At 41.2% G+C, this 144,179-nt stretch overlaps 4 protein-coding genes across 6 annotated transcripts; 2 read left to right on the forward strand and 2 right to left on the reverse strand.

Annotated features, from left to right (window-relative positions):
* Positions 1-3,256: 3,256 nt before the first annotated feature.
* Positions 3,257-13,998, reverse strand: RAD51AP1 (RAD51 associated protein 1). 3 transcript variants are annotated; one of them, XM_075210208.1, is made up of 9 exons: positions 13,956-13,998; positions 11,776-11,825; positions 9,252-9,384; positions 8,099-8,208; positions 7,609-7,701; positions 6,870-7,022; positions 6,180-6,329; positions 5,705-5,848; positions 3,257-4,667 (listed from the first exon to the last, which is right to left on the reverse strand). In XM_075210208.1, the coding sequence occupies exons 1-9, from the start codon at positions 13,961-13,963 to the stop codon at positions 4,546-4,548; spliced, it is 963 nt and encodes a 320-aa protein (XP_075066309.1). In that variant the 5' UTR covers positions 13,964-13,998; the 3' UTR covers positions 3,257-4,545. The 3 variants fall into 3 exon arrangements, with proteins under 3 accessions (XP_075066309.1, XP_075066310.1, XP_075066307.1); XM_075210209.1 differs by lacking the exon at positions 13,956-13,998 and adding an exon at positions 13,664-13,765 and having other exon boundaries at positions 7,609-7,689; XM_075210206.1 differs by lacking the exon at positions 13,956-13,998 and adding an exon at positions 13,664-13,765.
* Positions 13,999-15,643: 1,645 nt separating this feature from the next.
* RMND1 (required for meiotic nuclear division 1 homolog) lies at positions 15,644-29,804 on the reverse strand. Its single transcript, XM_075210210.1, has 12 exons — positions 29,485-29,804; positions 28,412-28,830; positions 27,143-27,251; positions 26,053-26,128; positions 24,252-24,291; positions 23,369-23,469; positions 22,482-22,588; positions 21,620-21,684; positions 20,037-20,113; positions 19,346-19,466; positions 17,273-17,389; positions 15,644-16,267 (listed from the first exon to the last, which is right to left on the reverse strand). The coding sequence occupies exons 2-12, from the start codon at positions 28,814-28,816 to the stop codon at positions 16,235-16,237; spliced, it is 1,251 nt and encodes a 416-aa protein (XP_075066311.1). The 5' UTR covers positions 28,817-28,830; positions 29,485-29,804; the 3' UTR covers positions 15,644-16,234.
* Positions 29,805-30,933: 1,129 nt separating this feature from the next.
* On the forward strand, positions 30,934-42,139 carry DCPH1 (damage control phosphatase 1). The gene is made up of 6 exons (XM_075210211.1): positions 30,934-31,028; positions 32,418-32,488; positions 33,032-33,137; positions 34,043-34,284; positions 36,110-36,275; positions 36,396-42,139. Exons 2-6 carry the CDS (start codon positions 32,451-32,453, stop codon positions 37,164-37,166), a joined length of 1,323 nt encoding a protein of 440 aa, XP_075066312.1. The 5' UTR covers positions 30,934-31,028; positions 32,418-32,450; the 3' UTR covers positions 37,167-42,139.
* A 2,123-nt stretch (positions 42,140-44,262) lies between these two features.
* On the forward strand, positions 44,263-59,954 carry NDUFA9 (NADH:ubiquinone oxidoreductase subunit A9). Its single transcript, XM_075210212.1, has 11 exons — positions 44,263-44,370; positions 46,383-46,553; positions 47,795-47,892; positions 48,005-48,096; positions 49,349-49,490; positions 50,351-50,453; positions 54,952-55,019; positions 55,285-55,361; positions 57,189-57,284; positions 58,600-58,666; positions 59,694-59,954. The coding sequence occupies exons 1-11, from the start codon at positions 44,322-44,324 to the stop codon at positions 59,862-59,864; spliced, it is 1,134 nt and encodes a 377-aa protein (XP_075066313.1). The 5' UTR covers positions 44,263-44,321; the 3' UTR covers positions 59,865-59,954.
* Positions 59,955-144,179: the final 84,225 nt, after the last annotated feature.

The raw sequence follows: 144,179 nt of genomic DNA on the forward strand, positions 1-144,179 counted from the left end.
TATAATTGATTGCATACTTTTCCAAAATATTGAAATAATTTCCAAGGTCACTTGGCTGCTGAGCTGGTGTATCTAAACCAGTGATGGGCAAACTGATACACTTTAGGGGGCACATGGGCAGACCTCTAACCATCAAAAGGGCCGCAAATCTCACAATAAAGCAGGAAAGAGCTGGTGGCTGCAGGTGAAAGCTCAGAGGGCCACATTAGGTTCTAGGGCCACCTCTTACCCATCACTGATGTAAACTGCATTTTCTGTACTGTTTCGGCAGACCTATATACACTACAATCCCCAACATAAAATGCTCACAAGTTGGCTATCATGTGATTTCTGTACATTTTAAAGGTCTATCTCCAATATATATTAATGTATAGAGTCAAGAGTATATGAGAAGAGAAAGCATTATATATGCATAATAGGAGTTGCATGGGCTGTTAGTCAGGAGCAAACCTTTCAAATCAGGAACCGTCCTGGGAAATTAGGGGCAGTTGGCAACTCTGTCATTGGTTAATAAAACATTTAATATCAATTATTTAATTCAGCTCAGGTATTACTGACAGAAAATAATTGAGAAAACCATAAGAACTGTGAACCTCAGTGTGACATGATGTGGGATTAATATGCTTTACACAATGCCTCATTATTTAACATTTATTAATATAGCGCCAGCATACTTTGCAGCGCTGTACAGTTGTGAACAAGACTGGGTATTAACAAATAGACAAAGGGGTAAGATGGTCCTGCTCGCAAGTTGTAATATATAAGAAAATATAGATTTAATGCCGCATATTGCATATTGGTCCAGCCAGATTGTAATGGCAAAAATGTTTATTGAAGCTATATCATACTTACCAACTTTCTGAAGTTGGCTTCCGGGAGCCTACTGGGGGAGGTGGGCGTGAGGAGGGTGGGGCTCCAAAATTTGCGTCATTTTGGACCTGCCCCCGTGACGTAAAGACACAAACGCGTCATTTTACAGCAGGGGACGGAGCCAAACGCCGCGATTCCCGGTGAATCGCGGTGTTTTGGACCTAATTCTGCCCACTTCACTAGGAAGTGGGCAGATGCGGGAGATTGCCACACTCTACCGGGAGACTCTTGCGAAATGCGACATTCCGGGAGAGTTGGCAAGTATGAGCTATATGATCCACTTACAATGCAATATTGGTTTGGGTGTGAGTAAATGGTCTGAGTATAGGAAGGGAATAAGTGTAAGTTCTGCATGAACTGTGTTGGGGGATGGTAATAGGGCAGAATAGCCAGGGGGGGGGGGGGGGCGGCACTTGGGGGTTTGTTAACTATAGGAAAGTCTTGTTGTACAAGGAAGGGAATTCCACAGAGTGGGTGCAGCCTGAAGAAGTCTTATAGCCAGTAATGAGTGTGAATAAGAGGTGCAGATATTGGGCATAGTGGAGGGGTCAAGTTATTTTGAGACAAGAAAAGACACGTATGTTGCGGCAGTTTAATTTATGGTACAGGAAACCAATATAGGGACTGGCAAGGCAGCATTAGAAGAAAGTTTTGTAAGGAAATTAATTGCTGTATTCAAAGTAGATTGTAGGAATGAAAGTCTGGTTATAGGAAGACCAGTAAGAGTAGCTGTACACGTTTATCAAGGACAGTTGTTAGGGTGTTAGTAAGATGTGGGACTGCCAGATTAGGTAAAGAGAATGTACAAAACAGGGAAATTGTTGCAGGGAGGTGGAGAGTATTTGAAAATGAATAGGACCGAGATTTATGTGGATAGGAGGTTTGTTTGATGGAGTGCAAAGAAGTTTAATTGAGGAAGGAGAGACTGGAGGTGTGATTAGGTTATGATCTGAGAAAGGAGCATAAAATCAAGGCAGTGGTTATCACTATGAGTAGAAGAGTCAGTTCACTGGGAGAGGCCAAGAGATTAGAGAAAGTAGTTTTGTTGCAGGAGAATCTGAATAATCATTTGGGACGTTGAAATCACTCAAGATGATGGTGGGGATGAGGCTACCAGCCAGAGACACATTCAATTGTTGTTGGTGTGATGATATATTACAGCGATATGCAGATAGAAAGGGTTGAAGAACCACATCGTATTGGAACGTTAGTGATGGAAGAGGTCGAAGAGCTCTTAATGTATTGCATGGGGAAAGGGAGAGTCCAATCATATCGCCTTGGTTGCTTCCAGACCTGGAGGGGGGGTGAAGCGGAGACCACTGTGTGAGAGGTCTGTAGGAGAGGCAGTCTCCCAGTGGTTTTCATTTTGGATGCTCTGGTTTTATCCCACAGAACAAAAATACACTAGTAGGTTAATTGGCTCCTGTGAAAATGCCAGAAACAGGGACAAAGCCTATCTGATCTGAATGAACCAGGGAAGGCAGGACCATACCCAACCTGTTCACTAGGATCTATTCATGGGTGTGTAATTCCCTGCCTCCGCCAGGTCACAATCAGGCTTTGGTATAACCACTATCCTTGCTCCAGTGGTGACCCTGTCAGATTTGCCCCATTCTAACATTGAATTAAAAAGTCCTATAAGCACGGGTGTCAGTGGGCCTCCCCCTCTGGTAACCACATCTCACTCCTGTATCCAAGATTTCTCCCGTGCTGCCCCCCCACCCCACGACTAGAACAATCTCCTTTGTTCTATCAGATTATCCCCTAGCCTTTATAGATTCAAACAGTCATTGAAAACCCACCTGTTATTAAAAGCCTACCAGTCCTCCACTAACCATGTCACCATGTAGTATACCTCACCCTCTCTCATCCTCCATCTCTACCACTCTTCTTGCCCTCAGATCCCCATACATTGGCTCACCCCCATCTGTCAACCGCTTGTCTGTCCCTTTCCCGTTAGATTGTAAGCTCTAGTGCCCAGGGCCCTCTCCCCTCCTGTTCTCATTACCTATAACATTTGCTCACCAGCTACACCGCGCACCACCTCCTTGGGCTCTCTGCCCACTGACTCCACTCCTCCATTGTCTTCACTCCTCTTTCAGTGGCTCTAAACCTGTTAGTTGCGCCCGCACTAATGGTCACAGGTTTGAGCCTGCGCTGAATATACCCCTTGTACACCAGAGCTGTGTGTTTACTGTATTGTACTGTTACACCATGTACTGTCTTCTTGTTTGTTCTCTGTACTGCGCTGCGGACCTCATGTGGGCCCTATAAATATTAAGTGAAAACAGAAACATAAAACGTGCTATAACTATTTGAGTTGGGTTTTCTCAGATACCGCTGTCATTGCCCAGTATACCAGCACATATGACTGAGTGGCAAACGGTCAGAAAAATAACAAATTATTCAAATTTATTCTTATACGATAGACTATACATTTTTACAAGAGTTTTGATTCTTTCCATTTACAGTACATAAAACAGACTTATCGCAGAAAGATGTATAAAGTAGCTGGTCGCTCACAATTAAAATACAACCCTAAATGCTAATTAGGTTTTTTTGACACAAGTAGCATGAAAGATAATAGTATAGCTGGTAGAGGTGAAAAACATTGATAAAGATTTAAAACATCACAGTAGTAGGAACATGCAACCAATATATACGGCTCTCCATAAAATTTTAAAAATAAGTCAATGCAAAGTTAAATATAAATACAATCACCCTAACAGCAGCTGCACGTTTATCCAACTGTGACCACACACACACACATTTCATATACATTTATCCTACATACAGTAAAACCATAACAATATCCGCAAGTGTCGCCTATCCATTCATTAGGAACAAAGCGTCTCGATGATGTCACCAGTGTCCAGGGATGCGATAGGCTACCGTCTAACAACATGGCTGCTTCTTTGTCAATGTAACAATTTCCTATTTATCGGCTGCGAATGTGATCTGAAAACATTGTGATGTGATTGCAGTGTGTTCTCTGAAGAGACGGATTAGACAAGAAACACCAGTGAGAACATGAAATGATTGCCCACCGGCTCCAGTCACGGTGCAAGTAAACGTAAGTCAATATCAGATTATTCTGAGAACTTGAAATAAAAATATTTAAAAGGTGATTACGGTGATTTAATATTGTTATGTTTCAGTAATCCCCACGCAGATTATTATTATCTCCTGGCAGAAACCTGAATAGGTTTAACATTAACAAAGAATAATTCATCCATTTGTCCATATGTGAAGAGATTGAAGGTGGAAAATGTCCAAATGCTCCTTATTAGTGTCGGTCTCTATGATCATGAAGATATTATGGGTTTGTCCACACAGAGATTGTAAAACATATCTGGTCTATATCCACATGAGCCATTAAAAATAACAAACAAAAATAAGTTTACATCTGTATGGATGGACCGTTCAAATAACCAGGAATCCACTGCAAATAAAATCCTGTATAACTGAGATATAGTCCTTATACAAAGGCTGGTAAGGGTGTCCATCGCTGAAGGGTTTGATCTGCAGTCTTCACATCCATATTTATAAATATATGTTGTACAGCTCTCCCTAAGTCCGGCTCTGTAAGATTTAGTGATGGAAGTCGGGGGAGTTTAGTAACCAGTGCAGTTTCTTTGGACATCAGATACTTTAGTTTATCAGCAGAGTACGGATTCAATGTATGACGGCTTCTGGGTGTAGAGGCTTCACCCTGGCTAATCTTGACAGTCCGAGACGTAGACCTTGAGTAGGAGACCTCACCACTCCTCCTGGATTACTCGCTGCTCCTGAGGAAGCTGCAGATTGAGACATAAAATGAGAGTAATTCTCAGAACACGAGCAGTAAAATGATGGCACCTTACAGCTGATAACAGCAAGTTGGTGCGGAGGACCTAGAATCCCACCAGAAATTAGTGACAACACGGAGGAAGGAGGCACCTCACGCCTCTGTGACATCATTAGCTCCTACTGAATTGACAGACTGTGTTGATGAATACGGGGGCAGCCCAGAGAACGGCTGCCTCTGGTGTGCATAGGTTATGGGTAACAGATAATGAAACGTCCAATCTATGTAGCAGAGAAACTTTTCTTCAACATTAGAGACAATAGAAAACTCAACAGGGTGACGAGTTTATTTCTAGCAGAAACAAAACTGAGCCTGCTCAAATTAATTATAGAACAGAACCAATTAACTCAAACATTTGTTAATTACAATTGAGACCAGCTGTGTAATAAGAAGGAAAAGTGCACAAACTACTCACCAACTATTTTGGTGGAGGTCACTTCCTTGAGACCACCTTTCTCTACTTTGCGGGGACCCTGAATAAAATGACGTCTATAAAGGGGAACCCAACCTACTATGAAGGTTGTAGCATAGTTGTATATCTTGACCTGCTGTCATTACATCACTTCTGCTTGTTAACGTTATGTCATGTGACCCCTCCCCCCATGGAACAGAAATGGTACAACATGGAGGTGTGGACGTAACGCAGATAGGCTGCACCTTCCTTTGTAGAAATCCGCATTCATCAGAAGTCCCCACGGCACAGAGAAAGGAGGCCCCCACAGCGCAGAGGTAGGAGATCCTAGGGACCAAACTGGAGGCAAGTCCTTTATGTTGGTAAACTGACAAAACCAGAATTATCCTTTAAGGTGTGCAAAAATGTAAACATGAATATGTTTATTGTAAACATACTGATTATAAACGTGGGCAGATTAAATGATGACATGTCACTGTTTATTAGCTAGCTGGGCTACTCTAAGAGTACATCACCATTGTAATTTCTTATGTACTGGTTAAGTTTGGTTGCACACACACAACACTTGTTCTTACCTGGAGGAGTCCACGCTGGTCTCTTCATCCCTCCAGGGGCGCTATGTTGTGCTGAATGTTTCGGAGGAGCAGGTGAAACATCTGATGCCTTCTTTGCTTGTATTGGTTTTAATTTAATGGACCCAGGTGTAGAGGTTGAAGTTGCTGCATTGATAAAATAATATAAGTATAATAGCAAAAGTGAAAAGTTACTACCATCCGTGTCCAGTGCACTTAACAGTGATCTACTTATAAATCATATTTTAACTCCTCCTCACAAGACTCTCTATTCAGGTAACAGAGCTTGGAAATGGGGAGTGTGTGGGGGTGTGGAGGGACTATACAAAAGCGGACGCCTTTAACACACATAATACAGAGGATGCAACACACATGATCCACATATAAGTTACACGGAGCTGTGACACATCACAACCGCACTGACATTCAGTGATAGCTGCGTTTATAGAAGACAATGGAGGATGAGCGATCATCTTACCAGCCGTCTTGGGCTTTGGGATATTTTTCTCCTTTATTACACCTTTGCTATTCTGCTTAGTAACTTTCTTTGTTGATGATTTCTTAACGTCAAATTCTTCACATTCTTCCTCCTCACCAGTGAAGCTGGAGTCGCTCTCTGAGTCCACATCTGAAGTGAAAGGGTTATTGGATTAGCATTACACATGCCAGCTCTTACACAGGTAAGTAATCTTATGGGACCAGGCTTAACTGTGTTTGGGTGGAATTATCCTTTAACAAAGCAGCAGCAGCGATGGCCATAGTAACTACTAAAATAATCCACGTCAAGCTTCCCGATTGGTACAACAGCATCGTTATTTCCTGCGTCCTCTAATATAGCCGCCAAAGATGGCGTCGTCTTGTTCATAATGCCTGGTGGTAACACCACATATCACCCTAAAATGTGTTTTAACCCATAATTTAAAAGAATATATCTGTCAGGAACGAAAACGGATTTACAAGGTGGACGGTAAAAGCAAACCTCTTACTTACTAAAAAGATTTAAATTAAAAAACAAAACACCAGTATATTTCTTTAAACCTACACTACCACCTAGAAGATTAGTAGGATATTTACCAAGTTAGTGGTGCAGCTTTAAGGTAAGGATCATGTAAAACTGTACAGTATATATGACCAGTTTCTGCTGCCGGCACTAATGACTAATACATACAAACTGCGGCCTGTGGCTTATAGTCATCCGTCTCCTCTTCATCTCCGCTGTCATCTGTCAGGAGTTTCCGCTGCTCAGTGACGGCTTTACATGCAGCTTGTCTGCGGCTTCTGCTAATAACCTCTTCATTACTATCGGTGATCTCATCCAGGCCTGCGGGGTATAGTACAGGGTTATTTACGTATAGAAACAGAGTAACGCGCACTTTATCTTTAGATGTGCAGCACGGTGGCTCAGTGGTTAGCACTTCTGCCTCACAGCACTGGGGTCATGAGTTTAATTCCCGACCGTGGCCTTATCTGTGAGGAGTTTGTATTTTCTCCCCGTGTTTGCGTGGGTTTCCTCCGGGTGCTCAGGTTTCCTCCCACACTCCAAAAACATACTGGTAGGTTAATTGGCTGCTAACAAATTGACCCTAGTCTTTCTGTGTGTGTATATTAGGGATTTTAGACTGTAAGCCTCAATGGGACAGGATCTGATGTGAGTGAGTTCTCTGTACAGCGCTGCGGAATTAGTGGCGCTATATAAATAAATGGTGATGATGATGGTACTCAGAGAAACAATAATGCTGGTTAGGCTTACTGTATATATGATATATAAATGCACCTCTTACTGTAAACTATAAGGATATTAGGAAGGCTGCAGGTTATACAGGGCACAGGACTTCTGTTATACACATATGTATTATACATAGCTCCTACTCAACAATGACAAACACGATAAAGCAGAACTGCGTTACCTAGTACACTGCTGTCCACACTGCAATTTGAGAAAGACACTTCCGGATCTGTATTATTTTCAACAATGTATTCTGCAGCTTCTGTAACACAAACTAGCACCGTAAGGCAATAATAGAATATGCGAATGGACAAATAAAATCAGTTCAGATGAATACCAGAATCTGTCTCTAGACACATAATACAAATGCTCAGCAGGAACATACTGCTGAAAACAATGTGCAAGCATGATGCAAAATGACCAGAGGGGGCGCTATTCCCATATTATATATAAATCTAGAAGTGGCGGTATGGAAGTTTTAAGTGAATGGAACGCAGAAGGCAGTAGAAGTGGCAGCATGGCATACTATCATATATACAACCCCTAAATCAACAACTGTGTGTGTACATAGTAATAGAAAAAAGTAGTCAATTTTTCTGTAAAAAACATTTACTAGCATTTGACAGTGCAGATATTATTAGTATCTATGACTGCTGAGGACAAACTAATACCGTTTCTGGGAGCATGTTCATTGATTTCCACAACAGCCGATGTTTTCTGCACTGAAAGTGCCAAAGCAAATTCTAAATCTCTCTGGTAAAGTTTGTCGTCCAAAGGCACCCTAACAACAAGAGAAAAAATCTTTAATTCCATTTTTTTTTTTACTGCTGTAAAAAAAAAAAACTGCTGTAAAAATTATGGTAACTTTTACATCCAAGGAGAAGCTTGCTATCTACAGCAACAATAGCTCCGGTTTTGTAAATATGTTTTATTCTAATAATCACAATTTTAGCCGTGTTAGGAACACTACACTACCATGGTGCAGAAAGTGAGTATTACTGTTCATCTGACAGTATATGAGACGCTGTCTCCCTCCCACTGTACAAATATGATGCCTGGAGAATAGACTTTATGTTATATGTAACCACAAGGTTCTCTCACATTGGTCACCAGATTCAGCAGAGTTGCTGACAGTTCCACCCCGCACTGCTGTGCACTCTAACTACTAATAAGGTCACTCATATCTCATGGGCTGGCAAGCGGTTAGAGTAATGAGGATAGAAAGGAAACATTACAGGTAGATTGGTGCATTCAAAGTATAACTTCAACTTTTATCTCACTGAGCTCCACCCAATAATTTTTTTAAAATTTTAGTTGTAGGTGAAGTTTCCTTTAAAGTTCATTTTTATTACCAACGTAATCACTACACTGAAACCACAATAAAATAAATGTATGGCAGATAACCTAGCCACTGCTACATATGTTCTACATCTATACAATATGTTTAGGAAAGTGTACACAAAGTAATTGTATTCCATGCAAACCAATGCAAGCCCAGGAAGATACCAACTAGATAAGCATCATCATAATCATTTATTTATATAGCGCTACTAATTCCGCAGCGCTGTACAGAGAACTCACTCACATCAGTCCCTGCCCCATTGGGGCTTACAGTCTAAATTCCCTAACATACACACACAGACAGAGACAGACACAGAGAGACTAGGGTCAATTTTTGATAGCAGCCAATTAACCTACTAGTATGTTTTTGGAGTAAGGGGAAAAGGAGACTAACTGGCATTATAGAGTGGAGTCTAACACACAGAGCGGAGAGATTTCTCTGCCTATTTTTAATGTATTTACGTATTGAAAAAGAAAAGTCACCTCTTCCCCTGTGAATTCTTTGGTGATGTAGTTTCCGGTTTGTGAGTTTTCTTGGTGGGTTTTTCTTTTTTCTCTTTTTTTGTCTCTACTCGAGCTTTTTTACTTACGGGCGCGGAAGAAGCAAAATCTTCGTCTGTAAAAAAATATTCAGGAAAAATAAACTATTGCTGATTCTTTACGTGCCCCTATCACCATGGAATAACCTGGCCATTATCATGCTTGTGACCTGTAATACCAATCTCTACTTGTGTAGTAACTCTCTTATTTACCTACCATCTCTTCTCTTTCCTACATCTTCTGTCTACTGCCAGTGACTCCAGTATGTAAATGAACAGGAGGCAGCAAAAACCACAAGAGCAAATAACTTGATATAATATCAGTTCTACAATCTCAAAACTTTTGCGGACTTGGGCCAACCATGATGATCTCTCTGACAGCTGATGTATTTATTAAAGGACCATAAAACCTAAAATACAACTTATCTTATATATAAGAGATGCCAATAAGAATCACAAGTGTATATGGAGAACTAGAGATGGTTATTATCACAGGATCCAGACACGAGGATGAGGGCTCGTCACGTAATTCTCTCACTTATTTCCAAAGGGTGGGCAATGAGAGGAAATCACCAGGACAGGCCACATATCTATTGATCTCCATGCTGTGCCATCTGAGCAATCACATATGTGGTAGGGAGAACACAATAAATTGACGCAGTCAATGAGCTCACTCAGCGAAATCTAACAGTCTGACTACAGAGTAGTAAGAAGTTGTGTATAGAAAAAAAATCTCCCTTCACAATTTCATATGTCCGGTTCTAATTATCTGCTTTAAATGTTACTGACAGATGTGTAAATGTTCCTAGTAGCACTTATCAAGTCAATTTATATTGGAGAGTTATATGTAAACAGGTAAATGAGGTCAAATAAAAAATACATTGCTGATAACAGGGCAGTGTATTTACTGTCAGAACAGTGTTGGCTAACCTGTGACACTCCAGGTGTTGTAAAACTACAAGTCCCAGCATGCTTTGCCAATATGTAGCAGCTTATTGCTGGAAGGGTATGCTGGGACTTGTAGTTTCACAACACCTGGAGTGTCACAGGTTAGCCAACACTGACTTAGAATGTTGGATTGTTTATATAGTGACATGCAGTAAGAAGATTCTAAATTATTACAGAGCTGATCTGACATTCAAGAAAACGGTAACAGTACAATTCCCTGTCCACTACAAGACCATACTTGCCTACTTTCGGCAAGTTCTGTCCGGGAGATGGGCGTGACTGGAGGGCGGTGGAGCACGGCCAAACGCGTCATTTTGGCCCCGCGACGGGGATGCCGTTTTGTCGCAGGGTCGGGGCCAAAATGACACGATTCACCATGAATTGCGGCATTTTGGAAGGCAATTGCGGGATGCGGGAGAATTGTCTGCTCTCCCGGGAGTCCGTGAGACCAACCCGAATTTTACATTCCGGGAGAGTTGGCAAGTATGTACAAGACGTCAAAATATTTGGGGGGGTTGATTCAATTTCCAGCGATGTTGCACGAGAACATCGCGCCATGCACATTGCCGGCAATTACAAACCTCTGCTCATTTTCCTTTGCTAGTCTGTTAAATCTCTACAGCGAGGTGTCTCCCGAACGTCCGTGAGACACTTTGCAGCTAACTGAATTCCCCCCATAATGTTTAGCTGCACTTTAAGAAAATAATATTTGCTCTCAGCTTCTCTGGCTGTAGCATATATTTATTTGTTAACCACTATTTATATTTCTTATTACGTAGTACTTTACAGAGAATATTTAAATTCACATCAGTCGCTGCCCTAGTTGAGCTTACAATCTATATTTCCTATTACAAGAACAAACACACACTAGGATTAATTTTATTTGAGGCCAATTTACCTACCAGTAATTTTAGGACTGTGGGAGGAAACTGGAGTGCCTGGATGAAACCCACACAAACATAGCGAGAAGATCCACACAGGTAGCGAGCGCCCTCTTCAAAATCAAACCTAGAGTCCCAGTGCTGTGAGGCAGCAATACTGACCACTGTGCTGCCCACAAATATTGAGATAATGAATTTAAACCTACATTTTGAAGTCACCGCAGAGAGTGACGATTCTTTAATTATTCAAATAAGGTGGTTGCTAGCTAAAGGGACCCCAACATCTACGGGGGGGAATACAATTCCCCCCAGAGTAAAGCCATGCTAAACTTATTACCGTTAATATAGTAATTTTAACCCTGCTTTCTGTTCGCGGCTCAGGGAGCAGGAAGCAAAAAGCCGACGTTGAAATTACTGTATTAACGGTGATTACGCGCACTATCACCATAATATTGGTAATAGTGCGCAGGTCGCGGTACTTTCGGCAGGCCAATTGAATTCACCCCATTATGTTTATACTTTTTACTTAAAAAATAAAATAAAAAAAAAATTGGCGTAGTTTTCTTTCACCACACAATCGCAGGACCAAAACAAAAAGTTGAGCAACGTAGATTAATGATCTATGGAAAATTAACTTACCATCATTATTCAGGTCTAAAAACTGGGAATAATCAACTGCTTTTTTATTCCTGAAAGAGAAAAATTAGACAAAATATTACATGGTGTAATACAGCAAGCAGAGACAATAGGTATGTTTGTCCTATAGCTAAATGTAACAGCCTTCTTAGCCGATTACAGTGCATCACACATGTGCCTAAAGAGGCATCTCTTAAATTCAATGGAGCCCTATTCAGTGTATGATACACAGGTGAAAACCACAATTAAGGCTCCAAATGCCCCTTTGATGCGTTAAGCAGGAATCCATTCATTGAATTCTACTCAACAAATAAAAAACATATGGTAATTGTGCGTGTTAATAATAATAAATAAAATCGGGATACAAGAGATGCTGGACACCTAAGTGTAAAACGCAAAAAATAAACAAGACATTGCTTTCAGCATCTGTTCATTTAATAGATTTCCCTAAAATATTCCTGATGTGCATTGTATTTAACCATAGGATCACTTATTTTAGTCAGCTAATGTCAGCACCAGGCAGACATATGTGTCATTATGATGAAGAGTGAGGGTGCAGATCATGTTGACCATCTAGTTTATTATCTTAAAAACATCATCATCATTCTATTTAACACCAAATATAACCATGTTCCTGCTCTGGAAATCCCAACAAGACCCTTATTTGGATACTATTACTATAAAAAATGTAATAAGGCCTTATAAAAGCTCAAAAAGACCTGTTGATTACTAGTGGATCAATAAGAAACAAATTCAGAACCGACTGGTGTGTTGTACTTTGCGCTGCTTAAGAGAGCTCCCTATTCATTATGTGAGTAGGCTACTATCAACATTTGCAACAGTGATATATCTGTCTCATTGTAGCCCCCAGTACTGTCATCCAGCTCATAGTACCACCTAGTATTGGTGCTGGGTAAGGATACTCTGGAACTGGTGCCAGTCTCATCTTAGCATTTTCCAATTGTCGCTGCCTAGTGCACAGCCCCCAGTACTCCTGCGCAGCTCAGCGTATTAGCGTTGCTGCCCTACTACCTGTAGTCCCTATTAATGACGGCTCCGTGTATATCAGTATTGCTGTATAACTCAGAGTATTTATTGATAGATGCCAGCTGTGCAGAATTTACAGGTAATGTCCATGGTCTTATTATTATTTGGTATATGGAACTGTCCCTGTTTTTCCAAACAATTGATTTTACTTTGCATGTAAAGCTGGGTACACACTACACGGTTTTCATCCAATAATCGGCTCAATCAGCCGACATACGACCGCTCGTTCAAAAGTCGGGTCAGTGTGTGCAGTGACACGATGGTCGAAAGTCTGCCCAAATGGACGATTGTCGCCTCATTTGGTTGGTCGTACTGTTTAATATTTTCGTTCCAATCTCATTTCCGCTGTGTAGTGTGTATAAACTTCCGACCGATCCACAACAGGGAGTACAAAATTACAGTCATTGCTCACGACAACATGGCTGTAAAAAGTCGCTAAAGGGACGTCCGCTCTTCCCTTTATCGTCCTAAACAAGGCTAGTGTGTATGCAGTCCATGGACCGAGCGATCGGACCATCGATCACATGTAAAATCGATCGACATAAAAAGTTGGTGGAGAATTCTGTAGTGTGTACCCAGCTTAAGGGCACAGATGTCATTATATTCCTGGCATTTAGATATTAATTAATGATTGGCACCTCAACCCCCGACATGTACATGACCCCTGTGTACAGATAACATGCTATGATAAGAGTTGTACATATAACATGCTATGATAAGAGTTGTACATATAACAGGCTATGATGATACTTGTAGTGCCAGGTCCATGTAGCCTGGGTGCTGGGTGACATTACATGTATGTGCCAGGGATCATGTGTTATTACGTGTCAGTCAGATCACCCACCTCATAGGTCTGTCCATGGTGCGGGGCCCCTGCCTGATGTTACCCTCTCATACCACTCATCACCCTCCAGCACTGGTCACCGATCACCCTCTAACTGTGTTGAAAACACCCGCGCAATAGCCCGTCCCTGAACATTCACATCAGCACATTCGCCCAAAAAAATAAATACACCATACTAGGGAAAATCACCTCTATTCCCTGCTCATTGAAAATAAACTCTAAAACAGCTTTGAATTAACTTTTTAGTTTCCATACACAGTCTGGTCATTCAGTTATATGTCCATCTACTGACCTCGCCATGGAAGGGAAAATCGCGAATCTGCTGCGCGGAAAGATCCGTTCGCTCTGCTGTGTGCTCACCCCTGTCACGTGACGGCTGCCAGCCTGATGCATCCTGGGTAATATTGTGTTGTCTTCCAGCTGTAGGGAAGCGGCATGCTGGTACTTGTAGTTCCACTTTAGATGTGGTTTCACAGGTCCTCTATATGGGGATTGGGCTGTACAACTTCATAATAAACTCGCAGCCACTTGCTCATTAAATAAGATGTGAAGGCAGCATGGAAGGGTCAGTTAATTATTACTGATTGATAGGACTAATGAGCTGGTTCCACCTTCATTAATATTAATAAAAAATATAAGATGTAAGAATAAAAATATATCTATTTTTTGTGAATGTAACATTTGAAAAAATAATTATTAAATAAAGCATATTTCCAGCGATCGCCTCCTGTTATCTCTACTCTAAGACCACAATTATACAAGAAGGAAGCTTTCACCAGAAAAAGAGCCAGCGATAGTGAAGGCGGCGAGTTGCAGTTCTGTTGTACTTTATGAGAGGAGTATTGGAGATGATCCACTATGCAAATTAAAGACCAAACTTTTATCATTTTAAACCTGTGTTGTCGTAGTATTGTGCTACTTATTGCTGGAGATGATCAGGACCTGGGGTGTTATCCTGCTTCCTACTGCAGGAAACATTTTGGTCAAGATTTTAAGTGTCTCATTATTGGACTTAAAGATACACACTTTTTCACCCTTGATCAGAACAAGAAAGGTATTTGTCCTCATTGAAACCCACTGCTGTGTTTGCCAAGCCATCCCTCCTGACAATGTCCAGTCATAATGAAATGAGTCGGGAGTGTGTTTTATGTGGTGCTTGAATCCTGCTCCTTGGAAATTTCTAAGTCTTATCAAATCAGTGCAACAGGCAGACTGTGGTAGATCTTATGCAGATATAACTACTGCTTTTAGTTTTCTGGAATGTGTTAATTTTTTCTGTGTATATGCGGGGAAAAATAAATAAAATAAATAAATAAATAAAAGAAAAACCACCCTTATAGACAAAGCAGACTGCTGCCAAGGAGCTCTTGTCACCAGAGTTAATGTCCAGTAAATTGCTCATTTAATAGACAGGCAGCCAATCAGGAGTGGTTTCCCATGGATGCTCGTTCACTTATTATTATTTACGAAGTTTTGAAAAACTGGTGTAACTAAAAGTATGCTAATTTATGCTTCATATGTGACATTCTCTCTTCAATTGCCGCCACCCTCATCTGGTTTTAGAATAGGTGAAATGTTTCAGCATATTGAGCAAGTTTTCACTTTCAGAGATGGTAATGTCATCACATGATGAGGGGGGAGGGGGGCAGTGTACAGAAATTAGGGCCATAAAAGGTAGGCAAAATGAATGCAGACATGAAAACTAAAGGTGGAAGTATTTATCTATGTAGGGGATGCACTCACATTTTGTTATCAATTGCCACTAGGGATAGAAGAGTGGAGGTTTTTCCCATAGCAACCAATCAGATTCTAGCTATCGCTTATGTAGTACAGTCTAGAAGATGATACCCAGAATCTGATTGGTTGCTATGGGCAACATCCCCACTTTTCCTTCTTAGAAGGTTTCATAAATCTACCTCTAGTGGTCTCCTATTTAAAATCCTGTGGGATTTCATCCTTGCCAAAAAAATGACTTGTGTATTGTAAACAGATTGGTCTTTATTCCAGAGCACAGAATTAGACAACTACCAGTCCATTGTATATTGTCAGAAAATGGGACTGATGATCTATTTTTGGTACAGTTTGCAAAGAAAAACTGCCACAAACAGTCCATTTTATCCTAATAAATTAAAATTAAAGGCATACTTTTCATTCTTTTTTTCACAAAACAAACATATAAGTATTGCACAATACTTTGTCTTCAATATAAAAACATTCATATAAAAAACCCCAAACAAACTGTTTTGGCTCCTTAATGTCAAATATTTCTGCGTTTAAAATGTACAGTTAACCAACACACAGTGGAAGTAACTATTTCGTGGGCTGAATTAATATTCATGAGAAGGAAACCTATCAGTTTCCTAGGACCCGTACCTCATGAATATAAGTCATGCCTCATGAATATTGGTCAGGCAGCATCTCGCCGACGTCACTGGTTCCTAGTAAATGGACTGAGGCTGGTTCCACCCACAAAACGGATGCCTCCACTATGCGTAGATGACGTCTCAGCTACATGTCAGTAGTCAGATCTTCAGGCCTGTGAAAGTGCTTTGTAGGGGGTTCTTCCACAAATCAAAAGATAACTCTCCCGAGCTCAAACATGACCTGTTAGATAAGAAAAAGTTTACAAAGTTAAAAACGTCCATATACTGTTCTATTTTAAACATATAGATTTTTCAAAATCCATAAATTCACAGCACATCCTGGCCATTCTCATGAAACCCGGTGCAACATTTTTTATGTTTATTTTTAGAGACCAAAGCTCCAATTATTATATGTACTTCATGAGCTGCAGAAAAGGAGCTACTTACCAATTATTAAAATCATGCTACATTCAGCTAGAAAATAATGACTGCTACATGTTGGATGCATGTACTTTGTTTCGTACACAGGTGTGTTTTCTTTCTGCATCAATATCATACTTGCCAACATTGACAAGATGTTTCCTGGGAAGTCCGGGGTGCAGGTGGGCGTGCGGGGGCGGGGCTCGAAGAATCGCATCATAAGCCCTGCCTCCAAAGCGGACATCACTACTATGGACCAATCAAAACGGGCGGGCCACGATGATGCGTCCATGAGGTCACTAAGCCCCTCCCCCTCCGTTTAGTTTACCTAGCCGGCCAGGATCAGGGAGAATTGCCTCCTTTCCCAGGAGGACTCCCAGAAATTCGGGAGTCTCCCGGATATTCCGAGAGAGTAGGCAACTATGATCAATATAAAAGGAGGCATGCACATGTGTAATTTTTAATACAAAGACGATTCTGTGACAGTCATCACTCACTCGGCATTTACACCTGCCCTGTAGCTGGTGCTAGTGACACACGCACTCAATGTACATTGTCTACATTCGTCCACCCCTGTTCCGCCCCTCAAGTCGTGGGCAGTAGTAAGCGTCATTTGTGCTCGGACATGAATTGCATGCATTTGATTTCTGTAATGTCCATTTCTGAGCAAGAACAGAGCTGTTTCACGCAAGATACGGCACGCAAAGGCACTTCCGTCAGGCCCACTGTGTGGTCGGCAGTGACTGTACTATATCCCAGAATTCAGTGCGGCAGGGTGTTGCTCAGCCCTATAAATACGCCCCACAGTCAGCTTCTGGCAGCGTACCTCGATTGTAATTAGTATAACAATCATCCATTCCAGCCGCAGGGCATGTTTCTCGTTCAAATGATTACGCATTAAATCGGTCAATTCTGTACAGTGTTGCAGTTTTTCATTAATCACCTAAATGTAAAAAAAAAGAAATAATAAAAATAAAATAAAAATGTATATTTAGGGTTAGAACTTTTTTACATTTTCCTTTGCTCTCATTGGTTCCCTCCTTGTTGGCTCAAGTCACATGACCAATCATTGTTTGATCATGTGATCAACCGCTCACACACACTGGGTGGCCTCTAGTGTCTGTTTTGGAGCCTATGACTAAATTCTTGGTTCGATAATTATTTTTTCGGGTGTCTGAAAGATACAAGTCATTTAATAGAACTTGTGAAAAAAGTTTATCTGTCCAAAATATATTTTATTTGTTCTTTTCAAATTAAATATTTCCCAGTTATGGAAAAGGAGAGGCCATGGGTTCCCCGATAGCACCATCTGTTGTAAATTTCTATGTAGGATGTTTTGAGAAAAAGTAAATATATATGTATATGAGCACAGGGTGGAACGGTGAGTGAAGAGGTCTAAAATAGGTCAAGTTCAGTAAGGGGCGTTCAAGCAAATACAGCGGAGACAGACCAGTACGGAGTCGCACATCCGCTTGTCAGGAGCCAAAACTGAAATCTAATTAATTGTATTTTAGTACAATTGTGTCATGTGCGCCTAAACTGCACTTAGCTAGAAAAGGCTCGGTCCACCGCTCTACTTCTCTTGGCTTGTGCCGACATCTGTGCCTTGGTAAAAACCAATACCTTTGCCCACAAACTGATTCGCTCCCTTTTTAAACCAGGCACATTAGTGCAAACCTAAGCCCGTTACATCACAAAATGAAATTTGGGCTTCGCTTCTACACTTTTTCATGTGGTAAATTACTTTACCTGTTTGCCGTTCACTGGAAAAAAAAACCCTGAACAAATAAAAACAAAAAAACACCCTGGCTCTCTATGCTTTAGCGGTCTGTGCTAGTGGCTGGACATTAACACATGGAAAGAGAAGGAGATGTAATAAAGACAGAAAGACACCTTTGTAAATACTCTTATTCTATTTTAATAAACTGCCAGTTGCCCTTGTTCATTTTGAATTAAGTGAGCCTCTAATCTGCAATGATGGCAAATGTTTTTTTGTCTGAGTTAGGATCCATTCATCAGTAACAAGCCATGACTGGACATTACTATCATTACTATACATCAAAGACTGTGTATTATCATCTCATCATTTATTTATATAGTGCCACTAATTCCGCAGCGCTGTACAGAGAACTCACTCACATCAGTCCCTGCCCCATTGGGGCTTACAGTCTAAATTACCAAACACACACACACACACACACACACACACACACACACACAGAGACTAGGGTCAATTTGATAGCAGGCAATTACCCTACCAGTATGTTTTTGGAGTGTGGAAGGAAACCGGAGCACCCAGAGGAAACCCACGCAAACACTGGGAGAACATATAAAGTCCTCACTAATAAGGCCATGGTCGGGAATTGAACTCATGAGCCCAGTGCTGTGAGGCAGAAGTGCTAACCACTGAGCCACCGTGCTGCACCGTGTATTATGGAACTAAATCGTGTATATGAAATAATGGAAAAAATTATACTTAACCAAGTCTGCCTAGTACCGTACGCTATATGTTTCACCCCTTCGCTGAAATGTACCATCTTTAAAGACCTGCTTATGAGAGTGGAGCTTCTCTGACTAACATCAGTCTGGGCTGATACAAAAGTCACAGTAACAGGCTTGCAGTCACATAGGTATAACAATGCTCTGGCAAACTTACATATATATTGACATACTTTGCAGTTTGTGATGACTGGAGGGAATACTCCATTACATGTTACATTTAACAACATTTCATAGCAAAGTAAAGATAGGATAGAAAATACATTTTACCTTCATGCTTCATAGGTGAAATTTAAAACTTTTGGGATTCAGTTTCATAATTAAAATTCTATATCAGTTCACCACTACTAAATACAACATTTTGTTGAAATATTCCGCAAAGGATGAACTAAATTCGCACCTTGACCCTGCGGTTTATGCTGAGGAACTGGCAGGTTTTATCATAGAGGTGTTCTAAATTTTCTCTGTCCCAGTAGAAGTCAGGAGTGAGGAGAAGATCTGAGCTTAAGTTGATACGATGTCTAAAAGAAAGCAAACAATGTAGTATTAATAGGAAATACACTGCTTGCGTAGTATTTCAATTTATTAATGTAAATAAATCCATTTAATACAGAGAAAACAATTGATCTGAATGCTATTTCATGCTATACTCCAGTGTCTCCACATCCTGATAATACAAGGGGGGCAAAACCTCTGTAAAAAGCTCTATGAATATATTAAAGTGTACAAAATGGCTGCCTTGACTGTATGTACAAAATGGCTACCTTCATGGTATTCAGTGGACAAGTGCACTTTAAAAGGGCCACTGAGCCTAACACAAAAATTGCCTTACAACTATTAATAACGCTCACAGATATAAGTAAAAGTTTCCATACCTTGACAGTACTTGGAATGTGTGAAATTATATTAACATTTGCCATGTAGCAGAGTGTAATCTATGGTTCTACATTATCAGCCAGGCTAGGGCGAGGCTGGCTGCAGTGTCCTTCATTGGAACCAGACAGGAAGTCTGCGGTGTTTATGAAAAGGTCTCCCTCCACGTTGTGCAAGGTGGAATAAACTGGGTAGTTCCAAGCATTAAATATTTCTACCTTAGAGCAAACAGCTCTCCGATTTTCTGCATAACGTCATCGTGAGAGAGTTTCAGTTTTCTTCTGGTTTTCAGCATCTTAAAAACAAATCAAGGCGTTAGAGGCTGGGATTAAATGGAGAAAATGACCTTCATTATATTCAAACAAATTCTACCACAAACAAATGTATTTTCTATTTTATGATTTCAAACACAATTTTCTATAACTGATGTTAAAAATCTATATTTCAAAAAAATAATAAATCTCTCTTCATAAGTCCTGCAGAACAGGCACGGTGACATCTCTTGCTCAGTTCACTCAAATGGTCTGATAATTAGTCTTTGAGCTATGGATTACTGGTGATAGTGTCTCTACGACTACACAGCAATAGAATGACAACCACCAATTAAAACAGAGAAAGGCTACAGAGATAACTACTGCAGCTGTACTTTGTAATCCTGGACACACATCTGATTGGATAGGAGTTTTGCAGTTCGATTAATCTTGTGAGCTATTAGATCACATACATGGAGAGCCATATTGGGCATATATGATCAGATGAATCAATATGACTGTTATTCAACAGATATTGGCCGTACAAATGACCCTATAATTTAAAGCTGACAAATTCCCACACATGCCGATGGGAGTCATCAGACAACCTACTGGATCAAATCCAATCTAATAAAATCATCATCATTTATTTATATAGCGCCAGCAGATTCCATAGCGCTTTACAATTGGGGACAAACATTAACAATGCTGGGTAATACATACAGACAGAGAGGTAAGAGAACCCTGCTCGCAAGCTTACAATCTATGGGACAATGGGAGTTTGAAACACAAGGGCATGTGCTACATCATATTGCACAATGGACCAGCTAGAATGTAAAGGTAAAAGTACTGAGTGGGCTGTGTGTGTGTACCAATGTTGGTCAGAGGGTTGTTGTCTAGTGTTAGCTGTGTAGAGGGTGGTAATAGGGGAGATTAAGATGCTGGTTGAGGAATATTATAAGCTTGTCTGAAGAGGTGGGTTTTCAGAGAATGCTTGAAGGTTTGAAGACTAGAGGAAAGTCTTACTGTGCGAGGGAGGGAATTCCACAAAATAGGTGCAGCCCGAAAAAAGTCCTGTAACCGGGAATGGGAGGATGTGATGAGACTAGAAGAGAGACGCAGATCTTGTGCAGAACGGAGGTGTCAAGTAGGGAGATATTTTGAGACAAGTGAGGAAATGTATTCGGTGCAATTTTGTTGACGGTCTTATATGTTAGTAGAAGAATTTTATATTGGATTGTGTAATAAAATGTAATCCTATCAGATTTGAAATTGTCTGGGATGAGGCCACATGATGAATAATGGTTGGATTAACCACAATGATGAAATACAACTTTACTGTGTCTCAGAGCAGTGGGACCATTGTGCTACTACTGGAGGCTCCATGATCGGTACATCACAGGTAAGAGACAGGATTTAATGTTAACGTGGAGAACTCCATCCAATGCCAGATCTTACCAGGTGATTGGTGCCTGGCTAAGTCACATGCTTATAAATAGAACCTAACAATTCTAAAACAAGTTCACTCTGTGGGTGGTTGAATGACTTACCTCTGGAATTGATTGGATGGACTCAACAAAGGTGTCGAGAGTGGACTCCCACATTGCCAGCTTAACTGCAATTAAACCCAACAAAATAAAATGCACATATTACTTTTTTTTTGTATACAGACTTTTTAATTTTATAAGAACATGTACAAAGCCTGAATGTCTGAATATACACGTATATAAACATGTCTAAATATAAACCAGATCGAGTTACTATGTCTGTGTTCAGACAACTTTGATTGGTTAATACAGGTCATCCTTACTGAATATATTGTTTTGTCTTCCTTGCTTCTTACTGTGCTTTCACTGCAATCTCCATATCAAGCTGGCAGAGTATTTTTTTTATATTGGTTGCCTTTGGATACAACACAGAACTGTATCCAAAGTACAGAGCAGAGTTGTTATGTGTCACATGCAATGTGTGATAAGTGTAAGTCTATAACACCATACTGCTGATTAGGAGATGATGTACGTACATCTAGATGCCATCAACATAAATAGGTTAGTAAAAATTTTTGAAAGGCTCAGCTAGATGGAGACACGTTTTACCATTCATAATAATATTATATTCCCATATAAATTAGCAGAACAGGGAAAAATTATAGGAAGGCTCTGAAATGTAAAGATAAGAACCTAAATGTGAATAAGGTTGGTGATTACTGGGTGCCCATAATATATATCCACAATTGCAGCAGACGTAGGTGGCTCTCCAGTTGTTGTGGAACTAAAAGTCATCTGACAACCACAAGAAGTCTACCTACAGATGGCTGTAGCCCCACCCCCTTTCTGTCAGTGCATGATGGGACTTGTAGTTCTGGAGGAGCTGGCTTGCCACTGATCTAATATATAATAAAATAAGACTCACCAGAGAGGCAAAGTGCGTTGGAAAAGGCAAACTTCTCTAAAATGTGTTCATCTGCTTCCAGCTGCGAATTCAGCACAATTTCACCTTTCATAAGCCGGGAATGTCCGCTGCCGAAACACACACAGCTCACTTACATATTATTACATTTCTCTATGAAAAAAAACAAACTATTGGAACTATTGAGATCTACAACACTAACAATAAAAAAATTCTAAATATCAACATGCAAATGTTTATTATATGCAAAAAAAATCCAATGCTACTGTCATCATTGTAGCTAAGAACGTTTGAATAAGAACTTTTATTACGGGTAAAATTTGATTTTTAAGATTAGTACTATTGCTGCATTTGACCATTTCAATTTAGCTGGATATTTCCACATGCCTGGTCATCTCGGCACTCAGCCTGTCAATAGGGGTGTCCTGTGAGGTACCAAGTCAGTCTATACACAAAGTTTAAACTAAATGGATCAGCATGGACATCCATATTGGTGCAGAGGGAATCGAGAATGTTATCAGTTATACCCCTGTTGAGAATGTGGGAGAATCTACAGATGTTGCTTATAGCAACCAATCAGATTCTAGCTGTCATTTTGTAGAATGTACTAAATAAAGGACAGCTAGAATCTGATTGGTTGCTATAGGCAACAGCTTTAGAGATCAGGATACAGGCTGAAGCAGAGATTGATACAATGTATACCACTGCGGCAATTTGACTCTTGTATGTTTTGCAAAAATCGCTTACAGATCCTTTCAGTGATCGCGCTGAAGATTGCGAGAGGTGAGCAGCGAGTTTTATGTTAGCCCCCTCTCGTCTTGCAAGAAACAGTAAACATATGATTGCAACAATTTCAGGACAATTCTTACGAGAATAAAAGACCAGCTTACTCTCTGAAGCTATAGTTAATCTCCTCGTTCTCCCAGTGAACGAGCGCCACCTCGTACGGCTGGATTTCGTGACTCTCCAAAATCCGCATAACGTGTTTCATCTGAAATACAGGAATACCCAAATTAGCACTAGAGTAATAATTATTTTGTTATCTCACAGTTTAGAAATTAAACATGTGTAGTGATCTGCCCTCAATGATGTTTGTATGGTTGCACCAAAGTAAATGGAGCTGGTGAGTACCAGGTGAGAAGGTTGTATGAACCCTTCAAATGATCTGTCCTAATTTTACTATTAAGCTCTCCCTATTTATGAAACTAATTCCAAATAATAAGAACCTACATTATGTATATTATTTACAATTTTGTGAAGTTACTAAACAGTCAGGGTCGATAAACCACTTAGCCACCAGCTGGGTGGCTCAGTGGTTAGCACTTCTGCCTTACAGCGCTGGGGTCATGAGTTTGATTCCTGACTATGGTCTTATCTGTGTGGAGTTTGTATGTTCTCCCCGTGTTTGCGTGGGTTTCCTCTGGGTGCTCCGCTTTCCTCCCACACTCCAAATACATACAGGTAGGTTAATTGGCTGCTCACAAATTAACCCTAGTGTGTGTGTTAGGGAATTTAGACTTTAAACTCCAATGGGCCAGGGACTGATGTGAGTGAGTTCTCTGTACAGCGCTGCAAAATTAGTGGCGCTATATAAATAAATGGTGAAGATGATAATATAAAATAGAACTTGGTATATTTAAAAATGCTCCTAATAACATTCACAAATGTATAAGTTTCAGGACCACATCAGAACTAAATATATGTTAGATAAAGTGGTATTTTAGGTTTATGACCTTTTAAATAATAAAGAAAAAAAAGTGTGTGTGTGCTTACAGTTTTTTCTTCTATGTTCCAAAACACAACGGCACCTTCCCTGAAACAAAGACAGGTATACAGGTAATACTATACATGTGTTCAGATCACTGTATTGTTTTCAAAATTCAGAAGTTGTACGTGTGTGTGTGAGAGGACACAAAAGTTCGTGAGGAAAGATGATGTCTAAATGGGACCTCCCAGGTATGTAATTTTTCCTCTCATTAGCCTATTCATACCCCATCCCTGGAATGTGTACCGGTAGGGATTCTCTCCTACGCACAGTGAAGGCAGCCATTTTGTGGACTGAACCAATATTCTAAAACATCCTATTTCATTTGTAAACTGTGACATCACTGAGGATCAAGGTACTTCAGTGATGCGATTGGTTACTAGTGAATTAATAGACTGCATTGTTATAAAAGGACAACAAAAATCCCCTGGCGATAAGCGGATTAAATGACACCCTGTGGAACCTCCAAATGCAGATGTGTGTGTGAAAGATCCAATCGGGTCTAGGAATCTGCCTTATTGAAGGGAAGCAATGTAAAGAGAACTATTGAGGCTTTGAGAAAATCCACAAAAGGGTGGACGGAACGTGTCACCTATACATTTTTATAAAAATCTGATCTGCAATATTTACTATCCAACATTCTAAGTCCGCCTACCAGCATTCTGAGCTCAAACTAATGGACAACAGTAGCTGCACTAGATGGAATGTTCCCTGTGAATGAAAATTGTTGTCCGGACCACGAATTTGGTGGGTACCTGTCCCTTCACATCGGAGGTACCTACCACTAGGAGACAGCTGGGACGGAGGGGTTCAGTCGAAATAGGATTAAACACCGACCGGTGGTCTGGAGACTGAGTGAAAGACTTTTTGCTGAACTCCTGTCAGTCACCCCCCCCCCAGTGTATTATCTCTGTGACGGTATACTAATATCGGGGTGCAATTTGCTCGAAATGTGGATCTAATGGGCCGCTAAAACGGTAATTACCGTGGAGGTTATGGCGGACTCATAAAACGCTTATATTTGAGTATTTAAATAGTTATTGAAATAGCAGTATCGGTCAGATATTTTCTCTGCATATTAGGTTGGATATAACTTTTCAATATCATATGTATATGTATTTTGTGGATTATTCATATTCCTTTTAATATGTTTATCTCATTTTTAAGTATTTATGGGATTTAATAAATTGTTATATGTGCAATTGTCTTGGATGCATTCTCTTTATATTAACTGAATAACATTTAATGTGTGCACCTTCCCCTCTTTGTGCTCTTATATAAATTTTACATTGTTATAAAAACTGATTCAGTCCAAAGGACTGTTTTTGGGTTTCTCTGTTGCAAGAATAGCAATTTCCACTTGCAGGTGAACATGTTTAAACATGGAAAGAGAAGATGTCATCTTATGTCTCCCATTTTTGGAGGACAAAAATGGTTTTTACTACTGGCAATTTTCTGTTATTTGGAAGCAGTCTGAAAACTGAGAGACACGTAAAAACAAAATAAACACACCATTAGGAGACCAAGTGGGACAGATTATATATAGTCATAAACTTTTTGCATATAACTCAAGTTACTCTGACAGAGATCAGACCTTTAAGACTTGAATTTACTTAGTTTCCCCTGCCAGAAATAAGGAGACTGAAAAAACACGACATTAGTTACCTACTGTCAGTAATTTAACTAACTAATATTCCTCAATTAGTAAGAAAAAAATAAAATATTAGAGGTCAGTAAAACCTGACAACCTCAGGAAAAGTTGGCAACTGTGGTAACTTTTATCATGGAGACACGTATTCATGTCATTACCTGAAGAAAAATATCGCTCCAGAATCGCTGTCTTTAGCAACGTTTTCCACTAACACCAGCAATACATTGGACGCATCTGTAAGAAGTAAACAATAATTAATAAAAACCTTCTTTGAAAAGCGTGTTTTTCAATAATAAGTCTCTTTATATTTCAAATAATTAACATTTTTTCCAATTACAAAATTTGTAAGTGTTTTTATTGATATAATATATAAAATAATTTACAGTTTGATTTAGTGTCCGAGTTCCTTCATGGAGTACGCATGCGTTCAATGTCAGCAAAAAGGAAGAGACAAAAGGAAACTTATGTGTTGAAACATATTTTCAGACAAGATCTCCCAGCTTTTGGATTAATTCCTTTGTGAAGGATATGTCTGTCTATGTGGACATTTTATTAATATTTAGCTCAATATAGTTATTTGCACTTTACAACTGAAACTAAACTGATCATAGGCTGATGACAAGGCAAAGACGTTAATAGGACATTTTCACAGTGCAGGTGCATGTTAGATACTCTCTCTAGTAGAGTGTATCTAGCCAGTATTTATTTATTTTTTTGAATGCCCGGGATCGTGCCCTCTGTCACCACAGTGTTCTAAAGTTAAAACACAAAAAGTGCACTGGAGTGCGGCAAATTCCAGCCCTCCTCAAAAGTCAAAGATACTCTCTATCCCTGACCCCGGGAACCATATGGTCTTCAGATCTCCCTTCACCGCAAGGCTAGGTGAGGTCTCTTTTGCCCTAGGTTCAGGCCAAGTTTTTCCCCAGGGCACCAAAATCTTCTGCCCCCATCATTGAGGGGATATCAGGAGGTTCAGAGGGGTGAGAATGGCCATAGGACAAGGTTACAGCCCATCGCCTACAGGGGGCGCCTTTAAGCCCCACTGCGTACATGGGCATCTATCCTTATCTTAGCCAATAGGCCTATAAGTGATATAGTTTTGTGAAAACTCACCCTATGGGCTTTTTTAAAGAAATGTGTGTCTAATACGGTGGACACATCATTTAATATAAGAGGTGCGGACGTAAATCTTTACTGTAGCTTTACTAACAGTTAAGAACATGACACATAACTAGTCCAATAACCTACCTCGAGGTAAACTCTGTGATTCACAATACCCATGCGATGCCAGATCATGGCACAGAGTGCCCAGGTGAAATTCGTCCGCTGTAGCAAAGGCAATGCACTGCATCAGGTCCTGCGTGTTTAAAGCAACAGAGGCGGGTGTAAGTGAAACCTCAACAAAACTTACTGCAGGGGAAAGGGACACCTTTCAGTAAAAAAATAAATATAATGATCACTACCATAGCTGGTTCATGTCCCTCTTAATTTAAATACCTTTCTAATATTTCTGTCAGGCAGATCTTTACATGAAAAGACAGTTGGTGGTTGGATATTAAGGATCCACACTCTCTACTCCATTTATTACAGGTTTTAAAAACCCCTTGGGGTAAATTTATCAAGCTGCGGGTTTGTAAAAGTGGAGATGTTGCCCATAGCAGCCAATCAGATTGTAGTTATCATTTAATTAGTACATTCAACAAAAATGACAGCTAGAATCTGACTGATTGCTATAGGCAACACCTCCACTTTTTCAAACCCGCAGCTTGGTAAATTTGCCTCCTAATACCTAAAATACCCTTGCTAATCCCATGCTGGAGGAGTTTAACATACAACACTTTATAGTATATCTCTGTAGGGGTCAATTAAAATATGGATAATTGTGGAAGTATAGGACAAATGCTGTTTCTTCTACTTGTGACGCCATAGGCCTAATGTTCTGTAGTTGGCTAATTTTTTTATAAAAAGCCCTCTAATGGGGAAAGGAGGATTTAGGCATCTGCCACAAAGAGATGCGAGTAAAGATTTTAACCAAAACATTTCGCTTAGTACTTGTCGCACCCAATTGAACCGGCCCCTATTTGGCACAAATCTCTCAATGTTTGTGTGGTAGGAAATTTAGACTTAAAGCTACAATGGGTCAGGGACAGAAGTGAATCATTACAGTCTCTGTACATCGCTGCATAAGATGATTGGTAGTAAATAAACAGCAATAGTACTGATGTGATGAGTGGTAACACACAGTGAAGGAAGCCATTTTTTGGGCTGAACCAAATTTCATGCCTATGAAGCCTATTAATATCCTAGGAACTTGTGACATCACTGAGTAATGAGACATTTTATCCTTTGTACCTCAGTGCTGTCACTAGCTCTCGTAGGGAATTGATAGACTCAATATTGGTTCACAAAGCAAAATGGCGGCCTCAGTTTAGGCAACTGGAGCTCTTGAATGAGGCATCAATATGGGATCTCCACAAATAGCTAGAATATATAGCTAAGGAATCCATTTTGTATTACCTCAGTCTCTGACAGAAGAGGCTTATTAGATCTGGATGGCTGTTTGGTCCTGGATGATTTCAGCAGTCTTTTTGTGACTTGTGTGGGAATGGTCTCTTTTGACGTTGTAGTTGAATATAATCTACTGAAAGACAATTGGCTCGGTGTGACATGATGGGGTCTCCAGTTCTTTGAGCAGAAGGTAACTTTCTTCTTTAATTCAAAAACATCCGAGCATTTATGGTTTAAGTGTTTTGCACCGATTGTACGAAATGTATTTAGCAGAAGAATACCACTGGTCCTTTTATTTGTAGGTCCTGTGAAAAGTCTGTACTTCGTGTCTGCGTTATGTAGCTGTTTACTTATGCAGTTTGCCCCGACAATTTGTGTTAAAAGGCATGGCGTCTTCCTTAGTAGTCCATTCATGTTATATTTTAAAGCTGAAAAGATAACAAATTACAAGTATTATACCAAAGTAGGTACATCACAGATTGCTCTACAAATAAAGTACTCTGTAACATTCTGTATAAACATTGCTTAGCAGGGCAGGAAGGCCGATGTCCTGGATGTGCATTTCCAAGCCAGGGGGAGAGGTTCTTATCACCTGAAACATTAAATTTAGTTTTGATAGGAATATCATAACTTATGCTTAAATACATGACTTTTCTTATCTTGTGCCCACCCCCTTCCATGCACTCCCTCTGTGTTACTAAGGGGAGCTTGCTTAAGACTCACAGTGGTGTTGTTGAACACACAAGAATAGGAATTTCAAAGGAGCATGTAGTAGTTGGATTGGGGATTAAATCACTGGCGTATTCAGAGGGCCCACCGGATTTGGAGAAATGCTAGACCCCAGGTAAGCATTCTTGCATAACTAAAAACTAAACCGTAATTCGTCTCTAACTCTCTTCAGCCAATTATCCAGATTTACACTAACCCTACTAATATTGACCAACCAGTGCAACATGCATGTGGACTTGCCATAATAGATTGAAACTTATCTGGTTGGATCTGATCCGGTGGAAATACAGGTTTTATCCACATTGTCCTGTGTGTAAGTTCCTCGACTGACCCATCCATGGAGGAGACCTTACCTGCATTGGTATGTGGTTGTTTGGTGCAGCACCCGAACAGGTGGATCAGTAGCCATCCACGTATGTAGCCACTTTACCTGCCGATATGGTTGAAGTGAGCACCAGAACGCAATGCCTGTAGGAGTCTTAAAGCCATACCTCCAAACATTTTGCATTTAAGATTGGGTATATTCAGCTTGGTTCGCACAAACATGGGAAGGGTATGTGGTCAAGCTACAGGGGGGAGGGGTGTGGCCACTTCATATTGGGGGCTTGCCTCATTCCCTTGGGCCGTGTCCAACTCTCTGGAAGCACCTGCTGCTGGTATGCGTGAATTGATACAAAAGTCCTTTTATGCAAAACTGTGAGAGGTATATTAAAGAACAATACCCCCCCCCTTCCCTTTTGCCCCCCAAAACTCATATATGCACAGAATAAATGGCTTTAGAATTCTGATGAGCAATTACACAGAACAAGCTGTCAGGGCAGAATTCTAAAGTTATCCTGTCAATATATGCAATTTTTTTTTTTTTACAAAACTATTATTAATTTTATTATATTGTTTTCTTTTGAAATATGTTTTTTTTATCAAACAAAATGGATTTTTTATTTGCTCTAACAAATTTTCAGTTTTGCAATAACCGTCATTTAACTCTCTAAGCCATAGTTCACCCGTATAATTGAGCCATAGTTCAGTTTAACTGATAATGCACAATGAGACTTAAAAGACAGCCATTGCAAAACTGAAATCTTTATTAGTTGTGATTTACAGATTATTGTTACTATTAAGAGTTTTCTTATTTTTAATCTGTAAAAAAAAACAATTAAATTGTCCACAGTAAAAACATGATTCTTATATCTTTTACCATGGATATAGAGGTCATGCCCATTTCTTTTCATTTAGAGATCGGTTGACCAGGGGTGCATAATCTTTAGCATACAATTCCATATTTGTTTCATTTTAAATTTTTGCAGATCAGAAGAATTGGGATAGGAGGTTTGACATGGAAGCCCAACCCAGATCATTAACCATTTCAGCTTGCTGTTATTGACCTTCTGCCCAAAGTGCTTCTCTATTAACACCATTTAGGAGATCAAGCATGTGGAGATAGCCAAATAATCCCAGCAGTGACACAAGACGGAGTACCGGGGACTCGAACCCGCGACCTTGATACAAGCTCCATACAAAGCACTTACCTGCATGAGAAAAGACCCTCCTATCTACAGTCCACGCCCCCTGATCCAGCACGCGTTGTACACAGACATAATCTGCACAGGCGTCAGCCTTGCTGTTCGCAGAAGCAGATTCCCAGGCCGTAAAATATAGTTATTCTAATCGATCATTAAATAAAGCAGTCGACGTAGCTCTTCGTACGAATTCCATATTTATTTTCGAGTTTGTGTTGCCCGGAGCACAGGAAATAATATTTTTGAACGCGGCGGACTTTTTGACAGGTGCGAATGTGCGGGTGGGATAGAGGAGAATGCGTTTTTGGTCCTGCAACCTGGTGGTAGTACTGGCAGCACAGTCTGCTGAGCCAGTAGATCTGGAGTCTAGAGACAGTGTGAGTTCTAGAATATTAGGTGCATTACAGTCTATGTTTCTAGTGTATATAGCTATATCTATAAACACTCTTTAGATTTTGTGATATAATTGTTATTGTAATTATCTATGTTTTGCATTTATTATGAATAATCTGGTTTCATGACTGTCATGTTTTATTAAGTGTATTGATATATGCGTATAGAAGAGTTATAGCAAGCAATGCATAGATATCTGCATGTAACATCTAAGTATTATACACAGGGATATTCACAGCATCTCAGATGTATAAAATTAATAGAGTACAGGTGAAATTTGAAATAGGGATCATTGATCCCTATGATTAAAAGTAGAATCTGTATGAGCTCTACAGAAAGCAAAAAGCTATGGAAAAACAATTTGTGTATGCAGGGGCAACCTCATTTTTGTGGTCTGTCCTTTTAAAATGCGAATCAATAGTCATATTATTATTACCATTTATTTATATAGCGCCACTAATTCCGCAGCGCTGTACAGAGAACTAACTCACATCAGTCCCTGCCCCATTGGAGCTTACAGTCTAAATTCCCTAACATACACACAGACAGACTAGGGTCAATTTTGTTAGCAGCCAATTAACCTACCAGTATGTTTTTGGAGTGTGGGAGGAAACCAGAGCACCCGGATGAAATCCACGCAAACACAGGGAGAGCATACAAACGCCTCACAGATAAGTCCATGGTCGGGAATTGAACTCATGACCCCAGTGCTGTGAGGCAGAAGTGCTAACCACTTAGCCACCTTGCCATACTCTTTTAACTGAAGAGTGATCACATGGAAGCATGAGGAAAGCAAATGCTCTTATCTGTGTTTATTGTTGCAATGCCTTGTATTACTTGGGGGTGCCTTCTGATATACACACAAGATACAGTAGTCTTTTTCTTACAATGCATGGGTTATAGATGTGTTTAACATTCTGAATCTAAAGTCATCATGTCACTACATACACTTAATTGAGAAAGCAATATTTTGTCATGCACAAATATTATTATTGTTTTGTTGTCATTGCTCTGCAGTGCTGAGCATGGGGGAAAACAGAGCAGACATAAAACAGGGACATCCAAGGTAGACAAAATCAATCTGCATTCAAACAGGAAATGTCAGAAGAGCTTACAATCTAGCTTCTGCTAGTTGGGGAAGTGGGCTTATTTAAAGTAATAAACAAAGTTTGCATGTAAGTTTTTAATTGGTCAGGATCAAATTTCTTTGTATATTGGTTGCATTTATTGAAATTAAATATGAAGTTAATCGTGTAAAGATAATTATTTCCACTTAATTCAAATATTTTTCAGACCTTATTGTAAGAGTGAAACTGGATCTCATTAATAACTATATTTTAAAATGAATACTCATTTTATGTTGTTCCTTGCAGATTCGAGCAGGATTTAGTCAGTGAATCAAGAAAATGGAGACTCCAGACTCGCTCTCTGCCAAATTTGAAGGGTGTGTATTTGTTTAAATGACTGGTTGTGGATATTGGAGGATATGGTGAGTCCGTGCAGGGATCTGCGGAGTGGAAAGAGAGGAATATCGGTTCATACAGAGGACACAAGGCCACCCCGTGCGTCTAGAAGAAAATAGTTTTAATCATCTGCTATGAATAGGGATATTTACTGCAGAGCCATAGAACTGTCACAGCAACTTGTATTGGCAGATACAGTAAATTAAATAAAGGATTGGACATTTTTGTAACAAAACAATATACAGGGCTACTGACATTAATAGCACAATACAGTATGGTGATCCAGGAAATTGTCCAATTGGCAAAATGACATCAGGAAGCAATAGTTCCCCTTTTAGCGTAAATTAGACTATTTTGTTGTTGTGTTTCCTTCCTCTTGATAAACTGAGGTTTTAGATGGTGAAAGGTAATAGAAATGTCTTTTTTTTTTCTTTCCAACATAAACAGCTATGTTATGTTGTGCTGTGTTGTGTTCTGTTGTGTTTGCATTGTCAGTTGTATAATTATCCTTTCTTTCCCTACAGGTCTTTTGCTTACTTTACAGTTAAAGACAGACTGCCTCAAATTCTAACCAAAGTGATTGACACCGTGCATCGAAATAAAAATAAGTTCCTGGAAGAGTATGGAGTGGTGGGTGATTAGTTCATGAGATATGTTCACTAGAGGGACACTAAAAGAAGCATCTAGTGATATTCCCTGTGTAAACGTTTCAGGAACTTGTCATAAAGTCACCTGACGTAGCGGTGCCCACACATGGGATAATGCATAGCTGTATTTATAGACCATTATGGGTGTGCATGTAAGAATTGTGCACTTCTTGGCCATGGTGTGGAGCCTGCAGAGCTTACAGTCCAGGACTCGGGAGTTCCATCGCTCAGACGTTCTTTGTACTTTATAAGGGACATAAAAATGGAACTGTTACCTCTTATCTGTGAAATTCACGCCGGATAAGGGAGGCTATCCATCACACCTATTCTCTGAGTTAGCGGCAATTCGACCAGGGCAGGATGTCATGTGGCATTGGTGGTCCAGGGAGCACCTGGTTGTCCCTGATTAATTTTACATAGGGAACAATGCTGCCTCTCTGGAGGCCGCCTTTACCCACCGTCTGAGACCCCATTTGTGCGGAATAAAAAAAAAGGGAAATATATATTTGCTGTTAAATCCATATCTCCGAAGCTGTTGGGGGGGGCCACAGATTAACCCACCCAGGAACGCTGACTCCTCTGGTTAACCTAACCCACCATCTGTGTCCATCTACAGCCTCGAGGAAAGGGATTTAATGGAAAGTACAAAAAACTTTTTCTTATTATATACAGATCAGTTTAGCCTCCTTTATGGTGTGAGGACATCGGAACTGTCCTTGTTACATATGAGTGAAAGCTTTTTGTTTTATTGACGTTGGTCCAAGTTTGTCTAGAAATGCCTCTCCCTGCAGGAGAATGGCATTCTAAAGGTGCAAGATGTGTTTAATTATAGAAATGTAAAATTATATAATTGTAGGTAACAAGTAATCCCAGGGTGGTTTATTTTAGGAAGGCATCGAGGCAGAAAAGAAAGCTATATCTTTCTTTTCCAAACTCCGGAACGAGATGCAGACAGACAAGCCCATCCTTCCGCTAACCGATGACCAGCCGGATACGCACATATGGAACCGCTACCTGGACTACCAGGAAACATTACTCGGCAAGGGTGAGCAGCCCAGCTGGTTCCGATCCCCCTGGCTGTATGTGGAGTGCTACCTGTATCGCAGGGTCCAGGAAGGTCTTCTGTCCAGGTGAGCAGAACATGCGCGTTCCACCGCCTAAAGCTGTCCGTGATTACAGGGCATTGCTTTATATTTATAGGACATACATTCATCCGTTACGAATCTTGTGTTAATTAAATATCTCACCCCCTAACAGCGAGTGGGGGAGGTGCGATACTAGGAGCCAACCTTCACTCATTACCTGAAGCTAAAAGACGGCTAGTTTGAAACATCTTCCATAGAGCTCCGCTGTTGAGCTATGGTTGGGCTTAGTTCTCCAGTGCCAAGAGCCGCTCTACGCTTTGGATTACAGGGGAGGGGTGGACTTTTTTTTTTAAGGGGCCATAAAACTTAAAATACAAGTTGGCTTATTTAACATAACTAATAGTAACACTCACAAATAGCTATTTGTGTTTTTTACAAGATTGAGGATATTTAAGATGATGGTGTGATCATTGGGGGAATATTTTTTGAAGGAAACCAGGTAGCCTCTGATATGGCTTTCAATAGAATAATAAGTCTGAGGCATAAGAAATGGTAATACAGTTACACACATCCTACGTCCCTTCAGGAGGTCTGACCTACATATTTATTACAGGTGTCCGTTTTTGGACACCGTGTTCCCTGCTTTGAATCCTGCCGTCCCCTGTGGCAGATGGGGGGAGGGGGGGTGTTTGCGCCCTCCTGCGCTATGAGCTGCTGTGGCTGCCTTGACATACATTGGGGTCTGAGCTCTGGTGATGGGTGAGGGACCCCCGCCTTCTTTCTGCATGGTAGGGGGGAGAAGAACATTCTTATATATGATATTGTGATACAGAGCTCTCCCCAGAAAATGTTGCCAGCCGGGTGGCATTAAGAAGCAGCCGGATAGAGACAGTGTAATAATTTACAATAATAATGACAAATGTTGGGGGTTATTGCCCACACCTGCCAGGACTGGTCAGACTGGTGGTCAGTGGTCTAACACACACTGCTGGCTGTAGTGCTCACATAGTGCCTGTTCTAATAGGAGAAACAATGGTTTATTATATTAAATAGGGTGGGAAGTTAAAAGAGCCGGGTGGAGGACCCTGGGAATTAGGTGCTGGGGAGACCACTGGTGATATATCCTTCTGCCATATGGTGGACATAGACTAATTGTTGGGTGTTAAGTTACACCCTTAGTAGAGGAACATGTCTAATGAAGGACAAATTAGCCTCCTCACCACTCAACTAAACCCCTCCTGACAAGCAGGCACCAGGCCCTGGATTGTGTCTTTTTCTTTTCATTCTTATCTTATTTCATTAAAGACTTTTTCACTTTAATCATGTCTCCCGTCTTTGGTCGGGCTCAGAGACCTGACGCTGGTTATGACACCGGGCCAAGTATGGTTTATATATCTGTTTCCTCAGTAGGATCCTCTCATCGAACTCCTGTGGAGTCAGATAGAGCAGATCGGGAGCAGCTGTCTGTGCCCCACAAGCTGTGTTTACAGATATATGTTCTTCTGGTGATCTGACCACTGAGGATATTCTCCCTGCCGTTACCTCGCCCTCTGGCAGTCCCGCGTACAATGTAATGGTTGGGAAAGGCAGATGTGTAGCTGGAATGTGTTTTAGGTTTTGTGGTCATTCAAAAGTATTCAACACAACGTTTCTTTGCATAAAACTATAGCTCGAGAAATGAAAGCATAAAATATTCTGAATACATTGCTTGGACCATCATGGGGTAAAGCTTGTGCTAAGCCTTATATTAAGTTTCTTCCATTACCACCATATTTAATTTTTTGAGCTAGGTGACTTTTATGTTAAGGGTATGGCTGTTTTGACAATCTTTAATGTAGCAATATTGATATTTTGCATTGATTTACTGCAGTCCCCCTATCTGCAAGTTTGATGTCTTCAGGGAAGCAAAGAATGAAAGTTTCTTCCAATCTCAGCCAGCGATGTTGGCTCTCTGCACGGATCTCCATGAGCTGAAGAGGAACATGGAGAGCCTCAGTAGAGACCAAAGCCGAAAGGAGTTCTACAGACTGCTGCAGGTGGGTAATCTCCGCTGATCAGACAGGGCGCCAAAATCGCCATGGCCGCTATGCGCATGGTAAACTAAGTCCTGTGTGTTATTTTATTAGTGTAATAATTTTATAATTCTTTATTTAAAGGTTTCTTTATGGGGAAACAAGTGTGACCTCTCCATATCTGGGGGCTTGGACAACTCTCAGAAATCCAGTATTCTCTCCTCGTTGGAGTCCCTCCAGCCATTTATATTGGTAGATAATATGGAATCTCTCTGGAACATCCTTTCAAAGAGTAGAGATGGGAGCACGGAGAAAGACTCAAGGATTAGAGTTGACATAGTTCTAGATAATGCCGGATTTGAGTTAGTCACCGATTTTGTCTTGGCGGACGCCATATTGTCTCTAAAACTGGTCTCCGAAGTTCATTTTCATGGGAAGTGCTTTCCTTGGTTTGTGTCGGACACCACAAGACACGACTTCAATTGGACAGTCCGGCAGTGTCTAGCGGCCAACCACAAGTGGATGTCAAAGTGCGGACAGACATGGAAAGAGAACCTAGAGAAGGGCTGCTGGGTGTATCATGAGAATATGTTTTGGACTCTACCCCATGAATATTGCAGCATGGCTGATACCGCTCCCGATTTATACACAGAGTTGCAAAAATCGGACTTGATTTTGTTTAAAGGGGACCTGAACTACAGGAAGCTCACCGGAGACCGGAAGTGGGACTTCACTGTACCCTTTTCTCAGGCGCTGACAACATTTCATCCTGCGCCTCTGTGCAGCATCAGAACCCTAAAAGCCGACGTGCAGGTCGGTTTACGTCCGGGGATCGGAGAACAGCTCACGGCGTCTGAGCCGGACTGGATGATATCTGGCAAATATGGAGTGATCCAGTTCAGTCCTACGGTGTAAGGCAGTGATTAGATGTTAATGGAAAGAGATTATTTTTTTAGCTTAATGTATTGAGTGCCATATGCTTCGTTAGTATGGTCTGCTGCTTATGCACAAAAAAAAACCTTCAGTCTGCAAACCACCGGCTCAGCTAGCAGAGCATGCTGGGATTTGTATTTTAGCAGCCAATTGGGGGCGATTGATTGTATACAATGCAACAGTGTGTGCATGCCTATGTACCTGTGTGTTATAATGTTTTCAGAAAGGAATAATGTGTGAGACTTATAGAATGTTGAGAGAATTGTTACTTGTTTGTTTTGACAGTCAGTGAATGTTATAAGGAATTTTGGTTTATACCCTTTGTGTCATCTGAAACTACTCTGACATCCTCACAACCAAAGACAATAGCAGGCATTTATAAAAAGTGCAACATAGGTGACTGCAAAACAAAATAGTACAAAAAAATGCTGTAACACAGAACAACAAATCGGATTCTAGCTGTAAGGTTTATAGAATGAAAGCACACTTCTGATTGGTTGCTCTGGATGACAGCACACTTTTTTGCAGTTGCATATGAAACCGTTTTCATAAATGTCTTCACGTATATTTGCAGCACAAAATAGTAATTTTATGTTGTTAATGCCTAAAGGCATAAAGTCAAAGAGGTTACTATGTGTTATTTCATTTAAATTGTCATGGAACCATCCAGGATTTCCCCCTATACTTATGGGGAGAATCCGTGTGGCTGACATGCTAGGCATAATTAAAGATTATATCAAACCACATGTTTTATTCAGACAACCCATTTGTTACAATGTTTTGCATATGCTTATTGATTTATTTCTGCCATTTAATCTCTAATGCATAGTCCTCAGTATATGTCTGTACCATAGACCAGACATAGTCAATCTGACCCCAGCAAGACGTGTAGTTTCATCACATCTGGAGATCCATAGGGGTCCATTTATCATTGACGGTTAGTGGGCGACAGTCAGAATAATCCTGTATCGCTGCATACCCCAGCATCCCCCCTCATCTACACTAACTAAAAGTTCCCTGGCAGTCTAACGCTTCTGGCGAATGCAAGGTCTGACCCTAGTGGCTACTGCGCATGCGCAGCTAAGGTCCCGCATGCGCATTGTGGTGGACTCCAGTGCTGGACGCAGAATCTACTCTAGCGGCCATGAAGTCCTTAAAATGGTGATCTAAAGCCATCTTGAGATGGTGTTAGTTTGTTAAGGCTGGTGGTGAAAAGTAAAGATTGTTAAACTGGGTCACATCTCCATAGAAGTCAGTGAGGACTTCAGTGACCAGGTTAAGGCAGGAGAAATCTCTGATTCTCTCCTGCTTTAACCCCTTGATAACTTAAAAGAAGAGCTGAGATGGCCATTCTGTGGAGCAAAGAGGTGATTTCTCCAGATTTATGGCTCATCGCAGCTTATTAAATAGACCCCACAGTTTGCTAAACTCTATCTTATTTAATATGTTAACTATGATCAAATAAACTGGAGACTTGCTAGCTCTCGAGTTCTAACAACTAGCTGCCTGCCAAGGCCTATCATAATTTATCATCTGGGGGTAAATGTACCAAACTGAGTGTTTTCCGGCGGGTTTGAAAAACCAATCCGATTCTAGCTATCATTTATTTAGTACAGTCTACAAAATGACAGCTAGAATCTGATTGCTTGCTATAGGCAACATCTCCACTTTTCAAACCCGCCGGAAAACTCTCAGCTTGATGCATTTACCCCCTGGAGTTTAGTAGCATTGAGGAGGACTGTGAAAGCTCAGGCCCTTTAACATGACCCCTCCCAATTGGTCCAAAATAAAAAATGTAATGTTAAATGACATCCAATGGTTCCTCCTCATCCCACCTTTTAATGTGTGCGTTTGAGATTATGGCCCAGGCAGAGGTTTGGTCCTGAAGGTATATGAGGTATGTATTTTATTTAGCATCAAATAAAGAAAAATAATTAGTTTCTGTCCCCAAAAATTTGGTGAATGTTTCACATAATGCCTCTAATTGTAGCTTCAGATACCATTTTTTTTTTTGTAAGAAAGGCATCTAATCCATTTTTAAATTCTATTTGATAATTTGCCATCACCAATGCATGTGGTTAAAAACTCCACAACTTAACCACCCTTACAGTAAAGAATCCTTCCAATGCTGATGGTTATTTGCATATAATGCTTCTGAAGATCACACACAAGTATAATGAATGTTTTATGAATATTCAAATTAATTATTACACTTGCATCTAAGACCGAATCATCACAGCCGCCTCTATCCCCACCCCTCCCGACTTGCTCTCTTGTCACCTAATGAGCCATGTAGGTGATTCTAGCTTTGAGACAAACGGGATAGATTAGATTGACAGGATAAATGAGCGTTGCTCGCTGTGCCTGCCATATGTCTATGAAATGTCTTTGCAAAACACTGCTTTGCTCTGTGTAATTAGACCCTGTGATTTGCGTGTTCTGCTTCTACAGACTTCATACAATGAGATAAATACTGTATCTCTTGAAAAGGGGTAGTACACCTTTGTATAACTCAGTGTTGGCTAACCTGTGACACTCCAGGTGTTGTGAAACTACAAGCCCCAGCATACCCTTCCAGCCAAAAGCTGCTATATATTGGCAAAGCATGCTGGGACTTGTAGTTTCACAACACCTGGAGTGTCACAGGTTAGCCAACACTGGTATAACTGCTGCTAATTTGGCACACCGCTGTCAGTGTGGTTCTCACCCCCCACGTACCCCCATGAATCACTACATGAGCAGAGACTATATATCATTATACATCTATACAACCCCTTTCATAATATTAAACTTGGTTCATTTATTTTAAACTGCAGTTGATAGGCTTACATCTCATAATGAATCAATAGACCAGTGCCTGTGTGTCACTGTCTCATAGTACATTGGAAAGCTGCCCTCTTGTGGACATTTGACGACACTGAAGGTAGATGACAAGTGCACTGTTTCCTTGTGTTTATTTGATTGTCTGAGTACTTCCAGCATGTAGTGTTGTCTGCATCTGCACATTATCTGCATATCTTTACAAGGAACTAATTTTTTTAAATGATGTGGAAAACATATCGAAAAATATTGCTTCCAGCTTTGACAAAAAAGACAAAAGCGTCATTCTGTGCGGGTGGCATTGCTTTGTATCACTGTTTGTGTCTAATTATATGATGTAAAAGCAAAGTTTATATATGTCCTAACGTTACAGGGTTTTTTTGTACGGTCAGCAGAGTAATTGGGACATGTTCTTAGGCAATTAGACTATATCCTACCACTATGTTGGGGTTGGGCTGTATTTTATATTATACACCGATCAGCCACAACATTAGAACCACCTGCCTAATATTGTGTAGGTCACCATAGTGCTGACAAAACAGCTCTGACTTGTTAAGGTATGTGCTCCATAAGACCTCTGAAGGTGTCCTATGGTATCTGGCACCAAGACGTTAGCAGCAGATCCTTTAAGTCCTGTAAGTTACGCGGTGGGAACTCCATGGCTTGGACTTGTTTTTCCAGCACATCCCAGAGATGCTCGATCAGATTGAGATCTGGGGAATTTGGAGGCCAATTCAACACCTTCCCAGCAGAACATTGCCCAGAGCACCACACTGCTCCCACTGGCTTGCCTTCTTCCCATAGTGCAGCTTGATGCCGTCTCTTCCCCAGGTAAACATTAGACACACACCCGGCCATCTGCATGATGTAAAAGAAAACGTTATTTACGAGACCAGGAAACCTCGCATTGCTTCATGGTCCAGTTCTGACACTCACGTGCCCATTGTGGGCGCTTTTGGCGGTGGATAAGGGTCAGTACGGGCACTCTGACTGGTCTGCAGCTACGCAGCCCCATATGCAGAAGTCTGCAATGCTCTGTGTGTTCTTTGTATCATAGTCAGCATTAACTTTATTAGCAATGAGTGCTACAGTAGCTCTTCTGTGGGATTGGATGGGTTATCCTTCGCTCCACCCACACATCAAAGAGCCTTGGGTACCCATGACCCTGTCGTCGGTACACCGGTTATACTTCCTTGGACCACTTTTGGTAGGTACTAGCCACTGCATACCGGGAACACCCCACAAGACCTGCCGTTTTGGAGATGCTCTGTCAAAGTCGTCTAGCCATCACAAGTTGGCTCTTGTCAAAGTCGCTCAGATCCTGATGCTTGTCCATTTTTCCTGCTTCCAACACATCAACTTCAAGAACTGACTGTTCACTTGCTGCCTAATATATCTCACTCCTTGACAGGTGCCATTGTAACGAGATATTCAATGTAATTTACTTTACTTGTCAGTGGCTGATTGATGTATAGCGCAGTGTGTACTATATATACATAAGTAAATGTTATCCCTACTCTTCATTATGCTCTCTCCTGGGCCAGCTTCCTCTGTACGCTGCCACCCCACTGCCTCATCACCAAAGCTGGAGAGCTGAATGCAAGAAGCTGGCCAAGTTGGTTGCATAGCACAATACGAAGCTCAACTCTGAAGTCTTGTCCGGCGAAAAGCATAGAGCATGCACTATCTTATAGGCCAGGTTTGGCTAACCTGTGGCACTCCAGGTGTTGTGAAACTACAAGCCCCAGCATGCTTTGCCAATATATAGCAGCTTATTACTGGAAGGGTATGCTGGGACTTGTAGTTTCACAAACTCCTGGAGTGCCATAGGTTAGCCAAGCCTGTTATCGGCTCTCTTCCAGACTGATCCCGCCGAAGGCGGCAGAAGAGGGTGGGACGCCCCCTGGTTAAACCCTTATATTACTTTATTCACGTGACCTCGAAGAATTTGTGTAAAATGAGGGAAATGTCTAAAAATATCTCAAATTTCAAATAAAGTCATGGAAAAATATACAAGGAATTTTGCAATTAGCCACATTTGTTTTATTTTGTTCCAGTACATAAATGTCTACTCCTGGTGAACTTTCCATGAAATGTCATATCTGCACAATAAAATGCTAACTGGATACAAACAAGCTTGTTCTTTCCTGAGCAAACATCCAGTGGTGTAATCTGTATGTACAGTATATTGTTACTTTTGGGGTATTAAAACATAAATTAAGGTACTGGACACTACTGTAATACACACTTACTGTAATACTGCAGTGAGTTAGGGAATGAGGGCTTTTTGAATATATTATTTCACCACTTAATTACAGAGAGCTGAAACCACTCCCCCATCAATAGGGCAGAGCCCTAATTGGAACCGATATAGGTCATAAAGCTGAAATGTCTGTCAGTTAGAGGGTTCAGTAAAATTTGTAGTTTTCCTCCCCCACCTGCTAATAACCACCCTCATAATAGTATTTTTTTCACAAAACAAACAGGTTTTGATTAGTACTTACCTTGCCAGCAGTTTTTATGTTGATTGAGCAGTGTACAAACACTCAGCAACCTGCTCCAAGCCCGCATGGAAAGTATTTCACTTCTAATACAGTGTAATGTGCTGTATTTTATAGCCCATTACTGTATACACCAGCACAATACAATGCATTAGCGAGGTAGGAGATCTGCATGGAAACATTAGGCTACACGTAAAATATTTTCCATAAATGCAGATGATGGGATAAATTGATACTGAAAATGAGTTCAGCAGATAGAGAAAAAAATAAATTGTACTGGGCGAGTAATAATAATGGATACAGATAATATTTACTCAACAGAAGTGATACTGAGCAATAATACGGGGTGGTGGCCCATGCACAAGAATAGATACAGAGAATTACATATGGTCTACAATACAACAGAAGTCATACTGAGCAGTTATCCATACATACAGAGAATTGTATGTGGTATACAATATATATAGAGTATATAATACAGAACAATAGGAGTAATACTGAGCTGTTATTGATACACAAGAATGGACACAGAGAATTGTATATATTATACAATACAACAGAAGTGATCCTGAGTGGCTGTCTATGCATAAGATTTAGGAGACAAATTATAATAGGAATAATATACCTTATCTCACCTCCCCCTTTGATTCCCATCCATCATATGGTTAGTTTATGTTGTCTAGAACTGTATATACTGTATAGTCTAACATAGAAACGTACATGGGGCATCTTGAAAAGGTTTTATGCTACTTGTAGTTACCTGTTTGGCTGCTTAGTCTATATGAGCCACTGAGCCCCAGATTTGCCCCAATTCTGCCATTTGTTTTGCACCTCGGCTACATCCCATCTGAAGAGTATCTGACCATGGAAATCATTCAGAGGAGGCGTTACAGGCACCTAAATGTGCAGATACTCGTAAAGTACTCATCATGCTGAATAACTAAAGAGCAGTGTGCTTGTACCAAAGGTTATAGAATACCAGGCTTATGTGTATTAATGTGAGCCCCCAGGTCACTGGATCCCTTCCTTGTGTGATGATCCTATACATTGCGATCTCTGGAACAAAATATAAGACAAATACAGTGTTTGTATAAATACAAACACTGATAGTGTAGTATGCAACAAGAATATATCGCACATACATGAATAAAGAATAAACACGGGAATATATGCACAATGAGAAGTGGTTTACGTTCTTTTCAAAGCTAGAAACACCTTTTGTAGAGGGAAACCACCAGGTGTTTGGAGAGATCAATGTCCCACTAGTGACTGCTATTGTCAGGTAGTATTTATTACTGGATACTTTCCTACAGTTTAATTATTCAGTTTTATTATTGGATTGTTGGGCACAGCACCAGTGTCACCTCACTTTCTATTTATTATTTGAACTATGTTTGCTAGTCCATTCCATGATTATAATATGAAAATAATAAATGACCTTTGTGCAGTGTGAGCAGGGGACTACGTCTGTCCACCTGCATGTGAACTGTCTACAAGTCCAGTCCTGACCTAGGTATCTCAGTAACAATATTGGGTGTTAAATAGAGGGCCATGAGTACCTTAAATAAAAATATAACAAAATAGGTAAAACATACTGTTAATTGTTGTAAAAAAAATAAAGAACAAAACAGTCCAGTCCCCAGCAGAAAGAACAAGATAAGTAATACACAGTGCTATGTGTGGTGCTATAGGAGAAAACATTAGCTGCCTGCGGTTGCGCAGTGCGGCCGCTAGATGGCGCTGATAGTGACAGGCCAGCCTGTATGAGCCGTCACGGCTTCCGTAGTTCGCGGAGGTTTGTGGGATCGCGGACAAGATGGCGGTCCTTATCCTCTGCAGGGCGACCGGTGCCCGAGCAATGTCACGTAAGTCACCCGGAGCTCGTAGGGTGACAGAGGGGTCAGAGTGCTGGGGCACAGGAGGGAAGTCACCAATGTCATTATACATAGCTCGCTGTATATCCCGTGCTGTAATGTGACCTGTAACCCTGGTGTGGTACTACAAGTCCCAGCATGCCCAGAAACTAAATGACGTTACAGTATCAGCGCAGTAGTGCAGGGACTCGCTTCCTGGGGTTCATGTACCCCCCAGGATCACATCAGACAGATCCACCTGTCACTCTACGAGTAGTAATGCCTTAGTGCAGTGTTGGCTAACCTGTGATACTCCAAGTGTTGTAAAACTACAAGCCCCAGCATGCTTTGCCAGCTATCAGCTAGTTATCTACTGGCAAAGCATGCTGGGGCTTGTAGTTTCACAACACCTGGAGTGTCACAGGTTAGCCAACACTGCCTTAGTGGCTAATAAACCATTCAGCCCAAATTATAATTAATATTAAATATCTAAAATATAAGGGGTTTACATTTATACACAGTAAGGGGTGCTTATTTTAACACAATGGGGTATATTTATGACACCAGCGCTGTATTCTTCAATAGTTGTATCTGCAAATCTCATAATACATATATTATGCAGTACTGCTGCAATTTGCAATGCTGGGGCTGCTCTGGGAGCCCAAGTGTACTCCCCCCCCCCCCATCACCCAGCCCTTCTTTAACAAGATAATTTACCTCTTCACCGGCAGTTGCTGGCAAATGGAGAAAGTGTTATGCGCGTATCGATTTCTCCTGGGAGAGGCATCAGCTGGATCCCATATAAAAATACCAGTAACGCTTCTCACAGCTTGAAGAATTACATAATGCTGCTGTCCCCATAGAGGTCTATAGGGACAGGTAAGTGCCAGTAAGTAGGTTAATCTGTGATTTCGCTGTTAAATAAGAAAAGGTGGTGAATGAGCCTTTTGCCGGCATTTACATTTTGGATCTTCACCACTTGTAAATTAGACCCCTATTACAGAATGGTAGATAAACCCTGCATTAGAGAACAGGCTGTGGGAAACCTGTCTGCCCATTGGTTGTGGACCTAGAGGTCTTGGGTATTAAATTAAATAGTTATTTCACTTTACTGGCATGGGAGGGAAAACATCAAGTAATTTGTAATATTAACCCTTTATTATCAAAATAATATTGATCGCAGCAACTAAATGTATTGCTAAAGCTGATTAGACGACACAGCAGCCATACAGTCCATGTAGTTTGTACATTTTTCATAGGTTGCTGTATTTTTTTAAATGTCTTCAGGGTGTTCAGCCTTGAAGAACTGGCTGTTACAGAGATGACTATACTATGAGTCTAGACATGACAACTCCCGGGGTTATGTCAGTTGGGGTGATGGAGGTACATTGTTAAATAAATTAGGTAGACTTCTTCTTTAAGACATAAATTAATACTTTCTTGTATCTGTGACTCTAAAATCTGAAATTACAGTGTGCTTGATTTCCACCACCATATCATCTGCCCGATGTCATTAGGTTTGAGTTCCAATGCAAATTGCTATTCATGCTGTGGAATTCAAAGCCAGTAGTTTGCATCAGACTGTTCCCCTGTCTAGATGTGATTACCCCTTTTTCTGTCCTCCTCCTAATGACTCTGATGTCTGAGTGAGTATTGGGCAGTCGTACTGTCTGTGTAGTGCATTAGTTTGTGTTTGCAGGGTAATATTTTCTCACATCTAATCACAGCTCATAATGTGTACACGAACCTAGATAGTTGTAATATAAATAAAATGGAAACTTTATGTTCTCATGTATCTAGAACGGTAATCTGCTGTTCCATTGTAATACTAAGGGCAACATCACTCGTTTGCAATTTTATTCTCCTATCTCAAGAAATAACTTCTCATTTGTACTCGTGTAATTTAACAAAAAGCCTAATTGCCCATCGTGGACACTGCAGACTTGTTACTGGACATTTCATTATAGCAAGTTTTTTTTTGTTAACTAATATCCTGGATCCATTATTCTGTTGCTTATTTCTAGGTCCGCAGATCGCATCCTTGTCCGCCTCTGTCCCTCAGTTGCTGCAACAGAGGAAAGTCCATCACGCTGTTATTCCTCGTGGGAGACCAGGGCGCTCAGCAGTTAGTGGCATAGTGGCCACGGTATTCGGAGCTACAGGGTTTCTGGGTCGCTATGTTGTCAACAGACTAGGTAAATTATACTGTAAGAGAATACAGTGCATTATTCAGACGTTATGGTGAAATCTGCACAATTACAAACAAACAAACAACCTCCAGGTGCTATTTGATATTTATATCAAGTTGTACTTTCCAGACACAGCAGTAAAAAGTGTCTATGCTGATTTGCACTTTTAGAAAGGGGCTGTCAAGTTTATATGCCTGTCACATGTCTGGCCTGTCTTATCAAATAAGGCAATTTTTTTTTATTCCATTGTTGTGATTTAAGGATATCTGTCTTCTGTTCCTCTACATAATGCTCTCAAGGAAGGCTAACAGGTCGATTGGGTATATATAAGCAGGAGGGCAGCACGGTGGCTCAGTGGTTACCACTTCTGCCTTACAGCACTGGGGTCATGAGTTCAATTCCCGACCATGGCCTTATCTGTAAGGAGTTTGTATGTTCTCCCTGATTTTGCGTGGGTTTCCTCCCACACTCCAAAAACATACTGGTAGATTAATTTGCTGCTAACAAATTGACCCTAGTCTGTCTGTCTCTGTATGTGTGTTAAATAATTTAGATTGTAAGCTCCAATGGGCCAGGGACTGATGTGAGTGAGTTCTTTGTACAGCGCTGCGGAATTAGTGGCGCTATATGGTGGTGATGATGATGTTCTGTGAACTAGAAGGTGCAACTTGCCATTAATATTTGAAATACAGTCTATAAAGAAATAATTTGATTGGTCGGTTTTCTTTGCAGATGTGTTGTGTCCTGGGAGAATCTTTATAAATGTGCAGTTCAGATTGTTTTGTTTTTGTTACCCCTTGTTTACTTTGTTTAGGGACCTAATTCCTAAATGATCCTTGACTTAATGATAACTGTAAATGTAATTTAGTTAAGTATATTTTTAGGTGTATGAGACTAGGATCAGAGCACGTATTGTATTAATTGTTCACAACTTCGGAAACAAGCACAAGTAGGCGATGAAATGGGCCAGAGTAGAACAAACGTGTAGCCAGTAATAGTGTGTAGATGCTGGTAGCAGCACAAAGTATTTAAGCCCATGCATCTCCAGTATGTCCATATAAAGGCATGTTTGATATGTGAGGAGATATGCCAGCATGGAGCCAATCTGAGTATCTAAACACTATCAGCATTAAGTAACAGGAGTGGGAACAGTGTGTTGTGAAATGCATCTGTATGTTAAACAAAAGTTCATTTAACTTATTTAATTTTGGTCTTCTTGTGTTTGTTTATCATATATTTTGTTGTAGGACGTTTGGGCTCCCAGGTTGTCATACCCTATCGCTGTGACCAGTATGACATCATGTACCTCCGACCGATGGGAGACCTCGGACAGTTGACATTCATGGTAAGGCTCTGACTTCCCTGTTGTGGCTGAGGGTGATGACTCCACTCAGACGTAGCGTATAAAGGTTCCTGAACCAACTGAGAAAAATATACATGTTTTGTTGTTGTTTCAGGAATGGGACCCGAGAAATAAAGATTCCACTAAGCAGGCCCTGCAGCACTCGGATGTAGTCATTAATCTTGTGGGGAGGGAATGGGAGACCAGGTAATCCTTCCTTTGTTACAGCTGCTGACTATCCGCTGTTCTAGTGTTTCTTTGCAAGTCTGGCTCCAGTATTTGGCTGCTTCTTCACTGGACAACTCCACCCGTTCACTAGCCGCACCCTGCATCAATGACAGAACTGAAAACCGCCAATGTTTGGCAACCTTTTACCTGCTGTCTGGGTCCAGCAAGAATTTTTTTTCTGTGCAAACATTTGCAATATGCTCCAGCCATAAGGTGCAATTTTGCACCTGGGGAAAACCATGCTCTGGGTTGGGGGGGTAACTTAAAATTCATGGACTGATTTAGAGTTGGAAGGTGGGAGCAGCCTAGCTGTATTCATAGTGTAAAAATATAGTTGCCCGGTATTTGCGTACTACATACAAAGTCAGGCAGTGTGTTCCGTACTAGAAAAAATGCACCCCTTTCATTGCAGAATGGTTTGTCCGAGTTTGCACTTTTTAGATGTATTTAGGTGGTCCATGCTCTGAGGGCCTTTATGTGCATACTGTCTGAGAATAGAAGCTGGGATAAGACACTGGGGCTTTTATCCCACCCCACCTTTTTCTAACATTGATACAACCTTGCCCTCCTTAATCACATTCCATGGTCTATGTAACCAATATGTCAATCCTGCAAAATGTCCATTTGTGTTTTTTAATATGAAGTTGTTGATTGGCTGCAATTAAGGTCAATGATGATGGCAAGATCATTCATGTCGACCACAAAGCAAGTGTTTGCACAAAACATGGTATGTTACATATTGTGAGGGGAGCAACCTAATATTGTATCTATAGTTTTATTATAAAGGGTAGATCCCGCCACAGGGAACTGTCACCTGTTTTCTCCGGTAGTTTTATTTTTATTTCTGTACATTTGTGGCAGTGATGCAGATACATGAACAAAAATTGGAATGCACAGTTATTAAAATCCTCTTTGTATTCCAGTTATTTTAAACAGGACCGTTTGAATTGTCAACAATAATTAAAAAATAAATAAATCGCATTGCTAAATAAAAATCTGACCAATGCCGTTGTATTAAAATCCAGTAACTTTAAATGGGTTATTGTTGTTGTGTTATGCTGGCTACTTTGTGTGTCATTGATGTTTTATGGGGGTGTTTTGGGGATAAGAATGGATGAAAATGTTTTTTAGAAAAATTATTACTCTTTTTTTGTTTTGCATATTTTTTCGACGAAGATGTTAAAACCAGATTTTCTTTTTGTTAATAATCTTCATTTCCATTGATTTTTAGCCATTTCAGTTTTGAGGATGTGTTTGTGAATATCCCAAGAGACATTGCTTCGTTAGCTCAGGAGGCAGGGGTGGAAAAATTGATTCACATGTCCCACCTGAATGCAGACATAAAAAGTCCTTCTAAGTACCTGAGGAACAAGGTGAGTACTGCAGTAATCTAGGAACAACCAGTATTTTAGGGGAATAAAATGCACGTTTGTATTTTTATACATTGTCTGCCTTGGTGTTAGTAGAGGAAATACAGTCACATCTGTGCAGTAAGGGCTAATTTCATTTTCAACATAAGTGCAAACTTGGTTGATCAATCTGGTTGCAGAAAGGGGGAGGGGTCAGTGATGTGTCAGATGCACGCCCACAGTGAAATCACAGAGCGTCGGCCATGCTACTGGCACTAGGGGAAAGAGCCGATGGGTGGGGGAGGCACTAAAAGAGATTCTGATCCTGACTCCTACATACATGGGAGGGAATCGCTCAAACAGTAGTGTGTCTTAGTAGATATTGCCTGGTCATACAATACCCACTAGACTACAGAAATGAAAAAAAAGCTAGTATACATGAAAATTTACATGCAAAAAAGAAAAATGTAGTTCCATTTTTTTTTTGCAGAAGACCTGGAGCAAATTATGGTAATCCATTGTATTTGGTAGATGTGTGAAAAACCAGATTTTTCAGCTATTTTACCACCTTCTGAAAACTAGGTTGGGTTACCGAGCAACCAGTGGTCTACTGGAAAAAAACAAAAACAAAACCAAGATATGACGTCTGGGTACAGGAAAATAACTAACATTGATGTTGGAATGTGTGACCAGCCCAAAAAGTGACAACATTGGTTGTGCACAGCAGTGACGCACAGCCTCAGTAGTGAAGGGGGTTGAATAGGTCTTTATATGGTTTGCAAGGTGCCTATTACAACACTTCTAGCTCAGTAACTTCTGCAGAAGCTATCAGTATATTCCATACAATCCTCGTGCTTACATGAGATGTGCTAATTGTGTTGTAGGCGATTGGAGAAGAAGTGGTGAGAGAGATCTTCCCTGAAGCCGTTATCGTGAAGCCCTCCGAAATATATGGCCGGGAGGACAGTGTCCTCAACTATTATGCAAGTACGGATCAAACTTTACTATTTTCAAATACATCTGTTACCAGGTAACATTCTACAAAACTACCCCCCACAGTCTAGTGCTATTCCTTTGTCAGCGCTAAGAAGTGCCAGTAGGGCTGAAGCAAGGAGAGGGAGGCTGGCGATGGAGAGCTACGGCCCTGAGCCAAGTCACTCTGAGTTACAAATACAGATGTAGTAAGGTCGATGAGACACCGATCCAGGGCAGCACGGTGGCTCAGTGGTTAGCACTTCTGCCTCACAGCGCTGGGGTCATAAGTTCAATTCCCAACCATGGCCTTATATGTGTGGAGTTTGTATGTTCTCCCCGTGTTTGCGTGGGTTTCCTCCGGGTGCTCCGGTTTCCTCCCACACTCCAAAAACATACTGGTAGGTTAATTGGCTGCTATAATTTTTTTTTTACCCTAGTCTCTCTTTCTCTCTCTCGGTCTGTGTGTGTGTGTGTTAGGGAATTTAGACTGTAAGCTCCAATGGGGCAGGGACTGATGTGAGTGGGTTCTCTGTACAGCGCTGCGGAATCAGTGGCGCTATATAAATAAATGGTGACGATCCATCAAGAGCACACTTTCTATTCTAATTATGTTGATCCAGATGAAGGTAATATAAAACCTCAGTGACAGGATAAAAAAAAAATTCCTTCCTCACCCAAAATAATGTCAGTCTGATAAATTCCCTGGTTCAAACACCCCCACGATGTCTTCTTCTAATTATAGCGACAGACACAATTTCTGTAAAAGAAAGATGTCCAATCCATTATTAAATGTTAATAACTTAGCTCCACCTTGTGGTTGTTCCACGGCATAAACATACCTCATTTTTCTTGCCTCTCTTTATAACGTAGCGCTTCTATTCCCTGGTATGGAAAGTAACGGACTGAAGGGGCACTAATGTGTGGTTTACTCTTACCTCGGTATCAGAAAAAAATAAAATAACATTGTATATCATTAAAGACGGTCACAAGGCAAATATTAGAGGGTAATGCGTAATTAAAAGTCCATAAAAGTCAGTCCCTTATTGAACGTACAGGGGGGAGCCATACGAAAACCTGTAGCTCTCCGGGTTAGATTCAGTATAAAGGAGGTGCCCTGAATTATAATGAGACATCCGAACCACATACCAGATATGGCACATCGTAATGGCTTTCAATAGCCTGATGTACAGGGGTCTTCCTTGACCTGGGGTAGATGTTACTTCTGCTAATTGAGCCCACTGTTGTGTCGACATAGTGTTGGGGGTTTCCACAAACTCTTCAAACTCCAAGAGAGAGAGGTCTCACATAATATTGAGCATAATGATATGTCCGATATATAAATTAGGGATATTGCATGTAACACATAATAGTGTAATTGTATAGTATTTTTTAAAAAAAATTAAATAAAGTTTATTAAACCAGTATAAAAAAAATCAATGGCTTATCTGTTATTCTGGTACAGGTCCAATTCCGACTTTCCTTAAAAGTTACTGTTTCCTTGCCTGGAAACATCACTTAAGAAGAGTATTCACAGAGAGGGCATCCTTTAATACTAGTGGTGAATACAGATGATATTGGCAGCAATTCTATGTGTTTGGTTAGGAGACTTCATTAGGTGGATGTGCTGCCACCAGTACTGAGGGGTATATATAGTGTAGTTTACAATGGGAAATTCATAGACAATAACTGGAAGTTGCAAAACATATAAAGAACTAACTGATTCATAAATGAGGACATTGTAGTCTGAATTACCATAAGAATGTAGTGAAAGTAAGAGGACTCTGCAAAAATGTAGGACGTGAATGATGTTGCTCTAGTGGCTGTAAGCGTATAGATCCATTAAAATGGGAATTAAATGTCAGAAATCCTGACAAATTTTTTTCTGATTTCAATTTTTGTGTATTGCGCACTCAACGCTAGAAGAAAAAGGACCTCTCGTGTTTTAAAGAAATCGAGCGATCCCTGGCAAAATGGCTGGGTTGCGCCTGCAAAGTACCAGTACCAAAACTAGGCCAAGTGGAGCATGTGTAATAGCGTGGCCAATATGTGAGGTGCTAATAACAATGAAGCCATTGGACAGGTGACATCTGTGTGCGTATGTATTGTCGCGATCCCTGTTCAGATATGGCCAGGTGGTTTGTGTGCCGTATAGATCTATGTGGAAAAAAAAATAATATATGCAAGATTCGTCAACAAATAGCGAGCTTGCTGACACTGTAGGAGACTCGTACACTCCCCATTTACAGCAAGAATAGACGAGTGCTAAAGGTGCAAATGACTATGAAATGCGTTAGCACGATCTGTAGGGGATTTATCTTTCTTGATCTTCGCAACAAATGATAAATTTACAGATGGATTTTTTTATTTTTTTTTACCTTATACTGTTGTAACTCTTCTCTTCTGTTTCAATTAGAGCTTCATTAATGAAGCATTCAGCTATTTCCTTTCTCTATATCTCTGTTCATTAAGTGACACCAGTTGGTTGAAATCCTCTATTCGACTACAATTTATTTTAATTCTTGTAAACTGTGATAATGGAATGTGGTAGCTCCTTTTCTCAAGACGACAGGTTGAATAATTGAGGAAGCTATTGGAGTCCAAGGTTTTAATGATTATTTTTTTTGTAATAGCAATAGATTCTTTGGTGTTATCTCTAATACTTTGTGTCATTACTATGCTGATTGTTTACTCATACAGATGGAATTCATACTTGTTTTTGTGCTACCTGTAATTGCTTGAGCACTACTCCTAATTTAATACTTTTTTTGGTTAATAACTTTGGTTCTTTAGTGTTATCTTTTTGTAATATCAGATCAAGAATTCCCTGTTTTTTCTGATTTTGTTTTGGATGTAAATTTAAGATTAAATTTGTTGTTCTGAATAAAATTCATACAAGCCTCCGAACTGTTTTTTGATACCTTACCAGATAATTAAAATATATCTTGCAAATTCATCTCTTGAAGAAGTTGGATTGTTATTTAAAATATATTGTGAGTCCTGTAAGTTTGCTTAACTGGGGGTGAAGATTGTTCCCATTGCTGTACCACATATCTGAATTCAACAAATATAAAAAATAAAGATTTTAAGTGCTGTACATATATCTTATAAGATCCATATAACACACAAAGTCAAGTTATAATTAAATTCAGTGTCATTGAAGGTCCTCTCTCCAGTCAGTATCTCAAATGCGATATACAAAGAAAGAAAAAAATAAAAAGCATAATAATAGATAGCGAAGCTACTAATAAGAGCCCTAAAATTGCCAATCGTTTCACTGCTACCTTACCAGATCATTAAAATATCTATTTTAAAATGTATTTAATCAGGAAAAGGGATTGATATTTAAAATATATTGTGATTCCCATACTCCCATGTTTAAGTTTGCATAACTGGGGGCGAAGGCAATCCCCATTTCTGTACCGAAGAAAGGTGTCCAATAAGGTAAAATAATTGTGTGTTAATTTAAACTGTATTTGCATATAACATTGGCATTGGTTTTAACCAACAGGTGTCTCTTTTGGACAGAGAGATATATGTAAAGGAAATATCCTGAATCCCTTATTAAAAAAAGCTATTACTCAAATAGAATAGGTGGAAAGAGTGTGTTACTATAATGTAAGGAAAAAGAACCCACCTGAAAAATCCAAAAATAAATTAAATGGATCATTACTGAGCATTGGAATGCATTAAAAGGAGATCCTGTCATTAGGTCAATGATCCCAAAGGAACCCTGACCGATTTTTAGAAAGGTACAAACTTTAAAAGATATTTTAACTCCAAGCTGTTTGAAAAATGTTACAGCTAATACCAAGAGCTGGCTAGGATCAAATTAAACCTAGAGATTGTTTCAAATGTGGCCATAGGGAGCCTCCTGTTCCTTTTTCCTCTACTACCTTCTATTCCCTGTATTAATGAGGTTACCTGTCTTCAAATTCCCTCTAGATCTCCTCTGTCCTTTCTGCAACTTGCCCAAAATGTCCCAGTATTCCAAGATGTTCTCTAACTGGTGACTTAAGCAGTGGGAGCACTGTGTGTGCATCGTGAAGTTTCCACCTTTTCGTGCATCCCAGGATTTTATTTGCTTTGGCAGCCGCTGCCTGACACTGTGCTCTACTCACGTTTCTGTTAACCAGTATCCCCAAGTCTTTTTCCTTCTCAGTTTTCCTCAATTATATTCCATTTAATGTGTAATTAGCAGTTATTATCACAGCCTGGGTGGATAACTATCCATTTATCCACGTTAAATTTAATTTGTCATTTCATGGCCCACTTTGGCCACGTTGTCTAACTCTGTAGCCAGCGACTCTACTCTCCTGTTAATAACCTTACATAGCTTAGTGTCATCTGTATGTACACCTTACTTCCCAGGCCACCTACAAGGTCATTCATAGAAAGATTGAAAGAACAGGACCCATTACTAATTTATATATTTCCCTGTTAGTATTTGTTGCTGTAGTACCCGATATTTGCATTATTTTCACATGTGTTTTATACTCATTGTGTTTTGTAGACATGCGCTGGTTCGGTGGGGTGCCATTAATATCGCTTGGTCAGAAGACAGTAAAGCAGCCTATTTATGTGAGTATTACCTGGGGTTCAGTCCGCTCTTCCACATGCCCAGGACTGCCAGTCTTGTTATTTTTGGGCCTGGTTTATATTGCCGGGGGGCCTGAACTACAAAAATGAACACATTCCGTATTTTCTGTGACCTGCATTTGTCTGTTTTTAGGAGTCGTTCTCTTCAACCCCCAGCCCTTCTTGTGTTTACTAGTATAAAAGAAATGTTTACACTTCGCTTTGCACAAAAAAATAAATCGTTAAAACGTTGTGTTCTCACATTTAGGTGTCTGATGTGGCCAAGGCTATAGTGAATATTGCAAACGACCCCGACATTTTTGGAAAGACTTATGCTTTAGCCGGGTAAGTTGTATATACTGGTAAGATATTAATGGCATACTCAGTAGCCTATCCTAAGCACTTGATATATTCCTCATTGGCATCTCCCATACTTTAAAGAGTGTCACTATTTTTTTTTGTCAACACTGTACATGTAATTGATCTTTCTCAGAATAAAACACAACCATTTTTCGCCTCTTAAAATGGACAGTTGGCTTTTTATACAGTTAGTAAATGTTTAATTACTGCCCACACATACATTGCATTTTATTATTTTTATTATTCATTTAGTTTTAAGGGGGGTATTCAGTTGTTAGCGAGTTCCGCTAAATACTCGCTCTATAAAAATATTACCGGTAATACGGTAATATGTGCGTTAATACCGTAGGGAGCTGCGAGCTGAAATCCAGCGAGATATTACCGTATTAACGGTAATATTTTTAGAGCGCGAGTATTTAGCGGAACTCGCTAACAATTGAATACCCCCCTTAAAGTTTAAGATTTTTGAATAATTATTTAAGAACAAGCGATGGCTTAATACATTGCAACATTGTTGCACAATTAGAATACACACTCTTCAAAGAACTTAATTTCCATCAGTTCAGATTAAAAATTTTCCTCCATTCCCAATCGTGTTATCAATCGCTTCTGACATCTACACTTGATCGTATTTAATCCATTGCCGATAACACAGCCTTTCATTTTCTTACAATTCAATTAAAAACAATTGGATCTTAAATTAAGAATCGGTACAGGTCGTGGGAGACGTGTTATTAAAAAGTTAGGAGCACGTTGTTTTTGATAAATGCAAGAATGTACCTGCGTTATCCTAAAGTATTACACACACATTCATAATAATACAGTGACATCAATCATTTGTCTCTTGAAATGAAAATAATCAATAATTAATCATAATATAATAATAATATCACATACATACAGCAGTTTCATAGGATAAAATACATTGTACCGAATACAGAGGGGAGATTAAGATTTTATAGAACTGGGACAACATGTGAGAAGCTTCGGGTCTATGGGTTTTTACTAGTTTAGGCTGCGATAGAAGATATCCCTTGTCTCTGAGTGAAGTAAAATAATTGTGTCAATTTCCAGTATTTATTATTGAGAATATTCAGTTTCCCTATAGTATTGTCTGTAACCAAAGTTTTCTACTGAAGTTAGATCTTTGAGCCCTACCTAAGGGCTTGTTGTTTATAAAGAACGAGCTTTAAGGTCCCTCTACTATTAAAGTCAGATCACCAAACCAATCAAGAGCGCTGATGTAGAGGGCGCCGTGGTGGAAGACCAGGTCTGAACTTATTGAGTTAAGCTTATCGGAGACCCAATCTCGCCATTACCAACGCCGCTTACTGATGTAACTGCGGGGGCAGATCGCTGCCTGATGTACAATCTGGCGGTGCTATTTTCTACAGGATCTTCTTGCATAACACAGAGGACTTCATAAACAAAACTGAGCCATTGTCATTGTTAAAGCTCTTAGGAAAGACTCCTAACATGCTCGAATCAAAGTGTTTTCTAATTGCACTAATTACTGATATGCTGTCTTAGCCTTCATTATTCATGTAACTGTTAGTGCTTTGTGGAGTAGAAGTCACTTCTAGCCTGGTAAACAGAGGAGGACACTGAACAGCTGCCGGGGACTGTCCTGGTCCTGTACGGGGAACTTACTATGCTCTACAAACGGCAAACACAGACAGATGTGTGGTGGTCTGTTACAGACAGCTGCGCACGTCGCACTGCAGCAGAAAGTGAGAGTCGCGTCCACCCAGGGGTCTTATTGTTGTAGCCTGTGCTCAAACATCATCCCTCTCTCCATATTCTTCCCTTCAGACCCCACCGCTATCTGCTCCAGGACATGGTAAAATACATCTTTGCAGTTGCTCACAGACCTTTGCTGCAGTACCCGCTGCCACGCCCCATCTACCAGTAAGTGTCTCATGTACAACTTTCACTCTTATTGAAACTTTACATTTTTACCCACATTTGGTTATTGGTGTTTGAAGTTTTCAGGAGTTCCTTCATTCATGGGAAATTAGCTTAAAAATGTTCCTTCATGCTGGGATGCCAATCAGTAAAACAAAGGTCATATAACCCCCAAACATTAGAGTCAGTGTACAGATATACAGAATCTCATTTAGATTGGAATCGATAACAAGAGTACATGTCAAAATACACAACATTATATAAAATACACTTTAATGATGCACATCATTTTTGGAGTCAGGAAGGAATGTGTTTACTCCTGTTAGTATAAACTAGCGACTGTCACACCTGGGGTGTGTTGCATTTTGATGTTACACTCTGCGCAGCAAAATTAAATGAGGCAATACACAGCTGGATACGAAGGACACATCATTTAAAACATCTTTTGTAGGCCTACTGTGATTAATTGGAAATAAGTGCCTTAGTGGTGGTCTATTTAACCAGTGTAAACATATCTGAGGTCAAAGATTTGTCTAATGAACTTTTTGTACCAATCACCACACAGAGAACAAGGATCACAAGTTGTGAAAGGAAGAAAGAATGTTTCATCATCAGCATAGGGAAGGGTTCTTTACTGTAAAGGTGATTAAACTGTGGAATTAATAACCACAAGAAGTGTTGATGGCAAATTCATTAACAGAGTTTAAAAAAAAATAATGGATTGGATGTTCTTACTAGAAACAGTATCTGTAGCTATAATTAGTAGAGGACATTATTGGGGTTAAGAATCTTATTGAAGTTTTTGAGCTTTGGAAGAAATCTTTTCCTCTGTGAGTCTAAATTGGTAACTGTCACACTTGGGACTTTGTTATGTTTTTCTCTGGATCAATATCGTTACAATTTATTTATGAAAAGTAAAACTTGATGGACCTCTTGTCACTTTTGCTATTGCTGTCTTTGAAGTTTTAATGCTATGAGTAGATTCTGCACCACGATACACAGACATCGTCTCTTAGGGTTTGAGTCATGATTACTACAGTTGATCATTAAAATCGGTGTTTCAGTATATCATATTTTCAAATCAAATGAATCAAAAACTCTAGTTGACCAATCTGCTTGTTTTAGACTTTGATTTTTAATCTTGAAGAGTGAGCAAGTAATGTATTCTAGTTATTTTTAACCTTTTGACCAGTCCCATTCCACCATAATTTCCTTGAATATCAAGTCATTCCGTATTGATTTGTGCAATATTGATTTATCTTTTGGTTTTTTTTTTTTTATTAACCAAATACTACTCATTACTGTTTGCTTTGTTTAGTCTGGTTGCAAAGTTCTTTGAGTTGAATCCATTTGACAAGTGGACATCGCGGGACAAAGTGGATCGAGTGAGTATAATCAGCGATTTGCATCTCCCTTTATATAGAATAAAAGAAATATGTGGGGCTGCTCATAGCTGAGGAATGCATCATCTGTTAAACATAAACATTTAAATTGTGAATAGGGGATTGCATTTTGCTGTTATCTGAGGTTTCAAATGATTAGACTAAAGAGAGCCTAAAATACATTTATTCTTGTATAAAAGAGACAGTAAAACACTCGCAGTATCTATGAGGTTCAGGATCTTACCAGAACTGGAGATCTTTGAGATAAAGGTGAGATTGTGGAGTACTGTTCTGTGTTCAGGTTTATTACGTGGTATTCCATGCTACTGACTGACAACAGAGAACAGTCACTTGCACTACACTACACAGAACATGTAAGTACAGTGCCCCGCGTCTCATGGTATGGGGGAACTCTTGCATCATAAATGTGAAGGTTATCAGTAGCTCTCTTATAAAAGCCATCTTGTATTTTATTGTAGTTTTGATGGTAATGTAACATTCTGCCAGTGACAAGTTTGATTTTTAGTTTCAACCCATTTTAATGGTTCCTTTTTTCAGAATACCTACTAGTCATACAGGAAAATAAAAGGGAAAACACTTTCATGTTTTACTGACCAATCAGACACATGAGAAATATTTGGAACAATTTCCCGTGTATTGGGTAGCGTCTTCTTGCAGTGGATGTGCCGGTGATGATATACTGGGGTTGTGCTAGGATTGTAGAGCCAGGATCAAAGGGACAGCCCGTCCCAGACTGTCAGTAGGAGACCACCATCTTTACCATGGATAGATTTGATTGTTTTACCATATTCTTAGGCAATGTGTGGCCCTAGAGGTTGGCAGGGCATGCTGGTACTTGTAATTGTTCATAGCAAATGAAAACTGTAGATGTCCTACTCCTATTTAGCAGCAGTTGGAAATAGAAGTGGAAACATCAGTCTTCCTTATATATAATAGTAGTCTTTGTATCTAGCGACAAGTAGAGTTAACAGTTATCTGATAACACAAGTGTTGATGTCTTGTTCTCCAGTTTCACATTACAGACAAGAAGTTCCCTGATCTCCCCGGCTTAGAGGACCTGGGCATCGTTCCGACCCCCCTTGAGCAGAAGGCTATTGAGGTACTGCGCCGTCACCGCAGATACCGCTGGTTGGATGCTGACTTAGACGTCGTAAAGCCAGTGACCCACGTGAACTATTAACGGAACGTTTCTGAGTATGAACCCAGTGGCTTGTTCTAAAGAGTGAGAATTCTGCATAAACCTATGTACATAAATAAAGTATTAAATAAAGTCTGTGCCCAATGTGTGATTTATTTGTCGTTTTGAGCACCTTGGAATTTTTTTGTTTTGTTTTTCTTTCATAATAGGGGAAGTGTGATTAAACTACCTCATTGACTGGCTTTCTTTTTTAAACTACTAGAATGCATTTCTGAATCTGTTTTCGCCCTCTCATTTGCATACCATGCCAGTGGCTTTCCAAAGAGAAAAGATCTAGATAAACTATAAAGTGTGACCGACTTATGGTGTTTCGGCAACGCTGCAACGTCGTACACTTGAATCAATAACCGTTTGTATGTTATCCCCGTGTTTGTGTGGGTTTCCTCCGGGTGCTCCAGTTTCCTCCCACACTCCAAAAACATACTAGTAGGTTAATTGGCTGCGATCAAAATTAACCTTAGTCTGTGTGTGTGTGTGTGTGTGTGTGTGTGTGTGTTAGGGAATTTAGACTGTAAGCTCGAATGGGGCAGGGACTGATGTGAGTTCTCAGTACAGAGCTGCGGAATCAGTGGCGCTATATAAATAAATGATGCTGACGATCTGACCCCAGGGGAACGGTTCTCCCTACCATTGCAGCTGTGGAGATTCTGAAGACTTATCGCAAAGAGGGCCTTATGGCTCTGAGGGTTGGGGAGCAAAGGGACAATTTCATTAGTGAGGGGCCTGAAGACGGCCCATATGTACTTTTTCATATTTTTCTGTGTGGCACTTGGTGATCAGAGAGCACGGACATCGGGCTTTCTATTAAAAAAAAAAAAATTGTCTGCAAGTTAATTTTATTGATCTGCGTCTGTGACTATTCAGGTCACCAAAAAAGCCATTCTAGAGGCGTATTTAGGTCAATAGGGACCAGTGAGGTGCAGTTTGATTGGTGTAAGCTAAAGGTATCGCCATGTGAATACTCCGGTTATGAGAATTCTCTTTGCAGATTTTTTTTTTTACAAGAAATAATTAGAACAGTTTGTTTTACATATATTGCTACTTTTTATTAATAGGACAAATCTTACTCATTCCAGCACAGAGGAGGTAAACAAAACCATTTCTCATTTTTCTGAAATGCAGATTTATTTTCCTCTGATGTGCAAGTGGTGTTTTATCAGTAATAATAATAATCTGACTTACAGAAGAGAAAATTCTGTTTTGTGTGTGTGTGTATGTGTATATATATATATATATATATATATATATATACATATATACATATATATATATATATATATATATATATAAATTAGTATATGTTGCATGCTGAAACTAGCACATAGCACGTTCTGACTTATCATAATTTCAAAGTGGCTGCACTACATAAGACATGATCTCTGCATACAACAAGTTTAGTGGCTTTGTGATTTACTTCCTGTTAATGGGAGAAAAAAAAAAAAAAAAAGAATTGTCCATCTGTGTTATGAGGGAGACTTCAATAGTACATGGGACACTACAGTGTATACAGCTGCTTGTAGTACCAGTTCTGACTTACAGGTGGCAGCGCAGAGTATTCTTGAAATATTACCTATTATAAGAATGGGCTCTTCTCCAGAAACCAGCCACAAAGTTGAAGAAAAGTAGATTGATGGTTATAATTTCATACACTGATATCACCAAATGTTTCCCCCTTATAGTGTCTATGAGAAGCAATACTGACCAATTTAATGAGGATGAGAATGATTGTGCAGGAAAAGACTAATCATTTTTAAATGTAATTGGTAGTATAGTTTAGATGTGCTTCAAATTACGGAAAAACCCAACCATTATATATAATAAACTTGTATTTGTCAGTTTTTATTGGAGAATTGCGAGTGATGAAATGCAGAATAATATGAGTGAGTTCTCTGTACAGCGCTGCAGAATTAGTGGCGCTATATAAATAGCTGATCTTTGTGATTCTTATGCATTATGTTTTATTTGCTGTTTAAAATTCTTTCTCCATGCAATGAGATTTGATTTCAATGTGGAAGTCTTCTAGGAAATGTTTGCAAGATTTCAATAAGAAAATGCTTCCCACCTTAAAATGTCTTTATCCCCTTAGCTGAGCGTACTACAAGGGACGGCTTGGCTGCTGAGGTACTCCCACCTTTGGAAGCAGAAACATCAATGTTTATATGTAAAGTGTCACAAACATCCCAAGCACTGAACAGTCAGAATCACAATCATACAAAATGCAAATCGCACATAAAAACAGAACAAGTACAGACGGGATTTGACAAAGAAGGTGCAGACATGAGATGGAAGATAGAGGTGGCTGCTCGTGAGACCTTACAGTCTAAAGGGAGACTGCAACACTGACATCATAGGAACTAGTGGGACGCAGAGTGGACGTAGGACTGTAGCTTGTACGACATGCAGAGGGAGTATTCTTAGATGTGGGAAGGATAAGCTGTAGTGAAGAGGTGGCATTGAGAGGCCTCTTGAAAGATTGAAGGTTGGGGGAGAGTGGTCTGATGGTTATAGAGTTCCGTAGGTAGGGAGCAGCACGGGAGTAGTTTTGGAGACGAGAAGTGAGAAGTAGTTAGGAGGATTATCCGCCCATATCAGTTTTACTGCAAACTGAGCCCAAAAGTATGAGTTTTTTTTAACCTTTAGGAGTTATCCCAGGAATTATATTGTGCTCCGGACGCTATGTCATGAGGGGTGATAAACTCTCGGAGTGACGGCAAATCATTGGATAATGCCAGAGCTCTTTTAGGTTTCCCCTGGGAACTATGCTTGAGCGATTTAACCAATAGGGGAAACAACCCTGTAATCGATTGAGCAAAGTCCATGACACAAGGGTGTCCATGTTTTCTGTAGACATAGAGTGTTTATATACAGTTCACTGGCTATCTTGCTTAATCTAGGACAGTCTTACACTTGCGAGTTTTCTTTTCCCCAGTGGAAACTTTATTTTTAATGAGCTGCTAAAAATGACTACTTTAAATCCTGAGTGATTTGACTGGTGATTGAAGTATGACATGCAATGGATGCACTCTATGTATGATTCCAATGCAGCTGCATTTTTCTGTAATGCTTTATGTCTAAATCGCTGTCACAGTGACTGACAGCAGATCAGTAGAGGAAGGTAGCTGGTGTGACATCCTCCAATATCATTTCACTGAAGTCTATGGAAACTATATTTGCAACAGGTTCCAGCTGTGATTTCTAATGGCACAAAGGCAGCAGGAAAATCGCCAGTGTGACACCATTCTTTGGCAACCTTTAGTGCTCCAGCTGTTCTTGTTATAAATCTCTCATTATTCTTTGCCATGAACTTACTTGACTTTTTACAGTGACTTTGATTATGATCTGAGCACCTTATTCTATCCAGTCTTCATATCCTGATGTTCCGGGGATGTCGTGGTTTTGATGTGGGCGGGGATAGAACAGCCCTGTAGCCAATGGGATCATCGGAATGGTCACAGCAGCAGGAGATAAGTGGTGATCATGTGGGAGGCAGTGACTTTTCCACTCCTGTGATTGTGTTAGGCCTGCATGTGATGGGGGTAGTTTCATGGTTTGTGGAGGTGATTGGAAGCAACTGGGTGCAATAGACTGTCCAAAAGCCTTGTATAGTGGAAGGAGCAGGTTTTCCAAAAGCACAGAGTAGTGATGTATGCATACATCTATGAAAATAATGCCTATCATCATAAAGCCTTATGATGCTGTCTGCGGATAGGAAAGGGTTAAAAAAACAATATGTGGGCTTGTGATAATTTAAGTGATCTGTGCATAGCCCTGCCTTGTGACTAGTTTTATTAGGCTCAAGTTTCCTTTATATCCCTACAAGGTTTTACCTATTATTCTCTTACTATTTCATACCAGGTGGTATATTTACTAAACTGCGGGTTTGAAAAGTGGAAATGTTGCCTATAGCAACCAGTCAGATTCTAGTTATTTATTGCATTCTATAAAATGACAGCTAAAATATGATTGGTTGCTATAGGCAACATTTCCGCTTTTTCAAACCTGCAGTTTAGTAAATATACCCCCTGGAGTGATTTCATCAAAACTACAATTCATATCATGTCTAATAAATTGCTTCCCTACTTCTGAACAAATATGACTTAAAGTATTTAAATGGTATATTTAGACTGGAAAGGCATTTGCACATTTCAGATTACAGATGGCACCATATAAATATTGGTGCCCAGTAACCAATTACACAATTATTTTCTAAACTGTCCTGGGAGAATGCCACAAAGTGATTGGTTGCTGTGGATTACACCACTTTCATTTGTGCAGATAGCTGTCCACTGGTCCAGCTGATTCTCTATTTGGAATTGTTATTCTAACTGTAGCTGGATATAACTTGGCAGCTTGTTACTGACACATAGTTGATTTGGTTAAAATGATATTCTAGGTTAGCTGACTCCGTTGGATCAGCCACTGTATGTGAATAAGTATTTCACTGCTTTTTAACATTCATTCCTACTCTTATTTCTGGAGTCATGGGAAGATTATTAGTGCTCATGGCGTATAAGACCTGGGAGTGGGCCAGACTAAAATCATCTAGGATTTCACTTCAGCTTCCCGTTCTAGAGGAGAACTATCGGCCAGATAGTAAACTCTAAATAAAATGCAGGCTTTTAAAAGATCCTACTAAACGAGATGAATGAGCGTCGTTTCAGCTGGAGTTCATCATCAGCTATTTATATAGCGCCACTAATTCCGCAGCGCTGTACAGAGAACTCACTCACATCAGTCCCTGCCCCTTTGGAGCTTACAGCCTAAATTCCCTAACATACATACACAGACTAAGGTCAATTTAATAGCAGCCAATTAACCTACCAGTATGTTTTTGGAATTTGGGAGGAAACCGGAGTACCCAGAGGAAACCCACGCAAACACGGGGAGAACATACAAACTCCACACAGATAAGGCCATGGTCGAGAATTGAACTCATGACCCCAGTGTTGTAAGGCAGAAGTGCTAACCACTGAGCCACAGTGCTGCCCCTTCTCTATCTATTTTTTTTACATCCACCAGTAAAATGCGCAGGGTGGTTCCTTACCACCTTCAATAAGAACCTGGGAAAGGGGTCAAAAGAGCCTATTACACCCTGGCACAAGTGGGCTCTACCATACCTCTGTTATAATGCCTCTGCAGTAATTGGGCTGGGCTACCAAAGTCAACTAAAATAAGCACAGTGGCTCTTCCTAAGCAGCCGAGTGGTGGTTTTGCCCAAAGGAACATATTGGACTCTGGAGGTTCCTATGCTTTTGGCCATGCTCTTGGGAGATCCTTCTAAGGCCCACCTGATCTCATGTGTGGCTTAGTTTTGGGGGCCTTATTAGTCCTCCTTTGCCCTTGGGGGCAATGGGAGATAGGGTCCTTAGTATGGAAACCAGCCTAGTGCCGGAAGCTGTATTTTTCTCCTGCAGCCTCTGAGAGACAGGGTATTTATCATTAAACTGGGGTCCATACTCCCTCTCTTGCCATGTAGGGGTGGGGTGGATTACCAGTTGCCTCTAACAAAGCATTGTAGTAAGCAAGCAAATCGTATATATACCTTGTGTATTATTATGTCTTTTGCACTGTATTATGCTTCTTGTATGTCCAGTACTTTGTCTGCTGATCCTCTCCGTCTTTGTTATATTTACCATTTCCCCACTGGATGTCACTGCGGATTTATGGGACACCTTATAAGTAAAGTATAATAGTTATGATATACATTTTCATGGGCTCTTTTGGATTAACTGGACATACATTCCAACATTCCAAAATTGAAAGCCTGGTCCCTTCAGACCATGCCCTGATAACCGCAGCTATGCCTCCAATTGTGCTTGGCCATACTTCATAATCACAAGGCCACTTCTCTTTGCCATGCAAAAAGCTTAACAGTCCCACAAAAAAGAGGACAGTTAAGGTTATTCATTTGATAAGGAGCATTTGACTAAGATCTGATGCACTTTTTGTATTAAGTTATCATCTCCAGCTTGTCCGTCTGTCTCCAGTTTAAAAGGAGATCAGAATGCTCACAGCAGCACAAATTATATCAGGAGATGAATGTGCTGATTATGTGGAAGGCAGTGACCTGTCCATTCATGTGACTGTATCAGTGCGGACTACATGTGACAGGGGCAGTCTGATGATGTGAAGAGGGCTGGATGGAATTGGGAAGCCACAGACTGAGAGTTAAATAGAGGAAGGAGCAGGGTTCCCCAACAACACACGACAGGGATTTGAGACTCCTTTAGGGATTTTGTTGTCAAACAAATCTCTGTAAGAAACATGGCTCATATATCAGATTTGTGTTTGTAAATCTCGCCTACGACTGCTTTAAGATTGTGAACGCGCTTGTCTTACCTGTCAACGTATCAGTTTCAAAGGGTTGGATATCAAGTCCGGCACGTCTTGTGCCAGCTAAATCTCTAAGCTCTCCGAAGCCTGGCAACTTACAGGAACATCCCGACCCTGTGATAAATACAAACACAGGTCCCCAGATCCGGTCTGTGTCATCGTAGCACGACACCAACAGTATACAGACATATACTCTGCTGTCCACATGCCTTTTACATATCAGTTACAAAGCATTTTCCTGTGATCGTTTCTGAGACTTCCTCTTGTAGAATACAAGAGCAGATGGTTCTTACGTTGGTAGAACAACAGGGTTTAATAATAAAGGAAAGGCTTTTTCCAAAGGCTTCCACGGATAAAATAGAAACTCAAAGTGATAACTTCCTTAATTTATTTGCAGTTTAAAAATAAACTGATGTATAAGCAACATTTGTCAAGAAACAGTGTTATTTTATAGAAGGGAAGTTGTTGCCATCTGCTCCATGTTGTTACTTAGAAAAGCAGCTGGTTGCTTGGCGGCTTTAAATGGCTACAGTAGCGATAAACATTTAATTGACAAGTGTATTAAGTATGCTACTATTCAGCACCACAAAAAATAAGCATATACAGCTTATTTTTCGCTTATGGTTCATCTTTAATGTTATTTTGTATTTTTGTCTTTCAGAGTCGTTCGTCAGTGTTTTGTGACATCACGCAGCTACTTTTGTATGCACACGTTTTTACAGATAAGAACATGATTTTTGGGGGGTCTAAAGATGGAGGCAGCTGCATGGTTGTAGAAAATGTACAAGTTCCGATAGGAGGAGTCGGGTGGGTGGGAGCGGAGTGAAGCTGAAAAATTAGATGTTGTGTTTTTTTTTTAAGAAGGGATTATTTAATTGTGCTTGAGAAGGTACATTTAGGAAAGAGTTACCCACTTCACACGTTGGCACATAGCATTTTTGAAGGGCATGAAGTCGTTGGTTGTTTGAAAGTACAAAAACCAGGGCCGTGACTGGGGCTGTGTAACAGGGGCGCAATGCTGAAGGGGGGCGCAATTTAGGAATATTTTAGGTTCATTTGGTTAAAATTGAGGGCTAAGGGGGCGGCATTTGTCTTTCTCGCCCCAGGCGCTAGAATTCTAAGTTACGGCTCTGACAAAAACCCTATACTTTTAATAGGACTCGTTTTTGCACATTACAGTTGTAAATTTGTGGAAAGGCGTGTTTCTTTGTGTACTTCAAACAATGTAATAAAAACCATCCAACACGCAGAAGTGACATGTAATAGAGACCATCCTGATGTCTGCTCACTCTCAATTTAAGACTATACTGAGCAGCATTTTAAGAGAAAAATGTAATTGAAATGAAGGGAGTTGGTCCAAAAGTGGAATTGGTTTGGACTTTAATGGGACATGTTTAGTGGCAGGGCCGTAACTAGGGCTGTGCGACAGGGGCGACCGCCCAGGGCGCAACATTGAAGGGGGCGCAATTTAGGAATATTTTAGGTTCATTTGGTTAAAATTGAGGGCTAAGGGGGCGGCATTTGTCTTTCTCGCCCCAGGCGCTAGAATTCTAACTTACGGCTCTGTTTACTGGGTCCACCATATGCGTTTTCTGAAGTATCCACCAATTTACGTCCGCCCTTAGCGAGGGGTATTTTAGTCCCATAGCCGCTGCCATGGGCTAGGTTACTGCGCTACCTGCACTTTTGTTTGCCTTGCAAATCTTCTGAATAATCTGCTGAGCCGAGCCTCACAAAAACATTAGTTAAAGTCTTCATTAAAGGTTGTCCTGATTTTTCACGTAATCGGTTTCTCCCCTGTGATCCCCTTCCTTCGCACCGAGCTGAACGCTGGTAAAACTAAGAGTAGACTTATCAAACCTTCTGTAAAGGAAAAGTAGAAGTGTTGCCCATAGCACCCAATCAGATTCTAGCTAACATTTTTTAGAATGTATAAAATAAAAGCTACAACCTGATTGGTTGTTATAGGCAAGACCTCCACTTTTTTTCCTTTTTAGACAATGTGACAAATTTTCTCCAAAGTCTCAACAAAGGATTACCTGCAAGATAAACAACTTGCCACATTTTGGGCCCTCAATTTTGTATGATCCCGCTCATTCATCCTGTTAAATATGATTTTTTGTTAAGGCCTCATAAGGCCTTTGTTCAGTCATTTATTGTAACTTGCATAGAAATATTATTTGCTAAAAGAGATTATTCATTTTTCTGCTGATTTGCAGTTTTACAAGATGTAAGCCCATGGCCTTGAGGTTAAGCTGACATAGAGAACACCTGAAGAATGTATCAAGATATGAGAACAATAAGTAGCTTCATGTTCAGCTCGTAGTGTGGGAGCTGTACCCTTGATGTTGGAAATGGCATACAGGAGATGAACCTCCAGCTCCCCTTGAGATAAAAATAATAGGCTCATCTGTCCTTAGAAGGGGGAGAAAGTAAACACCTCAAGAATACGTGAGATAGTTAATCAGCAGCGCTTCTCATAGACTTTGTATGCTTATGACGTAGGATTCATTTAATTAGTAGGCTATAAAAACTTGTATCTTTGTATCAATAAAATCAGAGAATATTCCTTGTATACAGAACTTGGTCTGTGTCAATTCTCTCCAGCTGATTGAAGCGCTTCCAGAGTTACTTGACACCACAGGCAAACTTGGATCAGAATCTTAGATCTAACAATCCCACGGACCTAATAATAAAATTCTAAAGTGCCTGCACTTTAATTATTACCACTGGGGCATTAACATGTTATTACATTGCTGAAATCAAGTGCAGGGATGATGTGATGGGTGGGCAGACCTGACATTACTCTTTTCTTTTTACAAAAGTACAAAAAAAGTCTGCAAACGTAGACAAATGCTTTGTCAATAGGGAATAGCAATAAAAGAGAAATGGAAATTTTTCCTCAACGTGTTGTTAGAATTCCATATTCTATAACTTTCTTTCATCATTTGTCCAACACTTTCGCCTCTTCTTACATTTTACTATAGGATGGGAATAGCAATGGCTATAAAATATATATTTTTTTAAGAAAGTGTAAAAGAAATTTTTTAGTACTACAAAAATAAAAAGATGACAAAGACGTTTTCAGATTCCTCCATTTTTAAAGACTTCCCCATTTTTTTTAAATTATGGAAAAACTCTACAAAGGTGAATATTTAATTTGTCGGAAGGACAAAACACATATTTATCATCCCATTCCCCTTGCAATAAATATTATTTAATAGCCACAAAGTAGAAAAAGCTGCGGTTTTATGAAGATCCTGTTTTAAAGTGTACAGAAACTAAGGGTTTTACAACAGCAAATCAATTCTCCAGATAAATCCTCTCTGGAACTATAAAATCCAGCTACACAACACAGAGTCCTTAGCAACCACATATCTTAATATGTGTAATATATGAGAATAGCTGGCAGGTCTTTAGCTGGAACGAAGGTTGCCTTTAATGAATTATAATTAAAGGGAACGTACTGCTTTTTTTTCTTTAAAAAAACAACCCTTTGCCCTACTTCCCCTACCAAAAATAACAATCCCCAGATATATAGTTTGCACACGGCTACGTGTAAATAACTGTCTATTGAGAGTACAGAAAATTCCGCAATATTTGAAATAGTCTACATTGATTGTCTATTCCCAAAGAAAACAAGTTTGATGTATGAGCTCCATTTCATACAGAGGTACATGTAATACAATAATATTCCAGCACCATTTTGACAGGAGACTTGTGCTCAGTGCTGATGGAGGACCCTGCTCCTTCTGTTATCTCTTTGGGGGATATTCAATTAGCCACGTGGTTCCGTTGGAATATTTCAGGTAGGAAACATTGCTCATTTTTACATGCACATCTGAGCATAAACACATACGGAACCAAGGGGCTAATTAAATCTGCACCCTTAGTCTGTGGCTTCTGTATTTGTCTCCATTCGTCTCCTCACTATCACACTGTCATTTATAGCCCTGTACTTATTTACAGAGTTCCGATAAATTGCTGTTCCTGTGGAAAGAAATTAGACTTACCACGGCATCTTCGGAATGCGATCCTGGCTGGTCTCTTGGGTTCTCCTTTTACTTTTTGTGCGCATGCGCCGATCGAAGCTACCTGGCATGCGCATAGAGAATAGTACAGCCAGTGAGACAGGGAGGGATCACATGATCCCTCCCCACATGCGCTGTCCAGCTCTGCTCTACGAATATGTACGCCAGCTTCAGCATAATCAACAAGATTCCGAAAAATGTGTCTTTTTCGAAACTTTTTGAATTGCGTTAAGGAGCAGTCCAAATACTCTTTTATGGGGACTGCACAGAAAAACTAAATGAAATGCAAAGCAGCAGATATCCAGTATATCTGCTGCGATGCAACGCTCATAAATTTGAACTATACTTATATTTGCGGTGGGTTCATGGTAACGGTACTTTTGGGCCAATGTATTGCTTCATAAATAGACCCCCTGGAGAAAAGCGATTCCATCCTGAATTCACTGTTTTGGTTCTTGCAGACTTTCACCGCTGCGTGTGATGACCCTTACAGATGTGCTACAGCTGAGGTGACCTTATCCAACCTGCCTCGGTGTCAGGTTGGACAATACCAAAACACTGTCACACAATGTCACCCGTACAGAAGAGGGCTGAATGATGATGTTAACAATAACGTAGCCGAAATGGAGCTCCCAGATGGTTTAGAAGAATTTATCTGCTGTTTAAGCACTCATTCCCATTTAATGGATCGGTGATGGAAGATGCGGAGGGATCAGCATCCCACACCTTCAATCACAAATTATTCCCCTCGAGCTCATCATATCAATCATCATCATCATCACCATTTATTTATATAGCGCCACCAATTCCGCAGCGCTGTACAGAGAACTCACTCACATCAGTCCCTGCCCCATTGGGGCTTACAGTCTAAATCCCCTAACACACACACACACAGACAGACAGACACAGGCAGGCAGACACACAGACTAGGGTCAATTTTTTTAGTAGCCAATTAACCTACCAGTATGTTTTTGGAGTGTGGGAGGAAACCGGAGCACCCGGAGGAAACCCACGCAAACACGGGGAGAACATACAAACTCCTCACAGATAAGGCCATGGTCGGGAATTGAACTCATGACCCCAGTGCTGTAAGGCAGAAGTGCTAACCACTACACCACCGTCCTGTAAAAGTTCAAGGGCACCTAGAGGTTCTCTCTACTTTCCCTCTGCTTTGTGGGTGATAGGGGCCGGGATGTGCAATTATTTTTTAATCTGCAGTGCTTTACATCTTAATCTCATTACCTGCCCAGTGACATGTGTTCCTCTGAGAATATAACCTATGACAATCTGTATTGGCTGTGACTTTGGCCAAAGGCCATGCATTTAGTCACCCTGTAAACAAAGTCACACATACCATTATATATTGCAAATTTCTTACTTCAGGCAATGAAATGACATTAGCTTGCATTTTATCAAAAGGGCACTGTACATGGGAGGTGCCCTGCTGCCATACAGTCTGATGTTTACGCGGGTTGTTTTGCAAATACCTATAACATGTTTGTCAAAAAAATTGTACTGTGTAACAAAATCCTGGGGCGAACAAGTGATCACGCACCTGATCAATCATTCCGCCCTTACCTTTATGTGTTACCTCGTAGGCTGCGGCATAGACCACAAGAGGTTTGAACGGTGATTTTGGACATACTGCTCTGTCTCTCTCAATCTTGGCACATGAGAGGTATCAGGATGGTTAGAGACATACTGGAATCTGGTCACTGCATTCCTCTATCATCTCTACAAGACAGATTTGATTTCCCATCTGTCAGGTCTTTCGTAGTCCTTCAGGTGAGACACTACGTTGAATCTCTTTCAAACCTGCTATTACAAGAGAGCTGACTCCACTGGAATCTCTTTGTGTTTGAAACCCCCTTCCAAGGGGTATTATTTCTAACTTGTATAACCTACTCGTCATCTCGAAGCAGACAAACACTGCTGCTCATGAACTTAAATGGGAGGCTGATTTGGGCAGGCCACCAGATGAGCACACTTGGTCAACAATTAGGGAAAACCTCTATTTCCTCCCTTGTGAAAGAAAACGCTTATAAGATTTATTTTCGTTGGTATTTGGTCCCGAATAGGCTGAAAATGAAACATGGAACCACATATGACCTTTGTTGGCGTGGCTGTGGTGAACAGGGGTCCTTCATCCACATCTGGTGGTCCTGCCCAAAAATTGCTCTGTTGTGGGATGACGTGGCTTCTTTTCTTAGTGAGGTCACTCAGATTCAAATCTCTAAATGCCCCTGGTCCTTCCTTCTGAGCTCTCCCTTGGAGGCTCTTGACAAGCACGCAGATGAGCTGTCAGTGCAAATCCTTAATGCAGCCAAATGTTTGGTGGCCAAGAACTGGAAAAGCCCTGACCCCCCCCCCTACCCCTCCAGACAACTAATTTGGTTCTTGGCATCAATGGGAAAAAAATTGAATAATAAATCCCATAAATTCTCCCAGATATGGTGCGATCGGTTTATATATAATACTTCCTCAAGCTCACACGATCATAACGCTAATTCCCAAGATATTTCTTCCCTCTTCTTATAACTTGTTCTGAGTGTTGATCAATATTGTCTTCGGTCCCTTCATCTTTGGTTTGTTGGGCGCCGGGAGTCCTATATTCGGTCTCAGTTCTTCCAATAGCCCCCACCCCTTACCTACTTCCACCCCCCCCCCCCCCTCTCCTCCTAAAAAATCACACTCTTATACAACTGTTAGAGGTATTTTACTACAACTTCCTGCACATTTCCTGCACATTTCAGACCAACTAAATGTATGTGTAACTTTCTTGTTCTTTTCATGTTTTACTGTGTATCGGCTCGGGCAAGTGCACAGTCCTTCCTGGATTTATACATTGTAATTTGCTATGGCACTTTTCGGTCCTTACTTTGTTTGTGGAAAAAGTGTGTTGGTGTTTTATAAATAAAGTTCTTTAAAAATAAATAAATATTAATACTACTGTATTAAAATACATCTGCTCATCTCTGTTAACTTAATTAAACACTGTGTCAACCATCCATGTTAGAAGAAATAGTTCACCCTCTATTGTGGACATAGTGATTTTTTAGCAGATGCATCCAAGAAGTTAGATCACAACAATGCAATTTTTTGTATAAGTCAGTGAGGCAGGACCACCTTAACAACATTATGGGCCCCCGGGCAAAGCAGTGTACCGGGGCCCCTATATATATATATATATATATATATATATATATATATATATATAACTTTTATTTTTCAAATCCCCCTTAACTGCCCTGTTCCTCGAGTCGAATCCTCTCCTGTTCTTCATCATCGCTGTTCTGCGCTCCTCCATGCTGTGCTTGCAGTGAATGTCGGACGTCACCACGCCCAACATTCACTGCGAGCGCATCACGGGAGAGGGGACCAGGGAGTGAGCCGGATAGTCAGAACTTTGTTTTTTTTTCTTTTTTTTTATAGGAGTCCTGCCTCAGGCCCCCTTGTCTGCTGGGCACCCGGGCACCTGCCCATCGCGCCCAGTCGGAAAGACGGCCCTGCAGTGAGGGAACTACCATGGGTGTAGTTGGTGTGGCTGCTGCAGGGTACTCTGAGGTTCCCAGGCTAAGGTCAGTGTAGGCGGCAAAGAAGAATGGTCAATAAACCAGCAGGGTCGAAAATCCAACAGACAAAAAAATAAACAGATATAGTGCACATGCCTAAGCGAGCTGACACTATAACAAGCACAGAGTGGTGCTGACAGCCTTATAAAGCCACATGGGATCAACCCCAATAAGTCAATCCGAGCAGCCCTCACAGTGCTGAACAGTTACACTATGTACCTGAGTGTCAGGGAGACTAACTGATGTCAAGGCAATTGGAAATAGGCTGAGAATAACTCAATCTGCCACCGCTTAACCTCTATTCATAATTCTGACCGTGCTCTTGAGCCACAAAGCTGATACCAGTCTATCAGCTCACTCCATCAGTTCAATTTCTGCTCCTTCGCTGACTTTCACAGTACAGTGCAGGTCGGGAAATCGATAGTTTTCAGCAAATAATAGAACAGGCTTTGAGTTTCCTGTCCTGAGTTAAACTCCACATGAATTAAATGCTGAACACTTCCAGACCTCAGTGCAGGAGAGAAATGATCTTACTAGCTGATATAACCGGCTGTTAGCACTTTCACGGCAATGGAGGCAGTCACTTTGTGAGCTGATCCAACATTTAGGAGAAAGGAGCCTGTCCGTTCACTAGGAACCAGTGACATCACAGGTGCATGAGGCACAGAGCTGGCTGATGATTGATGAACTTTGTTGTATCTCTACTTCCTTTATGTGTCTCAGCTGACTGATCTCTGCAAGTTCACTAGCCTAGAAACAATATCACTCATAATGTGGCAATGAAGGCCATTTGTGAAGAGCAAGGCTTGTGAGCTACATGTTACATTTATATAAGCGCTGTTGCACTTATTAGTATAGGTTTGCAGTTATGAGTATAAGTTTGCTCTTATTAGTATGAGTTTGCTCTTATTAGTATGAGTTTGCTCTTACACATTGCCGTTCCCACATTGCTCACAGTCATGATCTATCTGTGCATCCAATGTGCGTGATCATTGGGGTCTTTGAGGTGTTATACCAAATTACGTGTCTTCCTCTATTCAAAACGTCACTACTGTGTAGAACTATTAACACATTTTGCTCAACTCCATCTTTAAATTATTATTTTAATTTTTTATTATATACTGCTTGTTTCACCCTAATTCATGTTTGAATGAACTCCTAATTAACATTAAGGAGGCACAGGGGCTGCATATTTTAAAACATATACATTTGCAAGGGCATATATTTGCGCCTTGTAACATATAATGGGTACACACTACAGAAAATTTCTCCCGATGCGATATCGGTAACGATTTTACCATCGACTGGAAAAAAAAAGTCCCGATCTGCATGCCGATTCACATGTACACACTATACATGTTTTGCACGATTTACCTTCAGATCTGTGCTCTTCATCTGTCATAACCATCTGCTGAAAAGATTGTGACTCTGCACACTCCATAGAGATCTATGGACACTGCCGGTCCTGAGTGCAGACACACTGCAGAATTGGAACAACATTGTTCCATCGTTGAACGACGTTTTCAGTGCGGTTTAAAAATCAAATTAAATGATATTATGAGTTTTGGAAGTATAATCGTTCATTGTTGGAGCGTATCACTAAGGTGATATTGGGCCGAAAGGTCGTTTATCGTGTGATTGGCCCGATAATCGTGTAAAAAACCTGTAGTGTGTACCCAGCCATACTTCAGCCTTATTATGTAGAACCTGTGCTACATGGAGCAAGGGATTTTATTTCACATAAACTATGATTTCCTCAATCTCCGATGAGGTGCACTGCACATTTATTAGGCCAAAACTGCCAATGGCACCATGCAAAATCCAGCATGCCTTTGTAATGTATCTCCACCCCTTCCTAATCATCAAAGTATCTAATAATCTTGATTCCGCAGATCCTGTATGGCGTGAAGCCTGTCTACAAACAATATCTTCCCCTACTCTCTTTTTCCCGTCATCCGGCTCATGATTGGCTCATTCCATTATAGCAGCCATCTTGTTCGGAAAATGCAAGCATGCTCATACATTTAGTTGCATGGACAATTCATGACATCCCAATAGCATTTGTAGGTCCGATGCGCCCTGTATGTGTATATAGAAGCTGTTTTGAATGTTTGTAAAATTTACCATACAGTTAAAAAAAGATTGATTACATTTTTTTTTCTCTAAGAGCCAATTTCAAGGGCATGTCTCAAGTAAAGCAATTTTCAGAAATGTTATCCAAAAAATATTCCATAAAGGTTAAAAATAAAAAAATTATATATTTCCAAAGTTTCCATATTTTTACAGCTGTAATATGAAATTGTGACTTTTTGGATACCTTTTAATGTTCTACCGGCGTTCATCACTGACTGATATATTCAAGGGCTACGTGAAATAAAAGCACTATACCCAGGTGTGCCAGGATTGTCACGTAGACCTTTCTTTGGATCATGACATTTATATTCTGGCTTTAATTGTTGGCTTGTATAGTAGCCATTTTCCATTCATTTTTTTTTCATTATATGAGTTCTCTTCATCGTCCAAGTTAAAATTTCATTAACTTCTCCCTAGGAAGCAAGGTTTTGCCAAGATGTGTGCAATAACATCTGTATTTATGGCAATCTCAACCACTTTAGTTTCTTTTGTTTGGTCTTTTCATTAATAAAACAAAACTCACCTTATACATCAATAATATAATTAAAGCGTAATTGTCACCTGCACACGGTAAGCTGCACCAATCAATTCACTAGGAAAGAGTGACATTAATGAGGCACTGTAGGTAGGTGACTTGTGGAAAGGACATAGGATAGCAAAATGTCCAGGGCGGCATCCCGCCCAGCGATTCATCATCTTACAATATTTGTTGTCTTACATATGCCTACTGCCATAAAAACCCTGATTTACATCTATATTATAAAGCAATCTTATTGTCATTGCCACAGTGATCCACAGCACTAGACAGTAGGGAAAACAGGACGTACATACAACTGGGACATACAAGGGAGACAAAAATAAATGCAGACATGAAAACATAGGGTAGGAAGGGCCCTGCTCAGAGAGCTTACGCTGTAATGGGAATAGGGCACAAATTAGACCAGAGGAGTGAGTGTGGTGGTGAGTGGGGATTGTGACAGTGTGCTAGTATGAATAGTGAAATTGGGAGTAGGGTAGACTGTAATAGACAGATTGGGTTTTCAGAGAGGTGAGATCAGGCATGGTTGGAAATTCTATGAATAAGTAGAGGCCCTGGAGAAAGGTAAGAGGTGGTTATTAGCTATAAAGTGAAATGTAGGTCAGAGGTAGATCTTAGTACTCGGGAGTGTATGTGAAGATGATATTTGGTATGTTTGAAGGGGTGGTGTTTTTGAGGGCTTGGTAGGTGTGGGTAAGTAATTTGAAGTGGATTCTGAAGGACATGGGAATCCAGCATAGGGACTTTCAATGTTGGTGAAGCAGATGGGGAGAGGGTAGAGAGAAAGATCAGTCATGCAGCAGCATTTAGGTCAGACGGAGGCTGTGAGGAAACGGGTTGCTACTGGATTGAGAACTTTGTATTCATCACCTGTTTCTCACGGTTTAAGGTACTTTTTAATCCTTGGCCCAGTCTAAGTATATACACCAGAGCATCGGTGTATTATGTGTATTATTATTTCATGTTATTAGGTACATTTTGCCCATACTATTAACTGTGATATTGTATGCAGTATAAATATAAACAATATTGCCATACTGTGTGAAAATATCAGAACAACAGCAGTCATTTTGCTTGTGCTAGCTAATGTAATTACCATTTGTCTCAAATGTCTATTGTATAGGGTGCAGCTGAGATGTGGTTTGTAATCAGAACAATGTCTGAGTTAACTAGTTGGCAGCCCATGTTAATTAGCTAGGTCAACAGGTAACCTGATAGGTAATGAGGTTAGAACTTCTAATGACATGCAATGTGCCTCCACGGTAATATATTGGTTGAAATAGCATGGGGAAATGTATCAATATAAATGTAATTGTATCAAAAGGTATCACAGACTTATATTGTGTAACACTGCTGATATAATATGTCAAAAGTCTTATTGTTCCATGTAAGCGTGCAGTGTCATTCCTTGATGTACTATTGTAACCCCATGTGTAGTGTATCCAGCCAAAACAGCTAATTGAGTCAAGCCATTCTATTGTCTAATCAAGGTAACAGGGACAGTATGTCTAGTAGCTAAATTGTTGACTGGGAGACCCCTTCTGTAAAGGGGAGGTTTGAGACATTTGACCCTAATTCCTGTGGATAGAGAAAATAAGATAGGGTGAGGAGAATGCCAGGAGAGCGATGCTAGTTTGGAGGATCCTGGTGTAGAAGACATCAGTGAAAAGGACTCTGGGCCAGGCAATGTGGTGCCGCTGGAGGGAACCCTACCAGGACAGGGTTGGTGTGAGCTAGTAACCCAGGCTAGGAGACACCATAACTGTTTTGCTAAACGGTAGTGGTAATATTGCGGGAGGATAAGACCCTGAAGGGGACAGAGATTATGACTTTGGAGTGCTGACTGCAGGAGGCTGCTGGAGGATACGTGCTACCATTAACCCTGTAACTTGTGAACGTCGTGTGGTGTTGTGCTGTCGAAATAAAGTCTTATTTTGGATATATCCTGGTCTACCCGAGTGAGTTAAATCCCACAGAGGGTAACTTCCATCCCAGCTAAGGGTGGTATCCTCACAGAGGCTGGGATGGATGGGTGAGGATAGAGCCGCAAACAGGTATTTTAGTGCCCTGGGCAAAAGAGATTACTGGCAACCCCCCCCCCCCCTCACCATGGATCTTGGTGGGACTAGATGCTGCCGGGGAGGCGTAGCCACCCTACATTTGGGACATATCTAGCCCTCAACGAACTTATTACCATTCTCCAACCCTGTGCTGCGCTCTCCTACCTGTTCTTGTAGCTTTTACTACCTGGTGCTGCTGCTAGTGTCTTAAGCTCAGTTGCAGCTCGCCGGATCATAGAACGTTGGAGTCCTGTTTAGAAAAGAGATAGTTATTATTCACCTCCTGGAAAACTGAGCAGTGAGTGAACAACCTAGGCCTCCCTCCCACTAAAACAGCCTCCTTCCACCCAATCAGCCCAATAATTGAATAGTATTCACATTTAATAAATATACCTATTCCCCCCCCCAATACAGTCCCGACATTAAATGAATAGTACCCACATTTTTTTTAAATCAAATACTTTTATTTAGATTTTTCAGTTATTACAGAAAAGAAAACATGCAAAAAGTAACTGTAGTTCCAATGCATAAAATGTTCCAAAACACTCAGCGCAGGTCAAAATAACAAGGACATTTTCTCAGATCAGCATATCATAGCAACAATAATATATGCAAATCTATCAGTGAAGTGCCAGCCTGTTTGCTCACACTGTTGTAGACTGGGCAATAATCACAGAGGAAACCATATGATGAGCTTGGCGTAGCCAGTAAGGTTATAAAGGGGGTACACAGGAGGCGGGGAGGAAGGGGGAAGGATAATCAGAGTGAGCTAGTGCGGCAATGATGAGGGGAGGGGGTGGCTCTTAGTCAGGATCAAAGTCATCTGCCAGAGACCGTATTGCATATCTTGACTTAGCCCACCGTGATCAAACCTTAAAGTATTTCGGCATATTATTTCTGGACTGGTAAGTAAATCGCTCATGCCATGCAGCTTCATTAACTAAGAACACCCATGCATTAAAATCAGGTCCATCCCAGGCCATCCAGGTGGAAATCTTGGGCCGAAGATAGCTGATCAATAACTGGTCAAAATTTAACGGGATATTATCAGTGAGCGAATTTGTGACCGAATGAACAGGTATTTAAATCTCAGCGTCCACTGGAGTGGTAGGGACACAGCAGATGGCGCAGGAAGTCCGCTACCAATGGGAAAAATGCTGGACTTCGACTGGTCCTCAGGTCAGAGAAACCACTAAATTCATCCACAAGCCTCAACAAAGTGTCTAGAGAGGCTTCTGAGTCTTTCAGGATTTTTGACAATCCTGTCCCCTCTCCCGAGGCCATGGATCCCAGAATCTCAGTCATGCCGATGGCTCTGTAGTGATGGCGAACCGGATAGAGGAGAGGGGACACCCTTGCCTCGCACTCCTACCCAGCGCAAAGGGAGAAGTAATATGACCATTAATACAAATCCTGGCTGCCGGCGCCGAGTACAGCAGCTGCACCCTGGCCAGGAGTTTTTGTTCAATTCTAAGTTTGTGCAAGACTGCCTAGAATTACTCCCATTCCACAGAATCAAATGCCTTGGCCGCATCTAGGGATACGACCACGGCCCCATCCCCATAACCTTCCATTTGAAGATGAGTAAATAATCGTCTAAGGTTGATGGCTGTAGATTTGAAGGGCATAAAACCCGTCTGGTCTGTGTGGATTAGTTGGGTGATAACCACGTACAGTCTCATAGCAAGTACCTTTGCTAAAATTTTAACATCTGCCGCAAGCAGGGGAATAGGCCTGTAGGACTCAGGCAATAGCATCCACATTTACTAATAAGGCCTCTTTCTCTCTATCCCAACATGAAATTAATAGTGTTTACATTCCATAAATAATCCACCTTCCTCCAAAGCAGCTTATGCTCTGTACAAGTTAGTAAGCGATTAAAGAGCTGGGGGCTATTTACTAGTTCTTAGTGACAGCTCCTAGAGAAGGCCAGTCAGTGGAGAATGGATGGTGGTCATGTTCTGCTGTCCAGTTCAGTGGCATCTGGCCCTGTTCTCTAACTACCATATTATTCAGACCAGTTGATAAAAAAAAATTCCAAAACAATGTGTAAAAAGGTGAACTATGATTATATGGTCAGAGTGGGAAATAAAAAACGACATCACCACATTAACAAGAGAGGCAGCCTGTGACATCATAGTCAACCGCTAGTCCATCACAGACATAGAGGAGGAGCTGCAGCTTGTAGCTTCACAAATAAGGCATTGAAAACTCTGGATTAGTGATATTATGTCAGTCATTCAGTGTTTTATGGGCACACTAACCATCGGCACTCTTAGGGTCACCTAATGGTAGAGACTGCCCTTCACTTATTTGACAACCTAAAAAGTACAAGGTAAAACAATTGTGCTGCCTCTGTAACTTTCAGCAGGGCAACCTTTTCCAGCCATATGACGAAATCCCTGGTGTTTTTTTTAGAAAACTGTATACAATCTATTTTAGAATCATTACAAACAGGCCGTGTTTATAGAGGTAGCATCGAGCCGCTCAGTGGAATGTGTATCAGTAAACAACAACTGAAAGGAACATTTGAATCTGGCTACCTTACCATTCGTTGTAGTACTTTAAATGATTTTTTTTCCGAATGCAGAACTGATCCATGAGCGAGGAATGAGCTAGAGAAAGGGTGGCGGACACACCCTAATTAATTGATCTCTAAGGCTAGGTGAGAGAAGAACAAATGCTTTCATCCTTGTTTAGTGCTAGTGACAGAGGGACATCAGATCATAAAGTAACACTTTTTTTAATACCAGCGCTGAAAATATTTATTTTATATGAACAAGTTTTATTATGAAGTTAATTTCATACAGTGATGTGGACATAGCAGCTCAGCAGCAGCAGTCACAGTGACTCTCTCACAGCTCTAATACATGAGACATTGAGTTTCACCTTAACCTCATTCTCCCCCCGGCTATCCCAAAGGGGAATCAAACTGATCTTTCAAACTGGATGTCTCATTAGGTCAGCACTATAAACTAAAGCTGCAGCATTTGTCAATGATGCAGAGCCAAAGAGACAAAATAGCCTACGGGGAGAACCCTTTAAACCCCTGATGGCTTATATGATGAGGCCACATACTATTAATATTATAATAAGCAAGAGATGAATATATATCCTGCTGCAACAATTATATGTGTATATTCTGTACACACACTCTGTATCTCATATCTATCTATCTATGTATCTATGTATCTATCTATCTATCTATCTATCTATGTATCTTGTATCTATCTATCTATCTATTTATCTATCTATCTATGTATCTTCTATCTATCTATCTATCTATCTTGTAGCTATCTATCTATCTAGCTTGAAGCTCTCTATTTATAAGCAAGAGATGTATATATAACCTGCTGCAACAATTACATGTGTATATTCTGTACATACACTCTGTATCTCATATCTATCTGTCTATCTATCTTGTATCTATCTATCTATCTATCTATCTATCTATCTATCTATCTATCTATCTATCCGTCCATCTGTCTATCTATCTGTCTATCTTGTAGCTATCTATCTATCTATCTATCTATCTGTCTATCTATCTATCTTGTAGCTATCTATCTATCTATCTATGTATCTTGTATCTATCTATCTATCTATCTATCTATCTATCTTGTAGCTATCTATCTATCTATCTATGTATCTTGTATCTATCTATCTATCTATCTATCTATCCATCCGTCCATCTGTCTATCTATCTGTCTATCTTGTATCTATCTATCTATCTATCTATCTATCTATCTGTCTATCTATCTATCTTGTAGCTATCTATCTATCTATCTATCTATCTATCTATGTATCTTGTATCTATCTATCTATCTATCTATCTATCTTGTAGCTATCTATCTATCTATCTATGTATCTTGTATCTATTTATCTATCTATCTATCTATCTATCTATCTATCTATGTATCTTGTATCTATCTATCTATCTATCTATCTATCTATCTATCTATCTATCTATCTATCTATGTATCTTCTATCTATCCATCTATCTATCTTGTAGCTATCTATCTATCTATCTTGAAGCTCTCTATTTATAAGCAACATATGTATATATAACCTGCTGCAACAATTACATGTGTATATTCTGTACATACACTCTGTATCTCATATCTATCTATCTATCTATCTATCTATCTATCTATCTATCTATCTATCTAGTATCTATCTATCTATCTATCTATCTATCTATCTATCTATCTATCTGTCTCTCTATCTGTCTCTCTATCTTGTAGCTATCTATCTATCTATCTTGAAACTCTCTATTTATAAGCAAGATATGTATATATAACCTGCTGCAACAATTACATGTGTATATTCTGTACATACACTCTGAATCTCATATCTATCTATCTATCTATCTATCTATGTATCTTGTATCTATCTATCTATCTATCTTGTAGATATCTATCTATCTATCTATCTGTCTGTCTATCTATCTTGTAGCTATCTATCTGTCCATCTATCTATCTATCTATCTTGTATCTATCTATCTATCTATTTATCTATCTATCTTGTATCTATCTATCTATCTATCTATCTTGTATCTATCTATCTATCTATCTATCTATCCATCCGTCCATCTGTCTATCTATCTGTCTATCTATCTATCTTGTAGCTATCTATCTATCTGTTTGTCTATCTATCTATTTATCTATCAATCCATCCATCCGTCTATCTATCTGTCTATCTATCTATCTTGTAGCTATCTATCTATCTATCTATCTATCTATCTATCTATCTATCTATCCATCCGTCCATCTGTCTATCTATCTGTCTGTCTATCTATCTATCTTGTAGCTATCTATCTATCTATCTATCTTGTATCTATCTATCTATCTATCTATCTATCTATCTATCTATCTATCTATCTGTCTCTCTATCTATCTGTCTATCTGTCTATCTATCTATCTATCTTGAAGCTCTCTATTTATAAGCAAGATATGTATATATAACCTGCTGCAACAATTACATGTGTATATTCTGTACATACAATCATTTTTGCACTCCTTCTTTTCTTTTGTCCTAAAGAAACCCAATGGTTAATAAAGTGTAGCCGTGATGCGGACGAAAGCAAAGGGTCCTGTCCGCCAGTAGCCAATCAGAGCGTCTTGCCTGCATTGTATCGATAAAGTTCATTGCAGAAATGTATCAATGGACTTCATTGATCATCAGAACCTTTCGGGGTCTATATGAGAGTAGCCAATGAGAGCAGTTTTCTCACACTTCAGCCAATCAGAGACAAATTAATCGTCTATTTGCGGACAGGATCCTTTTTATTCATTCACGTCCCAACTCTGCTATGGATTTTATTTTTTCTTTAAACTTTTATTTACTTTAGGACAGAAGAAAAGTAGATCCCTAAAGACTTAGCTCCTGATTCATCAAGGAAAGTTAAGCAAAAGTAAGTAAGGCAAAACCATGTTACATTGGAGGGGGAGGGAAATTTAAAATGTGATGGCTGATTTATAATTGGGGTAGGGCATGTCCTAGATCAACTTTAAATTTCAGTATACAAATAAGCTATCATGAAAAAACAGACAGTATTTTCCTTATGTGCACAATAATAAACTAATTTGCACCCCTTCCATTGTAATGGTTTTGTCCAGAAAACTTGAGTAAGAAAACTTACTCAATTTTTTGCTTAATTTTCCTTAATGAATCAGGCCCCTAGGCATGTAATAAAGATAGAATAGAGGGAATTGGCAAGGATTTATTTATAATAATGTTTTTTTTCTGCTATATGGTTAAGTATTTACTATAAAGACTTGAACTTGGGCGATTAATATTTGATAATATATACTTATTGGCACATTTTGAAATATATATCCTCATTGTATATACTGTAAGTAATGCTTGACCATATCTCGAAAGAACTATCTGGTTTGGAAGATCATAACTCTTATTGCGGAACACATTGTGTAATTCCTTTCCTATTCATTTGTTCAAAGGTTAAATCTTCTATTTCTGAAAAATACAGGCGATAATGTATCCTATATATTAACAGTGACTGGAGAGTTTAATAGCCATATAAAGAGTAAGGACGAAGGCCAAGTTCTTTATATTGGTCACAGAACTCTAAGAGGATTTCTAATATATTTATAATGTAGACAGCATAGAATATGTTATCATTTAATACTACACATGCATTTACAGAATAGTGGTAATAGTAAATCAACAAAATATATTGTATATAGTGTTGGGGGAAAAGAGTCAGGGGCAGGCTGGGCGGGAAGGGGGCAGGGGCCGGTCCCACAGTGGGCTACCTTGGGCTGGGTCACTGGGCCACCTGCATTTTTTTCCCTTTTAAATGTTCCTAATAGGTTGCTGAGCCAGGTCTTGCACCCCGGGCTAAACTTTGCCAGTCCTCCCCTGAATAGAGTGTAGTCACCTGGCACCTCCTCTGCTAATCTGCGGGTCCCAGTGATTCTGCTAGCAAGTAAAGGCTGACATGCACAAGATGGCTGACAGGGACGGCTGCATCTGATGATGTCATCAGACCTGGCCTACAATGCTGGGAGCTCCCTCTAAGAGAAAAGCCAAAAAGTGACCGTCTCTTTGGACCGCCTGGGAGGATAGGATGAGATAGCTGTGCTTCTCTGGTCCCTGCAACAGACCAGTCTGTTATACAGAGTTGAAGCCATTTACACAGTGCAGCTGTTGCGCACCACAATACAAGTAGGCCCAGCACCACTGAATGATCTTCCCAGTGCAGTTCAAGATGCACAACTACCATCTGCTCTCCACAGACGCCTACTCAAATTAGAACTGTGGCTACATGTTCCAGACTTTTTGCATTACAGCACACCCAAGGATGCGTTGCCAAACTACCTGGAAACTCTTTAGCGTATCCACCATGGAGAATGCGAAATAAGTGAGTGTTCACTGACATGTTACCGGAATGCTGAGGACATGGAAAATATCTTATGGTTGAATCAGCACCTAAAGGTTTTACTTAGAATTTTGGGAATCCACGCTTCAGTGAAAGGACTGTTATAAGTAGAGATGGGCGGGCTCGGTTCCCCGAGAACTGAACCCGCCCGAACTTCAGGTATCCGAGTACCGAGCTGAGCAGGCTCGGTACTCTCCCGCCTATTCGGAATCGAAATCGAGGCAAAACGTCATTGTGACGTCGTCGGAGCTCGGTTCTTGCAATGTTTGAAATGCATAAATATCCGCCTCCACAGCAATCCATCGCCAGAGGGAGAGAGCAGGATTAGGTCACAGGCAGCATTAGAGCAGGGAGAGAGCATTTCTTATAGCACTTCTTACAGCACTTCTTACAGCAGGAAGAGAGGAGGATAGAGGAGGCATTTTTGCAAACATTACCAACTCTTTGGGGTGTCATATTCCCTCCTCAAGAAACTATTTTCTGCCTGCAGAAATAGTAATATACCAGCACTATATATTTCTGAATTTGCAGTACAAGTGTTTGGGGTGTGACATATTGCCCAGTTCCAAAAAATCTATTTTCTGGTGCTGAAATTATTAGATACCAGCACTATATATTTCTGAATTTGCACTACAAGTGTTAGACCAAAAAAATTGTATTTTTAAACAATTTGCAAAACAAAACCAAACAAAACCAAAACCAAAACACGCAAGGGCGGTTTTGCCAAAACCAAAACCAAAACACGAAGGTAATCCAGATCCAAAACCAAAACCAAAACACAGGGGTCAGTGAGCATCTCTAGTTATAAGCAATGTCGCTTTGCTGTTGTGATTGCACTCAGGAATGTTACCCCTCATCCTGTGGCGATTAAACCGTGGCAGACTCTAGCCTCTTCTTATCCAGTCAGAGGGGTGATCCATCATGCCAAATGTATGTTCTGCTGAAGTATGGTGTGAGGCTTTACTATAACTCAATCTCCAGTGCCTCCAGAATGGAAAAGTCACCTTTCTCATCATCTTTTACTGAGGACAGATGTGTTAATAAGTGTAATCCTTATTTCCTGATGTAGGCCTACCGTAATGTCATTGCCACATGGCAGAAACAGCATCGTATTGTGATACTGACAGATTCTTTGAAAGACAGAGGAAGGAAAGAGCATGCCTTTCTATTTTCCTGCATTCAAGCTATAATTTTATAATCATATGTCTGCTCTGTTATGTGAAGAGCAATACTCCTGTCAGCTGGATCAAACGAATCCATTACTCTTCCTGCTGCTCTCTACAATTTGTGTTATGATCAATTTTATATTCCATTTGCTTCTTGGCTGCCTGGTACAGTGCAGGATGCGTCTCCTTCATACCCCAAGAGTGTAGATCTCTGCATCGCATATCAAGAAGTGATGTAATGCCAGAAGCCACAGGGCCTGCTCAAAACGCTTTGTCTACTGCACTGTAATAGAGCGGTGTTGTGACTTAGCAGAAACCTACATATGTCAACATTTAATGGATAGCCAAAACAAGACTTTGATCCAGTTCCCTGGGGTGCATATTTCCCCAGATCCGCTGTGCCACCTGAAGGCACCAATGATTCACCTCTGCTCCCCTCTCTGCCACTAATGTGGGTCTGTTTCAAACACACAGTAGGGGTATATTTATTAAACTGCGGGTTTGAAAAAGTGGAGATGTTGCCTATAGCAACCAATAAGATTCTAGCTGTCATTTTGTAGAGTGCACTAAATAAATGATACCTAGAATCTGATTGGTTGCTATAGGCAACATCTCCACTTTTTCAAACCCGCAGTTTAGTAAATCTAGCCCAGTAGTGTTGTTCAACTGGGCATCAACAACACGAATGCCTGTTTGAAAGAAGCAACTGGGAGAAGAAGGGAGGAGAGCCCTTATGAACCCCCGACTCCTTCAGGAGACACAAATTATAGAACTTTTTTTCAAAATAGTACTTAAAAGACCAAAGCATGCACTCTGTAACTAGAAGTTCCTTCTTAGTTAATTAGAGACACGCTCTAGCAGAGTATACAATATATATCTTCACTGATTTTGTTTTAGACTAAATGAAGAATCTCCCTATTTAATTTCAGAGTTTATCCCCTGTTTAATACCTTCAGGTGAGTGAAAAGAAATACACATTTTGCAGTTGTGCAAACTGGGACCAAAAAAGTAAATGAAAAATATTGTTATGTTATTTGCCAAAAAGTGCACCTAGCAACTATCCCGATTCAGGCGTGGCAGTCCAGATTTGATGGAACTGTCCCGCCGTGTCACGGATCAGGACATTTGTCCCAAATCCAGAACAGATGGGAGGTGCGTCCCACTGACAGGTGCCCCCTTCAATGCTACATACCAGTGACCGGTGCGTGCGGCAATGAAACACTGTTTTTAGGGAAGGGGGCTGAGAGCAGCCGAGTGCTTCCAAAGTGCCTGGCTCACCCCTGGGGGGATGTGGGACACCCCGATGTGATGTGGCCACTCTTTCATGCAACATGAACGCACCCCTTTCTGAGCAAACACCGTCACACGTACTGTCCAGATTGGGGACATTTACAATTGGGAGGTATGCAAAAAGCGCCTCCATATAAAAGCATGTGTTATTTGTTTTTCGTTACAAAAATGTGCATCAAAAATAAGGAGACCATTTGGTGCTTCATAGAATGATACTGTAACCCAGTGGTTCCCAAACTGTGTGCTTAGGCTCCCTGGGGTGCAGGGCCGTAACTAGGGCTGTGCGACAGGGGCGACCGCCCAGGGCGCAACGCTGAAGGGGGGCGCAATCTACGAATATTTTAGGTTAATTTGGTTAAAATTGAGGACTAGGGGGGCGACATTTGTCTTTCTCGCCCAGGGCACTAGAAATCTAAGTTACGGCTCTGCTGGGGTGCCTTGGAGATCTCACAGTGGTGCCTCAGCCAGGGCCAGTGGTAAGCAAGGCGGGGGACTACTTGGTAATTATTTTGGCTTAGGGGTGCCTTGAAAATTTTTTGGAGACCCTAAGGGTGCCTTGAACTGAAAAAATTTGGAATCCACTGCCAGTGTAACCTATTGCTAGGTTCTTCCCTTCTATTGAAAAGAAACGGTGGAACCTTAAGCTAATATAAATATATTAGTTTTTTTTTTCATTTGGTTTTGAGGGCATAATATTTCATTTTATTTTTATTATTTTATTATTTGTTATTTTTTTTTATGACATTTGCACTTATGACTTTTCCTCGACTTTTCCACAGCTCCAAACTTCTGTTTAAAAAAACCCCAAAAGAAATAAAGCAAAGTTGCTGAAATAAGGCTCCTGTGAGCTGCTGTTTTGTTGGACTGCACAATGCACCATGTTGTGTGATCAGTGAAAACCACAACAACTGCATGGAAAAAACATTTGGCTTCTTACAGCTTATTGTATATTTTATGTAATTAACTTATTGGAAGCTTTATCTACAATTCAATTCCACCACTAAGTGATGTTGGCTTTGCTTTAGAAATATAAAAAGCCTGGCTGAAGTATTGTTGTCTGTAAGATAGATGCTAAAATGTTCTCGGTTATAAAGACGGAATATCAGAGCTGTCTTGTCTTGGTGTGGATTTTAATGACTTTTTTTTGTACATTGTCCCCATATGTAAATGGATGGTAATATGTACCCTTATCTTAAGTCCCTCAAATCACTTGTTAATTGACAATTGGCTAAGAACTTGTGACATGTTAACCCGTGCTTATGGGATAAGGTCAAACAGTTGGGTGACTTCCAGGGATCTTTGGTAAGCTAAGTAAAGGTGTGGTTGACTGCTGTGTGTAACTAAAGCAGTTATGGTGAACATGATATTTTCAGGGGTCTTACATTTGGTTTCTTTCCTTCAAGTGGTTTCTTTCCTTCAAGTGGTTTCTATATTATATTTGCCAGTAGGTCCCTCACTACATCCTACTGTCTTTTCTTGTAGACGGATGCAAAAAACTCGAGTAATCTAGCAGTTGTGGGACATTGACACTTGGACAGTTTTTAGCTACTGCCTTCCATAATTGTGGAGTCTGCAACACTCCACCCTACCTGCTGAAACTGCTACTCTAGCCAAATCTTTAGTGGTACACAAACACCACTGGAGATTTAAATCTCTCATTGCCTAAGCACAGGTGAATCAGACCTAAAGACATCTGTGCTTCAGTTGAACAATCCCAAACAGGGGCAAACGCAGGATTTATAGAAGGGGGTTTCCACACCACGCCGCCAGTGGGCGTGACCAGCATGCATGGGGGAGTGGCTATAATATTATACAGTGCCCCAGGCTTGGAGGGGGGTTTCAGGCACTATGAACCCCCCCCCCCACTCGGTTTGCCTATGCCAAAAGCATGTTCTTAAGAACCAACTTGATAACCTTTGGTCTAGATTCTGAGTCTAGAGGTGGCCACACCCTGGCCAATGCTATTTTTGGATAATTCATTTGATCATACGCATGGATAGCCAAATCGGATGGCATCCGGCCATCCCCCTTTTGAGTCAAGTAGTAGGATCATGTCGGGCATCATTGGGGCCTTTTGGTGTGGTTGTAAGATGACTGAACACACAAGCCGATCACATTCTCCGTTATGCTAGATAATAATCTTCTCGGTTTCAATAGAATCAATGACTTGCATCGTCGATGGCTGTGATATTTTGGGGAGTAGCAAAATAAAGGGAATGAGCTGCAAAAATACAGATCTATAGATGAATTACCTGTATTGTAGATCTAATAATGCTTTAAAATGATAATTGCCCTTTGAAGTTAGCACAGATTATAGATACTGATATTCGTGCTAGTTTGTATCAGGGATGATAGTGGCACCATTCCAGTTCCTTCCTTGGGCAGCAGAGTGGCTTGGCTCAGTTCCGCCTGCAATAGGCCAAACAGGAAAGAATTAATGCATGAACTAAAGATACTTAGCAAGTTCTAGAATTAGAATGATGGGGAATGTGTCAGTGACTGGGAAAGAAGACAGTTGGCATCACAGAGGAACAGTGACTTTGAAATACATCCGAACAAAAAAGATCACCAAGTTGATTAATTCCTCATGCTACCAAATTAGGTTAATTATACGTGGTGGGGAATTTAGAATGTGCTCTCCAATGGGGCAGGGACTGATGTGCATGATTACATGACAACTGCAAAATTATATAATGTATCTAAAGTATTTCATTGCAGATCTTTAATAACTTATTTTTATACATTTTAAAGTTTTGCCTTTTTTGGTAGCATGAATAATTCTCTCTCTTGGTGATCGATACTTAGCCAATCATGTGTAATAGAAATGTTGAAGGGAAAGAAGACAGTCAGTATCTAAAACAAGGAATCTAAGAAATTCATTACTCAAAGTATACTGAAATTCCAAAGACCTTTACACTAAAAGGAACTAAATTGCGCTATTTATTTTGCAGACCTTTGGTGCATTTTATGTACATTATGTTGGTCTAAACCAGCCAGGGCAGTCCAGGCAGTATCTAGTTAAACTTCACTGCCTAATAATGCTGCCTACTTTCTGTGACCTAGTAAGGTGAGGTCTAGGGTGTGGACTCTCTGGTGATTTGCACTGGCTCATTCGAATCTAATGGCTTTTTCGGTCTTCCAAGAGGTCCCCACATGGAGAATTTACCTCCACTGCCAGGAGAGCGCAGGTCATCGTCTCCAAGGAATCGTCAAGAGGAGGCTGTTGGTATCAGATGATTGAAGATCCAAGTGGAGAGTAAAATGAGAATCCAGGAACAAGAGAAGCATAGTTCAAAAAAACAAAACAGGTAAAGTCAATATTCTGCAAGAAGATAGGATAGGAAATGTTAATGTATTTATTTAAAACATTCCGGTTTGTTAAAATACCTAGCAATCACTCTCACAGATGTATCCTCAACTTATCACCATGATTGTAATTTAATTTCTATTTAATAACACACAATCTTTGTGTTACCCCCTCCTCCCCCAAAAAAACTGACCCACAATCAAAACTATAACTATAAGCAAATGCCACTTCTTTACCTTTCACATCATCCCACCTGCTCCTTTCCTGTCCCTTAAATAACATCCCCAGCACCATCCTAACATAGTCGTTCACTTTTATATCTTCTTTCCTTAACACACACAGATTCCTTACATCCCACATAGCTTCCATCACATGTGCCATCATCAGTCACAATATTGATGTTTTTATCCCATCACATACCTCTCAGTCAGCTAGTATCACTTTCCACAACATATACAAGTCAATTTCTTACATAGCGCCATCAAAAACACCCATACACACACTCACTCACTCACAGAACCAATGCACAATACTCTCTCATTCTACATCCCACTCTGGGATCTTCCCAATTCACCAAGGGCTAGATTTACTAAGCTGCGGGTTTGAAAAAGTGGAGATGTTGCTTATAGCAACCAATCAGATTCTAGCTGTCATTTTGGAGAATGTACTAAATAAATGAAAGCTAGAATCTGATTGGTTGCTATAGGCAACATCCCCACTTTTTCAAACCCGCAGCTTAGTAAATCTAGCCCCAAGTCTCTTCTTTTGTAATACTCAATGCACTCTCAGCTATCTCTCTGTTTATCATCTCATTTATTTCTACCACACTTCAAAACTACTTTCAACCCCAACCTATCAATATTACTTACACTCTTTCTGTCATGCAACACTTTTGTTACCTTCTCTTTCCATTAACATACACCATTTCTACAACACATCATTGAAACCAGAGTTTCTTATATATTTCTCCATTGCACTGTATATCGACAAACACCGCTGATATACCATATAACATAATATCCGGCCATAAATGTTCCCATGTACACAGCCTTGCTCTGCATTTCAATCACCCTTAACACTTGCACAATATAATCCACATTCCAATATACATCAACATCTGGAAATCCCATTCCACGTTCTTTCCCCAGAATCTATCTCACATTTTATTTCAAACACATTACAGACGTAGGTAACACGTTCAACACATACAACAACATTGGTAAAATCACATTCACAATCAACACCTTTCCAAAGAAAGACAACTTGCGTACCTTACCAGGGGTATATTTACTAAACTGCGGGTTTGAAAAAGTGGAGATGTTGCCTATAGCAACCAATCAGATTCTAGCTGTCATTTTGTAGAGTGTACTAAATAAATGATAGCTAGAATCTGATTGGTTGCTATAGGCAACATCTCCACTTTTTCAAACCTGTAGTTTAGTAAATCTAGCCCCAAGTTTCTTGCCACTTTATTCAAAGTTTCCTTACAACTTTCCTTCCCTTTCAAATCACCCTAAAATATTATACCCAGAATCCATACCCAACTCTTCACAGATTCAACCTTATTATCATACACATCCACAAACAGTTCCAGGCTATTTCAGGCTGGGCTGGTCACACTATAACAGGGAAACCCAAATCGCAGGGGTCTCCTTGTCAGTAACTCTATGACTGCTGGTCTGGAGCCTATAAGACGGTGGAGTTTGTTAACCAATAGTATTGGTGATCAAAAATCTGACAAAATGCTCTGCAGTGTGGGACAGCTTATCCTACATATTTGCCCTGCAGGTTTAATATGCCCATTGCCCCTTCCATCTGGGCAATGGATCTTATATTAGAATTTCCATTGTCATCTGGTTATAATACCACATTTGTAATCATGGACTGGCTCACAAAATAAACTATTTCTTATTCCATTACGGTCTTCCCTTTACTCCTCTCACAGCCTGAACTTTCATCAAGGTAATCTACCACCTCCATGGGTGTCCAAAAGATGTTGTTTAAAACAAGGGTGTTTGATTTGGTGGTACTCATTAAAACGATTACCGGTTCACCAACAACGGATACCCCGACAGGAATAGACCGAAGGTGTACTGCACGACAGACCCGGCAGCTAGCGATGACGTCAGTTTTAAGCTTCACACTATGTTTGCGGCTGTTAACCTGGGTAACAGCCGCTTTAGGTCACGCTTTAGGAAAGATTTCTGTGACACGTTCCAAAACTGCACCTGTCCATAGCCTGCCATCTGTAATCGAATGGACAAGCAAACCCTCCAACAATGTCTTGAAGCCTGCATCACTTTCCAACAAGTCAATGGGGCTCAATTATTGCCAATGGCTGGATTGATTTGTAACAATTCCTTGAGTCAATTCACCAACAAGATCGCATACTGCACACCCACGTGCTTATCCTGCTTCATGGATGGAAAGTTCCTTATAAGCTAATTCCGAGCTCCATCAAACCCTCCACTTAGCCACCGTGGGGGTAGCACGGTGGCTCAGTGGTTAGCACTTCGGCCTCACAGCTCTGGGGTCATGAATTCAATTCCCGACCATGGCCTTATCTGTGTGGAGTTTGTATGTTCTCCCCGTGTTTGCGTGGGTTTCCTCCCACACTCCAAAAACATACTAGTATACTAGTAGGTTAATTGGCTGCTATCAAAATTGACCCTAGTCTCTCTCTCTCTGTCTGTCTGTCTGTGTCTGTGTCTATGTTAGGGAATTTAGACTGTAAGCTCCAATGGGGCAGGGACTGATGTGAATGAGTTCTTTCTACAGCGCTGTGGAATCAGTGGCGCTATATAAATAAATGGTGATGATGATGATGATACCTCTTCACTCAGAGCATTACTAAAGGCACAAACAAGCCTACAAGACCGGACATGATAAAACCCAATCCATGGGGACTCACAACTAAATTCCTGATACCCTAAAGACCTTCTTACGCTGTTTCCCTAAAGAGAGCTATGATAATTGTAGAGATAATTACTGGGTGGTGAGTGCATCTGATTTTAACTGCATTTCAATGGTGTTTAAAGCATATAGGTCAGTGTAGGACCTGCATATAATGAGGTGCTCTTGACATTGGGATGCAGGCTTAAATCTTTTGATCAAAATATGAACTAATACCTCATGTTTTCATTTTGCTAGACACACACAGATATGCAGTTTAAAGGATAAGCGCTGACAACTGTCTTTTTATCTTGTATACATATAAAGGCACAACAAACCTACAAGACCGGACATGATAAAACCCAATCCTGGGGGCTCACAACTAAATTCCTGATACCCTACAGACCTTCTTACGCTGTTTCCCTAAATAGAGCTATGATAATTGTAGAGCTAATTGCAGTTATAGTAAATGAAAGTAGTAAAATGCAAAAGAGATTGAGATGATCCTTGATGCCATGGTTCTGACTGGACTTGGTATACGAATGAAAGCTGGGAAGGGGGTTGATATATTTCACAATCACAGCAACTTCCATTGACATTTCAAAAGCTATGCATTATAAATCAATTGAAATGCTTTAACTACTGTTCTGTACAATAAAAGTTTTAGGTATGTGGCCATTTACGCTTTGAAATCCCATAAGTCAAACAAAGTCAATGTTGACCTCAAACAAGAGTGTTTTGTTTTTCATATATATATGCTTTTGTGAAGAATGTACAGTATTTTATCAGTAAGATACCAACAACACTCCATTAGTAATTGACTTTAATAATCTTATTGTCCTCGCTAAGGTACTAAAGAACACTTTCATCTGCTGAAGGTGAAAGCTTGATTCTTATCTTGCAGGATGATCATCTGACTTTCACAGTGTCCTTGAAAGAAATCATTCCCAAGGAAATTGTCTGTAGGCGGAACAATCATGATTATTTTTCAGTTATAGATGTCAATGTCGCAGCAACAAAAAGGTGTAGAAATCTAGAATTGTCACTTGTAGAGATAGATTTTTCTTTTCTCTGTACAAATATTATTTGTTCTTTCCCAAACGGTACGCAGATGATATTGCTTAGTTGCAACAGTGATCAGCAAAAAGAGGCATATAGAGGACATTTTATAGCCATAACATGTTTCCATTAGTTGTACACTAAGCAAATTGACCTCTAGGTCATTTGGATGTTGGGTGAATGGCTGAATTCACTCAGATCCCACATAGGTAGCATTTTCTGGCCAGTTTTGTTTTAAATGTGTTTTACCAGCTCAAATCACGCAAGATAGGAAGCTTCAACAGATTGATAAATCAAGACTATAGATAGAGAAATGTAAATTAAATAAGGAGAAAAGTCAGTCTCAGGCTGGCCATTGACTTTAGCAGAAGCTCCTCTGGCAAGCCCAAAACTTAAGTGGGTCCCTTTAGTATTTTAGATACAAGGAAACCATTGGACATTTTACCCTTTTGTCTCTTGATGTGACAAAATAATAAATCAAATAAGTATATTATTGTGTAGTTATGGAATAAATTATAAGTGTTCCATAAAATGTATTACTTTCAACTCTACCGTGGGCTGTTGTAACTAGAGATACTCATCAGTCCTCCTGTTTTATTCTTTTCTCTCTCTCTGTTTTTCCTTGATGTTGTGGACAGTCCTCTCTTTTCCAGCACTTTCATGTGTCTCTCTGTGTAGACCAGTGGTGGTCAACAGATGGCCCATGGACCAGCAGCCCGTCGTGCCTTCACCTGCGTCCCCCAAGCCAGCTGCTCCTGATCTTATGAGAACAGTGGCAGCCGACTTACGCATCACGTGACCTCCTCTGCGCAGTGCAGGGAGGTCAGGCAGCATACTCGGAGGAGGAGGGAGCGCACTGTTCTCTCCCTCATTGGACCAGTGAAGGCCAGAGGGCCGCATGTTGACCCTCACAGTACTTCCTCATCACATGATATATTATGACATAATATATGATTGAAAAATTTAAAGTTAGGCGTACAAATATGTTAATGAGAGCTGGTGCATAGGAAAAAAGTTCATCACCACCATTCAGACATTTCCTTTTATGTTCTAAAATGAGTTACAAAAAGGACAGAGCAGAAGGCTCCAGAATGCGGATCAAGGCCAGTGATGTTGATACACGGGCACGTGAGCCGGAATGTACCGCCAGGGCAAAAGGCTACTAACCCATACTATCTGTGGGTCGAGTAGTATGAGGATTCGTTCCGAGACACCTGTGAGGTCTGAAACTACAGTTGCCAGTGTTCCGAGTGTAGCAGAGGAGGGAATCTGTAATTATGTGGTTAATGCTGGCTGCACACAAACTGGATAATTCGCAGTTAGTATTAATAGTTAATATGAAAATCAATCACATTATTATCTGGCATATTGATAAATGTGGTCGGAAGATGATTGCAGATCAACGTTTTCGACCTGTGGGTATGGTCACCTATCAACCGCCCTAAGAGGCCCCAACCGAGCTGGAAGTGATCCATCTGGCTCGTGTCCAACGTACCTGCAACGTGTGTGGCCAGATTTGATGTTGGTCCCGTCGCTCGGCACCTGCATGTGTTTATGTTAGGGAGGACATTTACGAAGGCATAAAAGTGCAGTGGCAATATACTGTTATGCTGTGACATTCAGGGGCTTCGAGAGGGTACTAGGGCGGGTATAGTTGCCAGAAGTACCAAGGGTGATGATGTGTAAGAGGGGAGGATGCAGTGGTGAGACAGATTATAGTCCAATTTAGCAAATAGCATTCTGGGTGCGATCACCCTTGCGTGATGATGGGTGAGGGATAAGAATAATATATATCAATTTTCACAGGACCTGCAGGGATCTTGGACACGTCTTGAGTTCTTTATTATATAGTTTAGAAACTCCATTCTAATATTTGTGAATTTCATTGTACTTGCACCAGTCATTGACAGAGCCTTCTCTGTAGCAGAATAGACTACACGCTGCACTTAAGTTAATTAATACTGATATTTACCACAAAGGCTTTTCGACTCAAGCTATGTGTGTTGTCTTTGCTGGTTTTCCTTAGACTTAAAGACGGGGGATTTATGAAGTGTCATAACTGTGTATCTAGCATGGGAATGTTAAGTTACTAATGGTCTGTTTAAAATTGGTGATGTATCTTGCTTGCACTTAAAGCTGCACCCTCAAGGAAAATGTTATTCTTAGGCTGCCCATTGCCCCAAAGCTGGATCCCCAGGAGCAGCTAATTTTTCTAGAGCTCTGTCAGTTCTGTGTTACAGAACCAACAACTCAATACAGCTCTCTCATTTCAAATGGTGGTGGAGGGGGCACATTAGGAAAATATTTTTGTAGGTGGTAGTGCAGTTTTAAGATGCCTATAGACAAGGGATCATACAATCATTTAAAATTAAAGTTATGATGCAGAATGAATATACATCTATTGTATTCCCGGAATACGCATTATGTAAGAATGCACCAAGGATGAGTTCAGAGGGAGACAAAGGGAAGTTCTAGGCCAGGGTGCTCACATAAAAGAAGAAGTGGGTTGACAATGAAAAACAAAGCATACTGTAGGTATGACTCATAATGCATAGCTGACGCATGATTAGTGGCCTTTGTGCTGAAGCGGTATGAAGAGTGGAGTGTATGAAGGAGGGGAGCAGTGTTTCGAAAGTGGTACAGGGGAATATAAAATAGTTTGAAAACAAAAAGCAAACACTGAGCGCTACCTACAGTGAACAGTGGCCGTACAAAAATGTGCTGGATTTTTGGCCTTTGAACATATTTCTGTGCATGCCATCAAAGTGCATATGTTTGGTTGTGATTTTCAGCCGTCTGTGCTAGAATTGCCATCTCTCTATGAGCCTCTTTTTCAAAATATTTTTTAATATAATACGCTCTGAAATAGATTTGCACCTCTAAACTTGCAGAGTAAACTTCTATTATTACTGAGTTAAATATTAAGCAAGCAGAGCTGCACAATACTGAGAAGAGTCTACATTCAGGGATAGTGGATGAAAAAAAGTGGCTTCATTAAAACTACGCTCCCTACTCACCACATGTGTATGGAAAAACAAATCACCAAAACTGGCCTACTATGTCATGACACGCCCAAAGATAGCCGGAGGCCTGGCCCTCCCTGACCCGTTAAATATGAGGGAGCGGCTGTCCAAACCCATATGCCAGACTGGTCTCTACCTGCCAGCTGCAAGCCTTGGGTTGACCTGGAGAGAAATCTACCTCACTTTTTCCCTCTAGCCGACCTTCTCTGGGAACCTAAATAATGGCGCCCAGCACCTTCTGACCTCCCCAGACTCACGAAAGATGCCCTGATTGTTTGGGACAAGATTCTCAGGGCGACTGACGACTTGAATCTTCCCACGTCCAATCTCTCCTTATCTGCTCTGCCAAACTTATTCCTGACCTCCATCTCTCCCTCTGGGTTAGCGAGGACATTACCTTACTCAAGACCAGCCTTTCTGACCAGACTCTTTTATCTTTTCAACATTCCACAGAATGACTTTTCTAAGTACTTACAAGTTCCTCCCTCTTCGTTCCCAACATCCCTCATTACAATATCTCTCTCCTCTCCTCCACGCTAGACTGACAACTGGGACCAAATAGGGCAGCCATTAGAGATGGTTACTGACCCCTGTGTTTTGGTTTTGGATCTGGATTACCTTCGTGTTTTGGTTTTGCCAAAACCGCCCTTGTGTGTTTTGGTTTTGTTTGGTTTTGTTTTGCAATTTGTTAAAAAAAAATTATTTTTTTGGCTAAAATAACATAATTTAGTGCTCCACCTGTTGGATAAGTGAGGTAATTCTACAGCTAATACATGGCAACAATCGCTCCACCTGTTTCTTGGATAAGTGAGGTAATTCTACAGCTAATAAATGTCAACGAGCGCTGATGTGTGCTTTTATCAGACACACACCAGTCCAGGGTGCCAGACAATGCACTAAGAAGAGCCATTGAAATTCATAGCAAAAAGCCAGTTCATCAGTGAGCTTCGAATCAGCCCCAATTCCCACAAATTTATAATCTAGTTAGGTACCTATTATGTAAAGTGCTAATTACAAACACAACAAAACACGTGTGGGAGAATGTGGCCTCTAAGAGGCTGACTATTCCACACAAAGACATTGCGTGGATGACTATCCAGGGATGTTTGCCTCTCAGGACATTCATGCACTCCCGGAACCTGTGCCAATATTCAGAAATATATAGTGCTAGTATATTACAATTTCAGCACCAGAAAATAGCTTTTTTAGAACAGGGGAATATGTCACACCCCAAACACTTGTAGTGCAAATTCAGAAATATATAGTGCTGGTATATAATAATTTCAGCACCAGATAATAGCTTTTTTCAAAGAGGGGAATATGTGACACCCCAAACACTTGTAGCGCAAATTCAGAAATATATAGTGCTGGTATATAATAATTTCAGCACCAGAAAAAAAAAGTTTCAAATGTCATCAGTGAACCCTGCCTAATGTCTTAGAAAGTCTATCCCACATGACTTTACTGGATGAGTAAAAACAGCTATGCTGTGTTAGAATTAATAGCACAACAAACTTTTTTCTTTTAATTTTGTATAATGTTTATATATCAAATTTAAACAAAATGCCGTCTTTGTGCAGTATCAACCACTATGAAACAAATCATGGTAGCTCCAATTCAACAAAACAATATTGTAGACTGATTTGGCCCAGTTATTACTTTTCAATGAAAGATGACACTGGGGGACATTTAGTAAAACAGGTTTATTTGTGTGGAAACAAAGGTGTTTCCCATAGTAACCTTATTTATTACTTATAATCAGGGCCGCCGAGAGGCGAGGGGAGCAGGTACTAATTACCGGGCCCGGGGTTAAAAAACGAGGGGGGGGGCTGTCATAGAGGGGTTAAAAAATGAGGTGGGGGCCTGTCATAGAGGGCTTAAAAAAACACGGGGGGGGCCTGGCACAGAGGGGTTAAAAAAGAGCCTATTGATTTTGATGTGTTAGCCACGCCCCAATGGCGCATTTGCCACGCCCCCAAATGCATGACCACACATCCGAAAAATTTTAGGCGGCGCATTTTTTTTTACCATACTCGACTATAAGGGGGGGGGCCGCATTAATTTGTTGTACCGGGGCCCTGAATTCCTCTTGGCAGCCCTGCTTTATTATTGCCTGAGTTGCAAAACATGTAAGGATTGCAATATAACTCAAACTCAAGCCATCACTCATTTTAAATCTACATCTAATGGGAAAACATTTTATATTAAACAAGCTATTAGTTGTCACACGGAAGGAGTCATTTACATGTTGGAGTGCACTTGTGGCCTCCAATATGTTGGTAGAACAAAACGCAACCTTAAAACAAGAGTGGCCGAACATTTTTACAACATCAAAAAAGGACTCAAAACTCATAGTGTTTCCAATCATTTTATTAATTCAAAATGCAATCCAAAACAACTCAAATTTTTGGGAATACAACATGTTAACAAATTTTGGAGAGGTGGTAACTATCTGGAAAATATATCACGTTCGGAAGCAAAATGGATTTACATGATGAGAACTCTTATGCCATTTGGTCTTAATAGTGATTTTGACTTAGGCTCATTTTTAAATGTATAGACATTCATTTTCATTTTTATTTTTATTTTTATTTTTATTTTTATTTTATTTTATTTTATTTTATTTTATTTTATTATCCACTGGTCTATTTTTATCTTTTTTTATCTGCATACACATTTTTTCACTATTAAAGTATTTATCCAATCAGGAAGAGGCAGGACCTATAAGAACCCTCCAATTCCTTTCTAAAAATATCCTTGAGAAAGTCCTACCCGGATGAAACGCGTTGGTTTACATTTTTGCACCTCTACAGCCACCATACTTGGACGGATTAGTCTATTACTTCCGCGTTCCAGACGTGGCCACACGAGATACTCCGGACAGCACAGAGATTTCATCTACAGCAGACTCACCGTTTTACCTGGACGGCTTGCTGAGGACTGCCATTATGCATAGGGAATTCTAGGGTAAGAATCAATTTATGCTCTTTCCTCCTCATGGCATCCGGTATACATATTACGGTACTCCTACTCACACTTTCTCCAAAAGAGCTATAAACATTCATTTTTGTCTGTATATTTATTTCTATTGCGCCCTTTCCTTTTATATATATACAAATATGTATGTACTAATGTGTTTTGACATGGTATAGATGATTCTATAGTAAAAAATAGTTAAATAAAAAAATATGCTAAAAAAAGTACTGTAATGTAGATATTATCATGTGTAATGCAATCTAATGTATGAAGATGTATGCAAATCCATTTTTTTCACTCCCCTAAAATCTCGCAAACACCAATGATTAACGCCCGGGGGCAGCGTTCCCTCTTTTTCAATTGAAATGCACGAGTTTCCACGCTGCGTTAACTAAAAACGGTCGCTATGGCAGTTAAAAACCAGCGGGTGATTTTTTTTTTTTTTAATGCTGCGAGGATAAAAAAACCTTGCAGTCAATTGAATACCCCCTAAAGTTAGCTCAGAGTCCAGCTCTATCCCTGCTTTTGGAAAGGCTTTGAAAGGAAATGACCCTTCAGGGCTTCTTTCTCCTTCATCCACTCATGGAGCATGGAGTTGGCACTTAAATAGTTAACAACTAAGGGGCATATTCAAATGTTTATTTTCCGTGACGTGGAAAAACTATTACCGTTATTAGCTGGATTTCAGCTCGCGGCTCAGGGAGCTGCGAGCTGAAATCCAGCGAGAAAATTACCGTATTAACGGTTTTTCCGCGCACGATTACCGTAATAACAGTAATCGTGTGCGGGCCGCGAAATTCTCTGCGTTTCCGCGGAGAATTGAATATGCCCCTAAGTTTGCTGCTGACTCCTCCCCTCTGCAATCCCACAGACATCAGTTTTGTTTAAGTGCCCAAGGAGTTGGGTTGCGTTTCGTACTGCTTAGCAGTACTTGCTGCTTAGGTTTAGATTTTTCCTTTAAAAAAAAAGGAGAAGAAGAATATTTATAAAAGAAAGGCCGCACAGCTCAGTGTGGTGTTTATAGATCAAGAGTAGCGACAGCGCTAAGCGACTGTTACTGCACTGTCCCCACGGGTCCGATGCTGCCACAGGCAGAGAGTGCCGCACTCCGTCCAAGGACCGGACATACTAGGAGATACCAAGTCCCCCGCTGAGGCGGAGGGGGGACTTGGATCTCATAGAGCCCTAGGAAGGATTCCGAATGGGCATTGATACAGGAGCACAACGCAGTGTGGCAGCCTGGGCTGATACAGTCTTCCTATGGGCGTTTGAACCATCAGACAGCGAGGAGTGAGTGAGAGATTCCCCCCCTGTCAGTGGTACGCTCCGAGGCGGGAGATATTCGCACCTTTTCCTGTCATCACAGTCGGACTTCAGAGGCACCTCAGAGAGTTCTACTGCTGCTACTGGCTGCTCCTTACAGGTCCTCCCTGTGTCAGCTCAGTACCCCATAGGGGATATATATTAAAAAAGAAAAAGAAAAAGAAAAGAAAAGACCAGTGCTGGGAGTGTAAAGGAGACACCCCCCCTGCTGATTGGTACACTCCAAAGGCGGAAAAATTCAGCTACAGTTACCTCAGAGGATCCTGACTGAAATAATGGAGAATCCAACTGCTGCTGACTTCCCTTCACTGACAAATGCAAGTACCCCAGTGGGGAAAGTTGTTTATGATATAAGTCAGCAGAGTTTTATATATATATATATATATATATATATATATATATATATATATATATATATATAATGTTTGTTTATGTATATATATGTGTTTACAAAAGGCATATAGGGTTATAACTAGACTCTATCTACACTTAGGTGATTTTATACAATATCTTCCTACTTTTACATTATCACAGATATTTATATTACTGTTTTGAGGCTATTAGTCAGAGTCAGAACTAGTAGTTATTTTACTGTATTTTTCTCTGTGAAAGTTGCCTAATCTGTATTTCTTAAAAAAAAAAAAAAGAAAAAAAAAAAAAGAAATATAATGTCTGATAAGAAGAAAAATTATTGTGCAGAATTTTATAGCTGTTCACAATACTCTGTCAGATTATCTGTGGGGTAAAGAGACCAGGGGGCCGTTTGTGCTCAGTGTGACCCTGTCCTCAGCAGTAAGTACCTCACTGGGGAATAACTAGTTACTGAGGCTTCTTGTGGTAATAGAGAGGACACTGTCTATATATATATATATATCTACCTACAGTTTAGAGTTTTATTATAGGAGGATCTTAAGTTAATGGAGACAGTATTTTACATGAGTGCTCAGTCAATGATTATGAGACATAATTTTATTATTCAGAGTTTAATTTCCATACTGTTTTGAGGCATTAGCCAGGGTCAAAACTAACGTGGTTATACTATTATCTCTGTGCTGTGATTGTTTATGGCCTGGCTGTTTCTTTTTAAATAATAACATATAAAAACTGAGACGAAGCATGTTATTTTCCTATAGGACTGCTCCCCCTTCACAAGTTGGTCTGTTTCTTTAAGCCAAGTAATGGAAATGGACAGTAGACAGTTGAAGAAACTCCTGAGCAGTTTTACTTCACAAGCACTGATCAGCTGTATATATACTGTGTGTGACTGACAGGCTGCTCTCTATCAGCAGTATATACTGTGTGTGACTGACAGGCTGCTCTCTATCAGCAGTATATACTGTGTGTGACTGACAGGCTGCTCTCTATCAGTGGTATATACTGTGTGTGACTGACAGGCTGCTCTCTATCAGCAGTATATACTGTGTGTGACTGACAGGCTGCTCTCTGTCAGCAGTATACACTGTGTGTGACTGACAGGCTGCTCTCTATCAGCAGTATATACTGTGTGTGACTGACAGGCTGCTCTCTATCAGCAGTATATACTGTGTGTGACTGACAGGCTGCTCTCTATCAGCAGTATATACTGTGTGTGACTGACAGGCTGCTCTCTATCAGTGGTATATACTGTGTGTGACTGACAGGCTGCTCTCTATCAGCAGTATATACTGTGTGTGAATGACAGGCTGCTCTCTATCAGCGGTATATACTGTGTGTGACTGACAGGCTGCTCTCTATCAGCAGTATATACTGTGTGTGACTGACAGGCTGCTCTCTATCAGCAGTATATACTGTGTGTGACTGACGGGCTGCTCTCTATCAGCAGTATATACTGTGTGTGACTGACGGGCTGCTCTCTATCAGCAGTATATACTGTGTGTGACTGACGGGCTGCTCTCTATCAGCAGTATATACTGTGTGTGACTGACAGGCTGCTCGCTATCAGCAGTATATACTGTGTGTGACTGACAGGCTGCTCTCTATCAGCAGTATATACTGTGTGTGACTGACGGGTTGCTCTCTATCAGCAGTATATACTGTGTGTGACTGACAGGCTGCTCTCTATCAGCAGTATATACTGTGTATGACTGACAGGCTGCTCTCTATCAGCAGTATACACTGTGTGTGACTGACAGGCTGCTTTCTATCAGCAGTATACACTGTGTGTGACTGACAGGCTGCTCTCTATCAGCAGTATATATTGTGTGTGACTGACAGGCTGCTCTCTATCAGCAGTATATACTGTGTGAGACTGACAGGCTGCTTTCTATCAGCAGTATATACTGTGTGTGACTGACAGGCTGCTCTTTATCAGCAGTATATACTGTGTGTGACTGACAGGCTGCTCTCTATCAGCAGTATATACTGTGTGTGACTGACAGGCTGCTCTCTATCAGCAGTATATACTGTGTGTGACTGACAGGCTGCTCTCTATCAGCAGTATATACTGTGTGTGTGTCACTCACCGGACTGTGAGTGCTTCTTCCCGGACATTTAGGAACCGTGGCCGTCCTCCATCCTGAGGGACTGCGCATGCGCAGCCCTTTCTAATCCTTCAGTGTATGTTCCTTTAACTTAATTGGCAGATCAGGCAACACTCCCTATATTAAGCACCTGTGGTCAACACCACGTTGCCTGATCTTGGAGTCTCATTCCCCATGAGTCTCTGAAGGTGTTCCTGTGTTCCTCGTTATTCAGCGCTGCTGATTCCTGTGGTTTCCAAACCACTTCTACCTCTGTGGTTTCCAAACCACTTCTACTACTGTGGTTCCCATACTACTTCTACCCTTCTGTGTATCATCGTGACTGTTAGCTGATTCCTATCCGCTGCCTCCGTGCACTACAGTCTTCTAACCACTTCAACTCTACCATATATTATCGTGACTGTTTGGCTGATTCCTATCCGCTGCCTCCGTGCACTACAGTCTTCAATCCACATCCACTCACCTGTTCATCATCGTGACTGTTGGCTGATTCCTATCCGCTGCCTCCGTGCACTACAGTCTTCAACCTGCAACTCATCTGTGTTTCATCGTGACTGTTAGCTGCTTCCTATCCGCTGCCTCCGTGCACTACAGTCTTCAACCTGCAACTCGTCTGTGTTTCATCGTGACTGTTTGGCTGATTCCTATTCGCTGCCTCTGTGCGCTTCAGTCTTCAGTTCATCTCAACTCTCCCGTGTTTCCTCGAGACTGCTGCCACTATTGCTATCCGCTACTCTCCGTGATCAACAGTTCCAGTTCAACTCTGCTCTCCCGTGTGCCATTGTTACTGCACCTGCTGGTTGCTATTGGCTACCTCCGTGTGTCCGCAGAGTCCTGCTGCTGCTACTCCTCAGCTCTACTCATCCATCTACTGCTGATCCGCTCTCCACGCTTTCCTGTGTTCCCGCTGGTCTCTACCCGCCTGTCAGCATTGGATTCGTGTCTCTCTACTTACCCCTCTGCTAGACCATCGCCATTCTCCAGGGTCCTCCAGGAGTCCAGTTCCACGCTCTACTGATTCCTGTATATTTGTTTCCCTGCTGGTCTACCTACCTGTGCGCTGCACCTACTAGACCACCGCTTCACCCATCCAGGGACTTTGCATCCTGCCGGCCTCCTGCCGTTCAGGTATCTCTGCACTCCTGTCTGACTGCCTGCTTCTGAACCACGGTATGCATACTTCTCATTGACTGTGCTGGTGTATTGCATATCTTGCTGGACTGTGTTGGTTCTCCTCTGGAGTTTGCTATCCGCTGAGTCTATTGCCATCATTGACTGTGTTATCTCGTGCCGGATTACTTCAAGAGACTTTCTATTATGGCAGTGCTGTTCAGTCATATATATATATATATATATTGTGCATATTACTGTGGATCAAGTTTAAGGTGCCCGTGTCTATCTTGTGTTGCAGTCTCTCCCCGTGCACCTCCTCACATATATATTCAGTGGTACAACTTGCTAGTGGCAGACCACTGATCCCTGTTTCCAGTATCACCTGTTCCAGTATCCTCTCACATAGCAGTGGTACAACTTGCTAAACGCAGACCACTGACTCCCCGGATACCTCCACTTGGATTCCATTCCTTCACTCAGACAGCGGTACAACTTGCTATCCGCAGACCGCTGACTCTCATCACCTCCTCGTTTCTGTTGGACATTCCTCCTCACTATAGCAGTGGTACAACTTGCTACCGCAGACCACTGACTACCTTCACGTGTCCTTTGTCCATACAGTTCCTCGTGTATTATTACCTCCATATTGCCAGTGCTGCTAGTCATAGACTTTCCTGAGCATCTCATCATCTGCTATTTCCTGTTCCGTGATCACCCTGCTACCAGAGTACCATATTACCACCTATACTGCTCTGGTAAGCCTATCACCTGGTGATCCCTGGGTAAAGACTCCTAGTGCCCGTGACAGTAAGATCAGGCCATGACAGACCCAGATACGGAACCTACCGCTAAGGAGATGCTGCAGCATCTGGTCAGCCGTGTGGAGCAACAGGATGCTCGCCAACAGCTGTTACTTCAATGTTACCAATCGTTAACTTCCCAAGGAACATCTGGACAGACTGTTACAGCTAATATTGAAGCTCCTGTGCTTTCCTCCGTTTCCCCAGTGCCATCCCAGGTGTCTACAGCTCCCACGCTTCACCTGCCTACTCCGTCAAAATACGACGGGGACCCCAAAACTTGTAGGGGTTTCCTTAACCAATGTTCAGTCCATTTTGAGCTCCAACCTCAAAATTTTTCTACCCATCGTTCCAGAGTGGCCTATCTTATCTCATTGTTTTCTGGACAAGCCCTGGCTTGGGCCTCCCCTCTGTGGGAGAGAAACGATCCAATACTACAAGATAGTGCCAAATTCATTTCCACGTTCCGAAGTGTGTTCGATGAACCAGGTCGTGTGACCTCCGCTGCTTCCAGCATTCTTCGTTTGCGACAAGGCTCCCATACAGTAGGCCAGTATGTCATTCAATTTAGGATCTTAGCCTCTGAACTTCAGTGGAACACTGAAGCATTAGTTGCCGCCTTCTGGCAGGGGCTCTCCGATAAAATTAAAGATGCACTGACTACCCAAGAGCTTCCTTCGTCACTAGAAGATTTGATCTCTCTTTGCCATCGTGTAGATATGAGATTTCGTGAAAGAGAGTCTGAGAAAACAACTGCTGTTAAAGCACCTCTTCGTTCAACCCCTCAATTTCGTCCAGCTTCACCCTCTGTGATTCCCATGGAGTTAGGACGTTCCAAATTATCTTCAGAGGAGAGGAAACGAAGAGTAAAGAATAGACTCTGTATCTATTGTGCTGATTCCACGCATATGCTCAGCTCTTGCCCTAAGAGATCGGGAAATGCCAGGCCCTAACTAGTTCTGGAGAGGTGAAGTTAGGGTCCCTGGAGTCCTCTCCATCGTCTATGAAATCTAAAGTCTGCGCTTTTGATGTTACGATTTCCTTTGCTACCAAATCCTTTGAGTCACAGGCATTGATTGATTCCGGAGCAGCAGGAAATTTCATTTCTAAATCACTAGTGAATCAATGGTCTCTACCAGTGATTACTTTAAAAACACCCATTACTGTGACGGCTATAGATGGATCACGTCTCATCAATGGTCTCATCACCCAGAGTACGTCTCCAGTAACACTTCAGATTGGTATACTACACCATGAAGAAATTTCGTTTTTAATTCTTCCAGTTACGACAAGTCCGATTGTCTTAGGCCTTCCATGGCTTCAGTGTCACTCTCCCCAGATTGACTGGCGCACCCCTCAAGTTACGTCTTGGGGGTCTGAATGTCACCATCGTTGCCTTTCCCAAGTTATTCCTCTTAAAGTACAGCAATCTTCCATCTCATCTTCCTCCCCGGGACTCCCTCCTCAGTATGCTTCATTTGCCGATGTGTTTGATAAAGCTCAGTCTGAACGTCTTCCTCCTCATCGTTCTTGGGATTGTCCGATCGACCTTCTACCTGGCAAGACTCCTCCCAGGGGTCGGGTCTATCCACTCTCGTTACCTGAAACTCAAGCCACATCTGAGTACATACAGGAGAATCTCCAGCGTGGGTTTATTCGACCTTCCACCTCTCCCGCTGGAGCTGGGTTCTTCTTCGTCAAAAAGAAGGATGGATCACTACGCCCTTGCATAGATTTTCGTGGACTCAACGCCATTACTATCAAGAATCGGTATCCCATTCCGCTGATCACTGAGCTATTCGATCGCATCAAGGGAGCTCGGATATTTACTAAGTTGGATCTTCGTGGTGCCTACAATTTAATTAGAATCCGTTCCGGTGACGAATGGAAGACAGCGTTCAACACCAGAGATGGGCATTACGAATATCTAGTAATGCCTTTCGGGCTGTGTAATGCCCCCGCTGTTTTCCAAGGCTTCATCAATGAAATCTTTCGGGACTTATTATATGTATGTGTCATTGTCTACCTGGACGACATATTGATCTTTTCACAGGACCTGCCTTCTCATCACCAACATGTGGCAGAGGTCCTCTCCAGACTACGGAAAAATTCATTGTTCTGTAAATTGGAGAAATGTTCATTCGAGTTGCCCCAGATTCCATTCTTGGGGTATATAGTTTCCGGAGTTGGCCTGAAGATGGATCCAGACAAAGTAAATGCTGTATTACATTGGCCCCAGCCAACTACTCTTCGTGCCATCCAGCGTTTTTTAGGTTTTGCCAATTACTATAGACGCTTCATTCAAGACTTTTCATCCATTGCATCTCCTATTGTGGCCCTGACTCGGAAAGGGGCTAATACTAAGCAATGGTCATCTGAGGCTCTCCAAGCCTTTCAAATTCTCAAAGAGTCCTTCTCGTCTGCTCCCATTCTTCGACAGCCTGATGTGACACTCCCCTTCTTCCTAGAAGTAGATGCCTCTAATGTGGGCTTAGGAGCCATTCTCTCCCAACGCTCGGAGCAACAAAAATTACATCCTTGTGCCTTCTATTCTCGGGGTCTTCTGCCCGCAGAGAAAAATTATACTATCGGGGACAAGGAGTCGCTGGCCATCAAAGCTGCATTAGAGGAATGGAGATACTTGTTGGAAGGAGCTCGCCATCCGGTGACGATCTTCACGGATCATAAGAACTTGTCATATCTGCAATCTGCCCAATGCTTGAACCCTCGTCAAGCAAGATGGTCTCTTTTCTTTTCCCGTTTTGAATTAATTATAACCTTCAAACCAGCCGCTAAGAACAAGAAAGCTGACGCTCTATCTCGAGCTTTTGTGACGTCCTCTGATGTAGAAGAGGTTCCCAACCATGCTATTCTAGACCCCAAATGTATTTCACTGGCTGCCTCATCCACCAAAATGCTACCATTTGGGAAGACTCTCGTGCCTCCTACTCTGAGGAGGAAAATCCTTTCGTGGTTCCATGCCTCTCGTTTTTCTGGACACGCCGGTGAACACAAGACCTTTGAGATTCTCTCTCGAAGTTACTGGTGGCCTTCAATGAGGAGAGACGTCAAAGAGTTTATTGCTTCCTGTGATTTATGTTCTCAGTTCAAATCCTCCCGCAGAACTCCAGCAGGGTTGCTGCGACCACTACCCATTCCGTCCAAGCCTTGGACCCATATTAGTATGGATTTCGTTACTGATTTGCCACCAAGTAAGAATCACAATACTATTTGGGTAGTGGTAGACAGATTTTCGAAGATGGCTCATTTCGTCCCTTTGTCTGGTTTACCTTCCTCGTCTACTCTGGCTGAACATTTCATTAAAGAAATCTTCCGCATCCATGGATGTCCGTCTGAGATTGTGTCAGATAGAGGAGTACAATTCGTTTCCAGATTCTGGCGGGCCCTTTGTAAAACCTTGGGCATACGATTAGCACTCTCATCTTCTTACCATCCGCAATCTAACGGACAAACGGAACGAGTCAATCAAGATCTTGAGACTTTTATAAGGATGTTCTCTTCAGCCAATCAAGACAACTGGGTAGAATTGCTTCCTTGGGCTGAATTCGCCCATAACAACATGTACCATGAGTCATCATCCAAAACTCCATTCTTTGTGGTCTACGGTCACCATCCGTCTTTTCCGGAATTTCCTGCCCTCCCGCCCACCCAAGTTCCTGCTGTGGAGACTGCTTGTCAGACCTTCAAAAATATCTGGTCTCAGGTCAAAACCTGTTTAAAGAAGACATCTAACAAATATAAGTCTTTCGCAGATAAGAAGAGGCGGGCTATTCCACCACTAAAAATTGGAGATCGTGTCTGGTTATCTACCAAAAATATTCGTTTGAAGGTTCCATCTATGAAATTCGCCCCTCGTTTTATTGGTCCATATAGGATCATTCAAGTTATCAATCCAGTATGTGTTAAACTTCTTCTTCCTAAGAATCTTCGGATTTCCAATGCCTTCCATGTGTCCTTGCTCAAACCTCTCATCATCAACCGTTTCTCGACTCCTCCCTCAGCACCGCAGCCAGTTCAAGTTCATCAGGAGGAGGATTTCGAGATTACTGAGGTATTGGATGCAAAAATTTCGCGAGGAGTTCTCCGTTTCCTCGTTCATTGGAAGGGCTTTGGTCCTGAAGAGCGCTCATGGATCAAAGCTGAAGATCTTAATGCTCCTGCCCTTCTGAAGAAGTTTTATTCCAAAAATCCGGACAAGCCCGGTTCCAGGCGTTCTGTGCCCACCTTTAAAAGGGGGGGTACTGTCACTCACCGGACTGTGAGTGCTTCTTCCCGGACATTTAGGAACCGTGGCCGTCCTCCATCCTGAGGGACTGCGCATGCGCAGCCCTTTCTAATCCTTCAGTGTATGTTCCTTTAACTTAATTGGCAGATCAGGCAACACTCCCTATATTAAGCACCTGTGGTCAACACCACGTTGCCTGATCTTGGAGTCTCATTCCCCATGAGTCTCTGAAGGTGTTCCTGTGTTCCTCGTTATTCAGCGCTGCTGATTCCTGTGGTTTCCAAACCACTTCTACCTCTGTGGTTTCCAAACCACTTCTACTACTGTGGTTCCCATACCACTTCTACCCTTCTGTGTATCATCGTGACTGTTAGCTGATTCCTATCCGCTGCCTCCGTGCACTACAGTCTTCTAACCACTTCAACTCTACCATATATTATCGTGACTGTTTGGCTGATTCCTATCCGCTGCCTCCGTGCACTACAGTCTTCAACCTGCAACTCGTCTGTGTTTCATCGTGACTGTTTGGCTGATTCCTATCCGCTGCCTCTGTGCGCTTCAGTCTTCAGTTCATCTCAACTCTCCCGTGTTTCCTCGAGACTGCTGCCACTATTGCTATCCGCTACTCTCCGTGATCAACAGTTCCAGTTCAACTCTGCTCTCCCGTGTGCCATCGTTACTGCACCTGCTGGTTGCTATTGGCTACCTCCGTGTGTCCGCAGAGTCCTGCTGCTGCTACTCCTCAGCTCTACTCATCCATCTACTGCTGATCCGCTCTCCACGCTTTCCTGTTTTCCCGCTGGTCTCTACCCGCCTGTCAGCATTGGATTCGTGTCTCTCTACTTACCCCTCTGCTAAACCATCGCCATTCTCCAGGGTCCTCCAGGAGTCCAGTTCCACGCTCTACTGATTCCTGTATATTTGTTTCCCTGCTGGTCTACCTACCTGTGCGCTGCACCTACTAGACCACCGCTTCACCCATCCAGGGACTTTGCATCCTGCCGGCCTCCTGCCGTTCAGGTATCTCTGCACTCCTGTCTGACTGCCTGCTTCTGAACCACGGTATGCATACTTCTCATTGACTGTGCTGGTGTATTGCATATCTTGCTGGACTGTGTTGGTTCTCCTCTGGAGTTTGCTATCCGCTGAGTCTATTGCCATCATTGACTGTGTTATCTCGTGCCGGATTACTTCAAGAGACTTTCTATTATGGCAGTGCTGTTCAGTCATATATATATATATATTGTGCATATTACTGTGGATCAAGTTTAAGGTGCCCGTGTCTATCTTGTGTTGCAGTCTCTCCCCGTGCACCTCCTCACATATATATTCAGTGGTACAACTTGCTAGTGGCAGACCACTGATCCCTGTTTCCAGTATCACCTGTTCCAGTATCCTCTCACATAGCAGTGGTACAACTTGCTAAACGCAGACCACTGACTCCCCGGATACCTCCACTTGGATTCCATTCCTTCACTCAGACAGCGGTACAACTTGCTATCCGCAGACCGCTGACTCTCATCACCTCCTCGTTTCTGTTGGACATTCCTCCTCACTATAGCAGTGGTACAACTTGCTACCGCAGACCACTGACTACCTTCACGTGTCCTTTGTCCATACAGTTCCTCGTGTATTATTACCTCCATATTGCCAGTGCTGCTAGTCATAGACTTTCCTGAGCATCTCATCATCTGCTATTTCCTGTTCCGTGATCACCCTGCTACCAGAGTACCATATTACCACCTATACTGCTCTGGTAAGCCTATCACCTGGTGATCCCTGGGTAAAGACTCCTAGTGCCCGTGACAGTGTGACTGACAGGCTGCTCTCTATCAGCAGTATACACTGTGTGTGACTGACAGGCTGCTTTCTATCAGCAGTATACACTGTGTGTGACTGACAGGCTGCTCTCTATCAGCAGTATATATTGTGTGTGACTGACAGGCTGCTCTCTATCAGCAGTATATACTGTGTGTGACTGACAGGCTGCTTTCTATCAGCAGTATATACTGTGTGTGACTGACAGGCTGCTCTTTATCAGCAGTATATACTGTGTGTGACTGACAGGCTGCTCTCTATCAGCAGTATATACTGTGTGTGACTGACAGGCTGCTCTTTATCAGCAGTATATACTGTGTGTGACTGACAGGCTGCTCTCTATCAGCAGTATATTCTGTGTGTGACTGACAGGCTGCTCTCTATCAGCAGTATATACTGTGTGTGACTGACAGGCTGCTCTCTATCTGTGGGTACTACAGGTATCACTGCCACTGATCAGCAGTATTCTGTGTGTAACTGACAGGCTGCTCTCTATCAGCAGTAGAATGTGTCTGTCTGACAGGTTGCTTTCTATCTGGGGGTACTCTGCCCTAGACATGGTTCTGGAGGGATGAGTACCTTACATCAGTTTTGCCTTACACATATCTGTACAAATAGATTTCTGTAAAATATTTACTAATTCCTTCACATAGTTATCAACTTATTGTTGAGATTCTTCTATTGTGAGGATTATTCTTATATATATATATATATATATCACTGCAACAGAAGACAGGCGGGGCGCCTCATAGTGTAAATCAAGTATGTAGACAAATAGTGGGTGTATTAACATGTGTACCGTAAGGTTAAGGTGGAAGATCTTGAAATATACTGGATCAACCTCAATGGCTGTGCCTCTGGATCTCAGCTCATATAAAAAATAATGCAAAAGAAAACGACCATAGTGTAGTATTGTATATGTTATAAACTACACCACGTGAAAGTGACAACACCATTTGCCAATATCACCACAGTGAGAAAGGTGTTTTTAGCCCAGATCCAAAAAGCCCTTTCACATAGGACAGCAATAGAAATAAACAAATGCATAATCTGCGTACCAGACGTTTCTGGAAGAACCAGACTTCAGCTCCTGAGGAAGTCTGGTTACCCAGACGAAACGCGTCGAGCCTGCTGTTTACCAATGCTGTTTCTTATACCTGATGTACGTCTTTTGCTTGCTTTGTTCTATTAAACCATTTTATATTTTACATAGCATTCTCTTCAATTCTATTTTGCCGCCATTTGGGAGAGTGTTTGGTTGTGGAATTCATGCCTTATACAAGAAAGTTCTTGGCCTACCATCTGAGAAGTGCTGCTTATTAATTGAGAAGTGCTGGTTCTTCCAGAAATGTCTGGTACGCAGATTATACATTTGTTTATTTCTATTGCTGTCCTATGTGAAATGGCTTTTTGGATCTGGGCTAAAAACACCTTTCTCACTGTGGTGATATTGGCAAATGGTGTTGTCACTTTCACGTGGTGTAGTTTATAACATATACAATACTACACTATGGTCGTTTTCTTTTGCATTATTTTTTATTTGAGCTGAGATCCAGAGGCACAGCCATTGAGGATGATCCAGTATATTTCAAGATCTTCCACCTTAACCTTACGGTACGCATGTTAATATACCCACTATTTGTCTACATACTTGATTTACACTATGAGGCGCCCCGCCTGTCTTCTGTTGCAGTGATTGTCTACTTCTTTCCGGATTGACCATCTGGTTCCAGGCTTCCACTGGCTGCTGCTCTTACATGAGTGAAAGTGTTTTGGACTTTTTTATAATTAGAACTGATTTATGTGTATGTTGCACATCGGTGTTATATTTCCTCCTCCTCCTTTGACTACCATTGAGGTGGTAAATAGCGCCAGAATATCTTGTTTTGTGTAAACATATATATATATATATATATATATATATATATATATATATATATTAACACAGGATTGTGTTGGGTAGTATGATTAGCCAAGCAACTGGAGGTTAAGGTACTTTACTGCCGGTGAATGCCCCTAAATCACGAACTACGTGTTTTGGGTCTTTTTGGGAATCCTTTCTTGTGAACACGGACTATTAAGTTCAGCCTGTCAATACAGGTAGTCTCCTTGCAATTCGAGGACAGTTACAAACGGATAGAGATGCTTACTTTAGAAGATGTCCAAATCCCAAGAGGTGGCGTACACCTAAGATATTTGGAACTTGGGGATCATGTCCAGAGTGGCAGAAACACCGGGGGCTTTATTCAAACCTGTTCTTGGTGCCCAAACAGGACGGTTCATTTAGATCATTTCTAAACCTCAAGGGGCTAAACCAACAATCTAAGAGTAGACAAGTTTCGGATGGGATCAGTCCTTTGTTTTTACAGTAGGAAACTCCCATTATCAATTCAGGGCTTTCCCCTTTAGCTTTCCACAGCCCAGAGAGTTTTCACAAAGATTATGGCGGTAATGGCAGAACGTTTACGTGCCATGGGAGAAAACAATATTCCGCATTTGGACTATTTTCTCCTCAAAGATTTATCAGGTCCTTTTCTCTATTAGCATCTGACCCTGTCTATTCGAATTCTGGAGCAACACGGTTGGATAATCAATTATTCCAGATCTCAGTTGATGCCCTCACAGAGGATGAGGTTTCTAGGATTAATAATGGACACTACTTTTCAGAACATCTTTTTCCAGAACCTTCTCTACAGATCCCTACAACTCTCTGTACGGTTAATTCTGAGTCACCCTGGTCCTTCCATGTGCTTGGGCATGGGGATTCTAAGGTTGATGGTATCTATGTTCGAAACCCTCCCATACGGTTGTTTCCACTCTCGCATGTTCCAGTGAAATCTACTAAGACATTGGTCGTGTCCCTGTTTTTCATCTGGTGACCCAACGAATCAGACTCTCCAGGGAAACTTGTCAACCTCTGAAATGGTGGCTAGTTCAAGAGCTTCTGATGATGGTCCGATCTTTCTGGATTCTGGTGACCACAGATGCCAGTCTGAAGGGCTGGGGAGCTGTTGTTCTCCAGCTTCGTCTCCAGGGTCTTTGGAAAGACAGGGAGGCACTTCGGTCCATAGATGTTCTCGAGCAAAGAGCCATGCTGTTAGCCCTCCAGGGAGCTCAGTCTCTCCTTCAAGGAAAACCAGTCCACCTCCAATCCTTCAATGTCACTGCAGTGGCATATGTACATTGCCAAGGAGGAACAAGAAGTGCAGAAGCTATGCAGGTAGCGGAACAGGTCTTCTTGTGGGTGGAGAAATTTGTTCCAGCGATTTCGGCAGTGTTTATTCCTGGAGTGAACAACTAGAAGCGGATTATCTCATCAGGCATTCAATCCTTCCGGGAGAATGGGAACTGCATCCTCAGGTGTTTCAGGAGTTAGTTTGGAAATGGGCCTGCCAAATCTGGATCTGATAGCATCCAGACACAATCACTAGGTTCCAAGATTCTGCACAAGAACCAGAGTTTCTCTGGCTGTGGAGGTAATGTCCGTGAGGTTGGACTCCTGTTTAGGATATCACTTTCTACCAAATTCTGATGATTCCTCGGGTCCTAAGACGAGTACTGTTGGAAAGTTTTTCGATCATTCTGGTGGCACCGAATTGGCTCGGTTGGCTCTGATTCGCTAACATCTTGCTTCTAGTGGAAGGGTCAGGCTGGGCTTTTCCTCTCAGGCTGGGCTTTTCCTCTCAGGCCCGATCTTTTCAGTCAAGAACTATTTACACCATCCGCACTTGCCTTGGCTGGCTTTAATGGCGTGGCTGTTGAAGACAACCTCTGATGGTCGAGGAGGTTCTCTTCCAGGGTAGTGGAGACCCTCATAAAGGCTCAGAAGCCGGTATCAGCTAAGATCTATCACAAGGTGTGGATCTATGTACTGTAGGGAAGAAGTGTCATAACCCTACCTTTTTCAGGTTAGCTGTTTTCTGGTCTTTCTTCAGGATGGGTTAGAGATGGGACTAAGACTGAGTTCTTTGAAGGTTCAGGTCTCTGCGCTTTCTATTTTCTTTCAGCGCCGGTTGGCTTTCCCCCCTGACGTTTGTACTTTCTTTCAAGGGGTTATTATTGTTCAGCCTCCCAACGTTCCTCTGTTGGCCCCATGGGATTTGAACTTCGTTATTGAGGTTCTTCAGCAGCCTCCATTCGAACCCCTGGAGTCGGCTGGTCTGCGTTTCTTGACATGGAAGGTGGTGTTTTTGCTGGCCATTGCATCTACTCAACGTGTGTCGGAGCTCGGAGCCTTGTCCTGTAGGGGTCTTTATCTGGTGTTCCATGAGAATAGGATGGTTCAAAGGACTGTACCTACTGTCTTGCCTAGGCTGGTTCCTGGTTTTTATTTAAATCATGAGATAGTGGTTCCGGCCTTTAGAGAAAGGATTGCTCCTTCTGGGCCTTCTTCCCCTGTTAGTCTGGACGTGGTCCGGGCTTTATGGGTTTATGTGGACAGGACTTCTGCTGGTTGCAGGAGTGACTCTCTTTTTGTTCTTTACGAATTTCATAGGAGAGGTTGGCCGTCCACCAAGCAGACCATGGCTCGTCGGATCAGATCTATGATTAAGCTTGCTTATGTGTGTAGAAATCTACCTGTGCCTCAGATTCTTATGGTGCACTCTACCTGTGCGGTGAGGGCTTCCTGGGCTGCTCGCCATGGAGCATCTGCAGAGCAGCTGGGTAGGGTGGCAACCTGGTCCTCAGTTAATACCTTTACGAGGTTTTGCCAGTTCAACATTTTTGCGTCTGCTGAAGCCAGTTTCAGCCGCAGTGCTTTGCAGGCTAGTAGAGCAGAGAATTCCCTCCCTTAGGGGCTACTTTAGAAGGTCCCCATGGCAGCAGTGTCCTCCAGAGTGGATGAAGGAGAAAAGAAGATTTTTGTACTTACGTTAAATCTCTTTCTCCGATTCCATCTGGGGGACACTGCGTTCCCTCCCTTTTGCTGTTCTACAATTAATTGTGTTGTTGAGCCCTTTTCTTGGGATTTTAGTATTACTGAGGTCTGTGGGATTGCAGATGGGAGGAGTCAGCAGCAAACTTAGTTGTTAACTATTTAAGTGCCAACTCCATGCGCCCTCATACAACCCCATGGTTGCAGTGTCCCCCAGATGGAATCAGAGAAAGAGATTTAATGTAAGTACAAAAATCTTCTTTTTCTCTGGCCTTCCCCTGTACTTTCTAAACTGTAGATCAGTCCTGAACAACTTGTTCTTTGCCAGCCGATAGTCAGCTGATAGCTGGCAGGATATGCTGGGACCTGTAGTTTCACAACACCTGGAGAGCCACAGACTGATCAGGTCTACTGTAGATCATGCCAGTAATCTACTAATCAGTCTTCAGCATTCAGTCTGAAGCTTTGAAGCCAAACTATCAGCCCAAGAGCAGACAATAACAAGCGGCTGAGAGGAGGTGGGAGAAGAACGGCAGGAGCAATTCAGTTATTTCTGGCAGAGGTTTAATGCCCATGAAAAAGTACAACAAGCACCACTTTCATGTACGCATATTCAATTTATATTTGATGTTATATAAAGACTCTATAAAAGCTAAATTTCTGTAATAGAAACGAGAGAGGTGCGGAGCTATCATTTTGACTTGTATACAACTATTGCAGCCTTATAAGATATTATCAGTGTGAAACATGGCATTAGCAGTCATTCGAAAGAAATATCTCACCAATCACTATGGTTACACAACATGTAGTCATTTTACTCTGCTTCACTTCTAAGCTTGAGAATTTTGTTTTTTTTGCATTAAAATGTCTTGGGGATGATATAAAGCGAGAAACAGACTATTGATGAGAGATTTGACAGTTAATAGCAAAAGAGAAGGCTTAATAGAGACATTGTAGGCTTTAAAAAAAGACAATATAGAAGGTAGATTATTCACTCCTGCCCCAGATCTTCCATTCACCTTCTGTAATATCAATTGTGTTTGCTTTATTATTGCTTACCTGTGTGACCTTGGAAATAAAAATTAAACTATATCAGCAATGGTATCAAAACATTACAAGACCAAAACATGTTGCCATCATTTGTATATAAATACCAGTCTCACTAAACCAATAAAACTCTAATTTTGCAGGCAACTAGGATACTAAAATGCCAAACACAAGTAATGGAATGCAGTAATTAAACAAGTAAGAAGATAATTAAACCTTTAAAGGAAAAAAATCCTGCTTAGAAAGAGGTTTTGTTTGTTCCACAAATCTTTAGAAATGTCTATGGACTTAATTAATGCTTTACAGAGTTTTAATTGTTTAACTGTCCATACATACAAATAGGGGTAATTCACGGATCCTAAGCCCCCTACTCCCTACTTGTGGTGGTGAGAGCATTGACTGGCTGAAGGGGTTTCACCCCTCTGAAACTAAGCCATTGCCCATACTGTTATCTTTTTTGCTAAATGTACTCACTCCATTCCTGTGAAACTATAAGGAGTTAGGAATAGCTAGTCATCACTCTTGGTCATGGGTTCAGTGATACCGCGGACTGTCATATATAGCCTAATTATATGTACTGCCCTACAGCTGCTTCTTCTTGTAAGCTGCCTCTGTGGAACCTCGTAGACCGGATCACCAAGGGCCTGAAGCTGCATTGGACGTACTCCGGTTTGGGTAGCTTAAAATCTGCAAATTTGTACTGCCTGTGCCCAGATAGCAATCCCCACACACGTGTATGCAGATCTGCATGTCTCTACACTTGTGTGGTGGCTGAGTACTTGATGGGACTTCCTTCCCTTTACCTTGTCCTCCAGACAGGATTCAGGTTCTTTTTTATTCGGACATCCGGTGGTCAGGAGATAAATACTTCAATGAGAGGGACAAGGATTGGTCAAATAACTTGGGTTTATTAATAATGCGGTAAAGATAATTTTGGTAAGCCACCGCGCCACTGACCCCTTCAACTCAATGGTAATAACAAAATATTCATTTGATCAACATAGAGCACAATTGCGATAAAATCTTCAATAACAATAAATCAATTTTAGGTAAATCACTTAACATTAACATTTAACTAATACATTTGGTGCACCAATATTATCTTGGTAACGTTACCATATTTTACACTCAGTCCTGGGCTGAACTGTGCACAGGAATTTAGTAGAAGTGCTGCACGTGGTTGGGGCCCATAAATTACTTTTTCACGCCAAATAAGCTGATGATCTTTTGTATTGCACAGTCTCTTTTGTGTGTATTCACAGACCTCTCTATTTTATCTCCTCTCACACTGTTCTCAGTACATAGCTCAGTCTGTTTAGTGTGATGTCACAGATCTCTATACTGCTTATTTGTTTTCAGTACTTTCCTTTTTACTCACACCTCTCTTTGGCTCACTTCTTATCTTCTTCAATTCTTACACTTTCTTCACTTTTAATCTGCTTATAGATCACTTTGTCCGATTTTCATTCTGTTCCTAGTTTTCTCTCTCAGTCTATGCAGACACAGGGATCTCTCTCAGTCTATGCAGACACAGGGATCTCTCTCAGTCTATGCAGACACAGGGATCTCTCTCCCTCAGAAGTCTAGAACTTTCCTCCTCCCACTGCCTTCTGGGAGTTCACAGTTATTACCAAAGTTAGTGGACTTGTTGCTATGCCACACACTCCTCCTTCCTGTTACTCCCGGCAACCACCAACCACTCCCAGCTGTTACTTCTCCCTCAGGAAAATATTTTTTTTTTATTTTTTTTTAATCTTTATAAACACTTTTAACAATTAACAAATTAAATTAACAAATTAAAAACATATAGATACACCCCAGGGTACTCAGATTTTGGGGCACCACATTTGCACCTCCTTATAATTGTATGGGGGGAAATAGGCCAAGTTCAGCAAGAGAGTGTTCATGCAAATGTGGCTGAGGCAGACCGGCACAGAGAGACATATCTACACCAATCAGGAGCCTGTTAGAGGGCAGCTGCCAATACACGCAGATGATGAGGTCGGTCATCATAATTAACTAGCCTCTTCTGACTGGCTGATTAGGAATTCACCACCTCTGATGCTGATAGGTGCTTTCTTAATTGATCCTGCATATATTATAGGATTTTGTGGGTGTATTATATAAAGCCTAATAGTTAATGTACTTTTCGCTATCAAACAAAGGATAGCAAACTTGTGCTTATGACCTTGCTGTGTGTATGAGTATGTGCCTGACGTATGCTACTGGTGCAGAGCTGGACGCTTCCTACGACACAACATATTGGCTTAAATATGTGATTGTTTTAGAGCAGCTGTTCCATGAGTAAATTAATAAATATCTCTATTAATTCATCTCTTAGGCTGGGTACAAACTTCAGGTTTATCACCTGATAATCGGGCCAATCACACGATTAACGGCCGTTGGTTTGATATCGCATTAGTGTGTGTACGCTCCAACAATGAACGATTATCGTTTCAAAGCACATCGAATAATTACATTTGATTTTATGAATGGATTAAAAATCTCGTTCAACAATGGAAAAATGTTGTTCCATTTTCTGCAGTGTATATGCACTCATGACCGGGATGTTGTCTATAGCAACCAATCAGATTCTAGTTATCATTTATTTAGTACATTCTACAAAATGACAGCTCGAATCTGATTGGTTGCTATAGGCAACATCTTCACTTTTTCAAACCCACAGTTTAGTAAATATACCCCATGATCTTTTCAGACAAGGCTATGACAGATGAAGTACAGATCTGATGGTAAATCGTGTAAAATGCGTACAGTGTGTACACATGAAACAGCATACTCATCGGGACTTTCAGACGTTGGTAAAATCATTAACGATATTGCATCGGGAGAAAATTTCTGTAGTGTGTACCCAGCCTTATTTCCGTTAATTCATCTCTTATTGCTGCAAATATAACGGGCTAACATTGAGAAGGATCTAAAATAGACCCTTAAGTGTGATATACATGCTATATTATATCAGATCTCTGATTAGATTAGCTGTGAATACGCAAAATATATGTAAGTTAATTTAAAAAAATAACAATGTGCTTTGTTCATTGCAATAAACTGAGCTCCAATTTAAATATGTAGAGCAGGCGTCATTTGTCAATAAAATATTTCTAAATTTAATACCACAATAGAGCCACACTACAAATGATCAATTATAGTAATTGTAATCATATTTATATGCTGGGAAATTCCCACGCCTGACCTGAGTGCAGGGGACTTCCCCATCATATAAATATGATTGCAATGACGGCAATTGCTCATTCGCTTTTCTCTGGTGTGAGCAAGTTGACAGGCATTTCATTAAGGCTTTTTTGTTTAGCCAAAACTGAAATTGCTGCACGAAGATTTTAGGTGCCAGCCTTCATCCATGGAATGAGGTGAGCCAATATACCTGGTGAAAGAGGGTAATATGGGGTGTTTTTATTTAGAATAAAGTTTTTATTATGGGTGTGTGTGTGTGTGTTTTTTTAGTTTTTTACAATTTGACAAGGTACAACATGCCCTGGCAGCCATGGGTATGACCTCTACATTGTACGAAAGTTGCATGTAACGCCCCTACTGTACTCTGGGTACACTAGCCCACCCCCTTTCCGTCTCTCTACACGTACTGCATACAGACTTAGACCCATGCCATTTTGCTGCGTGTGCGCAGTACAGAAAAGTGCATTTTCGACTCTCACTGCATGAGATCCTATCTGTTAACATCACAGCTGGAATCATCATCATCAGCTATTTATATAGCGCCACTAATTCCGCAGCGCTGTACAGAGAACTCATTCACATCAGTCCCTGCCCCATTGGAGCTTACAATCTAAATTCCCTAACATTCACACACACACACACACAGACCGAGAGAGACTAAGGGCAATTTAATAACAGCCAATAAACCTACTAGTATGTTTTTAGAGTGTGGGAGGAAACCTACGCAAACACAGGGAGAACATGCAGACTCCACACAGATAAGGCCATGGTCGGGAATTGAACTCATGACCCCAGTGCTGTGAGGCAGAAGTGCTAACCACTAAGTCACCGTGCTGCCCAATTGATTGATGCTAATTAGAACTTCCCAGTAGAATTCCTGAATTCATTTCAGTACACTAAATGAATCCGGGACATTGTTTTTAGCCAATATGTGTGGATGTAAAGATACATTTGTTGTTGAATACGGGTCTAGGCCCGCTTTGCTCTAACAGACAACACACTGCAGGATACGTCCCTTACATATCTGCAATATAAAGTCCCAAAAGAAAGCACAGAAAAAAAACAATTAATGTCACCTGTTAGTAATATTTTAAAAAAAAGTATTTTTGTTTTTGTCTTCTAATCACATACATTTATTAGGGTGTTATTAGTGCCTACTGTACATAAAATTATTATTATTATTTTTTTTAAATACTTTTTTATTAGAAACATCTTATACAGAATAAGCTTTACAAAATCCTGAGAGGTGAGAGGGGGGTAGTTAGCCTAAAAGATACTTTCCACCTTTTTAGTGAGCGCTATTCCTAGATATCTTATATGGCCCGAATTCCAGTGAAACGGGAAATTCAATTCTAAGAGTTGTTTCAACTTAGGGGAAATATAAAAAATCTAGGATATCCGTCTTTGCTGTGTTTATTTTAACATAAAATATATTTTTACAGTTGCTCTTGATACATGTTGTAGCATGCATACACAGCCGTCATCACTAGTAATCTGCACCTACTCCTGGCCTGTAGCTGGAGCAAGAGGTACGACTGAAAATCATGTACCTTAGAGATGCCCAAGGCTTGAATCGGGCGCTGCTGTGCGCACTGGAGCTTGGCACGCTCTTACTACGTGCATACGCCTAGTCCCCCCCCCATTCTGCCCTTGAATTCGTAGTCTATAGTAAGGGTCCCTTGTGTAGAAAGATGAACTGGACGTTGCTGCGTTCTCTGGCGTATGGTTACTTTCTGGGCATGCGCAGAGCGATTTTACGCAAAATAGAGCACATATCAGCATTTATGTTCCTTAATGAATCAGACTTTTAAATTGTAATACACAGGTAAAGAAGACTGAAAAGTGCTGCTTGAAAATAAACAAATTAATAATGAATCATTTGATACTCTGGGGTGCTGCGTACTACAATGGAATTTATGACTAATCACGGGAGTTAATCACTGATATGAAGAAGGGCTTGTCTGTGCCTAACTAGTTAATGTTGCTACTTAAACCCTTGTGGGAGACGTGCATTTGTGCTCTTCAATCCATGACGTTAAAGGAAACAACAAAATCAACAGTGAGGAAGGAATGCAGTGAATGTGAGCAGTGGGAATGGTTATTTAGGGAACAGAAGGACTGAGATGAGACATTGAACTTCACAATGGACATTATAGATCACAAGGTCTGGACAGAAAATTGTTTACACAAAATTAATTGTTAAAATACATTGGTATTTCTATAGCTTTTTGTGACCGGTGAATAACTTACTTTGGGGCTCCCGTTATTTTCTATATGTCACCTAGCCGAAAAGTATGGTAAATAGCAGGGCATGGTATATGGTGTCACAGCACATATAGTTGGAGAACAATTTTAAAGAGCTTTGGCTTAGTGCAGGCCACATATGGTCTGGGCACCAATGGCAGTTTAGCTTCCACAGTTTTCAGACATTCAGATATTTGAGGGTAGATTTATCAAACCTTCTAAAAGGGAGAGTGGAGGTGTTGCCCATAGCAACCAATCAGATTCTAACTATCATTTATCTAGTACATTCAGGGAAATGATAGCTAGAATCTGACTGGTTGCTATGGGCAACACCTCCACTTTTCCTTTTTAGAAGGTTTAATAAATCAACCCATTGAATGGGCCAGAGTTGATTATTAAAATGCAAGTATTTTTGAGCATTTTTTAATTGCATATTGGAATTCTTGAATTTGAAGTTCTTTGATTGGTTCCAGGGCATTAAGGGACAGTTTAGGAACGGTAAAAAGTACCGCTCTCCAGTGCTTAAGTGCACTTACTTGTCCGTCTTGCACATTTCAAGGTACGCGACAATTTTACAGTCCTTGGAGTTTTCCTCTGCAATATTAATCTGAACCACTGATGAAAAGAGTGAAAATGTCACTTCAAAGTCCACCCTACTAAGACTTTAAGAACACCTAATTGTTTAATACAATTTATATGGCATCAGGGATTTTAAAGGATTTTCTGTCTATCCATGTGTCACTCACCGGACCGTGAGTGCCTCTACGCTGGTGCGTGGCTCCCTAGCCTTCCTGCCGGCACCTATCTTGAACCGCGGCCGTCCGCCATCCTGATGGACTGCGCATGCGCAGCACCCAAGAACTCTTGTGACTGTTGCTTTTAATCTAATTAGTTGATCAGGCAACTCTCCCTATTTAAGGCATCTGTGCTCATTACCTCATTGCCTGATCTTGAGTCTCATTCCCTGTGAGTCTCTGAAGGTGTCTCCTGTGTTCTACTAGTGTCTTCAGTTTCCTGCTGATTCCTGTTCTACTCATCGCTGGTCTCCATACCCGCTACTGTCTCCTGTGTACTACTAGTGTCTTTAGTTCCTGTGGATTCCCTGTGCTACTCATCGCTGGTTTCCATACCTGCTACAGTCTCCTGTTTCCTGCCTGTGTCCTCAGCTGGACTCTGATTACCGGATCTACTCACCTGTGGTTCCTACACTCGTCTCTGCCGTTCAGCGTCTCTGCAGTCCCTGCATCTTCCTGTGGACAGACTGTTCTACTGAATAGCGGTATGCCTATCTGTTATTGACTTTCTACGTTTACTCTGCATATCCGCTAGGACAAGTTTCCACTCAGCAGCGGTATCCATACCCGCTATAGACTGTTATTGTTACGCTGCATATCTGTTTGGAATTAACCGTACTACTCAGTCGTTATATGCATAATTGTGATTGACTATCCTTTATTGGCCTGCATATCTGTGCTGAGCAAGTCTCTACCAAGCAGCGCCACATACCGTTATAGACTTTGCTGGATACGCTGCATATCTATTGGGATCAAGTTCCTCTGTGCTCTCAGTGTCTGCATCCTATTATCCTTTGTATGCCTCCACTCATCGACACCTGTACACATCCTCACCTATTAACCAGTGGTACAACTTGCTGTACGCAGACCACTGACTTCCCTGCTACCTACCTGCACCTGGACAAGTCTTCTCACCATAAGCAGTGGTACAACTTGCTGTACGCAGACCACTGACTTCCCCGCTACATACCTGCACCTGGACAAGTCTTCTCACCATAAGCAGTGGTACAACTTGCTGTACGCAGACCACTGACTTCCCCGCTACCTACCTGCACCTGGACAAGTCTTCTCACCATAGCAGTGGTACAACTTGCTGTACGCAGACCACTGACTTCCCTACTACCTCCCGCATCTGCTCACGTCCATCCTGATCTCCGTGTTCAAATCTGCCTTTTCACTATATCAGCTAGTCGCTGACTCATTGACCAAGATTGCTGCAAGTCACTGACTTTCCTATTCTTTATTGGCATTCTCTCTCCTTCTGCTGTGATATATGTTCCGCTAGTCACCCTGCTACCAGAGGACCGTTGTGTTAACTTCACTACTCTGGTAAGCCCAGTCATCTGGTGAATTCCTGGGCAAGACTCCTAGTGCCCGTGACACCATGATAAAGAATTTAGAATTCAGACATGAGTTATTACAAATCTATTCTAGGACAATTTAAATTTATATTTCCTGCTTGATGAGTCTGGTGGCAGAACTGCTTGTTCTGAATACTTCCATGTAGCATTCTCATTGCCCTAAAGCCTAATGTGTATTAACCCACAGTAATGCATTGATTCACGATATGATCTCTAATGATCTTAACTGATCTTTATTCCCCATTTGAAAATGTTATTTTAAAGATGCAGTCTTCCCTGTTACATTCCCTTGGGATCCCCCTCTGGTGCACCCGTGGGACCCACCATGATACCCCCAGACCCAATATGCAGGGGCGTCAGACCATTACTCTTTCTAGGTGGTGTAATTTGAAAATTCCAGTAACTACTGTTGAGCATTACCTCCAAAAGTTGTATTGACCTTTAAAACATTTCATTGGTGGCATTATCTCTTTAACAATCTACTCTATACATTTCGATGTCGAGTAAATAAATTAATCACATAACTGAGATATTTTACATTCAAATGTCATCTCTGCAGATTTTGCTTGTAAACACCAAACTATGTGACAGTTTAGTTAAATATATATATATATATATATATATATATATATATATATACAAGTTAACCCGTGCATGATACTCATGCATTCTAGTCAAATCAAGCTACTTAAGGTGTTAAAAAGGTTCTTGTCATGCATTTGGGCCTAGCCCAGGCCTCCTCAGGGGAAGAGCGTTGCTTCCTGACGCAAGCGCCCTTTTTTAACGTGGTTTTGTCCACATGTCACCACCTCATCATTTTTCTCCATCACCTCATCCTTCATCTTTATCGCCACATCTATCCAGATGTCTATCCAGACACAGGAAACTCTCTCAGCGGTCCTGAGTATCACACTCCTCTCGCTCTGTCACCCCCGGCAACCACCAACCACTCCCCACTGTCACCCCCGGCAACCACCAACCACTCCCAACTGTCACTTCTCCTTCAAGAAATATATATATATTTTTTTAAAATCTTTATAAACACTTTTAACAATTAACAAATTGAAAACATCTTAGTATTCCAAATTTCAGCCCTTTCTGAGTTTTTTCCCCCACACACACTAAGAATTTAGTAGGTCAGTGTATAACTCCGCCCAGCAGGTGGCGATGCAGCTTGGTTTTTTTTTTTCCCACACACAGACTAACACACGCCGCTAGGCTTTTATATTATAGATATATATATACATATATACATATTTACTGCACTGAATCATTCTTTGCTGCAAATGACGGGAGCATGGCCGATAGAACTAGGGTGACATTATGTAAATGTTGGAGCAGTAACTAAATACGTTAACACCTGCTGATGATTATATGTTATGTATTTTACAAAGATCTTTTCTCTGCTCCTTTCTCAGGGCTCCGTGTCTCTTATAAATAGTGTGTGACATGAGTGTTCAGAGATAGCGATACCGGACCGTGTTATTGTCGAACACTTATACTGAATCTGACTATGTCAGTCCCCAATTAAAGTTCTCTAAGCACCATTTGCTTGTATGTACTGTGGATTCGTCTCTGCAGCCTGTACAGGCAGATGATACTGTGTTACTCCCTGGTATAAGAGTAAACTAAGATCATTTCTATTATAAAGAGGCAAGCGACACAGTCATTATGATCTATCGTGTAATGTGTCGGAGAAACACGTACAGCTTTATGATCTCAGCCCTGAATAAGAAGCTGAAAAACCCTGAAGAAATATGACGCACATCAAGGTGAAAAACATTACGATTCATAATTAACATTTTTTTTTACTTTTTTGTGTGCTAGACTTGTTGGCACCAGTGAGAACCCAACACAAAGGCAAAAGTATGTAGAATTACGGCTGTCACACCTAAACCATTTACTTTGCGTAATTGTTTTTTATACAGGTGAATGCATATGCAGCTAGACATTGTTTTATGCTATCTACTGTTGTTGACTATAAACAAACACGTAGGTTATGTCTACTGTCTCTTTGCCCAGTCTCTGCCATATATTTGGATCTCTTCACCTCATGGTGTCATGCCCCACCCCGGTTTATGTCATAAACCCTGTTATTTTATGAATAAGATTGTCAGGGTCTTTGGGAAGTGATAAGGAGTTCATAGGGAAGATACAATCTTATTGCAAAATGAAAAGACCATCATGGACATTAAACTGATTTATTTCAGGTTACCTTAGAGGGTTTGGTACGGCATATTGATGCCGAGAAGAGCCACAAGACTCACACCGACGTGACTATTCCGAAGGAACTGGTTCTCGACCCTGCCCGATGATGACTCCTCTTCACCCTGACAGCAGCCAATGGCGGTGAAGCAACAAGGCGGCTGCAGCTGATGACGTTATTGAGCATGCCAAAGGCATTATCACTGTTGTTATGAGGGTGAGGTAAGTATGCACCCACGTACAATGTGTTTTAGAAAGGATTATACATTGTACATTGGTGCATACTTACCTCACCCCCTTAACAACAGCGATAATTCCTTCGGCATGCTCAATGACGTCATCAGCTGCAGCCACCTTCTTGCTTCATTGTCATTGGTTGCTGTCTGGGTGAAGAGGAGTCGTCATCGGACAGGGTTGGGAACCAGCTCCTTCAGAATAGTCATGTCGGGGTGAGTCTTGTCGGGGTAGTCAGCATCGATATGCTGACTACCGCCGCCCTTAGACTAGGGTCTAATAATTGGTTGGATTTTCATCAAATGTTGGTTGCATGTACAAGGCAAACTAATGAACAATCAAACGTGCTGATATTTGTGGACGGCATTCCATTGGCCTGAGTCATTAAGAAGAGCAAAGCAAAAAAAAGGAGTACGTTTTCTCCGGGACAAACCATGTTACAATGCAAGGGGTGCTAATTAGTTTATTATTTTGCACATAAGTTAAATATTGGCTGTTTTTTCATGTAGCACACAAATACTTGATAACTTTATTTATACACTGAAATTCAAAGTTGATCTAGGACATTCTCTATCCCAACTATAAATCTGTCCCCACATATTAAATTTACCTCCTCCTCCAATGCAACATGGTTTTGCCCAGATGCACAGTTACTCCTTTTTTATGCTTTGCTCTCCTTAATGACTCAGGCACCATGTCTTCAAGACTGGAGGATCCTTGTTGAACCTCTACAAAAAGAAATTACAGTATAGAGTCAATAAATAATTACAGTTTGAGCCAGCTTCAGTCATATACTACCCATACATGGTGTAATATTGTTATAATGCTCAAATGCCTAACAAACAGATATATGTCAGGCTTAGGCACACACCAGATGACCAGATGTTTGACTGATCAGTCAGTTCTGCTGGTTTGGGGATCAATACAACAAACCGATTGCAATAGGCCTCATGCATTCTGTCTTATAACACCATATATATAGCTTTGTAGTCATTGGCATACCATATTTTTCTTCCTATCCCATCAAAATCAAGTTTGATTTTGAATGGGCGGATAGATGATGGTTGGAGTGACGTTGAGCGAAGTTGGTTGAACGATACCAATCTAGTTGACTTGCACAGTAAGGGGGGAGGCTGCATTACATATAATATCATCATTATCATCACCATTTATTTATATAGCGCCACTAATTCTGCAGCGCTGTACATAGAACTCACTCACATCAGTCCCTGCCCCATTGGGGCTTACAGTCTAAATTCCCTTACACACACACACACACACACACACACACACACACACACACACACAGACACACAGACTAGGGTCAATTTTGTTAGCAGCCAATTAACCTACCAGTATGTTTTTTGGAGTGTGGGAGGAAACCAGAGCACCCGGAGGAAACCCACGCAAACACAGGGAGAACATGCAAACTCCTCACAGATAAGGCCATGATCGGGAATTGAACACATGTAACCCCAGTGCTGTAAGGCAGAAGTGCTAACCACTGAGCCACCGTGCTACCCAATATGAATTTGTAGACCTTCTTTTGCTTATTACTGTGTCTCAGAAATGCATTTTTCAAGGCGTATAGCTTTCTGGATTTGTTACTGGTAGGAGGAAAGATACAGCAAGCTGTAGAGCTCATTCAAATACTAAAAGTAAATATATAAATATGCGAGTATGTAAATTCATCATTCTGTCTGTAAATCTGTGTGTACATTTCTTTTACTCTATATTTATAAAACTGAAGAGAAATCCAGACAGGAGGTATAACTCCTATTTAAAAATTAGACAAACAGGACACCATGTAGTTAATGGACCTGATTCATCCAGGTACATATATGCCAATTTTGAACCTATCGTTTGCAAAATCACTCTGCACATGCCTAGAAGCGGGACATATGCCAGTAAACGCAGCCCTGTATGCTCCGTCTTCGTACGGAAAGAACGCTTACTACAGCCTATGTTTCCGGGGAGGAAACGGGGTGGGGAATTCAACCATAGTTAATTTACAGCAAGGGTGTGCCAAATTCAGATGCACGCAGCCACGTCCGAATCAATGTTTCTTGTTTTTCTGCCGTTTCTCTTGCTCCAGCTACAGGACTAGTCTAAGACCTGATCAGTGGTGATGACAGTCTCGTATGCATGCTATAACATGTGTCTGCAATCAGTAGGAAGTGTAAAAATTTATTTTATGTTCAGTAGACATAAAGAACATCCTCTCACACGACCTCCAGCTGCCACGTCCTGGACTTTGCTCCTCCGATTCCTGTGGCGCCCCCGCTGCTTCGGCTGTTGGTGAGCTTGTTGTCTCCTTCTCCACATGCTGCCACCTCACCACTGACTGCAACTCCAGTCTGCTCCCACCAGCCCCGGCCTGCTGCGGTTCACTCCTCATTTTTAACCTTTTCCCGCCTGCAGCCTCTCCCGGGCTGTGCCCCTGTGCTTGGAGGCATTCACGTCCTCGTGCCTCATCAATACCGGCCTCCATCTTTGTTGGCCTCAGTGCCCCAGTCCCTGCCTCCGTAGGCTGCCCAACGTTCCCCTGCCCCCCTAGTCTCTGCCCTCCCCCTCCTACAGCCCTTACTGAGGCCTACTGACCCAAGGTCTTGACCCGCCTCCGGGTCCATCTGAACCCGTTCTGGACCGTTTAAACCGCCTGCTTCACCTTTCGGGTCCACCTGAACTCTGGCCTGTTGCCTTGACCCTCCGAACTCTGATCCCCCTAATCGCTGGACCCCTGGACCTCTTCTGCTCCCTGGACCATTCCTGCTCCTGTTCGCTGGTCCCCACGAACTACTCCTGCTCCTGTGATTACCTGGAACTCTCCTGGTCCCGTGTTTTTCGTCTCTCCTGTTACGGAGGACTCCGCATTTTTTTTCTTGTGTTTTATTTCACTCCACCACCAATCCATTTATTTAACTTAATTTTGTCTATTTATTTTAATTATTCCACCTTTATTTTACTGTTTACTGTACATTGTTCTGCTTTGCCACTCCTCTTCTCCATCTACTTTGTTTACATTGGTTACACATTGCTTTGCCACCGCCCTTCTGTTTCACTCCGTCTGGTTCTGAGCTACTCACCTCCCGTCTTTCCCCGCTCCGTTAGTCCTCATTTAACTTTACTCGAGTACTCTCCTCCTGCCTCCGTTGCCTCTTCACTCTCACTTCTACCCCACATCTCTCACTATGCCGCCCCGCTACTTTCCCATTCCCATCTTCTCCTCGAGTCACCCTTACCGGTCCTTCTCTCATGGTCCCATCTCTTCCCCGTGCTCCCTGTGCTCCATTAAAATCTCCCCCACTTCCCCCCACTGGTCCAACGCTCGCCCCCCCTCGCTCCATCAACCCCGACAATCTTATCCGCATCTCCCCTCATCCTTCCCTCCCCTTCTCATGTGCCCTCTGGAACTCTAGGTCCATCCGTAACAAACTGACCTCCATCCATGACCTCTTCATCTCTAACTCTCTCAACCTTCTTGCCATCACTGAAACCTGGCTCACTCCTTCTGACACCACCTCACCCGCTGCCCTCTCCTATGGGGGCCTCTCCTTCACCCACTCCACCAGACCGGACGAGTGTCCAGGAGCTGGAGTGGGCCTCCTCCTATCCCCCTGCTGCACTTACCGGGTCATTCCCACCGTACCTTCCCTCTCTTTCTCCTCCTTTGAAGTTCACTCCATCCGTCTTTTCTCTCACATCCACCTCCGTGTCTCCGTCATCTATCGTCCCCCTGGCCCTAGCTCCCTTTTCCTGGATAACTTCGCTGCTTGGTTCCCCCACTACCTTTCCTCTGACCTTCCTTCCATCATACTCGGCGACTTCAACATCCCTATTGATAACTGCTCTAACCCTGCCATCATCAAACTTCTTACCCTCTCCACCTCCCTTGGCCTCACCCAATGGACCTCCTCCCCCACCACTGTCTTGGCCACTCCCTCGACCTAGTCTTCTCTCACCTCTGCGATCTCTCTGATTTCTCAAACTCTCCCTTCCCTCTCTCGGACCACCATCTCCTCTCCTTTACTCTGTCCTCCTCCCCTGCTCCCCCCCTGCCGAAAGTCACCCTCACCAGACGCAACCTTAAAGCGATTGACCATACCTCTTTCTCCTCCTCTCTTGATTCTCTCCTCTCTCCCCTTCCTTCACTGGCCTGCCCAGACCAAGCGTCCTCTCTCTACAACCATTCACTCACTACTGCCCTGGATGCTGTCGCCCCCGCCTCTCCTATCTGCCGCCGCCACCTAATTCCTCAACCTTGGCACTCCAAACTCACTCGCTTCCTCCAAAAGTGCTCCCGCACTGCCGAACGCCTCTGGAGGAAATCTCGCTCCCTCGCTGACTTCCTTCACTTCAAATTCATCCTGTCCTATTTCTGCTCTGCCCTCTCCCTTGCTAAACAAACCTTCTTTAAATCCCTCATTTCTTCTCAGTCCTCTAATCCCCGCCGCCTCTTCGCAACCTTTAACTCCCTCCTTTCTCCCCCCCCTCCTCCTGTCCCACTTTCCCTCTCCGCCGCTGATTTTGCCACTTTTTTCTCTTCCAAAATTGAGGCCATCATACTTAACATCTCTTCTTCAACCCCCTCTCCCCCTGCCCTTATTGCTCCACCCCCATCCAACACGAAACTCTGGTGCTCCTTCCACCCCACAACTGGCGATGAAGTTCGCTCCCTTATTCTTTCCTCTCCACCCTCCACCTGTCCGCTTGATCCCATCCCCTCTAACCTCCTTTGCTCTCTCTCTCCCACTGCCTGCTCCTATCTTGCACACCTATTCAACCTATCACTCGCCTCAGGTGTTGTACCCTCCTCATTCAAAAACATGCTTTCATCTCTCCTAACCTCAAAAACCCTAATCTTGACCTCACCTCCCTCGCCAAATATCGCCCCCTCTCACTTCTCCCTTACGCCTCTAAATTACTTGAGCGGATAGTCTGCTGTTGTCTCACCAATTACCTCTCAGACAATTCCCTCCTCGACCCTCTCCAATCTGGCTACCGCCCCCTCCACTCTACCGAAACCGCCCTAGCCAAAGTTACCAACGACCTCCTCTCTGCCAAATCCAGGGGTCACTTCTCCATACTCATCCTCCTCGACCTCTCTGCGGCCTTTAACACTGTGGACCACCCCCTCCTTCTGCAAACTCTTCTCTCTCTCTGCCTCTCTGGTTCTGTCTACGCCTGGTTCTGCTCTTACCTCGCCAACTGCACCTTCTCTGTCTCCACATCTGGCTCTGCCTCCACCCCCACCCCTCTCCTGGTTGGAGTCCTCCGGGGCTCTGTTCTTGGCCCCCTACTATTCTCCCTCTACACTTCCTCCCTCGGGACTCTCATCTCCTCCTACGGTTTTCAGTATCACCTCTATGCTGACGACATTCAGCTCTACGTATCTTCTCCTGATCTCTCTCCCACTCTCCTCTCCCATGTATCTGACTGCCTCTCTGCCATCTCCTCCTGGATGTCCTTGCGCTTTCTCAAAATTAATATCTCAAAAACTGAACTAATTGTCTTCCCACGCCAGAATCCAAGACTTCTCCCGTGCTGCTCCCCTCCACTGGAACGACCTCCCCCGCTCCATCCGTCTCTCACCCAGTCTGTGCTCCTTCAAACGGGCACTTAAAACTCACCTGTTCCTCAAAGCCTACCAACCATCCACTTAACCCTTACCTTGTTGCTCCTTTGCTAACCTCCTTCTCTCTTTCTCCCCTCTCTCCACCAGCCCCGCCTTTCTCTCCCTTACTTTAATGGCTCCCTCTTGTGCCTGTTTGTCCACCCTCCCTTAGGATGTGAGCTCGTATGAGCAGGGCCCCTCTCCCCTTCTGCCTCCATACCTGTTCTTCTGCTCCATCTTCGCTCATATGTCGGAGTTCTGAAGTATTGGTACTTTGTGTTTTTTGCTCTGTACTATGTCACCCTGTATGGTTCTTCTGTTTGTATTATGTACGGCGCTGCGGAAACCTTGTGGCGCCTAACAAATAAATGATAATAATAATAATAATAATAATAATAATAATAAATTTATTACAAGGAGATTTTTTTTTTAACTATTTTTTTAATTTTTTTTACTGTTTTATCATTAATGCCTATATTATTACCAGGCGACATTAATGCAATATTTTATCTTTTTGTGCATTCTTTTACAAATTTATTATCCACATAGGCATTGGAGGTATCCTGCAGTGTCTGTGTAGTAGAGCACAGCAGACCTACACCCGCATTCATTACCATACGTATCTTCAGATCCGTTCCTTATTGAATTTGGGAGTGCGCAGAGCCGATTTAGGTGCATTTTAAAACCAACACACGTTACGCTCAGTATGCCTACCTGGATGACTCGGGCCAAATACCTTTAAAACAGCAGTATACCCTCAGTAGAGTGAGTAGCACAGCTCTTGACAACTGGGTAGGGCCGAGGGTAAATGCTGAAAAATAAATGAGTTTAAAGAGGACACAACTCAAACACAAACTGGAGGCAGCGATTTTGTGAGTTGGTCCAAAATTCAGCATATGAATTTGCTAGGGGCTAATGACATAACTGATGTATCAATGAATATTGATTTAGCCCAAAACATGACTGCGTTCATTGGGGGGTATTCAATTGTCAGTGAGGGTTTTTTTTGACCGTGTTAAGTCATTTTAACGCTATTTTTTATAATTTTCGAGTGGGTTAACTTTACCCGCAATTCAATTCCATTTTTAATGCTACTTTTTTTTTCATGTAACGGTCCTCTCCTGGTCCAGTAAAAGGTCTATTGAAAGTATAGTGTGTGCGAGAGGCAGCCACGTTAAAAGCTATTCAATTGTTTTTTAACGCGGCGCGTTAAACAAGCCAATATGCTGTTTTATCTCGCACCTCCTTGGGGTGTGTTAAAAATAAAAAACCTCTGAAAAGTATTTCAAATCATGTAAAAATGTGGAAAAAAAATTAAACTTATGTTTATCACTAATGCCTAACTTGTGTAAGTTGATTTTCTTGTGAAAAAAAATATGAAATAATAAATAAATAAATAAATCACTATTTAATTATATTTATGTATGTTTTTGGTACAAATACGAATGTAGTAATGTGTTTTGACATGGTATAGATGATTGTATGGTAAAAAATAGTTCAATTAAAAAATATGCTAAAGAGAGTACTGTAATGTAGATATTATCAATGTGTAATGTAATCTAATGTATGGTCGCTATTGCTGTCAAAAACCCGCGGGAGATTTTTTTTTTACACGGCGGGGACTAAAAAACCTCGCTAACAATTGAATACCCCTCCATTGCGTCTAAACAACATGCACATTTTGAAAAAAATGTCAGAATTGTACTCTATGGGGAAGATTCAAATAGTCGCAATGTTTCTCAGAACATCGCGGCCGCGCATTTTTACCGTTAGAGCGGTAAATTCTCCGCTGCAATTTTCCTCGCACCTCTATGGGGAAAAATTGGAGTTTGAGTTGACAGCTAAAATGTGTATTTTACAACATTTTCCCTCTGCTGATACAATGTTGTTTTGGTAACATTGTCACATGTTGCTACTGTTTTCATTTGCAGATGTATTTACTATAAGCAGAGTAATTATGTGTATTAGTGTTATACTGTATGCAAGTAGTGTGATTGTAAATAGAGAGTGCCAGGCAGAGCAGACTTTCTAAACTAAGTTTGCATCCCACCAGTTGGTCCCACTGTACAAATCACGCAGACATTATTTTTGTACGAGAAGTCAGCACTCCATATTTACAAAACATCACCAGGTTGGAGATTAGGACTTAAAGAAAAATTGTTTCAATGACTTGTTTAACTAGCTTTGCTTGTTTAAAGCAACAAAAATGTTGATATATCTGTCATAATGTTAGCACTGATAACTTGGTATTTACTATGTCAAGTATTCATTAAAAGATATGAAAAATCAATCTGTAAAAATGTAAAATATTATTTCGGCTTTACGATCATACGCACTACATGTCAATCATCTTTTCTTCTCCTTAAAACAAATAATTTATAGAAGAACTCTAAAGTTACTGTAAGCAAGTAGTGTGATTGTAAATAGAGAGTGCCAGGCTGAGCAGACTTTCTAAACTAAGTTTGTATCCCACCAGTTGGTCCCACTGTACAAATCATGCAGACATTATTTTTGTACGAGAAGCCAGCACACCATATTTACTAAACATCACCAGGTTGGAGATTAGGACTTAAAGAAAAATAGTTTCAATGACTTGTTTAACTAGCTTTGCTTGTTTAAAGCAACAGAAATGTTGACTCCAAAAACATACTGGTAGGTTAATTGGCTGCTATCAAATTGATCCTAGTCTCTCTCTCTGTCTGTCTGTGTGTGAGTGTGTGTGTTAGGGAATTTAGATTGTAAGCGCCAATGGAGCAGTGACTGATGTGAATGAGTTCTCTGTACAGCGCTGCGGAATTAGTGGCGCTACATAAATAGATGATGATGATGATGATGATATATCTGTCATAATGTTAGCACTGATAACTTGGCATTTACTATTTCAAGTATTCATTAATAGATATGAAAAATCAATCTGCAAAAATGTCAAATTTTATTTCGGCTTTACGATCATACGCACTACACATCAATCATCTTTTCTTCTCCTTAAAAACAAATCATTTATAGAAGAACTGTAAAGTTTTGTTTAATTGATGCCTGTGATATAATGCCTGCCTATCATTTGTAGAACTAGCTTGTAACAATAAGGGGCATATTCAATTGTTGGCGGTTTACGCCGCGGAAAATCTACTACCGTTATTACGGTAATACTAGCCAGATTTCAGCTCGCAGTCCCTGAGCCGCAAGCTGAAATCCAGTGTGAAAGGTACTGTAATAACGGTATTTACGTGCACTATTACCGAAATTATGGTAATAGTGCGCGGGGCGCGTTACTTTTGGCTGTAACGCCAACAATTGAATATGGCCCTAAGTCTACTTCTTTCCTGTTCATTTAATGCCAAGGTCAACACAGTTATCAGTGAATATTGGATTTGCAAACTCTGGCCTAACTATTGGTAGTGGTAGTTTGTACACCCTAGGAAGATAAGTGCATATATGTTCAATTTGCCTAAACATAACAGGAACCATGCCACAGCGGTGATAGTCACGTTTACGATGACGATAATTCCAATAGCGCTTACAGCAGCAGTAAAACTCAGAATGCTGTAATTCCAACCTGCAGTCAATTCCGACTTGCTGAAAAACTGACTGTGAACAATTCTGGCTTTATAACATAGTGTTAAAACCTGCAACGGCCGGGTTTCATTTACATGACTGATACGCTCTATGAATGCTGTCAACAGCTGTGACAGGCATCACTTCAGGGGCCACATGGGGTGGCCCTCTAACCTTCAAACGGGCAAACATTTCCCTTAAGTAATAAGTTAAAACAATATATTTAGTCAATGAAAAAGACACTTATCTGTAATGACATATCACGGGGTATAATAAATATAAAAAAATATTTTTAAATATAAACTGCAAGTTATAAGAAACAAATCTGACAATAAAGCAGGAAGGAGCTGAGGGCCCAGGTGAAAGCTTGGAGGGCCACGGGGCTACCTGTTCCCCATCACTGATATCAACGCTGGTGTGACAGAAAATCTGGGTAACTTGTAACTGATCGGCAAAAAGTAGAGTGTGTAAGCGTCGATTTCAAAATATGAGCACTGACCAACAAGGAAAAAACCCCCAATAGGTTTACTGTTTGTATGGAACATCTTCAAAGGGTATTAATTATACATATATATTATTAAAGTAATTATATCGTTTTCAAATAAGCATTGTCCAAGCGATTGTATTGTGTTTCTAACGCACAAAGTGATTTATTTTAGCAGATGTAAAGAGTTAACAATTTAATACATGATTGTAATATAATACAGTACAGTACAGCCAATACCAAAAGATACATACATACCGCTGCGCTTTGCATTCGCTTCGCTGCACTTCCACGGGTCCCAGTGAACAGTATATCTGCTTAGAATACTGTGGTCAGAACATGACTGAGGCTAGTGGGGGTGCAGCTATGATTATATATACAGTCAGTGTTACAGAGTGAACAATAGAGATGACGTGGCTTGCTTCTATAGGTCCAGACATCAGATGGGTCCAGGGTAAACAGGTTATAGGTTGGTTCAATCTAAGGAATCCAAAGGTGGGGGTCATCTCTCCAGGGGATGAGCTCTGTTCTTCCCGCCTGACTCTCCAGTTACAATTAGTCTATTAGCATTTTATGGTCAGTATCATATTAAAGGTTTATTCCCTAACATCAATAACTAGAGTATGCAATGTGCGATCTCTTCGCCGAATGCACCGGACAGCTGCTGATGTAAAGGGGATTAATATGATATCAGACATGACACATTTCCTTTAACCTGACCCTTAAATAACACTGAAGTGTACATTTAATCATATTATATAAACTAATAATAAACTAAATACTATCTGCTCATAAATTACAGTGTAACGGAATCAATATGAATATGAATTCTATAAATAAGTAAATGATGTAATGCGAGTGTGTACGTGCGTATTTTACCGTGCGATCGCCGTATGCCACGTGTAGCGTTAATATTAACCAATATACTTTCGTTCATCCAATCATACGACTTCGACAATATATAGCCACTGCACCAAGTATCCCATCTAGCATGGACCTAATGCTTTGATTAAAGTGCATTATCAGCAAAAACATGGTCCAAGGTGACTTCTAATATCTGTAATAATTTACAATACTGGTAGATGTGTTTTTTTGTCATATACACATTTTGTAAGTGATGATGTCAGAACTCACCATTTATACCCATATTATTTACAGATTATATATCAGCCCTACTTGTGGATTACAACACAATTCAGTGATGCTGCTCAACAATTAAATACGCTGCATTGTGAAAATTAATTATATTGAAAAATATCTACTTTGTAGGGATCTTCAACTTGACTATAGTGAGGATACTGGCTAGAGGCTTAGAGCACCTCTTGTTGTTTACAGATGAGTGTCAGCCCTCTAGGACGATTGGCTTTGGTAGATTGGGACTGCCAGTGTGCAGTGTACTATAATCAAATTACTTTATTGTCAGTGCTAATAAATATAAACTGGATATAATTACTGATAATGTTAGAGAAATTATATTATGGATCTACTGCAGCTTCGCAGTAGGTGCAGCCTTATTCAGGTGTCCATAGCATCATCACCATTTATTTATATAGCGCCACAAATTCCGCAGCGCTGTACAGATAACTCACTCACATCAGTCCCTGCCCCATTGGAGCTAACAGTCTAAATTCCCTAACATACACACACACACACACAGAGACTAAGGTCAATTTTGATAGCAGCCAATTAACCTACTAGTATGTTTTTGGAGCGTGGGAGGAAACCCACGTAAACACGGGGAGAACATACAAACTCCATACACAGGGCCTGATTAGCCAACAGGCTGACCAGGCTGCAGCCTGGGGCGCTGGGTCTGGGGGGGCGCAGCGCTGGTAAAAGTAAAAGAAAATTTCCTTTTTTTTTTTTCCCCCTTCGTGGCCGATTCAACCCGTCCGCTTCCCCCCCCCCCCTGAAATTCCTACCTTATGGGGTCCACTTCTGTGTATGTCCGCTTCTGTGTAGGTTAGCAGGCGGCAGCTGACAGCTTCTGCTTAGCTGTCAGTGCGGCCGCGGTGCGCTGATTAGTGTGATCACGTGAGATGTTAACATCTCACGTGATCACACTAAGCAGACAGATCGCGCCCGCACTGCTAGAAGGAAGGAGCATCGGAGCGTCGCACGGGACAGAAGAGGACCAGTCCAGCAATCCTCAAGGTAAGTTAAAGTCAAAAGCAGGCTGCAGGGGCATCGTTATTATTGTCCATGGGGGGGATTAATGACTCAGGGAGGGGGAATAGGCTGCAGGGCATCGTTATTATCGTCCATGGGGGGGGATTAATGACTCAGGAAGGGGGGACAGGCTGCAGGGCATCATTATTATTGTCTATGTGGGGGGGGGGGAATCATGACTCAGGGAGGGGGGAATAGGTTGCAGGGGCATCATTATTACTGTCTATGTGGGGGGGGGAATCATGACTCAGGGAGGGGGGAATGGGTTGTAGGGGCATCATTATTACTGTCTGTGTGGGGGGGGGAATCATGACTCAGGGAGGGGGAATAGGTTGCAGGGGCATCATTATTATTGTCAATGTGGGGGGGAAATCATGACTATGGGATGGGGGAATAGGCTGCAGGGGCATCATTATTATTGTCTATGTGAGGGGGAGGAATCATGACTCAGGGAGGGGGAATAGGTTGCGGGGGCATCATTATTATTTTATGTCTATGAGGGGGGGAGATCATAACTCATGTTGGGGTGGAAAATAGACAACAGGGGCAACAATATTATTAATTGTCTAGGAGGTGGGGATCATGACTCAGGGGTGGGGGGGGGGATAGGCTGCAGGGGACATCAAAATTATTAATTGGCTAAGGGGATTAATTAGCTGACTGTCAGGGATTGGTAGATATCAGTATATGACTGCAAATAATTTTCATATATTTTATTGCCTATAAGTGCCTGTACTAGGGGGTAGTTTTATTTTGTCCTAATGGAGTGTTGTGTTTGAATCATTCAGGGTTAGTTAACATTTTGCATTATAATAAAATTTTTGCACATTTTCAATACAGGACCCCAAGGTTCCAGAAGACAACTGACAACAACGCTTCAAGAACAAGCAAGAGCGAACATCAGGTAGTCTACGCTGCAAGATCAGGTAAGAGAGAACGGCACAATTTGTCTATCTTTGAATGTGTAATTTTACTGTCGTGACATTTTAATGTGTTTGCAGAGATTCATTAAGGAAAGTAAGTAAAAAAAATGAGTAAATTTTCTCCTGGGCAAAGCCATGTTCCAATGCAAGGGATGCATATTAGTTTATTATTTTGCACATAAGTTAAATACTGGCTGTTTTTTCATGTAGCACACGGATACTTGTTAGCTTTATGTTTACACAGCACTTTAAAGTTGATCTAGGACATGCCCTACCCTAACTATAAACCTGTCCCCACAGTTTAACTTACATCCCCCTCCAATGCAACATGGTTTTGCTGACATGCAAAGTTACAATTTTTCAGGGATTTCCTTTCCTCAATGAATCAGGGCCTGTGTGTTTTTATGTATTAATTAATATTTTACAATTTTTTGCATATATATATATATAAAAACACACACACACACATGTATGTACACGCACACACACAGTGGTGAAGTGGGCTGATAGGCTGTGGTATTCCATACATCCACTTCTACTGCCTTGATTGTAAAACTGTTCTAAGTTTCCACTTTGAACACTGTGTATAAACATAGACATATAGGTATGGGTTGGGGCGGGAGACGCTCGCGCGCGCGCGCGCGGGGGAGGGGGGGGGCTGCAACAGATGTGTTAGCCTGGGGCGGCTGGAACCCTCTTAATCAGGCCCTGTCCATACAGATAAGGCCATGGTCGAGAATTTAACTCATGACCCCAGCGCTGTGAGGCAGAAGTGCTAACCACTGAGCCACCATGCTGCCCGTAGCATCTGGCTGAGATTTTCTCTTAGTGTCCTGGTGATGTCACCATCTAATATCAGAGGCTCAAAGTATTCGATGGCTCTTTGTTACACACACAGGAAGTTATTACTAAAAAGCAAAATGTCAGATTACACCAAACGTGTGGGAATTACGGAACAGAAGTTTCCACTGGGGGAGCTGGGCAGACCGAGGGAAGCAGAGATGGTGCATCGATGAGTCTATTTTTGCACAGCAGTGTGAAAATTAGTTTTAATTTGGCAGAGCAACATTATTAAAATGAGATGGGGTGGATTGGGTGCAGTCTGAAGGGACAGTCCTTGCTGTACGGAGGGGCATGTTGATATATCCACTCCGCAGAACTATTTTTAGTGGGATATATTTTGCTATCCAATTCCACTTTGGTGGAGAAGGAAATTTGTAACAGTGCTAATGTAAAAAGAAACTTAAAATACACAAAATTACCACATATAATACAGACAGTCCCCTATCTCTCATAAAAGACTAAACCAAACAGTATTTTAGGACAAAAACTGCAAAGTGTTGTTTCATAAACGGGGTGGTTCTATAATGGTAGGAGGTCAGACTTTTAATGTGACATGTACAGAATTATACAGTGCTTCGCTTCATATTTTTCCACATTTCCGCAAACCTAGGTCCACTTTTGGATTGCAGAGGTGTCTTCTGGGTAGTACTAGTGATAGACATACACCTTGAAGTCTGCTCCATATCTGAGGTACGCAATGTCCCGTTCAGTATGGTTGTCTATAACAACCCAGTGTCGGCTGTTGCCTAAACTGTACCACCAAAATGGCAGAATGTGATTGGTTGCTATGGGCAACACCACCTTAGCACGGCGACAGTAGAGGACACACGGACAGCCCCCTAACTCACAACAATCTCAAGTGTAAAATTGGGATAAATTAAACCATCATCATCAACATCATCAGTTATTTATATAGCGCCAGCAGATTCCGAAGCGCTTTACAATTGGGAACAATAAGGAATAAAACAATACTGGGTAATACATACAGAGAGGTAAGAGGGCCCTGCTCGCAAGCTTAAAATCTAGAAAGCTTTCTAAAAGGCCACATCTCTGAAAACTGGGACTGTCCTCTGGAAGTCGGAACTGTTGCGAGGTATAATTTTTCTTCATAAAGACATGGCATGTTACTACAAACATTGCCAGTCCTTCCCTAATGTATAACTTACAGTAATAAGGAGCTTTCTTTCTAATCCATGATTCCCCTTCTCTCATTATTATAAAGTGATTACTTTCCTACAGGATGATCTGACAGGGAAATATCTTGCTATCTTTATCTCACTGAGGAAGATTGCCTGTCTTGTATGCTATAAAAGCAGAGGCACATTTCATTCTACAACATTAGTTGATGGATCCATTATCTGAAATAATAACTCGAAAAGATACAAGAAAAGAAAAGCCGTGCAGCAATCATATCATCATACTTATTTTTTAAAATGAACAAATCTGACAAATATAAGATTTGATATTATTGCAATCAACAATGGACCACAAATAACCCAGACAAAATCAACTTACAATAAACAGGGATATTGAAATGATATAATATTCAGTGAAATTACATATTTGCAGGAGTTTCCACCTTCATATCACTTTATTAACTTGAATATGTCCTAAGCTCAGCAATGCTGCATTGTATCTAATGGCCACAAAAATAAACAGCTCTGCCTGATGATATGAATG

Source organism: Mixophyes fleayi, chromosome 4 (assembly GCF_038048845.1).
Source record: "Mixophyes fleayi isolate aMixFle1 chromosome 4, aMixFle1.hap1, whole genome shotgun sequence".
Classification (NCBI taxonomy): domain Eukaryota; kingdom Metazoa; phylum Chordata; class Amphibia; order Anura; family Limnodynastidae; genus Mixophyes; species Mixophyes fleayi.

What these genes read in the sequence shown, in the direction of transcription:
- RMND1 (XM_075210210.1), bottom strand. Translation starts at nt 28,816, where the DNA reads ATGAATGGACTACTAAGGAAGACGCCATGCCTTTTAACACAAATTGTC. An exon ending in ATCACAGAGTTTACCTCGAG is followed by an intron (nt 26,129 to 27,142) that starts GTAGGTTATTGG and finishes TACTTCTTACAG; the next exon opens with ATGCGTCCAATGTATTGCTG. An exon ending in GGAGCGATATTTTTCTTCAG is followed by an intron (nt 24,292 to 26,052) that starts GTAATGACATGA and finishes TCTTTGTTTCAG; the next exon opens with GGAAGGTGCCGTTGTGTTTT.
- NDUFA9 (XM_075210212.1), top strand. Translation starts at nt 44,322, where the DNA reads ATGGCGGTCCTTATCCTCTGCAGGGCGACCGGTGCCCGAGCAATGTCA. An exon ending in CGGTGCCCGAGCAATGTCAC is followed by an intron (nt 44,371 to 46,382) that starts GTAAGTCACCCG and finishes GCTTATTTCTAG; the next exon opens with GTCCGCAGATCGCATCCTTG. An exon ending in CAGTAAAGCAGCCTATTTAT is followed by an intron (nt 55,020 to 55,284) that starts GTGAGTATTACC and finishes TCTCACATTTAG; the next exon opens with GTGTCTGATGTGGCCAAGGC.
- DCPH1 (XM_075210211.1), top strand. Translation starts at nt 32,451, where the DNA reads ATGGAGACTCCAGACTCGCTCTCTGCCAAATTTGAAGG. An exon ending in CTCTCTGCCAAATTTGAAGG is followed by an intron (nt 32,489 to 33,031) that starts GTGTGTATTTGT and finishes CTTTCCCTACAG; the next exon opens with GTCTTTTGCTTACTTTACAG. An exon ending in TCCTGGAAGAGTATGGAGTG is followed by an intron (nt 33,138 to 34,042) that starts GTGGGTGATTAG and finishes GGTTTATTTTAG; the next exon opens with GAAGGCATCGAGGCAGAAAA.
- RAD51AP1 (XM_075210206.1), bottom strand. An exon ending in TGTGGACAGCAGTGTACTAG is followed by an intron (nt 7,023 to 7,608) that starts GTAACGCAGTTC and finishes TATACCCCGCAG; the next exon opens with GCCTGGATGAGATCACCGAT. An exon ending in CCCAAAGCCCAAGACGGCTG is followed by an intron (nt 5,849 to 6,179) that starts GTAAGATGATCG and finishes TTATCAATGCAG; the next exon opens with CAACTTCAACCTCTACACCT.